Source organism: Oryzias latipes, chromosome 20, assembly GCF_002234675.1.
Source record: "Oryzias latipes chromosome 20, ASM223467v1".
NCBI lineage: Eukaryota > Metazoa > Chordata > Actinopteri > Beloniformes > Adrianichthyidae > Oryzias > Oryzias latipes.
Genome location: NC_019878.2, coordinates 17,254,959 through 17,376,855, shown reverse-complemented (window position 1 = coordinate 17,376,855; position 121,897 = coordinate 17,254,959). Strand labels below are relative to the sequence as shown.

The window sequence follows — 121,897 nt, the reverse complement described above, 5'->3', positions numbered from 1 at the left end:
AGGCACGTAGGCACAGAAGCAAACGTGCAGTATCAAGCACTGGTCAAAATGGTGTAAAAGTGCATCACTTCAATCACATAAAGTGGTCAGCAAATAAGCAAAAACAGATTATAATTATTATTATTATTTACAGTTGCTTAATAAAACAGCAAAAAGATGCATTTGCAGGCAGGAACAACAACAAACAGGTAACAGTTACAGTAATATTACTGTCTTTAATGTAAAGGCAATTACACCAAAGATGGATTCAGTAAAGCACATCATGTCTTCATAGGACGCAGTCATTTCAACAGACAGCGGCCACTGGGTGGAGACGTGAGCTGAGAAAACTCACAAAAACCCAAACTGCAAGTCTTCATAGAGAGTTCAGGAAAAGCTCCTTTGTGATATCATTTCCTTACATACAAAATGAACTGCAAAAATAAATTAAATCAGAGTTTAACTTTTTTTTCTTAAAAAGTCACTTGTTCCAGAATAATTCAGGAAAATGAGAAAAAAATAATCATGGTTTGACAGTCAAATGATGAGTCAGCATGAGAAGATTGCTAAACCAATTCATCAGATGAAGAGGCTGAAAAGGACGGCTGCTGAAAGCTGGTCTTTGGTGCAATACAATTACTCAAATGGAAATACACTTTACTTTCTTTTTTAATTTAAAGTACTGCTTGAAAAACAATTTTCTCCTCATGGACAGGTGACTAAAATATCTGCTTTTGAAGGAAAAAGTGGGGATTTTTGAAGTACATTAGTATTTTCTTTTTCCAAAGAAAAGCATCTCAGTTCTGGTTCCGAAGATCTTTAACAGAATTCTGCCAGCTCTTGCTCAGAATATTAAACTGATGGTCAGTTTATGAACAACCACTTAAAACTTCAGTGGATTTGACAAACTGCACAGCTGAGTTTGAGTTAGCTGCGTGAGTTTGAAAAGGTCTGTCACAACAGTCTTGCTTACAGTGCAAAAACAATAAAATTGCAATTTTCTGAAGAAAATTGTGTTTTGGTTAACATCTTCTTGTGGCTTTTTTCTGATGATAAATTGGGGAAATTAAGCTTAACATGGCATTTCTGAGTATTTGTTCTTTACTAGTTTTATTTATGCTGTTCTGGCAATAATCAAATAGAAAACTAGACAACAGAAAGAGACGATGAGAGTATCATTTGTATATTCAAAAACACCATGAAGAGGGTTTTTCTTTTAAATAGAAACTTTTGATCTCGAGTCATTTTGTCCCACAACTTCCTTCCTCGGTTGCACAAACAAGTATATTTTTTGATGTAAAAGAGTATTAAGATTATAAAGTTTTTGTAATTATTATATATTTTAAGTAGAACTGAAAAAAGGCTAAATATAATACCCTAACACAACATGACCAACTCCCAAAATTGTCTGTTTTGTCTTTTTGGTGCTTAATTGCAGGTTTTTGTACAGATAATCCACATCATTGTTAGTCTCCTAAAGACCCACAATGAAAATTGTTTTTGGTGCAGCAGATGCACAAAATCCTATTGGAAAAAGCCTGTAGCTGTGACGTAGGTACTTCAATCAACAGGCCACAAGCTCCCTGCTCTGCTCCATTCTGATGGAGACAAATAGATCCATGTGCGCCTTTGGTTTCCTTATCTGAGTTGGCATCTGATGCAAAACTGTACGGTTGACATCTCCAATATTGCTCACCATTTTTGTTGCACCGCCAATTTTAGGTTGGGGGTGTGAGAGGCTGTAAGCTAGCGGGAGAGCACTTAAACAGATGGATGATGGGAAATGCTTTCACCCACAACTCAGGCAAATTTCTAATGAACTACTGTAGCTCTGCAGAAACTATGTCCTAGAAAACGACAGAATTTATTTATCTCGGTTAAGAATGGCACAATAATAAATAAAAGACCATTGGAAAATAATTAAAAATAGATCAAAAGATGATCAGAGTGGGTCTTTAAACTGTCAAATTTATTCTAGTACAAGTTTCTTTTCCTTTGCTTCAATACACTAAAACACTGGTCGGACACCAGCAGTTATCTTTTTGCACGATGCACAGAACAGGAAGAAAGGACTTCTGTCTCTCTGTCCTCAGCAGATTTCAGGGAGTGATGATTTTTGACCAAGGCTTTACATTAAGAGGCTTTTTTGTGTTTGTTTTAATCTGGGTGTAAAATATGTTTACCAACAGCAAGGAAACTTATTTACAGATAATGAAAAGATCGATTGGAAAGAAATAAGATGGATAAAGACAAAATAAAAAAAGGAAATTCAAACCAAATTTCCATCTGTGTATGAACGTATGGTTGATATAGTGTTTATATGTAGTTGACCTAGATTTTTGTGTGTGTGGGGGTGTTTGTGTGTGTGGGGGTAGGTAAAATAGTAAATGGCACATTTGTGTCTGCATAATGTTTGAAACATTTTTTTAGGGCAGTCTAGCAAAAACTCCACAATAAAAATGATATTTCCTGTACCATCAACTGTAAATTTTAATCTTGCACTGCGATCAAATGCAAACAGCTGAGTGAAAACAAATCAAAATGTAAGAATTGTCTCACAAAATCCAAAAATGTTGCTGTAGTTTGCACATTGGGAGCATGCTGGTGGGTTTGGAGCAGTGAGAATGAGCTGTCTTGTTCGGCCCTTTTGAAAGGTCTCTTTAAACAGCCTGAAAGCATTACTGTGCGGTTATGACACTAATCGGTGGACAAATGTCAGGGCAGAAACAATCATCCCGCGTGCTCTCATTTTTCTTCATGACTTGGTGCAGCACTGTCAAACCTGCCCTTTAGTCTGCAGCCGGATCCAGTCAGTGAACTTTACCACCTGTGTATAAACTCCGGGACGGTTTTGCCGCGCGCAGCCTTCCCCCCAGCTCACAATTCCGGCCAAAAACCATCGCTTGCCGCGCTCCAGACACACCAGCGGACCTCCTGAGTCACCCTGAGGGCACACACACACACACACACACACACACACACACATAGACTTTGAGGTGTCCTTGCAAACATCTAGGAAAATAAATACCCCATGATTTCCTTAAAAACCCGATTGAGTTTTAAAGAAGAGTAAAAGCCAGTCATGCATTTAATGCATAAACTCTAATATTAGGCTAAAAGCAGGATTAGCACAAGTTTAAAGGCGACACACGTTACAGTGGGATTTGACAAACTGAGTTTGAGTCAGCAGCGTAAATTTGAAAAAGTGCACCACAACTTTCTTGCATTTCCCGAGCAAACAAATTGAAATGGCGATGTTTGGTCCTTTTAAAAGCCCACTCCAATGAAAATGGTGTTTAGGGGGTGTTTAACAATTTCTTGTGGCGTTTTTCTGATCATGAAGGGCATATATAAAGCTGAAGCTTAAATTAGCATTTCAAAGTATTATTTTCTTCAAATCATTGTGAATCACGAGCCGTTTGAAGTTTAAGAAGAGCTTATTGGTGATGTAGAAAATATGCCGGGCGTGCCACAAGCTCCCCACTTTGCTCCATTCTGATACATCCACTTGTAGATGACTGGATTCATGTATGTCTTTGGTTTCCTTGTCTAAGCATCTGGCTCAGAACTAAATGGCTGGATTAATCCAATATTGCTCACCAATTCTGGTGCACTGGTAATGTTGGGTTATAGGTGTAAGCGGCTGTAACCTAATATGAGGGTGTGTAAACAGAGAGCTCTCAACAATGGATAGTGGAACTACTGCCACTCTGCAGTATGTCCTAGAAAACAACACAGGGCTTTTTTTTTAAATTTTGCATAAAAATGACATAATAATAAATAAAATACCACTGGGAATGCTTTGAAAAGAGATCAAAAGTTGATCTATTAAAGGCACCAAACTAAAATCCAAAGATTTAATAAACAGTTACATAAATGAAGGGCAAGAGATTTGAGGAAACTGAAAACAAAACATTAAAGATTTTAACAAATATTTTGCACAATGAATAAAACTTTCAAAGAAAACAGTTCTTTTAATACTCTCACATCCTAGCTTGGTAAAGAAAGAGATTTTTTTTTTAAATGACCAATTGAACCCATAAAAAATGTAGATATAAAAAGCATACCTTTAAGTGTAGTTGAGTGTTTCTACATATAAGCGACACACATACCTGGCAGGCGTCCACTCCTCCCTGCAGGTTCCCAGCACACATCATCCTGGGAGTCACAGCATCATCATAGAGCTTGTTACAAGTCTTCCTGTTAATTATCTTAACTGAGGCCTCTTGTAACCGAGAAGCTAATTCACCTGCATTAATTAAAACGCACACAATAAAAATATGTAAACGCCAGGTTACTTTAAAAAAACCCTCTAAAGGAGTCATTTCGATGTGTTGTTTTTCAGTGTGTTTGGGCGTCACGTACCGTCCTCCATGAGAACCCCCCAGCCTGTGACGTAGCAGCTCGTTCCCGTGGTAAAAGTGTGCGAGGATGCAGGAACACACACAGGCTGCACCAGGTCACTGAAGAACACCGGAGCACTGAGCTCAAGGAGAGCGATGTCGTAATCTGATGTGAACTGGTCATATTGTGGGTGGAGGAGGATTCTCCGGATCAGCCTGGTGGCTGCTCCGTGGTTTCCCCTTGCCATCACTCGCATCCCCATGTAAGCTCGCCACGCATGCGGGTCTGAGTATCTGCAGACACAAGGATCTCACTATTCACAGGTTGACTGTAAAGAGAGTTTTTGGAGTTATTCTCACTTGATGGCATCAGAGTCCTGAAAGCAATGAGCTGCAGAGATGAGCCAGCGGTTGGAGACCAGTGTGGCTCCACAGACGTGGCCGTAGCGCTCCATCTGCAGGCTGACCTGCCAGGGCCACGAACCTGCCAAGGCATCAGACCCTCCCACTATCTTAGCCCGCTTCTTGGGTCTGGTGCCACATCCTTGGAGATCAAAGAGGAAATGAAAGTGAGAGCTTTTCTTAAAACAACAATTCTGTGAAGTTTAGACCTTACCACAGCGCCGCTCATCGGAACCATCAGAGCAGTCTTTAACTCCGTCACACTCAGGGTTGACCTTGCTCACACACTTTCCATTGCCACATTTGTAGTTGGAGGGGGAGCAGCTCTTCACATCTGAAAAATGGAGAGAAAACATCAAACTAAACTTTTGTCCATCTTCTAGTCAAGGCAGAAACAGTGCTGTCATGAATGCTCACACGCTCTGGTACAGTTGAGCTCATCGCTGCGATCTTTGCAGTCAAAGATGCCATCGCACACGGATGACTTGGGCAAACAGACCTTGTTGGGACAAACGTGGGAACATTTACTTCCTGAAAAACAAACGCAAAAAACCCAAATGAAGCAAAAAGCAAGCATGGAGGCGGGATAATTGTGTGAGCTCACCGCAGGCTCCCTCCTCGCTGCTGTCTGCACAGGTGCTCTGACTCAGGCACTGGCTGCTTTGAGGTCTGCACTGGCCGTTCACACACAGGACTTCCCCCGGCCTGCAGGATGCTACAGGTTTCACATGAGCACACGAAACAGGCAAATCTGGCTTTAGCTTCACAATTACCAGCACATTGTTAGTCAGCACTTTTTTTTTAAATCTAAAAAGTCACACTGTAAAACTAAAGGACTTTACTTAAGATGTCATTTTAATGTAAAACTTCACAAAAAAGAAAAAAATAATTTTCCAAAGACATTTATCTGGATAACAGATTGTTCGTTAAAGTTCTTCATGTATCAATAATTTTGACACTATTAAACTTGATCATTAGTTCTTATTTACAAATTGACTCTAAATGAACTCTGACAGTCATTGTTTTAAGGGTTCGATTTGAAAGCATAATTAAAATATCAACATTTTTAAAAATTGTAAAAAGTTTTGAACTTCTCCATTTTTATGGAGAGGTTTAACACAAACATTTCAACAGAGGTATGGTACCAAAATGTGACCATTTTTTGATTCAGTCTCAAGCTTTGCTGTGTGACTTACAGCATTTAGCCTCGTCCCGTCCATCTGAACAGTCCTTGACTCCATTGCAGACTTTCTTCAGGGGGATACAGCGACCATCTCCACAGCGAAACTGATGAGGACAAGCTGAGGAAGAGGATTTAGAATTAATTTAACCCAAAGTTTATGTCAACACGCACACACAAACCAATTTAAGAATAATTTATTTCAAAAATGAAAAAAATCTGTTGTTGGTTTTCCTTAAAAAAGAATTTAATACCTAAAATTTGGTGTAGAATTACAATCTATGAAATATTCATTATCATAATCATTAGACTTACTGCCTTCTGGAGAGAACGCTTGGTACAGCAAGTGGAAACCACTGTGAGTGAGAGATTCATCAGAGTGAAATTGGATGGAGAGAGGGGAGGAGTACACCCGTTTTTTGCTGCTGTCGGACACAGGATTACACAGTCTGTAAATAAGGACAAAAAAAGAGAAGATAAACCATCTGAATCCTTTATTATTTGTCTCTGGTGCCCTCAGATCTGTATTTAAATTTTGAGTATAATCAGAACGCTTCACGTTTGAGACTCACTTCACGCCACCGATGTCCAGCCAGTCTTTCTCACAGCTGTCAGAGGATGGAGAGTCCTGAATGTCTATCGTCACGATCGTCACAGAGATCAGATATCCTGGCAGTGGCACCTAATAAGGAAAACTCAGATAATCAGCATCTGATATTGAAGTTTGCGGGATTGATTTCTGATTTCTGTAGTTTGACTGTTTGTTTTTGCTCACCCGCAGCGTCCATGTGCAGTCGATGTTTGGCGGATAATAGGAAGGATAGTACGGTGAGGAAATGGAGCCATTCCAAGAGGTAATTGATCCTCCACAACCTGCAGAAGGAGATGCAACATTACAGAGCAATCTCAATGTCATTTTAAATCTAAAAGTCCTTTTCAAACTAAGGCTGCACACTCCAACGGACACTGACAGTATTCCAATTTTCCCTTAGTGACCTGCTTTTGGGACAGCTTGGAAGTAAGCTTTGAAAACTGCTCCATCCCTCTGCCTGCTGAAGGAGAAGGTGACCAACATGACATTGCCAGAGGACATCAACTTCATGACCGGCGGTGAGCCTGAAAGAGGCAGCCCACACCACCTGGAAGAGACCAGCACATTTGCTTGCGTTTGTTTCTTCTGTGATATGGTCAGTTACGGAGTAACCATCTACAAATTGGTAAATGTGAAATTTAGATTTACTTTATTGTCTCTGGCGGGAATTTTACGGAAGCTTTGTCACAAATGACTCAGCCCTTTAAAATGGGTTTACCTGGCAATGATCTTGTTTTGTAGAGGAAGCAGGAAGTCATAGGCAGAGAGCTTGTGGACGCTGCAGCTTCCTGGTGTGGCGCCTTGAAGCGTGAGGACAACCAGGCGGACCATGTGTCCCGATGGCACTCGGAGGCGCCACTGATAGTATGGCTTCTTAGGGCTGACAAGGCTCAGGGTGCGATTGTTCCCAAGTTTAGCATAGAGGTCGAAGGACATTGCTGGATAGAGAAAGTAGACAAAGAACTGAATGAATCGAATGGAAGTTAGAAGAAGGTTGAGAACTTTTCAAAAGTGCAAAGGACTAATTGAAGTATGTTTACTGTAAGCTTCATGTGTAAAGTAGTTTTCTGTGACGACCCATTTCCTCACCTTGGAAGCCAAGCTGCCATTTTCCCCCCTGGATGCTGTTTTGATTTTTCATTTTATCTAATTTATCATCAGACTCATCTTCCAAACCTGCAAATGAATCAAGATGCTCAATTATTTATTTTTTCTGCTTTACATCAATCAACAGGAAGTGCTTTTACCCATCAGTGAGATCATGTCCTCATCTTCCTCCATGAAGTACCGCTGCTCGTTACGGCTGTACCTCTGCACCTTGTTGGTCCCGGGGAGCCTGCGCTCCTGCCTGTCTGGGCTGGACCTCCGGATTTCCATGGCAAAGTTACTGGGAGCGGAGAATTTACTCCAGTAGAAGACTCTGAGCCCATCGGATCCTTCACTGTCAAACAGAGAGCATTCATGGAGTTGCTGTTGGTTAGAAAAGCATGCTCTTAAATCGCACTCTTTTGAGTGTTCTGTTTTGGCACATCTCACCTGAAGGCAGTAATTCCTGAGCGCAGGTGGAAGGAGCTCCATGGAGTGGACTCATAGAGTTCTGAAAACTGTTTTTGTGAAATAAAGACAACATGTCTGCATTTGAAAATTGTTCTTTCACTGTGTTGGAGCTTTTCGTCTGGCTGAATAGGACAGTTTCATCTTTGACTTTTATTGTGATGAACGGTACTTCGATTCAAATAAACCTGTCTGAACTGGTTTTTGGAATAAAAAAATAGAAAGTTTGGGAAATTCCCTTCTATCGGTTGAGGGATTTGAAAATATGCACCTGACCTTTTGCTCCAAAATGCAGACTCTGCCTCCCTTTTGTTTCTGCGCCCTTCTGTCATCCCGGCTTGCCCCACTGCCCTTCCTCTCCCTCTTAACCCCCGCATCAAACACAGGTTGTCCTGCTCTCGGTAGAATCCAGCACACATAGTGGCTGATTGTGTGAAAGCTGCAGAGACAATGTTTTTATTGAGCGCCTGCTCTTCCTCTCACTCTTGCTGCCCGAGCCTCGCTCGGCTCACAAATGGTGCTTGTCCTCAGGCCTGAAAGGACCCTGTCCCTGGGGGTCTTAGGAAATTGCGCTTACACTGTGTACAGCTCCTTTTTCTGCTTAACATAGAGGCGCAGAAGAGAGGAGAGTGGGAAAAAAAGAGGCAGACAAGGGAGGATAGAGGAGATAAAAAGAGAGAAAAGGAATAAATTTAGGGACAAAAAAAGAGATAGTACACAAGAGTTTTAAAAAAATAGGGATGGAATGAAAGCTAAAGAAGCATGGTCAGCTTCAACCAGGAGGAGGGATGAATGATGACAGACAAGCTCAAAGTTCCACTTACATAATGCTTCAAAGCCTGAACCTGCAGGCCGAACTGAGGGGAGGTGGAGTCAGCCAGCTCCAAGGAGAAGCTCAGGTTTGGGAACTCCATACTGCCACCGATGAAGAACACTGAGTGAGGCGGAGCTGGCAGGTAGAGGAAGAGATTTGAGACCGATGTACTGTGTGAGGCCGAGGAGTTAGGAGAGAAACAACCCAAAAAAAAACCTTGGCAGGCGTGCACTCACGTGTTAAGTGGTGGAGAGTCAGTGCAACAGCAGCGGCGAAGGGGAAGACAGGCAGAAGACCTAACAACCATCTCCTCCATGAACAGCAAGCTGGCACCCCCTCCACCCGTTTGTCCACCTGGGCCTCAGGCCTCGTGGGGTGGCTCGGTGACTGTTTGGACTCCCCATTTCCCTTTTAGACATCACTCAAATATCATACCAGCTTGTTTGCTCTCAAGTTCCGATTATCAATTTTACCACAAAGGTAGAAATGATGCCTAAATCAATGAGGAATGGATTTGTAAATTGACTCTTCCCTCTTCAGGGACTCGCTTAGCAACAGACAAAGTTAAGATCTTCCAAAGCATTTCAGGGATTGACAGGGATCTCTGGGGAAGCAGACAAAGCTGGGCAGGAGGGATCTACTTTCCCACGGCCCGGCTTTGCAGTGTCAGTCAACCTGACGTGGACCAAAAAGAAATGTTTCCTTACAGACAGCTGTAAGGATGATTCCAGGAATAACTGGTTCAATTTAGTTCTGAAAAAATGTCTTCCAACAGAAAAAAATCAAAATCTTGACTAAAGAACCAGAACTCTCAGCTGATGATAGAACATTTTATCAATGATGGCTTACCTGTGCTTCTGAGCATCCGGAGTGTTCACGAGTCGAGACACAGTACACCTCACAAGTTCTGCTTTTGGGGAGCGTCCTCATCGCACTGTCTCGTTAAGGTTTGCAGAGGCAATATGCAACAATACCTCAGGCATAAAAACGAAGGGGAGAGAGGAAATCCCTTCTGTTGCCTCCTCTTAAAAAAAAGGGAGCAGAAATCTGAGCTGAGCGGCTTGGATGTGGCGGGCTTTCACCGCCTCCCGTTTACCTGGACTGTACGGCAGGTGTCACACAGAGCCTCTGAATGCAGTGTGGGGACAATGAGTCCACTATGAAAGGGTGCAGAGCCTGCACAAATATTGTAAACTTCATTGAGGAGTTTGAAGTTTAGCAGTTAAAGCTGCTGATTTGCATTGTTTTAATAAACTGGCTATTACATAAGTGAAATCTATGTATCTGTTGCAGAAAAAAGGAAGTTGTAGCAACCAAAACAGACACAAAAACAGGCTTATAATGTTTTTATTAGAGATGAGTAAACTGATCCATTTCATGTCAGCTGATATGACTGTAGATCCAAGATGTGAACTTGTTGACCCGTGTATAAACCCCTGGTAAATTTGGTCTGCCACAGCCAGACCCCCAGCTGACAATCCCGATCAGGAACCAGCGACCCCCACCTGGCGCCTGACAGGACAAAGGTCCTCCCGAATCCCCCTGAGAAACAATGAGTCAAGGAAAGAGCCTGATTCGCAGAGCAAGGATGCCACGGCACAATAATGCACAGTCAAACGCAGGAGATGACCCACCCTGCAAGCATCCCGCTCTCCTGAAGGGACCCCGGCACAAAGCATGCGTGGGGAGATGAGGCCGTAGGTCTTTTTACACTCAGTCTGACTCATAATGGACACATCTGCTTTCTGCAGCACAGAGGGCAGCACCTTATCTGCAGAGGAGCATTGTGAGGGTCATCACAACTGGATTCATCTCACTAAATATCAAGTGAGGGAAGAGATTTATGTAAGATTAGTAGATTATGAAAAATATAGGAATAAAAAGGATAGACAAATTTATATAGGGTTTTATCCTAATAAAAGGTCATTTTGAACAGTTTTAAAGATGCTTGAGCATTTAAGTTTTAGATATTGAACTCAACGTGTCTGTTTTCTCAATAATAGTGAAATAACAGTTATTGAATGTTCAAAGATGGGGTTATAAATTATTAAATGTCCTTGAAGTGTAGCTTTGAGGATTAAATGTGTTTTCATCTAGAACAGGGGTCTGCAAGCTTTAACTGAGTCATTTTGGTTGATTTCTTACTGACTACAACCCAGTAGGTGCCACAAAGTCCGACTTCCAACTTTAGAAAAGTAATGTTAATGCTAAGTAAAGTAATGTTATTGCTATGATTATAATAGATGTAAATAAACTATTGGTCTTTTGTTATAAATAAAATATAAAAATAAAATAGCTGGAAGATGGAAGTCTGCACTTCAATGGCATCTGAGTTGTTTTATTTAAAATTCACTGTGGTAAAGTACAGAAACTATATTTATGGCCAAATATTTATGGTCCTGACTGTGTGTATGTATATATATATATGTGTGTATGTACATATATATGTGTGTATGTATATATATATATATATATATATATATATATATATATATATATATATATATATATATATATATATATATATATATATATATATATATATATATATATATTTTGAATTATATACAAAATATGAATTATATATACATAGACAGAATCCTCACCATCTTCAGATCTGTATCCCCACCCTGTAACCATGCAGTGGTGGCTGTCAGTCACTGTGTGGGATGAGGGGGCTACGCACACAGGCTGGACCAGCGGGCTCAGGGAGGGAGGCCAGGGCTTTTTCAGCTGCAGCAGGGCAATGTCATAGTCAAAAGTGTTTGAGTTGTAGTACTCGTGCAGCACAATCCGCTGGATCTCTGCCACATAGCTGGCACTGCCCTGGGTCACCATGCCGAGATGGGCGTTCCAGTATCGAGGGTCAGATAATCTGTAGAGAGAAAGTTCAGGGGTCAAGACCTGAAGGAATGTATCTGAGCGAGAAAAACAGCCTCCAGGAGCCAAGCACTGTAAAATTAAAAATACTATCGTCTTGTTATTGTTGATGCTAATGCATGATTATAGCAGCAGGATCAGCCAAAAAGTAAATGGATCAAATCTACAGTGAGGGAGGGGCTGACCTGTCTTTGCTGAAGCAGTGAGCGGCTGAAATGAGCCAATTGGAAGAGATCACAGAGGCGCCACAGTACATGTTGCCAGCAAAGTGAAGGCTGACCTGCCAAGGCCACTCCCCTTCCACCGCGTTAACTCCGCCCACAATACGGCCAAAGCCTAAAGATGAATTCACCTTCTTTAGTGGGGAGGGACGACCGCAACCTTAGGAGGATATAGAGAATCGAGTTGTTAAGAGCTTAAAAAGTTCTGTCAGGATGTAAATCTGTGTGCAGCTAGTGTTTGAGTTATAAAATGACACTTTGTTTTATCAGAAAACAATAATATTGGTGACTTATATGTAGCCAAAAATGAAAAATTAATTAATTAATAAATAAAGTGACCTCTACTGTTTTTGAATCTAAAGGCCCACCTAAAATCCTTGAATTTAATTCAAGGATTTAATTTAATTTATACAGCCCAATATTACAACACAACGGGTCTCAAGGGGTTTTACACCAGTAACTGTACAAAACATCAAAAATCAGTTATAAAATGCAATACCTGCTTGCTAAACTAAACAGACTAGGCTAAACTGGGCCCTCGGATAGGCTGGCAAATTGTCCAGCGTGAACCTCTTGGTAGGCTCTAGCATCCTATTAATCTCAAAGTGGGAATAAGGAGGTGTATAAGATGGATGTATACAACCATAATTTGATCTTTGTTATAAAAGCTCAAACCTTACCATGCTTGATGACAGGCATACTTTAACCCAACTTTTGATCATGAATTAGGTAATTTTCCCCCCTTTTAGCATTTGAGCATGTTATTCAGTCATTGGATACGACTAATCCAAACTTGTTTTTAACTCTATTTTATTTTTAGCCATTTTTTTAGTCATGGAGTAAAACAGCAACTTGCATTATATTGTGGAGGGAGCCTTGGAGGAGGAGGAGCAGAATTACATACCATCCGTCATGCAAAATGTCAGTATAATTTCCAAATAAGCAAAACAGTGGAGGATATTTAGTGATATGATACTTTGTAAGATTTGTCTCTTTTAAGAAACTATTAAAAGTTGTGTGGGGGGGCTCACCGCAATCTGCTTCATCACTGTAGTCCTGACAATCAGGAACATTATCACACTTTGCATTCTTTTTCAAAATGCAGGATCCACTTTTGCACTGAAACCTGATCTCAGAGCAGGTTGTTTCTGAAACAACAGGATGTTATTAACAAACAGGAAACTAGGCATTTTAAATCATGCAGGTGACACTCACCCACAGTGCAGTTCACCTCATCCGATCCATCCCTGCAGTCTCGTTCTCCGTTGCACACAAACATAGGGTGTGGAGGATGGTTTGCACCGCAATTCATCGCTGAGCTCGCTGTGAAAACATTCTCCATGGATGAGTGGTGCAACACAATAAAAAAACATTTTTATTGCAAGACCTCATTGCCAGTGTTGTGTGACTAACAAGTAAAAGGACACATTCCTTAATCATCTCAAATGTTTGATTACGTGTGAAACAACTCACAGCAGAAGACCTCGTCGCTCTCATCCTCGCAGTCATCCAGTCCGTCACAGAGCAGAGTTTTTTCCACACACAGCCCAGTGGTACACAGGAAGTGGCTGTCTGGGCAGGCTGGTGGAAACATTTTGTAATTTTATTATGAAGGTAAAAACAGCCATCCGTTTTCTTTATCAGCTCAGGGTCAAGGGGTGCCTGGAGCCTACCCAGATACTGTTGGGCAAATGTGGGGTACACCTTAGACCAGACCACACAGAGACAACCACCCACCCACTCAAATTGACATCCAAGGAACATTTAAAGAATTACTAACCAATGAAGCACCCCTATGGAGTACAAACTCTGCCAGAGGAACTCAACTGGGTTCTAAACTAAAGGACCTTCTTGCAGTGAGGTGAGAGTGTTAACCACTACACCACTGAACATCCCAAAAGGTAAATTACTAAAAAAAAAGAATGCTGTGTGCCATGGTTATTGTGGAGCAGATCTTACGCTGGCTGATATTGTAACTGCTGTAGAACGCCTGAAAAGGCAGAGTGGAGGTGCGAGAGCTGCAACGAAACTCCATCTCCAGGTGGTGGTCAGGAATCCGAAACACCGTCTGATGTCCCACATAGCTGCCGCAGAAACTTCATGGGAGGAAGAAGTGTGGATGTTCATTTTTACAAATCAGCAGTTAGATGATTTGACAGCATGTGTGTGAAGATTTAGGCGCATACATGAGTTCATTGACCTTCCACCAGCCGCTGTCACAGCCCTTCATCTCTTTCGGTTTCAGTTCATAGTTCTGGAACTGCAACGCAACTCCTAAACTTGGGTTTGGGGCCTGCAGTGAAACAGAACGAAGTAGTTCACAAAAACACACAGTCAGTCATATAAAACATTAGAACTCCTGTTCTACACCTTTTTGCCTCAGATCAGCTGAGCCTCCCTGTTTTTCTTTAAATGGTGCGGACTGTCATGAACCATAGCCGTGCCTCAAATCAAGTTTGCCTATTCTCCTGACTTCTGATTTTGTTTTAGTGAGTCTAGACTTCAGGATTCCGTTTGGACTGTTGAAGAAGACTTTTCTGTGCACAGACTGTTTTCCTTTGGCCTTTTACAGTCCTTGTTTTTATATAAATTGTGTTTAATTATTTCATAATTAAGATACTACATTTTAAGCTCTTCATTGTTCCTCTATGATCAAGCTGTGTGACACACCCAGCTTTGGTCTGTCAAGTGTCGCTACCGCCCCCTGCTGGTCAGGATGTTAGACTCGGGCTTTTTTTTTAACTTTAACCTTCAAACTTTATACTTTTCCTTAATTTTTATGTGAAGACTCTCATTCTTTTAAGGTGGTTCCAGAGTAGAAAAAGTAAAAAAACAAACAAAAAAAAAGGTCATTTTGATTTTTTTAAGTTGGAGAGGCTTATCCTCTTATTTTTATTTTATGAGTTAAAATACGTTTTCACATTTGGGTATTTTAGGAAATAGCTTTGCAGAAGATTGGTGTTAAATAAAGCTGTAGTGATTAAATCTATCACAAAATCATATGATTCTCTTTTCATGATTGGTAATATCTCCAAAAATAATCAAGTGTTCGCCCTTCTATCATTGTTTTAAAGTCTGAGTTATTTCTATTATTTGCATCCATGATTTTGCCACTGCTGTAATAACTTTAAAGAACTGAATTTTTAACTAGATGTACTCCACTGCAAAGAATTAACAAGTTACATAAAGGATTGATTGAGGATCTACCTCAAATTTCCAGATGCATGAACACTGTGGGGGCAGCAGGCTGGGGTAGAAGGGGCTGTAGATCTGACTGTTGCTGTCAGGCCCCAGCTGGGTCTCAATGTGAGAAAAACATTCTGGTAAAGACAGGAAGACTTCCTTCAATTATTGACCAGCAGTAAATACATTGATGGTGACCACATTCTGGTTAAAGGAAATCAACACAAGTGGGTTCAACATATGAAAACAGGAACTACATAAAGAGCCATACTTTCCTCAGCGATGGCCTCAAAGTGACCTTTGAAGCTTTTGTCACCATGTGTCATCCTCAAGGTCAACAGCATGACATTGGAGGTTGAGACAATAGAGAAAGAAGTGGACACCAACTCACACAGCCTGCAGCAGACACACACATTTCAATTCTTCTTAAGTTAAATCAATGCTATTTTATTTTGGTAACAAATAAAAAAACTGAATGTGGAATCAACATTCTATGATCACCAACTTAACTCTTCATGCCTGAATTTATTTTCAATTCTTTAAAAAAAATCTTCACAATTTTCTGTGTTTAAGGTGAAACTAAATTCTGCAGATTCCTGGATTATTATACGATACTGTCAGGAACTGACTGGTTCGTTTTGAGTACAGTAACCTAAATGAAACCAAAAGGAAGTGGAGGAGAATCATTAACAAGTGACTCAGTCATAAGCAGACTGTTATCAGGAATAAATCTATTGTCCTCCTTAATCGGGACAAGGCTGAATTTTTTTAACCTTCATGTGCCAAATTAAAAATCTTTATCGTCCTCGCTTGAACCAGCATTTCTAAAATCTAGAAACCAACAAAAGAATTACAAAAAAGATCCAGCTGTATTAAATTCAGGTCACATCTTAAATTGGACTTTTTTTTAATCCTAATTAAAATAAAAAAAAAAGGTGGCAAGGCGACCAAAGATATCAGACCCTGATAGTCAAAGTGGGAACATTCATATAGATTTGAATCCATCTCATAAATATTTAATAATAATATTTAATAAATATCTAAATATAAATATTTAACAGTTTCTGTACATATTGTTCCTTTTTTTGTTAAGAGATGTAAATACAGTATTTCTGTTTCTATTCTAATTTCTTTATTTTATTTAACTCCATCACTCCAAGGCTGCTGCAATTTCATTGTATCCCCATGTACAATGACAATAAATGATTCTGATTCTGATTCTGATTCTAAACAAATGCAGACATTTTTGTAAATAGCTTTGGGTAATTTGGGAGATGCGATTTGGAGGTTCTTCATGTCGGACATTTTGATCATAAGAGTGATTAAAATGATTTTGTTTTGAGAATTCACAAGTGGAGTGACAGCTTTGCGTCTTTAACAAGCAAACAAACACACAATTACTAAAAAACTAAAAAAGGAAAAGAAATAAGTGCACTAATTTAGGACCAACTTTAAGACACAATTTTTGACGAGCCTTCTGTTTATTTTTTGCATTAAACAGCTTTTATAACTTGATGTTTTGTAACATGTGAAGTGTGTTCATACTAATCTAAAATAGAGTGCATCTCCTGTCAGCTGCAGTCTCACCTGTGCAGGATGCGCCCTCTCATGGGCAGCAGAGCGTCATACACAGTCAGGGCGTCGTTCACACAGTCGGTGGGCTCAATTACAAAGGAGGTCACAGTCAGGCGGATCAGAGAGCCCGGTACGGAGGTGAGCTTCACATGGCAGTTCACACCCCCCCACGGCGAGTAGACATTCAGGGGGACACTGGCTCCAGGAAGGTTGGCATATAATTTATCTACACACTGAGAGTCTTGAAGGTAGAAGATGGAGAAAAAAAAACCTCAAACTCCGACTCCCACTTTCATCACTGAAGAGCTGCAGAGTGACTGTACCTGCTGTGTTGGATGTATAATCTGAGCGGTCAACACCTGGAGACACGACAGAGAAGTTGATTTCATGGAGAATCCTTTTCCAACCAGACAGACAGGCAGACGTACCATTGATGAGGATGGAGTCTATGTCAACAGGGAGCCCCATCAGATATCCCACAGAGGACCGGTTCTTGAGACTGGTGTGGACCGAGTCTCTGAGAATTGCCTCTAAACATTCCTCACACATGGCTGTGCTCTTTAATTGGGGCACTATAAACACCATCCAGAAATGGACCAGCACTCCACCTTGGTCGTTGTTACTTTATTGACACAAAAAAAAAGAGAAATGACTGAGTGTTGGCCTCTTTGTGGCTGATGGTTGCCCACAAGAAGCTGTACCTGAGGTCTGATATGACAGCCTGCTTGTAAAGTCTTGCCACTGATGACATCTTGTACACATTGCTCACCTAGGAGACACTGAGAATAAATACTACATTCCTTCGCTCACTATTATGCAACAGCACTGATAACATACCACAACTTGTATTTTGGTTGCCATGGACGCAAACTCGTGGGACTCTGTCTGACGGTACTCAGGGATAAACTCCACATTTGCAACCCGGAACATCCCAGCAAAATAGGCTCCGTTGACACTTTCCCTGCGGACTGAACCAAGTCCAATTCAACATTTGAAAACAAAATAATGATTAAAATTCCTCTATGGAAATAACTTGACTTACAAATAAAAACCCAGAGCAGGGACCACATGATAGTCACCACCACAAACACTACTGCAGTTACAATGACAGCAATGTGCGGGACGTTCAGCAGATAGGCCCACAGCCTCTTCAGGCCTTTGGGCTTCCGTCTGGTTTTCCGGTACATCCTCCGCAGCTTCTGCAGAGTGTGGTCCACGGTGGACACCTCCACTGACACATCTGCAATCTAAACACCCAGCATGCATTGCGTTGATAAAACTGATTCATAAGAAGATCCAGAAATTAATTCTTTGAGGGTAAATTACAGAAAGACAAGAGTACCCATTTAGAATTAATGCGAATCAGTTTTGTGACTAAAGGTTGAATACACTGAGAAGCTTTTTTGCTCTATGTAAAGTGAGCATTGTTGTCTTTAAAGTGAGCTTTTGTCAGCTGAAAGAGATGCTGGCTTCCTCCCTGCATCAGCTCACGAAAGAAATACTGACGATGTGTTACCAAACGTTCATGAATTATTCACGTTTTGTCATTCCATACGGTGCAACAGCAGGGTATGGATTCCCCACAGATCCTTTCAAAAAGTACATACTTTCAGATATAGCACAAAGGTTCTGTCCTAAAGCTGAGATATATATACTCCACTTCAATTTCTCGAATGAATTTAATCTAAATGAATCCAGTATGCCCTTTTTTTTTAAAAGATGTTTTAAATTGATGGGGGCATTTCAGCAGTTTCATTCTCCAGTAAAAGCTTCTGTTGCTGATTCCTTTGCTGTGAAGACTATACATTACAAAAAAAAGTCTGTAAAAAACCTTTTTATCTACACACTGATAAAAAGACTTTTTACAGACTTTTTTCCTGGAGCTTCAATGTTGAAAAACGAAAGATTTTCCCCAAGTAGAAGAAGCATGTAAGACAACAGTTGTGCACTGAGGATCTAGTAAAAACATCTGTGAAACATGTGGAGGCACACATGAGCTTACATGCCAATAGATTCTATTCATGATGTGACAGAAGAGAAAAAAAAAACAGACAAAAATGCCATCTACATGCACATTCTTTCTATTGTTTCACAGCTGGAGAGTGATTCAAAACATGCAAGTCAGGCGTGTTTTTGGAGCTTTACTGATGCCATAAAGATCTGCAAACAAGCATCAGCTGCAGTAAAGGAGAGAACCTGTTTGTGGATTTCAAGTTTTTTTTGCAGGATTAACATACTAAAATTGATAACATTGTCAAATGCTTTCTTAATAAATAATAAAATAAAAATTTTGCTAGAACTCCAGGGATGAAGAAAAAGCAAAACAAACATCAGTTGGTATGTTCTCTTACCCAATGGTTGTACTTACGCTGGCCGTGTCCTCTTGAGATCCATCGTCATCTTCTCCGCTTGTTTGCTTGGTCTCCTGCTCTGTGCCCATGACCCAGAAGTCCTACCTAATCTAATTTCCATTTGCTTTCTGAGTCATTTCTCTTCTCATTTCAGAACAGTAACTCTCAGACGTGGTGTTGAGCCACACTGCACGCTGCTCAGCTCCTCATTCAGCAGGTGTCTGAAACCAGATCCTTCAGCACAGACGAGCAGTGGAGAAAGAGGGAGCTCACTGAAAGCAACATATCGCCTTCGTGCCACCGCCTTAGGTTTCACGCGTCCGCTCCACCTTTGATCAAACTCATATTCAGCAGAGGCAGGCCAAGTCTTTCAGACACATCAATAGTTTGCAAAGGGACTTCATTCAGAAAAAAAATATGAAATATGTTTGTATAAGTGTTTATTTACAGCGTTAAACATGATATGCAGATGTGTTTTTAATACACTGGTCATTTTGTGCTGAGATGACGGCACAAAAGGAAAAAAAAAGGGTCCAGCCTTTGCATATTAAACTAAAACCATGTCTGTCAGTGTAAAAGCAGAATAATATTATATCTTTGTCATGACTCAAATGAAAAAAGATCTTTAAGCTAAAATAAAAAACATGGGCATCATTTGAGTAAGCAGCATCTTTAACAAACTAATAAAATAGACATTAAGGTATTTTAACACTCGTCAAGCCCTTTCCAAATTACAGGCACTGACTTTGAACACAGAAAAAAACCACACCGTGGCACAAGAACAAAACCTGACAGTACATTCACAGAAAAAGAAACCAGGTGTTTAATGCGAGCTCTGAACATGCAGAGAGGGAAGATGAATGAAGCCGCACGTCATTTCCTGAAAAAGGCATTACGGGTGAATGTGTACAGCAGGTGGTGGGGCTTTTGTTTGGGAGGTTCGGCCAGAGTGAAGACCTGCTGCTCAGGCACGCTGGTTGGAATGGTGATGTGGCGCTGCTGAAGAGGAGGGAGGTTCTGATGGTGGGGCGCAGCAGACCCAGAGTAACCAATGTCTAAAAAAGAACAAACAGATTATAATAGAAACAAAAATCATACATTTAAATGAAAGGAACCTCAACATGAAAAGGCACATTTTTCACTTACTCTTCATCTTCCCATGTTTGGCTCTTCTGGCATTAATGATGGCCTGTTTTCTTTGCTCTTCACTGATTTCTATTCCTAAAAGGAAAAGCAATTTGAAGCAAAAGATTTATTGCCAGGAAACTTCGTCCTCCTTTTTTTTTTAGTTTTATGCAACGTCATTGCAGGGCTTATTGCTTATTTAGAATTTTTTTTTAGCTGAATTCAATTCCTGTTGGTACGATTGCTCAACATTTTAACTCGTCATTTTCCCTGCAATTAGACACATTTTGAGAGAACTTCCATCAAATATAAATTCTACAAAAAGTATTTGAAGCCAATTTAGAACCGCACGTTAATGAAAATTGTGTTTTTGGTGTTCCTAAGATGTGCCTGTAACATCTTTCTAGGAACACTATTAGAATAGTTCAACAGATGGTTGGGGTGGCCAGGGTCTGTTTTAAGGAGAACTGGAAATCAAGACTTGGCCATTGTGATTCGTTTTGAGAATGCAGTCTCAGTCTTTTGAGACACCTACCCATCTCTTGGTCATCCTTGACTCTCTGCCGCTCTTTGGAAAAGGCTTGCAGCCACCTTTGCTTGTCCTGAGCTTTTCTGCAGCACAGCACACACATGAACTCTAAAGTGAAGGCGTGGCGCAGGCGTAAGGCATTCCTCAGGTTCAGGCCCAGGTCTGGGTCCCGCCCATCAGGCACGTCCAAGACCTCGGTCTTGTCCATGTCCAGCCGTCCGCGGTAGTGGAGGAGATCTCGGCGCAGGACATCCTTTTTGCAGAAAACCAGCTGGTGGTCAAACAGGAAGAAACTCCGCTGCTGCATCTTACTCTGCCGGACGGCTCGAGTCAGCTCTCCGGAGTGGATCAGCTCAGAGCTGCGCTCCAGCACGTCCGGCCCCTGGGAAACACAACCAAAGATACCCACCCAACCAATTCATGTGATGAACATCCAAAAGGTTTGAAACACAGAAGAAAGTTTATATGAAAGACTCGTCCTCACCTCCCAGTGCAAAATGGAAACCTGCCAGTGAGCGATTGTGTCGATGCTCTCCAGCCGCCTCTTCCTCTCGTTGATCAAACTGGCCACGTTCTTCATAGCTTCATATGCTTTACTGACCCCACAGTAGTCACTGAAACCCAACAGTGAGGCTACAGTCAATACAGGAAAATCATTTTTTATTATATTAACTAAAAAACCATTGGTTACAGCCTTCACACAAATTACATTTTCTCATTTAGTTGCTACATTACTAATCAACCCACTAAACAAAAAAAGATTTTAGAATGAGGTGTAAATACTTTGCAGGGATGCTACCTGTGGTCTTTGGGAGTGTACTTGAGCAGTTCTCCAAGCTGCAGCGGGTATTTACAGATCTTCTGGACGGGTGTGAGCAGGAAGCCAGCAATGGAAATGTCAATCATCTGTTGGAGGAGGCGACAGGCCTCAAAGAAATGCTTATATTTCCCCAACTTCATGAGGCGCTGCAGCTCCGCACAGGCAGCAGGGTGAGTGTTACAGTAGTCTGAGTAGATCGAAAAGCCTTCCCCCTTCAGGCAAGGAGAAACGCTAAGTTAGCATTGAAAAATATGGTCCTGAAGCAGAAGAACGTGTTTGTCCAGGTCGGTGTGTGGGGCAACAACCTGCAGGAGAAAGCAGGAGCCGATTTCGCTCAGATCCGGTTGCTCTTTGTTGTATTTTTTTTCCAGATCTCGAAGGAACTGCCTCTGAAACAGGTAAATATCTCCAATGTTGCTGAAGATAATCTTCAGCTGTTGCTCGGTGAACATGTCAGGGTGTTTCCGGCACTGACGGATGTATCCCTGAAACACACAAGCCTTTCTCAAAACTTGCCAGCAGGTGGTGGTGTAGAGCAAAGTTTCACATTCTAAAGACAGAACTGACATAAGTGACTGCAATTTAGAGGACTTTTAAGAACCAATAAATAAAGCTGTATGGTTAACTGAAACTGAAGTCAGTACCTCACAGATGTCTTTGAGGTGTTTAATGTAGATGCGTTCGGTGTTCATGATTTCCTGAACAACATTGGATCTCATCTGCTTCCTGTGCTGGTTGTTGTGCGTGTCCCTGTTGGGTGGGTCTTGCTGATCTGCCACACTCTCAACACTTTCAGCACCCGAGTCCTCCTGGTTCACACGCACCTGAAACACCAGAAGCATGAGCCCTGTGAACGAGAATTCACTCAAGACTGTCTTTAAATCAGGATTTGCAATAAAAACATGTCATGTGTGACTCTTGACATATTTTTGTAATTTCCTTAAAACAGAAAAAAAAAAAAAAAAAAACTACAAGTGAACAAACGAGCCTACTTTAAAAACTACATTACCATGGCAACCGAAAGTGGAAGCTATAGTTCCCCTTCATGAACACAAGCAATTACACAGCTGATGCCCATCTGCCAATCAAATGACATCACCATGGTTACTCCGGCCTTCCTAATTAAGAGTCAACTGTCAATTAGTCCTCATCACCAGAGAAACCAGCTGGCCCTTTCAGGCTTGAGCCTCTTCACACACCATTTAGCGAGCGTTCTGTATTTTGTCTGGGGCTTAGTCAGTTTGACAGTCTTTTCTGTGCAGCTGAAGAGCAAACATGGGTCAGGCTCAGGGGGTCGCAAAGTCCACTTACTCTTACAAAGCTGGAGGGAAACCAGGCTTCCCTGTCAGCTCCTCTGCCCCACCACCAATCCTTATGCGAGGCATCCAGGACGCGGATAACGTCTCCAGCCTTGAAGGCTAGCTCCTGCTCCTCCATTGTCACATGATCCCAGAGAGCCTCAGCATACACAGTGTGGCCAGAGTTTATCCACTGATTGACACACACAGATAAGATAAACGCACAATTACAAGGAGGCTAAGCCCAAGTCTAACATATGAGATTATGTCCAAACATATGAGTACAGCAGGAGTGGTTTTGAAGACCCGCTTCCAAACACATTCAAGAGCCGTCTTCACATGGCTGCTCAGAGGAGAGGACTTTTCTGAGGGAGTTTGAGAAGCATTCCAGTATGAGTGTTCCTTCTCAGCATTACCTCGTTGAGTGCAGAAAGCTCCACCCCCGGCCCGAGGTAGGGTGTGACATCAGTGAGTTCATCGAAGCTGCCCTCATCCTCCTCACTCACGCTGTCATCCAGGGTGGCAGAGCACTCGGAGCTGCCATCTGCGGCATGTAAACAGAGATTACAAAACAGTCCGGAGCAGATGGATGAAAGATGAAGGTGCAAATGATGCAACTGCAGCATGTCTTGAATGCTCCTGCAGCCAGTTTTTTAACTTCTGAACCAGCAGCAACCCTCTGGCTCCATGTCAACCATTTCCTCCTCTGACATTTTTCCTCGTCTCACGTTTTGTCACAAAAACTGAAGTCTTGTGCGTAAATAATTCCAGCCCTCACCGCTGAGCACTCTGTGGAGTTTGCGCCTGCCCACGCGGTCCAGTCCGATGGGGGTGCTCTGGGAAAGAACAGAGGGACGGAACCTGGCAGACACTCCTTTGTAGGGGGGAACCTGGTGGGAGGGGATGGGTGGGCGCGACAAAGGCTGCAAAGAAGAGAAGCAGCAAAAATTGTGGGATTAGCATCTCTCTGATGTCACATCCAGGTAGATTCCATCAAAGTAGCAGAAAGCCTCTTGAAGAACAGGTGAGACGGCTCCAATGAAAAAGATAAACTAAAGTCCATTTGACTGCTTTTCTGCCCACTTCTCAGAAAATTCACTTCTAAAGACAAAGCTGTAGTTGTGGATGAACTTATTTCTTTATTTATTTCAATACAAAATCATGAACTATTTATAACAAAAAATGAATTTAATGTGATGTATAAACATGGGATAATTCTCTCTTGTGTTATTGAGTGGAATAGTTACAACAGAAATAAAAAAAGAGGCAATTCTGATGTTATGGTCTCTCAATAAGGTGAAAACCCATAATTTGTTTGGGAGGTGGGTGATGCTTACAGGGGGGAGGTGTTCCTCCTTCAGTTGTGCGTCTGCAGGAAACAAATCAACAGCTCCGGCCACCGACATGCGGCGCTGTATCTGGGCGCCGCCACTCATGCTGTAGCTTTTAGGGCTGCTTTCATTCTCAAAATCACTGCAACCTTTCTGCGACAGAGTGTCTGCTGTCCTTTCTTCATGATTTAGCTCTGCTGCTTCCTCGGGGATGGGATGCTTCCTGGAAACCAGCTGCACGTAGTCGGATAAGGGGCGCGGTCTGGGGCGCACAGTTCTCCTCCTGGGTTTGACAGAGGGTGTTTCGGCAGAGGGTGAGGCTGCATCTTCAGAAGATGTGGGTGACACAGGTGACTCTGAGAGGTGGGTCGGGGACACGAGAGCGGTGCTGCTTGCTGCTGGAGACACGTCGTCCCTTAGAAGTGCTTCTGATCCTTCGTGATGGGATTCCACCTGGAAAATCAAAGAAAAAGTTCCAATTAGACTTTGCTGTGGTCATACAGTATGCAACTCAGACAAAGATAACAGTTTTTAAGTGGTTAATTTCTCAAAGATAACAATATTATGATTATTATTTTTTTTATGAGGAACCTGAATACTTGAATAAAAATATCCTGGCTTAACAGATTTAACATTTAGGGTCTAAGCTTTTACATTTTAGAAAAGATGGTTGCCAGAACTGCAAAAAATGTGAGAATACATCACAAGTGAATGTAATTTATTCAGATTTCTCAGCAGCCAGATGTTGGTTAATGCTTACCGTTGTACAACTTACAGCAAAGATTTTCAATCATCAGGAAAAATCAAAGCTCACCTCTTGCTTGTCTGGGTCTGGACTGCGGCATATGCACTGGAACGGCACACAGTGTGCTAGCACCATTATGAAACACAAACACTAGCTGGCCTGTAGCGCTAAAGACCAAGCCATTAAAGTGTTCTAGGATTAGTTAAAGCCCTTAGATTCCTAAAGTAATCAAATCTGCTTTTACCATGCATCGTTACAGGAAATCCAAAGATCGGGTACAAAAATTCTCAACTCTTGGTCCTATCTGCTTTGTTGCTGTTAGCTGTCAGGAGCCTGGAGTTCACAGAGCTGAACTTTGATCCATGCATCTAGTTTTTAGAGAGGAGGGGTGAAAGCAGGTTTAGCTCAGTCATCACCTCCTACCTTCCCACAGGACTATGAGGCCCTTTTGCGCAAGAGCCACTAATCATAAACAAGGCCTAATCATTAACTCATGCGACTCCTTCGGAGTGCCACAGTCCCGTGGGCTCAGCATGTCGCTCTGCAGGAGTGTACACCGGGAATCAAACACGACGGCAGGAGCGCGGGAGAGCACGTTGGTGCAAAGCCTATGACACTAAAGGCAACTCTTCCAGCTCAAGTTTATGACATATGTCCACAATGCTGACAAGGTTCACGTCAACATTGCAGCTTATCTCAATAAATAAGGAATGCAACAGATAACTTCACACGGACACAGGTCAGGCCTCATTTCTAAAGATAAGGGTTAAGGAACCCATAAATGATCCATTTGTTTTATATCAGATGCAATATTTACTTTCCTTTTGGTTATATAAGTTTATATTGGTCTACGTGTGCATCTTTGTGTATTGACAGTGTCTCTGGCGTGTCAAATTTATTACATTTGTTTATTGCAAAAGTACATTAAAACTCTTAAGAATTTTGTTTTAGTTTCAGCCTAACAGAAATGTGTTTACGTTTACAATGCAAATTTTTTTTTAAATGTCATAACTACCCACTCGGATCATCTTTTGAACTCGTCTAAATGGGTTTCCAGTGGCCTTTTATTTATGATGGTGCTGTTTTTAGGCAAAATCAAAAAAATCCGTGTCATTTTCTAGGATGTAGCTTACAGCCCCTCACAACCGCAGCCTAACATTAGCGGTGCAACAAAAATGCCGAGCAATATTGGAGGTATCCAGCTGTACAGTTTTAAACCGGACGCCAGCTCAGATGAGGGAAACAAAGTCGTACATGGATCTATTCATCTGCAAGTGGATGCATAGAAATGGAACAGAGCAGGAAAGTTGTGGCCGGCAGACTGCAGTTTGTACGTGACAACTACAATTGATAGAAACACCAAAAACACAATTTTCATTGGAGTGGGTCTTTAAAGTTGAGAAAAAGAGCTGCTGGCTTACCTGATTTGGTAACAAGTTGCTGTTATTCTCTTCTTGGTGTTGTGAAGGATTTCTTTGGTTTTGTGGAGATGAAGGGCTTTGGACCTTTTCTTTAGATGTGCTCACAGACTCAAAATCCAGACGTTCATGCTGAGCAGACTCATCCGCTGAGATCTGCTCTATTGTCTCCGAGGGCTCCAAGAAAACACTGTCGATATTGCAATCTTCCTCTGAGCCTCCGTCGCAATCGGGCCGGTGATGAACAAGAGGCGTGTGTTGAACAGAAGAGACATTGACGGCCACAGGCCTACGCTGTCTCTCGTTGGTTTTAAGGCAAGGGACACGGCGAGAATAGTTGTCATGGAGACGGCTCAATGGTGACAAGGGAGGCGGAGATGGGGGTCCAGGGGAGGAACTTCCCCTACGTCTAGCAGTTAGGTCAGTCATGCTGCCAACTAGCTTCAGCATGGATCCCTTGGTCTTCCAGAGGCCACTCTTGTGGTTCCTCACACTGGATCGCAGGTCTACTGAAGAGGCACTTGAAGTCCTTTGAATGTTTGGTGTCCCACTGGATAAACCATTTCTCTGCAAGTCTTCCTGTGGAGGTGGAGGACTTGAAGATGGGGCTTTGCGTCTAAAAGGAGCTTTAAATAAATGAATGTTCTCTGCGCTTTTACTGAGTCTATTTAAAACCTTCACATTTGTGTTTTCATCCACGTTCTCAGTTCTTGCATTGGCTTTGGATGTCGGATTTGGTTCCCGCGGCGTAACTCCAGCTTCACGGTTGCTACCTCCTGCTTGTCGCAGATTCACCTTGTCAGATAAAGAGATGCGTCCTGCTCCGTACGCTCTTCGGATACTCCTCGAGAATCGCTGGTTTCGAGAGAATTCATCAAATTCGTAGTCTTCTTCATCACAATCCTCCACGTCTGAACTGTACTGGTGAATGGCAGCAAACATTTGGCTTGGAACATCTGCTGTAGCCACACTGCATCCTTCTGAAGTGTTTAAATAACTTGCAGCATCAGCTAAATCACAGTTAGTATGGTTTAAATCAGAGCCATTGGTCATGTCATGGTCATGGTCTCCATAATGGATTGCTGCCCCTTTAGTCTGAATACCTTGTAGCACAGATGATCTGAGCTTTTTAAATGAGTCTACCACCCCAAACCCTGACAGTCCGGTCCACGGCTGAGAGCTGCTGCTGCTGCTGTGGGCAGCATTTGGACTGTCAGGAGCAGGAGTGTGTAGAGATCCAGGACCTTTTCTTGAATTAGAAAACAGCCTCATAATTTTTGAAGAGTAAGGTTTTCTGTCGTGTAGACCTGAAACAGAACTGGACCAGGCAGAAGACTTGACGCCATTCACTCGGCTCTCATCTGAACGAGGACCGGGGATCATAGGTTGTACATCGGCACCACACCCAGACAGCAGATATGGGACCGAACCCCTCTCAGCATGGTTCTGAAATGGATATATGTCACTAAGTGGTCTGTTCCGGATCAGGGGATCAGCTTTTGAGCTCTGGAGACAAGGGTGAGAGTCAGACAAGACCCTTTCCTTTTGATCTGCCTGCAAGACAAACAAAGCTGTTCTTAATGACCTTCACATGTTTTCTAGCATAGCTAAGAGATCCATTCTAAAGCACAACGTACATAACACATTACAAGCAAATAACTACATACATAACACAAAATACATAACACATTACAAGCAAATACAACTTTAGTATAAAAAAAATTATCCAACAAGTTTGTACGCTTACAGAAAAGTGTCCTTTGAGTTTGTTAGCAATTGCAAGGATGACGACATGATGGGCAAACAGATGAATGATCCCCTGTGCACAGGGTCCGGAGGAGGAAGACCTTTCACTGAAAACAACGTGTATTTGTCCTTGGTGCTCTATTTCAATGTCCAAGGAGAGCTGAGGCCCAGGCTGGGGTGGTGGGGGGCGCTCAGTTCAGTTTTAAAGGGTGTGTGATTCATGGCAGTGGCTAAGGCAGCTCAGGCTTTGAAGTGCAGCTTTGTGAGCGTGACTAAGCAATGAAATTTGCTAATCCATTGTGATTAATGCAACAAATTGCCCTTTTTTTCTCCAGATTACACAGAAAATTAAGTGACAAAACTCCCGGTCCTCAGGTCAGTGACGACCTTAACGAATCATTATAAGTGGTTACCAACTAACTCAATATAAAAACTCTCATTAGTACTCGTTATTTTGGAATTAAACTGTTGAAGAGCTGAAATTTCTGGGTCAACCTACAGATTATCCATTCATCAGCATGGCTCCAATAATCCTGTAAACACAATAAAAGGTGTACCCAACTTCCCTCAAAGGTGAAGTTTCATTAAAGAGCTTGAAAAATTACATTGTTTCACCAAAAATGACAAATTTGCTGCATAGGTTGATGTTATTTTTCTACTAAAACCTTCACATTGTGCACAATTATTCTGCTATAATTTGTGTACTGATCATAAATGTTTTTCAGTAGAAAAATCGAATTAAATATTAAACTGACCAGGTAAAAATCAGTTTTCTAATGGGTTGGTGCCTCGAGGCGAGCTGAATCTTCATCAATACAGTTTTATCCTAATTGCAACAAGTTAGAGACATTTCATAAACTACATTTTCCTCAAAGTAAATCCTTTTTCTGTATTGATGCTTCTGCTGCATATTCCTGCTAATCAGCTGAGTGCATGAAAATATAGAGGTGAGAACTGCTGTTTTACAGCAACGCTGTCCTGTCTCCATTATTGGCTTGTATGGTCTATTGACTCCTGCAGCCAAAAATTATGCATTAGTGTGTGGTTTTTATGCCAAATATTCAATCAACCCAATCCAAGAATCCAATCGAGACAGAGATGGGTGTATAAAACAAAGAGCTACAGTCCATGAAGCTCTACCAGCACTTGTGTTTTGAAGCTTGGTGACTTCTAAGATCCGCAGATGTTTATTAAGGATCATGTATTCTTTCTTTTAGTTTATCTTTTAAAAAATCTGTCCAAACAAACTGAAGAATGTTATTTAACTAAAAAAGTATTTAGAACTAATTTTGTGCTTTTTTGTAGGTTACATCTTTGTTAATAATTCATTGAAGAACAAACTTTGAACAGTCTGCTAAAATAAAATGTTCTCGTCATCCCTTACAAATATTGATTTTACAAAAGTTGTTTCAAAAACTCATCATCTTTGCTGTTGTGAATCTCATTCTTTACCAAAAACAACGGATGGGATAACAGATGTGTACATACTGCAAGTAAATTGTAATTTAAGTTTAGCAAAACCTCATGCTTTAACCAAGAATCCTCATTGACCTTAAGAGGAAACAACAAAAAGACTGACATAAGGTTCAGTTAAGAGCATAGGAAACTGAAATCAGCATCTTTATTTGTGTGTTGTATAACTGGCAGTGGATGACATAATGGTTCTTTCTTGTATACAACACCTTATTCTGTTAATGCCATCTTCCAAGAAGAATGAAACAATACAAAAGGCTCCACATCCACAGTGTCCACAGCTGTCTGAGCCCACAGCAACAAAAATGGTAATGCATCTTTGAGAAAATCTTCTCTTTCAAAGAAAACAAGCCCGTCTTGAAAACTTACACTTAAGCCTTACTTTTATATGATAGAATAAATAAACATACTGAAAAGTAATACAACTGAAATGTAATACGCTTACTTTTTTGTTGGGATAACACAAGATTATGCATGAAGTCACAGAGCTTCTGCAACATTCCCATGATTCCCAGATTCATGTTCGGCAGATGAGCTTTCTCAATCAACCACTGTGGAATCTGCTGTCACTCCAACCAGCTTGCTTCATCACACTTATGTAAACACTGATCCACGGCTGCCAAGCACCGCTGCTGACAGACACTGAACACCCCTGAAAACAATGTGCTGCTTTGAAAACTCTGCTGAATCCTCTTCTTGTGCTTTCTCCTCCACCACAGAGGAAGACAATGTTGACAAGAAACTGTCCGATGGATCAATATATGCATTTACTTCCTACATAGAGAGGGAAAGGAGATCTTACAGCTCAGGTAGCTTATATTGAATGGTTTTAAGAGATGTTCAATAAAAACGTTCCCATCCTTCTAACTGTATATTTCCTCCTTGAGGCAGGCAGCTGTTGCAGCTGGCACTTACTAAATCTTGGCAGCACTATTAATAAGTTATGTTGACACAGACAGACATTTATGAAGGACAAAATCCCCAACTTACTTTCTGCTGTGTCCATTTTTATAATCTTTATCGTTTAGACATAAACGCTAGGGATTGGATTGAACCCAACGCTAAGTTTTAATGGAGAGATAATACACAAGTTAGAATAAGAACTGTAAGAGAGTAATCATTATAATTAAAAAGGAACAAGTTAAAATGTAAGAAGTTAGACAATTCATCAAAAGTATGACTGGGCGATAAATTGATTTTATTGATAAACTATATTTATGAAGAAATTGGGATTTTATTTTCCCAGCACTCTGCTTTCTTGGGAGTAAGGTCAGCCAGTTCTATTAAAAATCAGAAATTACATCAGGTGTGAAAAAAATCTTAGATTTTAATCTTTGGCCATATAGCCCAGCACTAATCATACGTGCAGTAAATATTTTCAGACTTTGGAGTTTTTGGAGGTGGGATTAGTAAATTAAAATTTGTCAAGATATGCAACATGATTACCGGTATTCACATAATTGCACCCATAATAATAGGCTTATTCCCCTTTTACCTTTGATAATGTCTTTTTTCTGCTATTCAGAATACCATAAATAATATACATGCAAAAAAACCACACATGAAACTATTCAAACAACCCAAAGTTCAAGTTGATAAACAGAAATGATTTTCTTTTCCAGAAATTCAGCAACAGTAAACAATGTTTGCTGCTACTCCATCAATAAAGTCATGCAACTTCTAAGATACAGACCAAAAATACTCACGTATGCGTTAATATCACTTCCCACAATCTGTGAGTGCACATCAGAATTAGGTTACGCTTTCACATGCAGCCGGTTTGGGAGGCGCGCTGTGTCTCACCAGCTTCCTTTTGCTAATCTGTTGATGGGAGCGGCCCACTGGAGGCCCTGGCCCAGAGTTAATTAAGAGCTCAGGGAGGAGGACCCCCTCCACCTTCAAGCAGGCACATACAAAAACACACATACACACAGCAGCCAGCTGGAGCCAGATTAGACTCCTGGAGATGGGGAGGAACATGCACTCTGATGCACAAACATGCACACACAGAGGATTTGTGTACATGTTCCAAAAACATCTACGCAATTAGTGAGAGCATCCTTTCCCATGGAGCAGAGGAGGAGCCAAGCATTTTAAATAATCAACTCCCTTCCCTTCAGGTGGTTATGTAAGGGCTCATAAACGTGTGGTGTGAAGTGACCCTCTGTAACAAGGTTCACCTGTATGGAGGTATGTCTGCTTAGGGCTAGGCTAGGATCAAAATCCATTAAGTCTATAAAAAAAACAGGCAAAAACTGAATTGAGAAACCAGACATGACGTATGAAAGGAAAACTAGAGTTCATATTTTTATTATCCGGCTTAACTTTGAGACAGACACAACCACCCTGCAGCACTACCATTCCATTGTAAGCTGTCACTTTGTCCAGTTTGTCAGAATGGAAAAGAGCACATGAGGAAAACAGTCAAATCTAATAGTATTTTAGAGATCAGATAGTCTAATTTGCTAAATCAGTGCGTCTTTTTTAGTATTATCCCATTCCGATCATCTTTTGATCCATTTTTTGAAGAAGAAAATACTCAGAAATGTGATTTTAAGCCTAACTTTCTGATTATATGTCCTCCATTATCAGAAGAATGCTACATGAACATGTTAAAAACACCAAAAAAAAACACATTTTTTTATCGGAGTGGGTCTTAGATGCAGACACAGGAGAATAAAACCCAATATTTGGTCATTTAAATGCAAAAGTTCACAGTTGCACAAGAATCTTGCAAGATTGAGCAAGACTTAACAGAACTGTGCCCTGATATGATTCCATATCAAAATCTTTTCCATTGTTGATGCTCGTCAGTCAACCTTTAAGGCTCTCCAAGCTGCAGTGAAGAAATGCAGGAGAAGAGTGGGAGAGGGGAGGGAAGCGGTGTGTATAGCATATTATTCCTTCATTCCAGTAATAAGCTGATTAGTGGAGCTTTACCAGACAGTGTGCAGCACTGGTTTCATCTACACATGATAGTCTAATCAGGACGATCACAGAAGGGATTGAGGAGCACCCAAAGATTGTAAACAGAATACCAATGCTTGAATGTGGGCGGAACGGCGTGTGTGGAGGCAGAAGGGGGGAAAATGAAAATGTTTTTTGCGTTTATTTTTTTAAAAAAAAGAAAAATCATCAATATGGGTCCGCTTTCATTCTATATAAATGTGATAAATGGAGTTTCCTGCTCATGGCCTAGTTCCTCCTTTCGGATCAGAAAGATATGCAGGGGAGACACCACGCCTCTTCTCACAAAGCATGGGAAGATCAGGTCGAGGGAGTGGCCCCACTCTCACACGAAGCCGCCGCGTACTCACCTGATCTGAAAGGGACCGTCATAGAGACAGACAGGCAGAAATCTAATACTACATAATGTACAGGGCTTTGTGAGGACGAAACACCACTGAGCCTTGTTGTCATCGGCCAAAAGTGTAACCTGACGAGATGCTTCATCGACATTCAAGAACCATGAAAGCAGAAAAAGTTTCTCAGAAGGAGGCTGTTTGTGTAAACTACAGAAATCTAAGGGTTCGGTTTTATTATAACCAGTTTGTAAAAAGATTGCGCGGCAATTCTGGAGTTGTAAAAATATCTGAAGGAAAGGGAAAGTGTCGTAGATTAGATATAAACCTGAATTTAAAAACGTATAACACAACATAAAATAGTCTCTAGTCTAAACCGATTTCTGGGCCCATAAATCAATCAGGTACGTACTTAAGGTCCCACTCCAATAATATTTTGTAGTTTTTTAGAAGCATTCCCAGTGGTCGTTTTATTATGATGATGTGTTTTAAAAAACTGTCGTTTTCTAGGAAATAGTTTCTGCAGAGTAGCAGTAGTTCATTAGAAATTTGCTGCTGAGTTATGGGATGGACTGTTGGTGTGGACTATCCCTCCCCTCATTTCCCTTCATCCCATGGTTTATTACACTCTTTTCCGCTAGCTTACGGCCCCCCACACCCCCAACCTAACATTACCAGAGCAACTAAAATGGGGAGCAACATCGGAGCTATCCAGCCGAACAGTTTTGAGCCAGATGCCAGCTCGGACGAGGAAAACGAAGACATGCATGAATCTGTAAGCAAATGTATATGTTTTTACCACCAAGAGAAAAATGCCACAAGAAAATGTAAAAAAACAAAATAAACATAAACAAACAAACATGTTTTTTTTTTGGAAAGGATCTTCAAAAGCTGCATTCATTTACTTCTGTTGGACCGTTGGGGCCCCTTGTAGTTTCCCCCCTCCCTCACAAACTCCATGAACAGGCTGGCATCTCCCACATCACCATAACAACCACCGCTGTAATGCACTACAAAGCCCCCCCCCCCCTAGAAAATAGTCAGCCAGGAACTCCGGGGGGAACCGTGTAGTGGTCTACTGCAGTAGTTTAATAATTTTTATGCAGAAGGACAAACTCACCCTGCTCATGGTGACAGATGTTCTCCTTCTGCCCTTTCTTCTCACATCAAAAGAAGCCGTTTGGGTCTTTTATCCATCATGGAGGACTCTCCGTCTTCCAGGGAGGTCGCTGCTTCGTTTTTTGTCCCCTCAGAAAACATGTCGGGCCAAAAAAAAAAAAAAAAAAAAAGCCCGACGGGAGCGGAGCCTCGACTCTCTACTCTAGTCCCCCCCTAACATCCCGACAACTATTGGCTGGCTGACTTCTCAGACCCACCGCGCTAGCAAACTTAAGCTAGCTCAATAATAAACTTCAGAGTTGCGCAACGGCAGCGGGGTTTCTCATTTCACTTTTGCGAACCGGCAGAACTCGTTATAAGTCGAGGGAGCGCAGGAAACAGTGAATCATGCGACGTTTCCCAACGTTACCCAGAAGACGTCCACCGCACATCCACAGACAAGCGTTCTTTCTCGGAGGATTGAGTCGGCGAGCATCATTGTTGCACTTGTTGCAGAGTTCCAGGGGGCGGGGCCAGAGCGAGTTACCGGTTGGGTTTACTGGTTGACCACAGCGTGACCGCTGGCGCAGCAGCCAATCACAAACCAGCGTTGGATTCTTTAAGCGAAAAGCCACGCCCACACATGGCTTCTCTTCGAAAAGAGGGTAAAGAAAGATGACAATGCTGCACCTTGCTTCCTGTGTGTCAGAAAAAGACTGGGTCGTCAAGTTATTCCGAATAGTTTCTTTCTCATGTCAAGACTCTGAATCATCCAAAGAAATGCTACCTGTGTGGCTGGTGCCCATCCCCTCATACAACAGGAGGTGTCATTTCACCAAAGCTATTTTTATTGTTGCAAATGCTGAACAAGCAAGAAAAATGTGTAAAAATAACCTTCTTAAAGTGAAAACAACGTTTGTCAGTAGCACATTTTCACTCTTTAAATTACTCATTAACTCTGCTGGTGGGTCAAATCAAGCTGTGGATGTTGACACTTGGTTGAAAGGTCTGCAGGGGAGTTTTGCTGAAGCAGAAATACAAATCACAGAACTACTGATAAAGGGCCATAAAGTACAGGGTTGACTGACACCTACTGAATTCAAGTACACAAAAGGAATCTGTAATGAAAATCCTGTATTTGGCATTTTTCTCGTGACGGTGTCCATATTTGAAGCAAATTAAGCTTAAATTGTATTTCTAAGTATTTCTTTATTCAAAAAGATCACTGGGAAAACTTTGAAAATAGACCAAAAAAGGATTGGGAGTGGGACTTTAAATAAATCTGCAATGATCTGAAGTATTGTCCCCCTTTACAATTACTTAAAAACTAAATGTTTTAGCATCTTATCAAATGCAGCTCCAAGAGAAACCTCCTAAGCTAAGAAAGAGATTTTACTGCTTTAGTAGTGTCATACTTGGCCCTCGTCCATTGACCCTTCAGTTAGATATGATATTATGCAGAGCTACACTGCAGAAAGCCATTTGAATCTATTCAGGCTGACTTTCTTGTCCAAAAGTCAAAGAGAGCTGCTTTGATTTGTAGTCTTGGTGATATTACCTCAGTTAAATAACTACAAAATTATACTCAAAACCATTAAATGCAATATATCAATAACTTAACAAGTTTGGAATTTTGTCATTTATTTTCAGGAAAACTTTTCCAATACAACTGATCTCTGTTAGCTCAATTATTTTCAAAAAAATATCAGTACAGGTCATGTCAGGTCAGTACATTATTTAAAATAAAAATAGAAAACAATTAAAGCAAAACTTGTTTCTGTAATTGATGCTTGTGAAGTTTTTGTGGGTTCTATCTTTAATGTAACCTCAAAAAGAATATACAATTTTCAACATATTTAGATCATGCAATATGTTTTCATTTGTTAGGTTTGCAGTATAGTTGAGTACCTTAATAAATGTGTGTATATATACATACATATATATATATATATATATATATATATATATATATATATATATATATATATATATATATATATATATATATATATATATATATATATATATATAATCTGTGCATGTTCACGCATGAAATTAGATAGGATTCAGTCGAGTAAATTTAACATTTATTTTCCTATAAGACATTACAATGCAGTGAGGCAAGCATGTTGTACTGATTTACAGACTTTTCTTTTATGCTATCTAATGTCGTAGCTTCTGCTGCCTTCTACAGAGTGAGCTGCTGGGAGGCGGATGCACTGACAGGAACTGGAAGAGGATCGACAAACTGGTGCTCTGCTCTGGGATGTCCCCTTCAGAGTCTTTGACTGTGGTGCGTGAGAGGAGGATGTTATGAAAACTGGAATCTATCGTGGACAATCCTCTTCAACATCATCGTCTGCATGAGACCATGGGTGCACTGAGGATCCCCTCACTCAGAGATTTTTCTGCAGCAAAAGGCATTGTAGAATCAGCTAGACACTACAACGCCTCATACACTAAAAAAAAAAGAACTGTAGCTGTTTTTGATTTACTAAAGTGCTTTTTTTCATGTTTATGTTAACTTTTTTGGTTTTTCGCATAATTTTAAAATAATTGCGTAAATCTTACTAAATACATTTAATATTTTGCATTACTCAACAGTTTAGGCAATAGATTAAGCAACACTCTTGAGTAGAACACAAGAATATTTATCCTTAGTGGATTTCATTGCTCATACTATATAAGCTTGCTTTACAACAATTACTCAATGTGATTACCTGTAACCACTTGACACAAGGCTTTATAGACACTGGACAATAATTATTGTTGTTATTAATTTCATTCATTCATTTTCTATTCCGTTTAGTCCCTTTCAGGGTCACGGGGCTGCCGGAGCCTATCCCGGCCACTTGTGGGCGAAGGCAGAGGACGCCCTGAACAGGTCGCCAGTCTGTCGCAGGGTAGAATGTCCACAATCACACACCCATTCACTCTCACACTCACACCTATGGACAATTTAGAGTTGCCAATTAACCTATGAAGCATGTTTTTGGATATTTTTAGTGTTATTCATGATCTATCTGCGGGTTTTGATAGAGCTAGGTAGCAAGGTAATTCCCCCTTTTCGGGTTCTATTCTATTCTATTCTATTCTATTCTATTCTATTCTATTCTATTCTATTCTATTCTATTCTATTCTATTCTATTCTATTTTAACACAAATCAAGCTCCAAAGATGATGAATCCAGTGAAGGTGGTGTCGTCATCTTCATCAGCAAAAAGCCCATTGAACAGATCCCCTCCAGCTACTTGCAGCCACACCTTGTCTCCCACTTCTAGGTTTAACACAGCCCCCCCTGATGCCTGGTCCTCGCTGCTTTGATAGTTATCAGTGGTGTGTAGGATTTTTGCCCCGTTCTTCATGAGGGCCACTTTCACATTTTTAGAGAAGACAGTGATGTGGTAGGTGAAGTAGTAGACGCCGGCCTCGGAGCATGTAAATCGTCCGGTCAGGGGATCGTAGTGGTTCTGTGCGTTGTAAATAATCTTGTCAAAGCGTATTGGAGAATTGGTTGCAGGCAGTTTAGTTTGGGCTGTTAGTCCCACAGTGAATGCACTTTTAGGGATCAAAGGGGAGTCTCCTTTGTCACCTTTACTGCCCTTCTCACCTCGAGCCCCTCTTTCTCCACGGTAACCAATATTGCCCTTGCTTCCTGGAACTCCAATATCGCCCTTGGGTCCTGGCTTACCAGGGGGTCCCAGTGGTCCCTGAATACCTCTTTCACCTTGGAGTCCAATGTCTCCCTGTGGACCTTCTCGTCCAAGAGGTCCCAAATCTCCTTTTGGCCCAAGCGGTCCAGGTAGTCCAAGCTCCCCTTTATTTCCTTTTGGGCCGATGGGCCCTTGCACTCCTTGGGGGCCCATTTTCCCTGGAGGCCCCCGTTCTCCATCATCTCCTTTTTTTCCCTTGGCTCCTGCTAGGCCATTAATACCTTTGAACAGACCACAATAAAGTTACTTTTTGAGCTGCAGTATGCCATGTAAATATGCCATATGTAAATGTTCTTTTAATTTTCCATTATTTTACAGATACATACCCGGTTCTCCTTTTTCTCCCCTGTGGCCATCTATACCTACAGGTCCGGCAGGGCCAATGCCACCTTTCCAATGAGGATTTATGATTAATATTAGTATGATATAAATAAGTTGAACAAAGCATTCCCCTTGCAACTTACCTTTATCACCTTTGTCACCTTGAAGGCCATCTCTCCCATCTCTGCCAGGCACTCCGTTGTGGCCAGGGTCTCCTGGTATTCCGGGGTATCCGCAAACACAGCCTTTCGTTTGTGTTGTTTCCTCTGCAACACATCTGACTGCGAAGAGCAGGAGGAGCAGAACGACGCTTAACTTTAGCTGAAACATCCTATTAAGTAAGCAGAACGAAAAGAACTTTTAGACCGTTAGGCAAAGGGCACTGTTCGCCCTATTAAAAGTCAGAAGGAGAAATATGCTCAACACAACTCGCCCTTTGAAAACCTTTTCAATGGTTCGTGGTTTTGGTTTACCATTGACTTGCCTCATTAGTTATGCTGGACTTGTGCTCCTGTTTCTGTTGAAGTGACTTTCTGCTAATGATAAACTCACAGGGTGTAAGAATCACGCAGCCACAAAACTTCACATGTGCTGACTTCCTATGCACACACAGCTATTACTCTCTAAAATAATTACACAATAAATATAATTTTTTAATTAAAAAAAAAGGACCGTGCAAGGTTTTAATTGGCTATTACTTTTCATTTAAAGGTCAGCATTAACAGCCCCTTGTATAATGGACTGGATTCCAGTGGCATCCTAAGTGCCATTTCAAAACCAACCAGAAGGAAAACCTGAAGTCATAAATGGGAGAACTCAAAGCTCAACCAAACACAAACATGACACCACCCTTCAATGTTGGACCAACAGTTAGTCCAATTGTGGACTAACAGCCATGTTCATAGCTGGGAAGGAAAAAGTTCTTAAAAAAGATTGTTTTTTTTAATAAGACATACACATGTTTAAGAAATAAATTATACATGAATAGATTATACTGTAGATAGTTCTTGCACATACCGGTAGGTAAAGTTTGCCACAAACCAGTTTTTTTAAGAAGGGATGCGCCTCATACTTGTCAGTGTTGTGCAGCATAACAAAGCCTTGTTGTTGCTTGAGATTGAATCACCAAAAAAAAAAAAACACCAATGGGAGATGAAAAGCATGAGTGCCGCATAAAACCCAGATAAGAAAAAAAAAAAACAATCTTGTCAACTGTCTCACTGAACACATGCAACAGCACCTTATCCACACGCCATAACTTGAAGTAAACAAGACTCACAAAAATATATATTCTCATTTTTTTTATTCTTCCAATACTTCTTCTTACAAGCATTGAGATATAAATATAATGAAAAAATATAAACATAACACACATACGAGTGCACATTATAGCATTTTGTCAACCTGGCACTAAAAATGCAAACTTTTTTTGTCGTACATGTTGGTTACTGCACTTTTTCCAGTTCTTTTTCTCACAATGTGTGACCAGAACAAACAAGGGCATGGCTCAGAATGAATGACAGCTATATATTAGACGAGGAAAAGACATCAATGCGCCTCCTTCGTGTAACCAGGCACAAAGTGAGATTGATTTGGTTACAGAGAATACTGCAACAAGTCTTTAGAAAAAGAAGCAAACAGTCACTATCAGAGCTCCATTATTTGAGGCTAAAGTTATACACACCGGAACATTCTGTGTAAAACAAAAAAAGCAAATGTACATATAAATAAGAATACATACACCATGCTGTAACTTGGTTTACAATATCTCTACGGTATTTGCACAATATTGGGGATTTATTTTCCCAAATGCCTTTGAAAGTGTAAAGTACAACAAAATCTACACAAATATCTGGATTAGGATGAAGAAAATACACAAAGTAAACAGGGAACAGCACATAACAGAAGCAGATAAGAAACAAGATATTCACAGCAGTTGACATCATTTTCTAAAACGTGGGTAGAACTGTTGGGAGCAGCATTTCAGGGAGATTGAGGTTAACATGGCAGGCGCTACAAGTACATCTGGGACTACAACAGTTGTAGTATAAATTGAGAATTAAGGTTTGGAAGCAGGGAGGCCTGCTAGATTATATGGTGTCTACATGATCTGGCGGTGCATGCCGTAGCCTGTCATACCAGATTGGGAAGCACCGCGGTTACTGCCCATCTGAAGGCCGATCAGACTCTGTCCCTGACGTAGCTGTTCTTCAGTGAACTCTCGTCGATATCCCTGGGCTTTCCTGTAGATGTGCAACACCAGTCATTGCAGAGCTATTTGATTAGATAAAACACAAACAGAAGCAGCAGTGAAAATGCAAAAGCTCTTCTTCTGTACCTGTGAAACCAGTCCCGGTCACCTTTGTAATGACCATCGTCCTTTGTGACTGCCAGGCTCCCCAGAGCCATCAGTGTCCTTTGCACTGCTGCCATATCTTTCCCTGTACCAAAACATTCAAAAGCTGATTAAAGTCAAAGTTATAAAACTCTTTGGAAAAAAATGGAAAAAGTAAACAAGTAATTGAGGTTTTTTTAGGAAAAGTGTTCATTTTTGAGATCCTTTACCTTCCCAGAGGTCCACAGTTTGAAAGATGTCAGTAGTTGTGACTCCATAAGCTTCTGCAGCTTGCAGGAACTGAGAGATCTTTTCCATTTGCTTGAAGGCCATTTGGGTCTCAGGAATTTTTTTGATTGGCTCTTTTCCTCTTGGAAACAGGCTGTTGATGAGCCGACACAGAATCTGGAAAAGAAGTTCAAATCTGCCCTAAATATAATATTTTAAAACCAAATTTCATTTGCTTCAGGAATACACTGTTGCCACACATTGATATAAGTTTTTACCTCTGAGGTGTAGACAGAGATCAGTTTCTTCGTCTTTTCCCAAATGAATAATTTGTCTTGGTTTAAACTAGTTTAGAGTATGAGGCACAGTGTGCTGTCTGCTGTGACTGATTGCTAATGTCTTTTAGCGTTGCATAAGCTGAGGATCATAATTAAATAACAGACAACAAATCGAATATATTTCGTGTAGCTTCACATGCAAAGTCTCCCATGAAAACAATGTATTTTAAGGAATACATTGGTTCCCCCTTTTAACAAAATATATTTATCATCTCATAAATTTAATTACTAATGTCAAAATGTCCGACTGAGGCCACAACTATATTTATCATACATTTATCATACATACATTTGCTACCTCAGTTGGCACTTTATAAGTCAAGGGCACTATTATGTTCCGTCTTTAATAATTCAAGATGATTCTATTTTAAGTTGCACTCACGGTTCCATCCATCAGCCATTTCTGGAAGTTTTCCTTGCCTGGCTGTGGTTTCTCCAGGTTTCCTCCACACTGAGAAACTATCCAGTCCACCAACCTCTGCTCCAGGTCGGGGTCATATTTCTGCTCGATCTTCTCCTGCACCTCCCGGCTCAGTCCGTAGCTGGGCCCTCTGTTTGCCATATTAGGTCTCCCGACAGTTTGGCTCACTTTATGTGGGATTTATTGGACCTGAACACAAAAGCACAACACAAATAAAACATTAAACTTTGGCTTTAATTTGAAAAATACAATGCGCTTTTAAAGTTAGAGCAGCACTTATAATTTGTTAATGCATCCCTAGATGAGCATCAGTGGAGACAAGAAAAAAAAAGGGTGTGGTCTCTTGGCTGCTGTCCCGGGCAGGAACAAGTCCTCCCATTGCTATGGCAACCGTCAAACCTGCTTCCGGTACCCTGAGCGCAGCATATCACGAAGATGGTCCATATGACCTCCAGCAGCATGCATGAAGTTATTAAATGTTTTGGCACCAAGTTCACCCTGTTTGGAAACGTGCTGTTCCACAACGTGCAGCATCTTTTTGTTTAGAGTCGTCATGCATGTAACGGGGTAATAAAGATACGTCACCCCCCTGTGACGCAGGCATGCGTTTATTCTCACATCTCCTGAAGTGCAGATTTTCAAAATAAATGCTCTCAAATCAAGTTCTGTCATTCAAATGACACCGAGGGCATTAATATAACTCTTCCCAAACCTGAAGTCCACGCATCTGCGCCATTGCGCTGATTTTCAAAGATCGTAACCCAAGCTGTTTTGTCGAGGAAAACTTCCTCCACTTACCAAGGCAGAGAGAGACGCAGCCGCAATCCTTCTGTTAATTCCGCTGAGCAGGGCAGGGCTGATGGAGATGCTGACCTGCTGAGGCATCCATAAAATGCAGCACAGGCGCACTGGAACAGACTGGACCTCACTTTGTCCGGGAGGGGCAAGTCGTTGATTTTATATGCAAGTGCGTCCAGGAGGGGTCCCTATGGGCGCTCCGCTCGGACTGCGACGTGACTGCTCCCTTGGATGGTGGTCTATAGTGCAGGCTCAGCGCTGTGCAGTCTGAAGTGACCCTCAGCATGCTGGCAGAGGCACATGACTGTGTCAAATCAATCCAACTGTTCCCTGTAGCGTCAATACTGAAGTCAATGCAATGGAAACCCCTCTTTTTTAATCTTATCCCAATCATGACAGGGCTAAAATCTGAGATGTCTTTAAAAAAAAAGCATGTCTTTCTTTGGCTCCTTGTCTGTTATTGACTTATCCAAAAGCAGACAGTATAGATTTCTCAAAACACACATTTAATTTGATGAAATTATAGGCAAAACACAGTTTCTTTTCGCACTATTTGCCCAGATTTATTTAGCCTTTTGCTTTTTACAAAACTGACATTTGAGTTAGGACGTAAAAGTGACTGACTACAGAGAACAGCTATAAGTTAAAGGTCGCTGTTGCAGTTAAGACATCCTGAGAAAGATAAATGGTTGATTTGCTTCATTGACCTCAGAGGCGGTTGTGGACAATCGGCTGTTAATAATCAGCAGTCCGGTGACTCTGTTCAACAGGCCTCACAGACTAAAGCCAGTTATGTACCAGCATAGTCTACCACCAAAGTACATCAAGCTGGCTTTTACGGAACTAATAGTACACTATACAAGCTGTTATTTAGACATTATTGTTGACTCCTAATTTTTTAGATGTTTTTTTCTAATCAAAATCTTAAAAGAGCTACTCCAATCAAAATTGTGTTTTAACTTGTTCTTATGGCTCTTTTCTCATGATGAAGGACATATATAAAGAAAATTAAGGTCAAATTTGCATTCATGATTACTTCTCTGTTCAAATTGTTGTGAACCAAGAGCAGAGGAAACATTGTAGCTTAGAAAAAGAGCATATTTGTAACAGAAAATACGCTGCTCCACTCCATTCTGATGCATCTACTTCTAGACGACAAGATTGATGCACGTCTTCATTTTCCTGGAACAAAACTGTACGGCTGGATAGCTCCAATTTTGCTCTCCATTTCCATTGCACCAGTAATGTTGGTCTTTAAAAATGACTGTTTTTATTTTTTATTTTGGCTAAAAACAGCATAATCATAATCAAAAGACCACTGGGAACGCTTTTAAAACAAATCAAAAGATGATTGAGAGGGTCTTGAAATTGATAACATTCGTCATTAAAACTCAATCATTAACTTTCATAGTATATCTCATTTCATTACCAAGGTTTAAAATGAAATAACATACAAAAAAGAATCTTCTTTACAAGATTTTAATATCAGAAAAATATAGATTCCCATGAATGCTACTACTCGTTCTTTATACGAAAGTCATAATATTCAGGGTTGCCCATGTGCCTCCGGCACATTTGAACCAGTGAAAAGTTCCAATCACACCCCAGCCCTACAGATGTTTATGGAATGTGGAAGGGAACAGTGTCTCTGGGAAAAACAAACTCCTTTCCAAACATACTAACTACAGAAAAGACTGAACTACATCAGAAAAGTATTGAGACAGTTGTATTCTTTTTTTTTTTTTATGCTAACGATTAAATAATTGTATGTAAAAAAGGAAGATGAATTAAATGCTAAAAAAAATTGTGAAAAAGTAAAGAAGTTTGGCTTAAAAGAAAACTGTTTCTTTCACTAAAATGTATTGGTGGCTGATATTAAAAAATATTAAAGACTAACTTTTTGTGGTTCAAAGTCCAGTCAACAGAAATTACTGTGCAAGTCTGAGCACATCTGAAAATAAAACATGGTTGTCAGGACAAGTGAAACAAAATTCCTCATCCATGATGCAAGAGAGATAACATCCTAAAGAAAACAAATATTTAATGGTGCCTCGTTTGGTTTGACAGCACACTGAATCAGTTGTCTAAGTTGCCTCCATAATAACTGATTCTGTGGTTGACTTGTGTTAAATAACAAGTATAAAACTTATCCTATTATAATTTGCAGCAGCCCTAATAATTACAATTTTTAAAATAATCCTCTCATTTGCTAATCTGTTTTTGTCCTGATTTTATGTTTTTAATAGTGAAAAACTCTCAAAGCCAATTTAGAATCCCACCACATCAGTTGAGCTGCACTGCTGCCAAATAGCATACATTCTCTGAGAAACACTGTGGAAAAAAAAGAGCACATCTGACCATGTAAAAGCTTAAATCCTGCACTTTTGGAGATGCCAGAGTACAGTGATGTGAGCTCCATGTGTCATTTGAAGCTTCTTTTTTGAGAAATCTTAACATTTGGTTGATAGGCTCTTTAAATCAGCCCCTTCTTTGAGGTTTTTGAAAAAGTGTTAATGAAATTATCAAGACAATGATTTACAATGTAATATTTTTCAGAACATTATTAAGATGGCAAAGCAAAACTGCAAGCAGTTGTTTTTTATTTGTTCATTTGCTCTTATAATCTTGTTAGAAGCGTTTAGTTACTTTGTTTTATACGTGCTACTTTGAGAAGTCCAGTGAGCAAAGCCTGCAGGCAATCAATGATTCTTTTGAAGAAGTCTCCATAGTGAATTATTTGTGACAGCACAAGTCACTTTGTGAAAAAGAAAAAAAAAATGAAATCTGATTATTAGTTATCGTTGCAAAAATATATGAGATTAACTTTTTTTATTTTTTAAAACTTTACTGATATCACGCAGTTCTTTATATTAAATTGGAAGATTGTGTTCTGATCTTTTGTGTGAGTCTCTGCAGAACCTTTACTGTATTTCCAGACATCAACACTGATGTTCTGAAGCAAACACCAGCTTCATGGTTTAAAAGATAAAGATTATTGAATTAAATCCTGCCTCTTTTCTGAGCCTTTACTGTAACTTAATTGTAATACAATCTAAAACTGAAAGACTACTGGATGCTTTCAAAGGTTGGAAAAATAGTCATGTTTAAATCACAATTTCTAATCCTTTTTGCCAATATGCAAACTAAAACTTTAACATTAGCTTTCCTTTGTTCATATTCTTTATTCTTATGATTAAATGATTCCGCACCTTGTATTGTCTTTCATAGATGTCAGATATGCAGTGTGGTGCGCAGAGGTTTTATTGGCCAAAACAGGTGAAAAGTACTAAAAAAAGGCACAGGGAAACTGTATGTCTACTCAAGGAAAGAGGAAAATCAGCCAAACGAGGATGAGGACAGAGAGACCAGGTTGATGCTACAACCAGCCAAACCACATATAAATGCAACCTGAAGAAATTAGGGAAGAGCTACAAGCTAAACCCTTTCAAAGATGTAGGAGCTGTAACGGCATGCTGACATAATAGTGATGGCAGAAGACAGAAGAGGACAAGATAGTGGGAAATATTTGGCAAACGTGCCACTGTTTGGTAAATTCCTTGAGGGTTGACCTTCTAGTTAACAGTCATTTTCCTTTTTTTCAGGACCATCTCTACCTCTTCCTTAGACCATAGTGGTCAGCTTGTCTACGAGATCATCGACGGTGTAGACAATGAGCTTGATGTCATCCTTTTCAGACATGCGGTGCTGGCCGTATCGCCTGAGAACGACGTCCACGTCGTGGCTGAGGACTCGCTCTGCGACCTGCATGGACACGTGCCAGGGGACGTCCTCGTCCTTCAGCCCGTGAATGAGCCGCACAGGGCAGGTGATGGGTATGGGACTCTGGAGCACACAGTGATTTTCTGCTTCCTGCAGAAAGTTCATGCTAAACTTGTAAACGCCTTCCTCTGTGTGTTTGGTGGGCACCGTCCACTCCCCTTTGGCCTCAAATTCCTTTCGAGTCTGGATATTTCAAGATGGAGAGAGCTCAGTGGGAATATTCGATACCTGCACGGCTTTACAGAAGACATGCTACCCACCTCTAGTGGAAGAGAGTTGAATGACGTGACGAGGTGATCGGCGGCAGTGGCGATTCCCACTAAGGCGGCGGTCTTCTCGGGTCTCGCAATGGCTGCCAGCAGCATCAGCCAGCCGCCTATACTGGAACCCACCAGTATCTGTCAGAAGGGAAAAAAACACAAAAAAACAGATTCAAGTGACTGAAACAATAAAAACTTTTCAAACCCCACTGTCCTGCAGATTGTGGTGTCATACTGCCCCCTCCTGGAGAGAAATGTTAAAGCTTAAAAAAGAAATTTGGTGGATTTTTATCAACTTTATCTTTTCATTTATCCCAGAGGAGTGCATCTTCCCCTCTCATAAGATTCAATACGCATCTCAATACATGGTCTACAGGACTCAACCGACTTTTTAGCGTTACGATGCAGTCCAATTTTTTTAACCTAAATGGATTCAATCTAGATATTTATTAATCATTTGACATTTAAAAAACTATAAATGAAAATGCCTTTTAACAAAGAAACTTTCTATGTTCCTGGCACTTTTTATTTTAAGCAACGTCTGACATGACAGCTTCAAACATTAAACCCTGGAATGTTAGGCCTTTTAGACGGTTTAGTTCTTTGTGATTAAAAAGAAAGTGTTTCATATTAATTTATGCATGTATTGTTTGCATTACTACTGAAAATAAAAGATTGTGTGATTAGTCAACACAACACACGTCTCTCTATGTGGTTCACCTTCAGCCAACTGTATTTACCTGACTTGGTGGAAGCAAGCTTGTGATTGGACGTCTTTTATAACATTTACATAAAAAGGCAAAGACAGTAGGAACTGATGAAGTTTGCCAACTAATCAATATTTACATCCCGATTGATTTTATATCTTTTTAACCAACATAATCTTGTTTGTATCTGTGGTTTCCAACTGATACTGCTGTTACTCTCAGCACAAGGCCGATTTTTAAAATATACATCTATACCTTCTACATCCCTAAAGATGAATAAGAATTTGACTTTTTCTTCAGCTAATCTATAAAATAACATGTTTATTGTAAGTGCAACAATTTGCCAATAATTGATATAATTTGGTTTATAAAAAAACTGTTTATAAAAGAAAACTAATATTTATAAAGTTTGTTTTTCCTGTCTCAAACTTATTCTGATGAAGCTGTTCTACACACAGAACCATCTGAATGTTTTCGCTTTTGACACAATTGGATTCTACATTTATTTCAACATGATTTCTATTATTTGGACATATTTTGACCAAACAAATAAATTAGTTTTTACAATGTTCTGGAAATATACATTAAAAAAAGAAAACCTATATTACCACATTGACATTAATAGCATTAGATGCTAAATCTGGAACCATTCAGGGCCCAACACAACAAGCTTTGCATAACAACACTGGATTGGGTTTTCCCTGATGTTCCTAAAGTCCCACTCTGATCATCTTGTGATCCATTTTCAAACTTCCCCAGTGGTCTTTTAATTATGATTATGCTGTTTTAAACCAAAATCAGAAAACCTGTGTCATTCTCCAGGACAGTTTCTGCAGAGCGGTAGGAGTTCTCATCTGACTTATGGACCATACTGTTGGCAGGGGGTAAGCCTGCACACATTCATGTTAAAAGCACTAAAAAGGAAATTTTCATTGGAGTTGGTTTTTTAATTGCCTCATGCCCAATCAGACAGGATCATCAGTGGGGTAAACATTTCAAGGCGTCTCTGGATGTTTATTGGAGTGCTTTCAATGACATTCACGTAATGTATTTTACGCTGCCCTCATGCTGTCCCGGGTGAGTTTCTTTGGGTCGTTGGCATGCTGGAAAGTGAACCTTCAGCTCTTTCTGAAATCATGAGCACTGTGGAATAATTTCTCTGGATTTGGCCCTGCGACGAGAGCACCCCGCATTAGATCACCAGTGGCTGGGATAGGCTCCAGCAACCCTGTGATCCCAAAAGGGTTTACACAGGTTTGGGAAAATAGATGGATGTCTCTGCATTTTGCTACATTCAGCTCTTCCTCAGTCCATACCAATCTCTAGTTCCTGCTGCGGAAAAACACAGTCCCAGCTTTTCCACACTTACACTTTGTTTGGCCGGGTCTGTCATGAAGCCTGAACACTGAAGGACCGCAGTGATGGCGGTCTTCTTTCTTCACACAGAACATCTTCAGCTCAGCACAAGTGATCACTTGCTTCTTGGTGACCTTATTTGCTTTTATTGATTTTGCACATCAGCCAGCTCTTGGTAGAGTCTTGGTTGTACCAGAATGCTTTCATTTATAGACAAAAGTGCTATTCGGAATCTGCTTTTAGATTTTACTTTGATACTTGAAACGCCTCAGAAGAGATCATGGACAATAGGAGACATGTGCGAAGCTATAAGAGTTGTTTAAAAGAAGTTTGAACTCTTGTTTGATATTTGGAATATTTTCAATAACGAATGTATAAAAGAACAAAAATGCCCCGTTTTTAGAATTCAAGTGATGAGAAATATAAAAAATAAAAACAAACAATGGAAACTAATTTTAAGAGTTGAATACTTTTGTTGTTGTTGTTTATAGTTTCTGAACTTGGTGTTTGAGTGGATCATTTTGGAAAACAGCCTATGAATAGTAACTTTTATTGCACACTAGTACCATGCAAAGGAACATGAAGTCATGAAATACTTACCTGTGGTCCCTCGACTAACTCATCCAACACGTAAAGGACATCTTTTTTCCAGGTACCAAGGGTTCCTTCTGCTAACACTCCCTCCGAGGCTCCATGTCCCGTGTAGTCAAATCTGTGAAACAAAGAAATGTTAAAAAGAATTAAAAGGTAAGAAAATACACATTGCAAAGTTTGTCCTCTAACAGTAGAACTTTGGATGAAAGAAGGTTAAGTCCTTTTCAAATAAAATAAACATTTACATCAATTTTAACAAAAAAAGCAAATAAAACATTTTAAAAGAAATATTTTCACATTTTTCTTAACTAGCTTTTGATACCTGTGACCTATTTTTAAGCTTTTCTGCTAAAAATGATGTACTTCCAAGTCACTCTGTTGGACCACTACATGACAGACAGTAATATTATGATGGCCTAATAATAAAATACCTTTGCTTAAGTGTTTATTTAACTGATAACTGATGCTAGTCAAAGATGAATTTGTTTTTAAGCATCTAACAGCATGAAAAACAAACCCCCCAAAAAAATTGTCTTTCCTAACAACTTATCACAGTGGGCAGTTAGTAGGAATAATGAATGTGTTTAAAAAAAAAAAATCTATTTCAATAAGGAATACTGGACCAAAATGAAACAGAGGGGGAAAATTCATTCTTTATGAATCATTTCCATCTTCTATGTGGCACTGGATTCTTTAGAAACACAAAAAAAAATCTAATTTCTAGGTCAAAAACTGCTTCAAATGTAACTCAAGTAAGTAAAACTAAATACAAACTTTTAACTTCTTTGGCTGCAAACTACAAAGCTATAAGAGGGGTGTTTTCGTTGTGGATGCTTGATCCTCCATGGAAACCCGGAAAGTATTCAGTTATTTGATCAAAAGGCGTGTTTTAAATGACCTACCTGAGGAATGAGTGACCTAATGACCTGCAGAACTCCTCCAGGGCCTCAGCTTTCTGTCCATTCATGTTGGATGCATATCCTGGCAGGAAGACCACACCTGGGCTCTTTCCCTTCACTTTTCTGTAGGCCAGCTTTGGAAGATTAGGTCGTGACGCGAACTGAACTGTGGATTTGTGTCTTCTGACTTCTGGGGAACAGAATTGAAGAGGCAACATTTACAATTCCAATGAATGTACCACATTAGCTACTCTGGGAACAACGTGTTACGTTAGCCACATTCCTTCAGCACACAAACATCTGTAAGTTAAATACAACTGTTAAGTTAAAGAAGAACGTTTTGACGTTAAGAAATGCGGCGAGAAGAACAGCAGTTGAGATGCCGGAATTTAGCTCAAATATAAATCTCCAAGACACTAATTAACAACAGATCATCATGACCATGCCCCGATATTTTAAAGGCGCAATCGCCACACCCCCTCCGGTACGCTCAAACACAACATTTTGATCCCTGGGAGTAATACAATATATTTAGCCATTCACAAAAACGTAATTTAACCTTCAAATCGCGTTGACCAAACAGCTGTGAGCCCTCCATTGCTTAAAAATTGTGAAAGTCCTCTACGGCAAGACCTCAACGAGACGGCTGCCATACTGTTCTGCAAAAATTACGAACATATCGCGAGAGTTGCGCCAACTCTCACTTCTACTAATTTGTTGACAGCGTTCGTCTCTAATACCACTGATACGTGAAGTTTAAAGACACGTTTAGGCTAAACTACACGTATGTATCAAAGTTTTAGCTTATTTAAAAGTAAATGTCGATTTCTTAAGTATCAAAAATATAATTTTACTGGACGTTGTCATAAAATGTAGGTTTGGAATGGGACAGTAAATATCTCAAACTCTAAGAGGATACAAATAATAAATATGTACTAATAATTGTTTTTACAGTCTGATCATACAAATTCATATTTCTGTCCTGTAAAAAGGTATTAATAGATCAATTGATGAGATATGGCAGCAGATATTACATTGCAAATACTAAAATCTTTCTACTATTTTATAATCCAAAACATATATCAGCATTATTTATAATAATTTTAAACATGCATCAGTAATCAGTCTAACATTAAAAAATATTTAAGATACTGTAAAATAAAGTTAGAAAATAGTTTCTTAATGTTTTTACTTTTCAACGTCCGCACAAAAACTATTTGTAGTTTTTAGGCGTATCCTTTATGTTCATTTAAATATAGAAATATAAAAATAAAATGGCATAATAGTGGAACATTAAACGTGAGAAAGTCTTAAGAAAATAATATATAAGAAATCCTTCTGCTACGTAATCATTTCAGTGTCTATCAAAGCCGTCGGCTGAAGAAAGAAGCTTCCTTATTGTTTTGCTGAAAGTTATTGTGTTTGATTCGATCACAGGCTTCAGTTCAGAGCGTTTGGAGAGAAAAAAAAGACAAAAGTAGCAGAAACTCGCGTGTCCGTGGCTGTCATGTGAAGTGTCAGCTTGTAACATGACTCAGAGCGTCACAGGCGGAAGGTCACGGAGCAGCAGCACGGAACGGAAGCGGGAGTAAAAAGCCTATCCGCCATTGTGGAATATGGTAAGGGGTATTCCAGCAAGGCAATAATCAGTCCCAAATTGACGCGGAGAAAGGGAATTTAGGACAGGAACGGACACGGGGATTGACGCCTCGTCCACAGACACCAAGTTGCCGTCTCTAGCTGCAAGAAGAAGAGGCAGGTTGTCGCGAGTCTTTTTTTTTTTTTTTTTTTTTAGTACGGCAGGAAAACGTCGCCGTAAAACGTTTACTGAGTGAGTGGACGACCAGAGACCAAAGCAGCGAAGTGCAGAGACAGACGTGCGAGGGGGAAACCGTGGATAGTCTCAATAACGGCGTTCAGTTTGGGTTCCTGGAGGATGTCAGCTACCACAGTCGATCAGGTTCGTGTACTGTCTGAGGCATGGACGATGTTACGCGTTAGCTTTGCGGCGATTTGAAACTTTGCTGACAACAGTTTGATCCGGTGCGCCAGATCAAACAGGCTCTCAAGTCCTGGAGATTCGATAGCTGTTAGCTGGAGCGTAGGCCGACTGGACTACCGACTAACTCTGGCTGCAGCCGGTTGACAATGCGGCACCGTTTGACATCCGGTTAGTTCGTTGAAGCAGCCCTTATATGCTAACATCCGGGATAAGGTTCACAGTCTTGGGTAAACTACAGCTACCTGAACGGTACTTGTGCTGCTAGTACAGCCTGCTCTCTCAGGGTTGTTCTTCTAACCGTCTTATCTGTCTTTTTGTCATTTCCAGAGACCTAAAGGACAAGGAAACAAAGGTAAAAAGTACACATGACATGCAGATTTGAAACATGCTAATTGACTGACAGTTACTTTTTGTCTAACCTGCAGCATGTTGACCCACCACTATTGTACCTATGATGAAGAGAATTTATCTTGACTGTTTATGGTAAATATTTGCCAAGTAAACATGTTTTTTTCTCTTTCCTTATTTAGTGCAAAACGGATCAATGCATCAAAAGGATGGTGTGAATGATGATGATTTTGAGCCTTACCTGGGCGGTCCGACAAATCAGGTGTTGTATCACTGAATTGTGTACTTTAATCATCTTCAACTCTTACTCACCTGCTGAAATACAAGGAAAACGAAATCAATTTATTCTCATAATGAGAATTAATGTTGGACTGTACAATTAAAGACCCACTCCGATGAAAATTGTGTTTTTGGTGTCTTTTACGTGTTCTTGTTACGTTTTTCTGGCTATATTATAAGTCAGGTGAGCTTCAAATTGCATTTCTGAGTATTTCTTTATTCAAATTGCATCCACTTATAGACAAATCAATCGTTGAACGTCTTTTTCTTCCTCGTCCGAGCTGACATCTGGCTCAAAACGTAAGGGAAAGGTGTCGATCGATCGGGTAGGATGTGACGGTAGGTCGCGGGCCATCAAAGATAAATAAACAAAAAAGATGGAGCTTGTTATCTCAAAGTAGCTTGCGTGCCAAAAAAGTGTGGGCACCCCAGTTTTAAGCTAGGCAGGAAAAAGTTTAAACAGATGGATGATGGGAAGGGGAGGGAGGCTTACTCCATGCAATGGTCTTGGCCTTAACACAGGCAAGTTTCTAATGAAGTCTTGCTACTTTGCATAATTATTCAGGTTTTTTGATTTTTGCTAAAACGACATTATCATAATTAAAAGACCACTGGACTAACAATCGTTCAAATGATGATCGAAGTGGGACTTTAAATTGTTTGTACAAGTTGCTGTAATAGGTCAGTTTAAAAAAAATATATAAATAGAAATATAGAGGGGGAGGGAATAATAGATGTAACAATGATTCCTGGTAAGAGTTAATCTCTGTTTGCTTTTGCTGCTGTGATTTGTTGTTAAAACCTGTCTTTCTTTATTGTACCACACAGAATAACAGCTATCCACCAATGTCCGACCCCTACATGTCCAGCTACTATGCTCCATCCATTGGTTTCCCTTATTCTCTGGGAGAGGCTGCTTGGTCCACGGCAGGAGACCCACCCATGCCCTACCTAACTACCTATGGACAGATGAGTAATGGCGAGCCGCACTTTATTCCTGATGGCGTTTTTGGCCAACCAGGTGCCCTGGGAAACACCCCTCCCTTTCTTGGCCAACATGGCTTCAACTTCTTTCCTGGTAATGCTGACTTTTCTACTTGGGGTACAAGTGTTTCTCAGGGTCAATCAACTCAGAGCTCAGTCTATAGTAACAGCTATGGCTACGCCCCCAGCTCATTGAGCCGGGCCATCGCAGACGGACAAGCCGGCTTTGGAAGTGAAACCCAGCTCAGTAAGGTTCCAGTTCTGAACAGCATTGAGCAAGGCATGACGGGCCTAAAACTGGGTACGGATATGGTGGCAGCTGTCACCAAAACAGTGGGTTCCCCTTTAGGAGGCAATGCAGGTATGAGCAGCATGGCGGCTAATAACCTTCCCCCATCCATCAGCTCGTCAGCACCCAAACCTGCCTCCTGGGCAGCTATTGCCAAGAAGCCAGCCAAACCCCAACCCAAGGTCAAGCCTAAAGCCAACATAGGGATGGGGGTTGGTGCCACTATCCCCCCACCACCCATAAAGCACAATATGAACATTGGTACTTGGGAAGATAAGGGCTCACTTAACAAGCCCCCGTTAGCTCAGACTATGATGCCACCCCAACCTATGGTGCAGCAGCCACTCTTGGCTCAGCCTCAGCCATTACTGCAGAACCCTTTACCCCATCAGCCTCCTCATCAGCACCAGCATCAACACCAGTCTTTTCAGCTCCAGTCCCTTCAGTCTCCCCAACACCCCCAGCCCATGCATGCCCATCAGCACCTTCACCTTGCTTCCCAACCTGGTCCCCCTCAACATCTCCATCAGCAACAACCCCAGCACCCAGTTCCGCCCCCCAATCGTTGGGTGGCTCCCAGGAACCGTGGTGAGGGCTTCGGTATGGGTGTTGGGATTCCACTGAGCGCTGCTCCTTGCTCAGGAGAAGTGCACCCCGTGCTTGAGAAACTCCGCGTCCTCAACAACTACAACCCCAAAGACTTTGACTGGAACTTGAAACATGGACGAGTTTTCATCATCAAGAGTTACTCAGAAGACGACATCCACCGCTCAATCAAGTATTCTATCTGGTGCAGCACAGAACATGGCAACAAGCGGCTGGATAGTGCGTACCGCTCACTGGGTAACAAAGGACCCCTGTACCTTTTGTTCAGTGTCAACGGCAGTGGGCATTTCTGCGGCGTGGCCGAGATGCGCTCACCGGTGGACTACAACGCCTATGCAGGCGTCTGGTCTCAGGACAAATGGAAGGGCAAATTTGAGGTGAAGTGGGTTTTCATAAAAGATGTGCCCAATAATCAGCTGCGTCACATCCGTCTGGAGAATAATGACAACAAACCAGTGACCAACTCCAGGGACACTCAGGAAGTGCCTCTGGAGAAGGCCAAACAAGTGCTTAAAGTTATTGCAACTTTCAAGCACACCACCTCAATCTTTGATGACTTTGCACATTATGAGAAACGTCAAGAAGAGGAGGATGCTCTGAGGAAGGTGAGCACATGGTATAAAGCCATAGCTGTGTTGTTCCCTTTTAATCATCTGTTTCAGCTGCTCTGAGGTTTTAGCATCACGTGGCGGCATCAACAGTCTACAGTGAGAGGAAGTTCCCTGAGGTCTGTCAGCAGGTTGACGTGCACCTGTTGGGGTTCAGGAAATCCCCGGTCCTCGCCTGCCTGTTTTCTCTGCGACGGTTAAAAAATCTTGAATGTATACAGGCTTTCCCAAAATAGCGCACATTCCTGGCATTCCGTATTTCAGACAAAGGCAGATGCAGGCTCTGATCCCCCTTTGAACACCCAGCTCTGCTGTTCTCCACAGGCTCCTCAGGCTTTATTTGACTTTAACAACATAAGCCCTGGGTCCACAAACTGGCGACAGCATCCGTCTCACAGTTTGGCTCTTAAAGAGGTTTTACCCCCCCTCAAAAAAAAAGAACACAATAAAAATGTAATATCACAATTGCCCCCGCACAGTGCAAGACTCAGAGGAGAAACGTGCAATATGGTGCAGTGTTAATAACAGTGGCATGCAACAAATGTTTAATTTAGCAGTAAAAGCTCAGTGGGATTCTGCTGCTGCGAAGACACGCTTGCAAATGAGTTGAACCAGGTTTCACTGAGTGCGTTGTGCTGCTTCCATTCTTGGATTCCACAGCATATTAATTAGATCAAGAAAACCCACAAGAAAACCTGCTCCCACTTTTTCTTTTCACCGGCACCCCCACGCTGCTTCCGGGATTCTATATTGAGTTCTGGCTGCTGACCTTAATATGCGCCGTGTTACTTTCTCATAAATATTTCAAGTCAGTGTTTTCAAGCTTCTGGAAAACAACCTGTCAGTTAAAAGCCGGTATCATGCCGCGATGTGACTGCGTTGTGCTACGCTACTTTCATAGTCTTGACCTCCTACATGACAGGATCGGTCCAGCGGAGGCCTCACTTACCTTCACCTGACAAGGTTAATTGTTGTCTGTTGTTCAGTCTGTCCTTCCTTGTCTTTGAAAGGTGTTAAAGCAGAACCCTGGTCTATACAATAAAATCTCTCGGGTTGTTTAGAATAAATAAAACTTAAAAATCTGAAAGTTAGATCTCCTCTGTGTGCAGTTAAAAGGAAACTCATGGTAGGAGTGATTTTGCTGTTATGTAACAGTTTCATTCGTTTTTTAGGAGTTTTTTGCTGGGTAAAAATTAAACTCGGTCCACGTTAATGCTCTAAGGAGAAGATGCACATTTTCATCAGTTTATTACTAATTTTTTACTAAAAATGAATCTATTTTTAGGTTTCAATTGTATTTTTTGTTAATATTTTGCTATCAGAAGTGACATCCTTCCTCCCTTTATGGCCCACTCCCCTGAGTATTTGACTACAGAGTCGCTGCTGTTAAATGTGCTTTGAGTATGTCCTTTTTTTTTTTTTTTATATAAATCTATGGCGCATCTTTTAACTAGAGGCTCCTGCAGTAACTTCAGTCTGAAGCTTGTGTAAACAGAGCTGAGTATTCGTGCATTCCTTAGGACCTCTAATTTTCTCTGCTTTCTTACTGAGAGTGCAGTAAAGTATCTGTTTTTTTTTTAGACACTAACCTGAAAAAGCTCTTTACTTTAAGGATTGATTGGATGTTTTAGGAAGAAAGAAAACAGCTGGAAATCTGTTCAGTGACATTTGGACTTCTAATCAGCTCCTTTAGTAAAGGGCCTTATCAGGAGGAGAGACAGGGAAAAGGGTGCATGGGGGCTAAATAGGTTTTGGTCACATTTTTGTAAATGATTTAACAATTTCTTTCATCTGTGCAGACAGAGGTTTTTAGTTTTTTGCACTGTGCCTTCAGATATCTGGTAACCAAACCAGGTTTTCTCTGGATTTTTGGTGTTTTTTAACATCTTCTTGTAGCGTTTTTCTCACAATGGAGATCATATATAAAGAAAATTAAGCTCAAAATTGCTTTTCTGAGCATGTCTTTGTTTAAATTGTTGTGAATCAGGAGCAGAGGAAAAATGCCGCTTGTAGCTGTGGCGTAGAAGCCATAATTGGAGGACCGAATGCTCTCCCTGCTCTGCTCCATTCTAATGCATTCACTTGCAGACGAATAGATTTGCGTACGACTTCATCTAAGCTGGCTTTTTCTTGTTTAAAAGACCGAAGTAGGGGTTTGAAAATACCCGACACAGAAGTCACATGCTGGTCCCCTTCTGTTAACTCACAGTTGTGTGAGGTTTTCTTGCCTGGCATCTAGGGGGTGTAAGGAGTTTGACGGCTTCAGTTTCTATCATTCCTTAGTGGTTGTGGGAGTGTTGCAGAGCAAATAGTCCTGATGAGGGAAGTTGGTTGCCATGGGAGAAGTGTGCGAGGTTATGTGGCTGGTATGTGTCCAAGCAGCCTCTGAATGAATGCAAAGACTGGAGGCTTTTATTGTAATGCTTAACAGAAACAAGACGAGAGGTTTTAGCCACTATGATAGGGACTTTTAGGTGTTTCTACCTCATTTCTGCAGTGTTGGCTGATTTCCTGTTGGAGTGACAAAGAAGTATTGTAGAATGTTTTACTAAAATATTTGTCCATGGCATATTATAGGAAATAGAGAAAACAATGATGATGTTCTGAATCTAGAAACCTAGAATAATGTAAGGGTAAGGATTACTTGGATGTAATTACTTATTTTTATTTCTGCCCAAATCATGTAGAATGATTTAAAAATAATTTTTTTGGCACAAGCAGCAACACAATGCAACAATCTTGATGTAAGAGTGTCATTTTTGAGAATTTCCGTTTATTCAGTTGTGGGATCAGCCTCCAGCATTTAGATGGGGTCTTCTTTGTTGACAACAGTAAATATTTTCAGTGTTATTTCAGTATTTCCCTGATTATTTCTCAATTCTTCCCTCTTTTTCCACCAGGAGCGCAGTCGAAATAAACAGTAACCTTCAAGCAAGCTCTCTGCTGGAACTGCAACACTAATGATGTTAAATCAAACCTGCCTAACCACAAGGAGGAAAGGCTCTCCCAATCTTTCCGCTGAAGAAGACAATGTATCCAAACACTTGAACATGACAAGAGGTGAACTCATCTGTATCCATTGACTGGTGCATCGAACCTTTTTGTTTCTGCTTCACAAGAAAAGAAGTGTAACGTTCTTTGACACTCAGTCTTTCAAGCACTTTCAGTCCCTCTAAACAGCCTCTGCCAGTATCCTTAACGCTGTAATTCTGTTCTTTGATTTTGTTTTGTGAGCTACTAACTAATTAACCAGAGTAGTCAGAAAATTCCATCACGCTTCTTCTTTTTTTTTTTTTTTTTTTAAAGCCTCAATTGTTTGAGATATCACTGAGCGTCATCAGTCCCTGAAGACAATTACAGACAAAAAATGATTCTTGTACTGGAATCTGTATTCAGCTGTCTGATCCATTGAGACGGAGGCTGCGGATGATTGACAGGGGGAATAAATAATTGGGTGAACGGCCACAATCATACCAATCGTGTTAGCCTTCTTTGACCTGATCTGTTCTTTCTGCATCTCTTTCTGTGTATCAAAAGATTAGTGACACAGCGGCCTGGTGACAGCAGGCTTGTGCTAATCTTTCATTTCTTTTGTCCTTTTCTTTTTTTTGTTGAAATTCTGTCATTCTAAAGTGCATTTGTTTGAGGAGAAACCTGCTGCTCTGGTAGACCATCACTGGTTTTATTGGTGACCATCTTTACTGTTGATGTATTCTGTCTGATCTTCAGGCTCAGCCAGATTATTTGTCCTGGACAACAGAGCTTTTTTTTTTTTTTGTGGAGAACCTCCACCTGATAGACTTGAGGTTCTTCCCAAAAGGCTTCCATCAGCTGCACAGATGCATCAGTTTTCTCCTCTTTGAAAGTCACCAGCTAAATAAAGCTTATGTTTAGTGCAAACATTTGCGTTTGTGGTTTTTCCTCTTTAAACACATTTCAATGATAAACAGTACATTAAAAAAATTCCATATTCTAATAAAGGCTTCTGAAATCTAAGAAACTCTTTGGACATTCGGTTTTAGGTTATTACTTCAATGTTCTACCTTTTGTATTTCCTGCTTTTAAATCCTTCACAATTCCACATAAAAAAGAAAAAGATCCACATAAAAAACGTCAGTGTGCATCATACCCCTAAAGATTATCTTGATTATTACATTAGCAACAGCTGAGATGATTTATTTTTTATTACTATGGTTGATACAATAGCTCAAATTCATGACTTGTTTTACACTGATCCCCTAACTGACCTTTTAAATGGTCCAATTTTTGTCTTTTTTTAATAAATTGGTTTAAACCTGAGCATGCTAGCCTGAGGAGGAGGCTGGTACATTTGTTGGCAGCACGGTGTGGTTGCTGTGGAAACGGTTAAATAAAGAGAATGTGCTCCTTGTGTCTGTTGGATCACTGTTGCCGGCAGGTCGTGGTGAAATGTTGACTTGGATTGACTCACCTCTGGAAAAACTGTTAAACTGTAGGCAAAAAAAAAACGAATAGTTAAAAATATGAAAAAAATACCAATAATCTTCATTTAAAAGACTCATCTGGTCTTTAATGAGGTTGTAAACTATTTAACCACACACTAAAAATTTATTTGCTACAGCAGAAATTCCTGGAATTATTTATAGAGGGATTTATTTATTAGTGCATTTACGCTTACATAATTGAGGATTTCTTCCACCTTCTATGCAGAGTAGCTTTTCCTGTGAGAGCTTAACTAGTCATAAGCACTGATTTGCAATCCTTTGAAACAAGCCTGGTTAGATCAATCTTTGTTTCAGCTCCACAAACATACTATAAAGGAATGGAGGGAGTTCAATCTCCATGAACCGCACAGCCTGTAGGGGCTGTATTCGCATGTCGGTGCATGAGTAAATTTCATTTCAGAAACACTGATAGAAATGATGCTCATTGGTTTTAAGCTGGACTGCATCAGGCTGTGCGGTAGAGAAGCCTTCATTAGTAAACTTACGGTAGTTTTGATGCTTTGTAGATTCTGTTTTGTTCAAACTTAAAATATATTTACATTTCGAATAACAAACTACGTTGGCCTGGTAACTTTTGAATTTACCCGCAGGTAGAAGACACACAGATTACTTTAACTTTCACTTGAATTCGATTTAGTTTATTCAGAACCACGAGAAGGCTTTTTTTCCTCTGAGAGAAAACAAGTAACTGTGTGGAGGAAGGCAGTAGAGACTTGCTTTATGTGTGATCCTGATCAAAAATAACCTCAGTGTTCTGCATGGTGGTACCAGAAGCCAAGATGATGCCATCTGGAGTAACTTCATGGTTCGACAGTGTGTGTCTGTGGCGATTTGGGTGAATAATTAACCAAGAGCAAAGGCATCAAAGAAAATGTAAAATTCAACATAATCATATATAACACGTTTTACTCCAGCATTTTTTAAATAGACTAATAGATGAAGAAATTTGATAAATGCATACACTTTAAAAAAACAGCATGTCAACAGGAGATTGAAACAATTATTTAGCAAAGAAAATAACAGCAAAATTGATCCTTACTGTGGTGGAAAAGCCTTGAAATAGAAAAATACAGATGTGGACGTATCTGTGAATTTTTTCCTTCTTTAACATGAAAGAAAAATAAAAAATGATTTATTAAAGGTAAAGACCAAAATCTGAGCTGGACATCATTGGATTAACATGCAGGAGAAACGGCTGAAAATCTCTAAATTATGTGTTCTGAGCATCTTTTAGACATGTGTAATGGATGCATTACATGATGTTTTCTTTGTGTTTTCAGTGCTTCAATGTGAGCAAATTCACTAAACTGCAATGTCTGCTTTAACAAGCGTTCCTCCTATCAGAGTCTGTCCACTAGAGTGCACCATCCCATCACCATGTGTAAAGCCTCTGCAGCTCTCAAAAATCTTTTCTTGTTAAAAGGAAAGCTCTCCTTCTTCTAAAGCCCTCCAACTCCTACACACACAATCATACCAGGATGAGAAGCACTTGTTGTACTTCCACTGTTTCTTTTTTTTAAATAGCAATTAATTCCAGCAAACGTAAGTTATGCTGAGGAAGATGAAGGATGGAAGCAGTGAGTGAGAGGAATTCTCTTTTATGTGCATCAAGAAGGAATGAAGAGCTGTAATTACGATATTGTAGGCTTTGGATTAAAACTCGTCTCCTTTGTGTACTAATTTACATCCGTCAGGTTTTCACAGGCAGCCTTTGAAAAGACCACACTTCCATTTGTGTGGAAGCTAAACAGGAAACGTGCTTTTTATTTGCCTCTCAGTGCCCTCTCAATTGTGCGTGATGTTGCAGAGATGCACAAAACGTGCACAACACCGGTTTAATTAAAGACCCCGGCTGTGACATAGATTTGGCCTTGTGCATTTAAGAGACAAAAACGAGGATTTTTCTTCAGTGTTTCTTAAATTGTTTACCCTGCCTGCTCACCTTCCTTCATCCAGTTCCCCAGGCTTGTTCTATTTTGCTCTACCACTTAAGAATCAGAGAAACTGACTAACAACTTTAATGCCACCATGAGGTTAATTTGCTCTGGTCAGATCTGTTTCAAGAGACTGCCAAGCAAACTTTTTTTTATACCCCAATCCGTCAAAATGTCCTTCTGGAGGGAGAATCTGGGAGCGAGGATAAGAGAAGAAGCATCCTCCTCTCTGAGAGTTGAAATGCCTTTGAAGTCTCAGTCACTCTGAAGACTCATCAACACATGGCTCAAGGCAAGGTTAGCGCAAGTCTCAGGGTTGGCACTTCCTCCATGTTGCAAGGTTCTCACACTTGAGGCCATGTCACTCAAACAGTCCTCATAGAGAATTAGTGCTTCTGATAACTATGTTAACTGACAGACGGTTGATCTCAGAGCAAACCTTAATGCACATATCTGTGAAAGATCAGACACTGGGAAGGAATCAGCAGATTTGTGATCAAATGTTCAAAGCTCATGTATGTTTCAGCGTATTATCAGGCGAGCCACGTGCATTTATAAGAGATTGTGAATAATAGTAGGTATTCTTATGGCGCTTTTCCAAGGTGTCTCTGTTGCCATGGTTATATCAGTATCTGTGAACAAGTCTGAGCATTTGCAGAACTCGTCCATATGGTACAAACACGGCAGAACAGGCCGTGCTGTTGTGCACTCTGTGACCTGATTATCATGAACCCAAATATTCTTGCAGATCCCCTCATGCAGGTGTTGGAAGGAAACATTTTTTTAAAAAAACATGCAGGTGATCGACATTGAAATGATTTTTACCAAATATCAAGTGTTCTCTAATTTTAGTTGTATTCTCTGGCATGTTTAATTAAGATTAAAAAGAGATGCTGTATTACTGTTTACGTCATCATGTATGATACTTACAAAAGGAGGAAGCAACAAGAAAATAAATACATTAAAAAAAAAAACTTTGTTAGAGCTGCTCAGTAACTCAAACCACAAAAGTTCCAGAAGTTTTTATAATTCACAATAACTCTAAAGATCCAAAGATGGATTTTAGTGAGTTGAATTTGGACTTGATGGAATTGATGACATCACATAAAACAGCAAGGTCTAAAAATTTATGTTACGGCCTACTACCTCTTTAAATAGAGAGAAATGATGCATTATCCATTCATTTATCATCCACTCATACTCTCATGATGCCTATAGGATCACTGGGAGGTTGCCAGTCTTTTGTAGGGTCATTTTTTTGACTTTAAGAATGTATTATAATTTTATATTAATTTGCTTCCTGCATTATTCTGTTTATCCTTCACATTAATTTTAAAGGCATTCTTAATCCCTCGGTAAAGGTGAAGGACTGGTAATCACACAACCAAACTGTTAACCCCTTGACACCTGAATTTATTTCCAGCTATGAAACAAAAATATAACTTACGTTTTTGCTTCAATAGAAGCAAAATAAAAGGTATGTAGTTTGATGCATATTTGCATTGTAGGTGTCAATGCAGTATTATAGTTTTCATTGCTAGGAACATCAATTAACACATTCATTCATTTATTGATTCATCTTCTGCCGTTTTATCCCTTTCGGGGTCACGTGGCTGCCGGAGCCTATCCCGGCCACTTGTGGGCGAAGGCAGGCTACTGGACAGTTCACCAGTCTGTCGCAGGGCATCAATTAACACAGTAAAACTGAATTTGAGAAAATGAGAATAAACACATTATAATGGAAATATTAGACATCTTTAAAATTTAATTTTTTCTATTGGTTTTAAATGTCTTTTAAATGTGATAGTTATCAATCTGAAACATTTTACATCTTGGAAAAAAAAATCACATTTTCTTTTTTTGAATGTGTCTTAGCAAAACCTTGTATCTCTTTTAACCCTTGTGCGCTCTTAGATGACCTCACCCATACTTTGACTTGTTCTCCCTACCATGACAAAGGTGGATAAAGGTGGAAAGATTTCATGTAATCCATGGACACCAGTGAAGATCACAAATCATTGAAGAAAAAAGGTTCAGACCACTGTCTAGTGGGTCTAGATGACCCAACTCCCAACGTTAAAGTACCTAGGATAGCACAAGGGTTAATTAAAGACTGTTTCTGTTCATCACCTGGTTGTGTGCTGAATCATGTTCTCCTCCGCTTTCTGAGCCTGTTGTTGAGCCTGTGACACTGATATTTTTCTGTATTTGTTTAAAGAAAAAAGTTAGACAATTCAGTTTGTTACTCAATATAACTTTATCTAAAATGTGTACTTGTTTTTTTAAATGAAAATGTTCTCTAATTGGACAGTCAGCCCCTTTCTCAAATGTTTAATGGTTGCCGCTTCCAGAGAAATTGACTCTATGATGTTTGGAAATTGTTTTACAATCCTACAATGTCTTTTCTAAGGTTAGTCCAGATAATTTTTCTTCTTTTATTCAGTTAACACACACCTGAACCCTTCAAAACTCATAGTTACCTGTAATCAGGGAGCCGTCACTGTGATTGATGTACTTACTTCAGTTCGAGTTTTACATGTTTTTCCTTTGTTTTAAAAAGCCGCTCAAACAAATGCTGCTACGTTATCCAAGACTGAATTTACCCCTTTTATTACCTTTATAAAACCAGATGATTACTAAAATAAATTAAAAAATTTGTTTATGTTCTGTTTATGTGCATCTATAAAGGCATGTAACCACAATCACAAAAGAAAAATATATCAGAAACGAGTGTTTTTATAATTCATCTGGTCATGTACGATAGTAAATTTCAGAATAAATAAAATAAAAAAGGAAAACAAGACAGACAGAAAAACAAACTTTACAGAAAGGTTTGCTAATATTTAAGGTCTCCTGGATACATTATGTGTGGTTTATAAATATCAGTTATTTGTTTCAGTGATGCCTGACTGTCTTACCTTAAGAAATGGGATAAAAAGTTCCAGGTTTTAGTAACAACTTGTAACACACTTTTACACTGAGGACAATGGCTGCCGGAGATGCAAAAGCTGTCAAAAGGAGACACTTTTTGAATTCTAAGTTATGTCCAGTGAGAGGCGGTTAGTTCACTCCAAGTTTTGCCGCTGCAGGGGGGAAATAGAATAAAAAATGTCTGAAATATAATGCATTTCAAATGAAAGGAATGTGCGTGTGAAAGAAATAGCCTGGGTGGCTCACTGAGGCCTGAAAAGCATATTTAACACACACATACATGTATACATATATATATATATATATATATATATATATATATATATATATATATATACATGAATAACCAATAATAAAAAAAAAATACTCAGCAGAAGGTTAATCCCACTCTGAGGTATAAGCACTCCTATGGAGAATAAATAATGTGAAACATGAAAGAAAATGTTTATAAACAAAAACAACAGAAAAGCTCCATGTTTGATATAAAATGTCTTAACTCAGTTTAAATGTTGCATCAAAATTCAAAGTTATTTAAGAAATCTTTGCTGACATTTTACCTCAACAACCGTTACTTTATACTGATTAAAGGTCTCACTCTGATCATCTATTTCAAAAACGTTCCCAGTGGTCTGTTACTTATGATTCTGCTGTTTTTAGGGATTAAAAAAGAAACCATCCACACTTCCCATCATCCATTTGCTTACACTCTCTCCTGCTAGCTTTACAGCCCCTCTCTCAACTTCTCTCAACTCTCAACCTAACATAATTGGTGCAACAAAAATGGCGACCAATATTGGAGCTATTCAGCCGCACAGCAGCTCAAACGGGGAAATCGAAGACCTACATGGGTCTAGTCGTCTACAAGTGGATGCATCAGAATGGAGAGGAGCAGGAAGCTTTTGGCCTGCTGATTGTAGCACCTACATCACTGCTACAAGCTTTTTTTAATGTTTTCGTTTTCTCCCGATTCACAATGATTTCACTAAAGACATACTCCATCCATCCATCCAGTAGTTTTTCCCAGGTGCAGTTAAATCCACATTCCAATAATGAAAATGCTGAAACACTGATAACAAAAACAGCGGCGCCCCTAATTTATCTACATGTGAACTAATCTGAGGAAATGCATGACGATGCAGCTTGAGTGTGTAATGTGATGCAGGTTTCTGTGACCTCTTCTTTCAGACTTTCCAAGCCTGATGGAGATTAAGGGCCGTTAAAGGCCCTCTGCTTCATGTGCAGTTTATATTGATCACATCCACTCAACCTGCTACAGCTAATGATCCGATTACAAGTATAGTGTCCTCATCCTCATCCCCCCTCCCCCCTCCATCTTCTGTTCTCCACGCCCCACCCTTCTGCTTTACTTCTCGCCCAGTCTTTGTGCTTCGTTGTTTTCTGTGGCATTTGCCCTGCTGTTATCGGCTCTGGGGCGAGTTGATCACACGCCCCTCCAGGTAAGCCACTGTGTGCGTCCTTGGTACCAGTTTTCTCATCCCTTGGTTTTCTGTGATGCCGCCATCTCCAGCCACCATGACGGCATTCTGATGAGCTTCACCTCTGCTTGAGAGAGACAGATTGACCTATCACAGAGAGCTAAATGAGCTGAGACAGTCCGAGAGTCATCACCTGAAACAGCACAGAAACCCCAGATCTGCAGACATCTCCGCCTCTGCTGGCATGGTCAAACACTCCAGAGGGACAACTTTACAAGACTACCGCAGTTATTAGCACTGACAGGAGACCATGGACAACTTCTTAGTTTGTACAATACACGATGCTGCTAATTCAGGGGGGAGTTCCTGACTCCTTCGAACTTGAATGAAACTCTTCAAAGTTAGGTAACCATTTCATTTTGGCTGTATGGGCAGATTCTAGCGACAATCCAACTAATTAAAACGAACATGAAATAGAATGATTCCATTGTTACACTTGTGAGATCCAGAGATTTATTCAGGCTTTCTAATATATAATCAATCAATCAATTGATCAATCAATCGATCGATCAGTCCATCCTTCCGTCCGTCCATCCATCCATCCGTCCATCAATCAAGCTTTTAATGTCACTTGCCCTTCATACAGATGCATTGCAGACAAAATATTTGGTAGCATGAGAGTGAAGGTAGAAACAATAAGATGAAAAGGGGGAATAAAAAGAGCAACCCCACTTAAACGAACTGAGACCACCTCGAAAAATGGGTCAGAGAGGGGTTCCTGTTCTCGGACCAGAGTCCTCTTGGGTGTATTTAGACTGAAAATTTGTTGTGGATTTTCAGAGAAAACAAACTCTGGTTCACTTAGAGCGGACTGAATGTGTCCAGTCTGAATACACTTATAGAGTGACTTTCATGAGACACAGCAGCAATACTGTCATGGTGCCTCTGTCAGCTCGCCTCCCCCTCCCCTCTCTGCTCTGCTCCTGACTCCACCAGCTGTAACCACTCACTTCATCGAGCCTCTGCCTTTCATAAGGAGACCCAGCTCCAGTATTCAACGCCAGTTCGTTGCCCCTTATGGATTCCATACCCACGAGTGTCAACTGAGTCGGATGTCTTCACGAGCAGTTCCAGTGTTCAAGTGGAAGAACCTGTTTACGCTGACCGCGCTACTACCTCTAGCCATGCCTCGTCAAGTTCAAGACTTTGGAACCCCATTCAAGTTCAGACCCGCCTCTCGCCATCACTCCAACTGCTAACTGGAAAATAAATGCATTACTTGCCACTCCACTTACCTGTGTATTCCTTACGGGTTCCAGCATCTGGGTCTGTCTCGCATACGAACCATGACAAATACAATGCAATGACCACATAAATATAGCAATATAGTATCTCAAACAGTCTAAAAGAGAACAGAAGCCATTTTTAAATTTGGTAGCACTCTTTGGAACCATGCAGTCTTTCTCTCCCATGGTGGCTCAGCGCTGGGAAATGAAGATAATGACTCTTTATGAGTTGACAGAGCCAGAGAACTGCACCAAGAGTCCAGAAGGGAGTCTAAGCTGGGTAAAAACACAGCGTAAAGGTAAAATGAAGAAGAATCTTACATCAGAAATTGCAAAAGAGGTATGAAATGGTTTGAATATCATAATGGATAGGAAAATTAACTGCACAGTGGTCAACTGTCCACACCCCATCTTCCCTTTAGAACAGCTAAACAGCTTTTTCACAGTTTCACTGACCAACTGGATTTAACAACTCCTATTTCTACTCGGCAACCCCGTACCACTGATGAACAGCTGATAATCTTCATCCTGCCCAGAGTAAAACCCAACAAGGCTGCTAGGTCTGAAAAGGCAATGGACTACTCCGTTTCGCAAGGTGTTCTAGCATCTTCTAGACATCAGCACAAATCTGACCGGTGGAAGGAATCCTCTATTATTTCACAAACCTTAAATAACTAGAGGGCTAAATGCATGTCAGCTTGACATCAGTTCTGTGTGAAATGTATGGAAAGGGCCGTCTGTCACCAACTGTTGGCTGAGCCAGCAGGCAAACTGGAGTAGATCCAAATAATCGGGGTAGTGAGGATGAAAGTATTATGTTTTTGGACACAGTCATCATGCAGCTGGACTTCACAACCCCACAGTTAAGGACTTTATTTGTGGACTTTCATCAGCTTTTAACACTGTAAACAGCTACCTGTTATTATTCAGACCTCCACCACCACCTGGTGATAAAGACCTTTTTTAAAGACAAGCCACACACTGCACACTGCAATGAATTTAAACACACGGCTGTGTCCAATCCCCCATTTTGTTTTCTGTGTGCACCACCTGCACAAAATGAAAGAATGACAATTGTAAAGTTCTCAGAAAACTTGGCTCTGGTTGCAGATCTGAGAGAGACCCAGAACCTGACAGAGCGCCAGCAGGAAGTCCTCAGTCTGGCTTTGCAGCAAGCTCCACTGAGCTCAGCTTCACAAACACAAAGGAGCTGTGGTGTGAATGCAGAAGACAGGCCAATATGGGCTGCAGGTGGACCAGATACAGAGCTCCAAACACCTCAGAACACTGACTGACACTTGCCTGTTCTTTTGGAAGCAGGTGGTCTCTATAAAAATGGCAGAACGTCTCCATCTGCTGAGGAAGAGGAGACATTTTGAGATCAACAAAGGTGTTTTAAAGCCTAGATCAAATTAGTAAAAAAAAAAAGGTAGCATTTTGACGTAATTTAAAACAAATTAACCCTTGTGCTATCCTGGGCACTTTAACATTGGGAGTTGGGTCATCTAGACCCACTAGACAGTGCGCTGAACCTTTTTTCTTCAATGATTTGTGAACCTCACTGGTGTCCATGGATTACATGAAATCTTTCCACCTTTATCCACCTTTGTCATGGTAGGGAGAACACGTCAATGTCAGGGTGGGGTCACCTAAGATAGCACAAGGGATAAAGCACACGTCCCTTCACTGATGTGTTCTAAAACTCCTAGCAAGTGAAAGCTGGCAAAACTTTGATTTAAGCACACTTTTTGTTCAGAAATGTGTTTAATTTAATGATCATCAAGTCCATTGTTCTGCTTTTTCAGTGTTTGCTTGACTTTTGATCTTGTTCCTAAAGACTAAATCAATTAAAAAAAATTAATCTTCTAAACATTTTTGGCTCAACATTAAATACTTTAAAACCCATTGTTTTACTTAAAAGTAGAGTCAAATAAAGTGACAGAACTGGGTCTAATCTCAGGCGCAGCTGAGTGCTAGAAGCTGCTTTCTGTCCTGGTTCTATCAGTCAGCTGCAGCAGCGAGGGATTCACAAGCTCCAAAACAAAACAGGAACAAAACACAGAGAGAAACTTCAACAAAGTCTGCAGCAAAACAAGCACAGAAAAAAGCTGTTTTCACTTAAAAAGTGTGGTATATTTGAAACGTATGGGTCTAAAACAACTCTGTATCCCAGAAAGTGTTTATTTTTTCAACCATTGGACATTTTGCTGTTTGGCTTTGAAGAACGTCTTTTGGTGAAACATTTGGGCCCGAGCTAGAATTTGAACAAAAGAACATCAATTATATCCAGAACCAACAGAGCTATGAGAGTAAGACCACAAAGGCGGATGGGAAGCTTGTAAAGAGCTTTGCTCCCTGGAGGAAAGGGTTTCCTGTGATGCGTGTCCAAGGAGGGACCACGAGGATGCATCTCTCTCAAACTTGATAAGAAAAGGGCCCGAATCAGGGTTTCATCTCCTGTACAAACCTGCAGAAGCAATGATCTTTAAGACACTTGGAGATCACTGACCCTATAAGTGCTGTGTACAAGTTAAAGCTTTGATATTTTTTTCAGGCTGGGTAAAGACACTGACCTTGGCTGTTACTGCAATTACATCATAGGGCAGCTCCCGCTCTCATGCATATTAATGCATGTTCTGGAGGCATCTCCCACACTTTGATTGCCTGGGATCTGAGCTCGCCTTTGCATGTCAAGTGCATCTGGACACGAAGTGCATGTAATGGTTTTCTGCTTCAGGAGAGATACAGACTGCGAGCAAGACTAGATCAAAGGTGCACATATTTTAGACTGCAGGTGGATGAGAGACACTGTGCAAGTCCGTTAAGAAAGAAAACAGAGGATGACTTGCATAAAAATAAGTGAAAAGCATCATTCAATCTAATATAGAAATGTGTTTTAATAAACTGTCAGTCGCAACAGTTCAACAAAAACATTTTGAAATTAAATTTTTGTTTATTTGAAGACTTAAAGTCCCATTCCGATCATCTTTGGATCTATTGCAAAGAGGTTTCCAGTGTTTGTTTTTTTTAAAATTATGATTATGCCATTTTTTGCCAAAAAAACAAACAAAAAAACTGTTGTTTTCTGGGACATAGTTTCTGCAGAGTGGCAGGAGTTCATTAGGCATTTGCCTCTGAGTTGTGGGTGGGACTGTTGGTGCAGTGTGAGCCTGCACTCATTTTCCATCGTCCCTTTGTTTACACTCTCTCCTGCGAGCTTACAGCCCTAACAATTCCAAACTAACATTGCCGGTGCAACAAAATGGCGAGCAATATCGGAGCTATCCATCTGTACAGTTTAGAGCCAGATACCAGCTTGGACAGGACACATACATGGATCTATTTGTCTGCAAGTGCATGGATCAGAACGGAGCAGGAATCTTGTAGCCCACCAACTGCAGTACCTACGTCACTTCGACAGTCTTTATCCAATTATATATTTTTTTATCTGCTTCTGACTTACAATGATTTGAATAAAGACATACTGTTTTCATCTTAATTTTCTTTTTATATATGTCTTCCATCATGAGAAAATACTACAAGAACTTCAAAAATACAATTTTTATTGGAGTAGTAGTAATCCCAAATAATATAATACTTTTTCTGCGGGCAGCATTTTACATCATTACCGCCAACGGTGTGAAAACAGGAACCCCCGCCGCCCCAAATGACAGACATGCCCTGATAACAGAAGAGGTTGTTTTTTTATCTAACTGGATGCTTGTGCAGGTATCTTTGCTGCCAGCAGAGGGGCCTGTTGCAACAACATAGACTGTTTGGATCCATTTTTAGCAGCCAAATAAAAATTGAGACCCTCAACACATAAACCACTGACTCAGTTATGCTAAACTCAAGTGACATATTTGCAGATTTATCTTTTGCATGTAGAATGTCATTAGAATTCAATAATATTCCTTTTTTACTCAAAGGTTTCAATTCCTGAAGTAATATATCTGCAAAACAATACTTAAAAATATTAGATTGACTTTAAAGAGAGAATAGAACATCAAACTGCTCCTCTGACCATAGTGTTTAAAGCAAACAGACTTCTGTTCATGTGAAGCCAAACTGCTCTATTCTTCCATTGCCATGAAAGGCCTAGAACAATTACCTCCTCAGAGGTGTGATGGAGCTCTGTGCACCAAGAAGTCAACAGGGGACTCACCGCCATGTGAACGAGCTTCAGCTGCTGCTACAACAAAACGCCTTTGAGGTGGAAAAAAGGAACCCCTGCACATAACAAAGGAGCTGTTTTTTTATTTCTGCAAGTGTTGTGTAAAAATGCGGAGCAATCCATTTGTGAACTGGGGATTCAATTAAACTGAAACAAACTAAAGACAATAAATTAGTGGTGTTCACTTTTATTAAATCTCCATAATGAGTAAATTAGTGGGTCTCCATCTGCGGCATCGCAAATTTACAGCCACACATGCTGGCTATATTCACAGATTCCTGCTGGGAGTGTTGGTGCAAGATAAACATACACAGATTATTTCACACATGTTACAGCAGCAAAAGTATGAAATGCAAAAAAAGTGCCAAGAGTGCACAGTGGTGGGTGTATGCCCTGTGTATTGCACACTTGTTGAGTAAATGTTTGAATTGGGAATGCTTAATTTACAGTAGAAACTGTTGATTACGATAAAAAAAGAAAAAAAAACGTTGTTCTCTGCTTTATATTGATCTATCCCCTGACCCCTCCACCCCATCTCCTCTGCAGCCCTCCCTCTGTGATTATTTTTCTTCCTGTGTCAGAGAGCACTGCAACATAAATCTCTGATCCATCGCATATTCACGATTCACCCTGCCAGGATACGACTCATACCCCCATCGAGGGGTATGAGCTTGTTTTATCTTCCTCATCTATGAGAAGATAAGCTTGAAAATCTGCCAAAGAAAGACTAAAGAAGCAAATGTCTTAGCTGACTCATGTGACCTAGATTCAAGATGATCCGCTTCAAAACTCTTTGTTTGTGAGACTTCTTACAGCCAATGTTAAATAAAACTGTTGTGGACCTCATATGATTGAAAAGGAAAATGCAAACCGGTGAAGTTTGATTCCACATGGAGAAACAGTTAAATATAGATTGAAATGAACATGCAGGCAGCCTGAAGGTGACTGGGAGTAATTGCAGAAACATTGCAACCCGTAATTAAAGTTTTAATCATCAACACTTTATCTGAACGGAGTAAATCAATTCACATCTCAGTTTAAATTACAAATACTTTTCAGAAATCCTTGTGCCATTCTGGACGTCTACAAACAATAAACAGAGGGTTGTGCTGTATGGATAAACACACAGTCACAAAAGTACACAAAAACACACACAAGCAGACACACACATTTACATATTATCTGCAGCCATCTGCTCAAAATGATAGGTAATTAACTCAGGCTGGTCTTTATCCATGGCGGCTGCGCTGACATGTACTGTAAAATCTTTTCAGCTGAATATCTGTGAATCAAGAACTTGTAAAGATTGAGAGAACATGAGGATGAGTGAGAGGAAGGACGAGAAGACGGACTGCACCGTGTTTGTCAATCACGCTGCATAAACACATTGAGGCATTGCAGCAAACCATTATGGTGATGGGGAGGAGGGGGAAAAATGATGGAAAGAGGACATGCTGGGTCAGAGAGGCCGTCCATACGCTCACAGTCACACGGGCACATAGTGGATCAGGAATGTGTGTGTGTGGATGCCATTGAGCTCACCTACAGTTTTCAGATGAAGGTCAAGCTATGCTGAACTTCACTGTGAAGGCTGAAATAGAGAAATCCACAAGCTAATATTGGCACAGTCTCCTTGAATTAAAAGGAAAATAAATTGGAGTCTGATTTGCATTTTGTGTTGTCTTATCACAAAGCATAGACTAAATAGTTTTTTTTCTCTTTGACCACACAATATTAGAATATGCTGAAAACACAAAGCATTAACTGCAGTGTGGGATTTTGATTAAAGAGGCATGTCCTCTTTCACAATAAGGAGAGAAGCTCCATGTCCACCAGCCTGGTTGGAAACTGCTTTAGAGTCAGCAGCAATATAGCAGCCTCAGAATAATTAGACTGAGCATGGAGGTGGGATTACAGGTAAAGGGAATCATGGAGCCCGGGAAGAGATGCTTGCAAGAATCTTTACAAAAAATAGTGGACTGTAGTTGATGTCAGAAGCTGACAAAAACAAGAGCGAAGGAGCGTTGCAGAACAAAACTAACAAAAGACAGAAAAGCTGATTAAATGTTGGATATTGTGGAAAGTTTAAAGACCTACTACAAAGAAAATTGTGTATAGCATTTTTCTCATAACAGGGAAAATGTATAAAGTAAAAATAAGCTTAAAATTTCATTTCTGAGGACAGATTTTCTTCATTTAAAACATGTTGAATCAGAATTAGATGAAAAAATGCCATTTGAAAAAGCTTGTAGTTGATTGTAGAAACAACAATCGGCAGGCCACAAGCTCCCTGCTCCACTCAATTCTAAGGCATCCGCTTGCAGACAAATAGATTCATGTGCGTCTTCGTTTTCTTCGTATGAGGTGGAATCTGGGTCAAAACTTTACAGCTGGATAGCTCTGATATTTCTCACCATTTTTGTTGCACTGGTAATGTTAGGTTGGGGTTGTGAGGGGAAGGTAGCTAGCGCGAGAGAGTGTAAACAAAGGGATCATGGGAAATGAAGGAAGATTCACTCTGCTGCAACAATCCCGCCTACAATACAGAGGCGAATTTCTAATGAACTCCTGCCACTCTGCAGAAATGATGTCCTAGCCCTTGTGCTATCCTAGACACTTTAACATTGGGAGTTGGGTCATCTAGACCCACTAGACAGTGCTCTGAACCTTTTTTCTTCAATGATTTGTGATCTTCACTGGTGTCCATGGATTACATGAAATCTTTCCACCTTTATCCACCTTTGTCATAGTAGGGAGAACACGTCAATGTAAGGGTGGGGTCATAGGATAGCACAAGGGCCAGAAAGCAACACTTTTTTTTATTTGGGCAAAAAAGGGCATCATGATGATTAAAAGAGCACTGGGAAGGCTTTTAAAATAGATCAAAATATTATCTGAGTGGGACTTTAACAGAAACAGGTGAAAAAATTCACAAACACTGTACAACAGTGTCCTGAGGACACATGTTTGAGGTCTGCATAATAAAGATAAATGACTAAAAACACCAACAGCCCCTATGCTTTGATAGATTGAGGATCTAAGTCACAGAAACACACAGGGGGAAACCCAATCAATATGACTACGAGGATAAGGATAAGACAAACTTAACAGTCAACACACCAACAGCAAAACAGCTCTGTTAAAGGTGCTGCATGTGATGCTTTTTTTATTCTATTTTGTTGTGTCTAGATCTTTGGACTGGTTGTTCTAATAAAAACTAACAGATGAGGGTGCAACTTCCTACAGATATGCAGTCTGACTCCCCTCCAGCTGCAGTGTCCCTCCTCAGACATCGGCCAGACGTGTCTGCATCAGTCAGCGTGATACAAGCACACTAATGCACGAGTCCGGCAAACAAGCTAACAAGTGCAGCTGTGGTAATTGCAGTGATTAGAAGATAAACGGCTGGAGAAAACCACTCTTTATGGTGGCAGCGCCCTGTGTGACCTTTTACAAAGTGATTCGACATCAGCACAACTGGCGCCATTATGAACTGGGCGATCATGGTATGAAACATGAAAAAGGCAGCTGATGCAGATGCAGATGTCCTGTCAAAGTGAACAAGATTTTTTTTGTCCAAACATTTGCTTTTTTGAAAATCATCTGACTGATAGCCCTTTTTTGTATGTGTGCATGAAGTCAAGAGAGAAAATATGCTCCTGCATTTCTACTAGTTTCTTTATTTACGTTCAATATTTTCTTCAAATTCTGATCATTAAAGCTTCTTAAAAGTACTGCACTTAAACTTCTGTTTGCAAAACAAAAAACATTTGTCTGTTATGAATAAAATTCTACGTTATCTGAGTAGATTTTTGAGAGAGAACAAACATTCCCTATACAGTAGTATATTATATACATTGTGATTTTATGTAAATTAAACCGCATTGATTTACACTGTTAGAATTCATTAAATTAAGCTTTAATACTTATTCTTAATAATAATAATAATGGATTGGATTTATCTGCGCTTTTCAAGACACCCAAAGCGCTTACATTATGTCCATTATTCATTCACTCCTCATTCATACTTGGTGATGGTAAGCTATGGTTGTAGCCACAGCTGCCCTGGGGCAGACTGACAGAGGCGTGGCTGCCATTTCGCGCCTACGGCCCCTCTGACCATCACCGGGATCATTCATGCGCATTCACACACCAGTGGAGCCACACTGGAGGCAAGGAGGGTGAAGTGTCTTGCCCAAGGACACAACGACATTTTGGCTGGTGGGAGCGGGGATCGAACCGCCAACCCTTCGATCATTGGACGACCCACTCAACCACCTGAGCCACTGTCGCCACGTGGATGTAAAGCATCATTATTTAAGCTAAATAATGATGCTTTTGATAAAATAAGCCAAAATACTCATTTTCTGCTAATCTTTCTTTAATGAAAATTAATAAAAAGAAATGTTTTTAATTTTGTTATCTAGATTTATGTTATCATGTTTTTTAATTTGATTATATTTTCATGTTTTTACTGTGGTAGTAAGGCATTTATAGGTGATTTTAGTCTGTATGCTCGTTTTTAAGAAAATGGATGGATGGAATAGAATAGAATAGAATAAAAACTTTATGGTTCCACAAAGGGGAAATGATTTAATTACGGTACCTTAAGTGTCCTAGATTTACAGTGAATTGTATGGTTTCAGATTTTGATTCATTTTTTTTATAGAAAAACAAATTTTTTGATTCCACAATGTTGCTTTATTTTTTCTAACAGCCATCTGGTAGCTAAAGCTGGTAAATCATCTTCTAAAGTAAAACAATAAATGGATCTCAGGGAGACTAAAATCCTCTGGAGGGGTCAGGGTTATAAAATAATCTCAAAGCATTACACAAGTTAGACCAGCAAGCTTCATATCCAATCAGGAAGACAAAATCCTTTAGACATATTTCTGATTTAATCTAAACTCAAGCACCAACAGATAAATAATTATCCACTTCAAGACTTATTGAGGCAAAGCGGTAAAAAATTTTTATGTTCAGAAATTTTTCCTTGCAGTGTTACGGCCTGTAAAACTGGCTTTTCACACTCACAGAGATGCAAGTGTATGAAAATCAATGCTTGGATTGCAATGCAAGGCCCTCTGGGTGAAGTAAACACTTACGGTAACTATACATTGTGTCCATGATGGAAAAGGCTCAGAAACAATACATGTGTATAAGAGGGGAGCGAACACAGATGCAGATACATACATATAATAAGAGTCTCAGTGTTCATACTTCTTACAGATGGGGATGCGCTTCTCTATTGGTTCAAAAAATATCTCAGGTTTGAACTGACTCTATTCCCATCTCCTCAACCTCCCCTATTACTCCCTCCTTCCCTGTCTGTCACACACACACTCCTCTCCCCACTTCCCAACTCCTATGCTATGAAATGTACATCACACCTCAAATCTAAGAGAATCTCTCTCAAATCTTCCCTTTGAATTATTGAAGAGGACCATGCCGGCTTGATTCTGATTACGCTCTAATCAATACGGTTCGCCTCCTGTCCTATACGATCAAATGCTTCAGAAGATCGATGCAGCCTATCAGATGAGTCATTGCAGGTGGACATGCAAAGTGCTTTGCTGAGCGCTGTTTACACTGGCACCAACCGGTGTCTTGTAAAGGGAGTGACAGATGTGATTAATGATTGACAGACATATTTGTTTTTGCTGTTTAATATGCAGCTACACCTGGTTTGTTAGAGAATTTCAGGAGGGAAATATTTACAGCCTAAAATTGATTAGTCTGTATGTGTGAGGAGAGACAGCAAAAGAGGATCATACAAAGAAATGTGATCGGTACTGCAGCCTGAATCTGATTTAAAGACTGCGTTGAAAATCATGTTTTTGGTGTTTTTAACATGTTCTTGTGGCATTTTTCTCATGATGGTGGACATTTAAAAAAATTCATCTTAAAACTGCATTTCTAAGTATTTCTTTCTTCAAAGTGTTGTGAACCAGGAGCTGGATGATGGGAAGGGGATAGGCTTACTCCAACAGACTCATCAGAGGTGAATTTGTAACGAACTACTGCCGCTCTGCAGAAACTATGTCCTAGAAAACGACAGACAAAATGTTGCTTAAAAATGCCGAAATCATATTTAAAAGACCACTTGGAATGCTTTTATAATAAATCGAAAGATGATCGGAGCGGGACTTTAATGAAGAAATTGAAAGACTACCAGAGGGCCTCAGGAGAAAAAAACTTTCAATTTCTCTAACAACAAAGAAAAAAAAAAAGAAAAGAGATCAGCACTAACAACTTTTGAAGAAAGAGTGAGGTGAACACTAACAGATATCTATAACCCTACTTTTACACAAGACACACAGGCATTCCTCTTTGAGGCCCATATAATGACTGCAGCCAGCCATGCTCTGTTATTTGTAAAATGGAGCTGTTGATGTGCGATCATTGTCCGCCTGTGCTTAAAAGCCCTCGTCTACCCTGAGATGTTGTCAGGGATGGTATGTCTTTATTATTTTTCTTTTCTGAATGTATGTCCAAAACAAACGTTTAGAAAAACAGCCTTTTGGCAATAAAGCTTTAAACCAGTGAAAGAGTGGAACAAACTTTCAACAGAACTCAAAAGATAGAAAGATTTTTGAAAAGATTTTACAGGAAAAGAACACGAAACATAATATAAATGCAATTAATTAAGTGTTCTTTATCTATGAAAGGATTATTTTCCTTTTATCTTTATAATATGACCAAATATTAGTTCTGCTAAAAGTATTTTTTAATGTGGTCTTGTTTTCTAATGCATTTTATTTATTTGTGTGTTTTGAGCTTTTTCATTTGAAGGACTTGAGATGGTAATTAGCTCTAAAAGCTATAAAGTCTGGTGCAAAGCATATCTTCGTTTGTGATTAATGCTGTTGTACATGGTTCTTATTCAATAACATTTATCATCATCATCAGACCTTATAATAGTGCTGTTATAAAGATCTTTTGAAATTGGCCTAACAAAACAAAAAAATTAATATATATATACACATATATTTTGTAGTACTGCACACAACAATTTTTTATGAGAAATCCACTCATGAGGTAGCTTTATGATGGGTTGTTTCTTCACAAACAAAAGCTGAGGCTATCTGCACACACATCTCTCCACTTGCAGGCACTCTGCAGTGAGATGGATGTACCGTCAGTTTGCGCCAGATGATGGCAGTCTTTTCTCTGTAGCAACATGCTGAATGCCGGCGCCGCATGCTTTGACTGCACGCTGCAGCTGCCCTCATTTTAATGATTTAAATCACTTGAGGTCCACCGCCACACATTTCGGAGACTTGACTGAATTTATCCTTGTTGATAGAGATCAGTGCCCTCAGCCCTGAACGTAGCCCAACTACAGTACAGGGAGAGACCTCTTCGACTGATATAATTGGATACAGCTTTCTGCTCAGATTTTACTCTGGATCCCTGCGCCCCGACTCTGGCCCTGGGGACAGATGAGAGGAATGGAGCGATACAGATTCAACAGAATGCCATGCACTACTTTTCTATCTCATTGGTCATCCTTTTATACAAACGCAGGACAAGAATGCAGACTGGTGTTTCCGATGTAAATATCTGGATTTTTGTGCCCCAGATAGCATGCTGCACACCTGCAGATGCATGAAGATTTTCTGCAATATAAATGTGTTATTACTGGTGCTAAGTGTACAAAATGGAGCAGTAAGTAATGGCATAAGTCTGGAGAAATGCATAGAATTACATGCTGCAGAAGGATGCAGGCTACTCTCAGCAACTTGAGTCTATCTGCAGCCAAAGTATGTAGTCTGAAATGCGTGTATTTTACAGCCTTTGTGTTCTTTCCATAGTGAGGAGGTGGAGGGAAAATAGAGGATACAAGTAGGATTTCTATAGGTTTGAAGCCTCCATTGTACCATTCCCAAACATAGGATCTAACATCCCATTTATGGAAACACAACAGGTCGGAATGGAAGTATCTCTTTTACCCCTCATTTGTGAAAACACACCAGTGGAAGTACACATACTCCAACCCACATATACGACCGAGCCGATTAATCTTCTCGTAGGTCCTCTCCATGTGATTGGGCATGCTCAGTAAATTCCTGCTTTTGACCTGGAGCCTGACGCACTGTTTATTGATCAGTGGGATGGCAGCACGGTACGTGTGCGCACGCGTTTGGGTGTGCTGCAGAACCACAGGGGGCTGGATGAGACTAACATCATGGTAAAGCGGCAAGGTCAGCTGAAGGACGTGGGCGAATGCTGCAGAATCATAGCTGAGAGCCGAAACCTGGCAGAGCGAGGGCCGCGCTGCAGAGGGAGAGCAGAAAATAGCGCAGCCGAGGGAGACGGAGAGGCACGGCACATAAATAACAGGGCCAAGATTTCACTGTTCTCGCGGCACCCTCTCTTTTTTGCTTCACAGGTGAACAGCAGGTGCAAATCTGTGTTCCATGAAAGCTTTCATTGGAGGGTCCAACAAATGAGGATCACAATGTGACATGGCTTACAGAGATTCCAGTAAAGAGACAATCGGAAAAGAGGTTCTATAAAAAGCCTTTGATACCTTCAATCGTATTTTTACAACGTGACTGTTATCTGCTTTTGTTACAAGAACATGTCTCAACTTGCAACATATATTATAAATGTATATATGCATTTATATCAGTCAGTGTACTAATAAAAATTTCAAGAACTTTTGAAATTATTTCAAATTCATATATCGTAATGATCTACTACAGGAAACCCAATAACTTGTATTCCTTCTATACACGATGTATGTTTGCTTTCTAATGACAACCTGCAACAGGAAGAATGCTGATTTAGGTTGAGGTGTGAGGTGCTGCAAGGAAGTTGTGGAGTGGGTGGACAAAGGGATGGTGCTAAGTCAGGGTAGACTTACTCTGCACCACCAGTCCTGCCCACAACTCAGAGGCAAAAAATCGAATTAACTGGTGGTGCTCTGCAGAAACTATGTTCAAGAAAACTACACAATTTTTGTTTGGTTCTGCTAAAAACGCCATAATCATCATGAAAAGACCACTTCTACAACAGATCAAAAGATAATCGCAGTAGGACTTTTAAATAGAGTTTATGAGGGCAGAAAACTGCGCCACAAGCTTGAACTTTTTGTTCGTCCAAAGCAGCATGATTTTCAGCGACAGGGTTATAGAATTTCTGTCAGGCTACTTAAAAACTAGGTGAGTGCCAGCTTCATTAAGCAAGGAATTTGGGGCCTCATTAAAAGCCAATAGATTTGTGGAGAAGACCTTCAGCTTTAACCCCAGATTAAGAATGAATTAGAAAAACATTTCCTCAGTCTTGTTCTTGTTGATTTCATTTCAAAGATGCATAATGAAAACATGAAAAACAGAAAGTGAACAACAGAAACGAAGTTCACCATAATGAAGAAATTAAAAGAATAAAAACAAAAGCAGAGTAGAAAAATAGATACACATTTGCAGTCAGAAAAACGAAAAAAGAAACTGTATAGAACAGCTAAGAAAAGAATATCTCTATGTATATTTAAATGTAAACCTTCATGTCCATTGTTCTTGGATTCCTGCTTTGATCCATGCTGTGGTTAACATGATTGCACTAATAATAAAACAATTGCTAGTTAAATAATCACATGTAAATTTCAAATTTAAGCAAAAATTCTAAACAGCAGTGTCTTCCATAACAATGTGTAGATTGTTATTTGATGTTACCCTTTAAGTTTATAGATTGTAACCAAAGAAATAAATCTGCTCATTCTTAATCATGAAAAACTCAAAACATGGGAATCATTAATGAAAGCTTTACAGAAAAATGTTATAATTTTAATTTTTTGCTGCACTTTATGGATGCCAGAATAAACCAGCTTCTTATACAACAATTCAGAACACCATTTTCTCTTTCCAGCTTTTTTTAGTTATGCAATTTTACCTCCCTCTTCCATAATTTCTAATCTTCTGCCTCTCACTGTGTCATCTATCGAGGGAAATTTGACCAGTGTTGTGTGATTAAAGGATCAATAGCTCGGTAATAGTGAAGAACGTGAAAAGCCAGAAGTCCAGCTACCATGACTGATTGAGATCTGTTGTCTTAGACGAGTACATGTGAGCTGAGTCCTCAGAGGGCTGAAAGGTAGGAAAATCATTTGACACTTGACAGAAAGACCTGTGGAGAAAATGTTTGGAATTCATGTGGTGTGCTGCAGAAAGCTGAGACACAGAAGCAATTACATTGCAGAATCTGAAATATAAATTAATTTGATTGATTAAATTACTTTTTTGAATTTTAATAAAAAGTTTAATTGGAAACTCACTTCTTTTAATAGTTTCATTATTTTAGATGACTGTGTGTTCCAACTATGAACACATGTTCAAATACGGAGGAAAATAAATCCTGCAAAAACTAGAAATACAATTTATATTTTTGTGCAGGTTTTAAACTTTTTTCTCTTTTGTTCCAGGTCACAACGAGGACATCAGTGAAGAAAAAAAGGGCCGACACATGGGCAGTACAATGATACAAAATGCTAACTGCAGTCTGATTAACTATCCGCAACCTAAGAAAAAAAGAAAGGAAAAAAAGACAGAATATTTATTTACTTTTGCTCTGATTATAAATGAAGAAAAATCCACAATCTTTTGATGATTTTCTAGGCTCTTTGAATTTTTTAACAGTTTCATTTTTGACTGGCAGTGGTCTAATTTACCTAATAAGTTTCTTTTTTAAATGATGCAAACATTGGAATCATCTCTAATTATTTGCAAAAGGCTTGAGACTGAACCCTCAGTCTTTTTATTACAAACCAACCACTCCAACGGACTTGTCTGAAAATAAATTGCTCTCAAATGTAAATGAAAAGTTTCAGGAAGGCATGTTCAGCTGTTATCAGATTGTCTCTTGACAAATGTATTCAAGTCACATTGTGTGGTGGACAAAGCTGTGAAATCCGCTTTTTAAAAGTTAAGAGTGGGGCGAAGTTTTGAAATGGTTCATCAGCCATTTCTTTTCTCCTATTACAGCAATTAAGACCCATTGAATCAAACATGGATATGGAGGTTACCATGACAACAGATAATTATGGTAATTACAACGTGATAGGAGTGACCTATCGCATTTACATTAAGTAAATAAGTCCACGCAAACCTTAACGCATCCTTTTAAGAAAATGTGGAAAAAACTGTGTTCTTGGCGTTAAATGAAAACTTTCGTTCGTTTTGGACAGAATGACATTTATTTAAATGTATGTCTGTAGCTCAGTCCATTCAAATGATTGTAAAGTATGGGCTAAAAATGCTGTAGGGGTAATTATAATCACGGCTTCTTACATTTGCATGTTCACATCACTGATTCCACATTTTTCTTTTTCTCTAATAAAATTGTATTTTTCTGCGAGTACTTTGGACACTATTGCATTCAAAAGAAAAACTGTAATCCTACCATGTGGATCCCTTGAACATTTACACGTATTAAGTTGTAAGAAAGAGTGCTTATAAAACACTGATATAACAAAAAGACTTCATTACATGCAGCTGCAGGAAACACTGGAGAAACCAAAGATTGGTGTTGAAGAGAATTGAATTATACTAATGTTGCACCCTTGAAGTAGACAAGAGTCTGTCTTTGTTTTGGCAACTTTATTCATCCAAAACTGAGTTAATATTTTTACTTTCTTCAGAGGCAGCTGGAGCAAGAGAATGCGATCACGATGACATCAAAACACAACTCTCTCATGCGCATGCGCACATTCCATACAAGCTGGTATTGTGCTGTCTCTAATAAGCATGCACGAAAATAAAACAGTACTGAAATAAGACAGAAAAATGACCCTTATTATAAAAATATCTCTCCTGGACAATATATAAAACTTAATATTTCCAGGCTGCAATACCAAGCAGTTGCAAGCGATAACATTTTTGCACAACTGAACACATGAAGAGTTTGTTTTTTTGGCCCGTTTTCTGTAGTTAATCTAATTTGTTTATGTTTAATAAAATCAGCTTTTTTATGTCAAAGACGTGACACAGAATCACTTCCCTTAAAGGCGTGTAAAGCTTAACAGGATGTTATGGAGTGACCACACCCTCTGAAGATTTGTGCTGTTACCTTTCAAAAAAAAATAAAGGCTTTCACAAAATGTCAAAGGGCAGCGCCTGAGCGTCAAGGAGAAGCGTCGGCTGTCACACTCACGGCGTCCGTGGTGACCTTCAAGGTCAGGTGCTATCCAGCGCAGGTCACTGAGTTCTTGTGCGCATCGTCCTGAGTCTGTGTGGACTGCATAAGTGACATAAGCTACAACCACCGCGTGTCAGGAAAACACGGGCAATGTGCAAAGATTGACCCCCAACTTAACATCCTGTCAGCTAGTCCACCTTAACAGGACCAAGAATTACAGTGGATGTGATGTACTGCTGCACGGAAGACATGAAGAGACCCTTTTTTTCTTTTTACCATCTATGCTCTGTTTTGATCCGCCATAATTCAAGTCTTTAAATTCTTCAATTCCTTGCGTTTCTCTCGACTCTCACTACTTTCCTTGTTAAATGCCATAAAGAGGGCTGATAGACATGCAAGGACACACTAAGCCGCCATTTCTCTTCCCGGCTTGTTTCCGTCAATATCAATTAGTTACCAGGAGTACTCCAAAATGATAAATGCATTTCATCTATCACTTCACAGATCAATGACCCCGCTAGAATGGTGATATTTATTTTATCTTTTAGTATAAACAATCGGGAGGCTACAGTGGAGACTTTATACTGAAAACCCTTTGGTAAGAGGGATTCAATATTATCCTGATTTAAATGCAGGTGTCCTGTGTAATTGGAAAGATTTGTATTGCAGTAAGTCCATTAAAAACAGATTATTTTAAGGTGAAAACATTTTCTCTCCCTCAGCCTAGGTTGAGCCTGGACAGTAAGAGAATACTAGCTGGTTAGTTTAATTATTCATGAGGAAATTGGATTAGGATTTATTATATTCTGCAAGTAAAAGCAGATTAAAAATTAAATCTAAAACATATTTGATGTTTTACATGAAAATCCCTACAAATATGTGTGGGAGGAACTTAGAGTTTGCTGAACCTGTTTTTTCTTTAAAAAATGTTCTCTCACAGAAATAAAGCCACTAAGATGCTTTTTTACTCAAATATCTCAGTCATAAGGTGGCCCTGAAATGCAAATAATACCAACAATCTCTCAACGTAAAACACATTAGATATTTTAATGACAATTTTAAAAAATATAAACAAACAATAAAAAATTAAATCAAATTTTAGAAATTAATACAATATTCCAAAAACCTCAAAACAATTTCCCAAAAATAAAACAATATTAATAATTTTGGAAAGCAAAAGTAATTTCCAAAAATCAAAATAAAATTCTAAAAAATGAAACAAAATAAGAAACTGGAAAAAGTCGGTGTTATGGGACATCGCTGATTGAATGATAAGTTTGTGATTTTTCAAATGGGTCTTCAGTGTCAGCATACTAAAAAAAGTTTTGATTAGTATGGAGTATGGAGCATATCCAGAATCACTTCATGCCAAATAACTTTGGCTTAAAATGATACAAAAATGTCATCATCCAATCAGTGATGTCCCATAGTATCTACCATTTCTGGTTTTTGTAAAAAAGAAAGAAAAAAAAATTGGAAAACCAATAAAGATGAAATATTAAAAACTGAGACAAAAGAAGACACCGTTAAAGGTCATGGGAAATCATTGAATGGATGATGACGTATGGCCTTCATTTCAGCCAAAAGTGATTTGCCATGAAACTTCCTACTCATCGTAAAGCTTTTGTAAGTGTGCGGACATTGAAAACGCATTTGATAAAACTCAAATGTCAAAACTGAAACACATCATCCAATCAGACATTTTCCACAGTGCCTTGCTTTTCCAATTCCTTATTGTGTTTCATTATTAAAAATTTCATTTTGATTTCTAAAATATAATGTGTGTTTTTTTTAAAATTTGTTTTCCCTTTAAATTTTGTACTGCACTTAACAGATGCTTTTGTGTTAAGTGATTTAATGGTGTGATTTGCACTTCAGGACCACCAAACTGTCCCATCTGATTTAATCTCAGTAAAACTAGTTTCTTTTTGAAACACAGGTTGAAAGACGTCTTTGAAGTTGAGATGAAGCCATGTTTTCTCCAAAAATCTGCTTTGCTCCTCAGGCACATTGGTTACTGGTGGCACAACTTAATAAAGCTCTGTCTGGATGATTGCTGTTTCTTTTCCATCACCTCAGATTGTTCAAAGATCAGCGTCTCATTTCCTTGACTCTCTGCTAGCAAAGGTGGCTAAACCTTGTAATTCACAGAGACGCAGGCACACCTCTTGGTTATATTTATTTCTCTGGGAAATATCAAGAAGCTTGAACCTTGTTCTCAGTGACCCAGACTGCACTGCAATCTCACTCTGCAAAGCGCCCTGTAATTACAAGCAAGCACTATCTCATCAGTGAACTGAATGAAAAAACACATGCAACCACACTGAATTCTCCACCATGTTGGAGGCTATGACAAAAGTTTTTCCAATTATTTACACGTTTATGGTCAGCAAATAAAATTAAATAAAAAAAAAACAATTGCTCAAATAAGTCAAAAGACTGATAATGGGGAAGATTTTACTTAGTTTCCCCCTTTTTTTAAACACCTGACTGTTTTTTTAATACAAAATCAAATTTAAATGTTTTTGTACTCAACTCCTTGATGTAAGAATTTATTTCCAGCTGTTAAAAAATGTAATTTCACTTACATTTTGGCTTTCTTATGGATGCTAAATTAAGGCACCGTAATTTTGGAGCCAAAGCGGTTTTTCATGCATATTTGCATCAATGGGCATAAATGGGGTTAAACATGATACTTGCTCATGTTTAATAGATAAAAATAAGGTGAATTAAAGTAATTTAAGAGCTGATAGAGTCAAAGGAAGAAAGCAAAAGACAGAATAAACATTGAAAATCAGCTTAGTTCTGTTCAATAATACCCATTAATTTTGGAATTATGTTGAACATTATTTGGTAATCAAATACTTTGCAGCCTCACAGGATTATATTCAGTCTAAAAGCAAGTTCAGGTAAACATAAGTGCATGATGGATGTCATCATCTATTATATAGTTAGTTGCATCATGCTATGTCATCAGATAAACATTCATTCAAAACCACTCAGGCTTTTCTTACAATTGAGAATAAAATTGGATTATCTAGTTTGCCCTACTAGGCCTGGGATTTTAACCCTCAACCATAGTTGGATGATTGTGTCATCTCTCCCCCGTCGGTCTCTTCCTGGTTGCATTAAAGTTTCTACTTGAGAGTTTTTTTTTTTTGTTATTCTTTGTATTATAACCACCCCCAGCACATTAACTGATATCTGTGCCTTTTTCCATTCCTGACACCAACCTTTCTGAGAACCTTAAAACCTTAAGAAATTAGTCTTCTGCATCTGTGATCTTACTTTTTCAGACACTCATAACTGATTTATTTGTCCAAGTATAAAATTTACACTAAATTAATTTGTTTGTTTGCTACAGTTGTCTCAACCCAGTTTCATCATCAAATCTGGATTTAGTTTAGATTTTACTTTTATTTCCAACCACTAAATGGCAAATCTTATTTTATGACAGGTTCCATAGATGTTTTGATAGATTGTTTCTCTTTTTCTTAATGTTTGCCTGCAAAAATGTCAAATCTCTAATAAAACTCTCCCTAAAGTTGATGGCATTTAGATTTTTCTAAGAAAATATTTTCAAACCTTCCACACACTGAGAATAATCGTAGCACAACTGTCTCAGGTAAGCTCCTCGTTTATTATTTAAATACTTTCATTTACCTTTTTTTCTGCCTTTCATAAATGGGCTTCTCAACTTTGATGCTCCCTTTTGGAGCAGTAGAGAACTGCATTTGTTTACTCCAAATTGTGTCAAAATTTGCACATCAGAAGAAATAATGCATAACTTAGAAAAGCTTGCAGTGAAATAAACTCATACTGCAGGGAGATGCAACTAGATTAATAATTTGTTCATTAAAAGTATTTCCAGTTTTGCTGCCAATTAACTTTATCTCTGCCTTGAATTTGGTTCTTCTCTGTTACTGCATAAAACACCTTGGAATTAACATTAAATAAGTAATGCATAATGTTTGTTGTGCATTTAACTTGTTGAACTTTTTTACTCTTTGTACCTCCAGCTTGCAAAAGAGACCGAGATTCCCTTGAATTGTGGTGTGTCAATATGGTAGCAAGGTTTTGCTCATAAAAGAGTTTCTATGATTGTCAGTAGAATAAGTTAGAAAAGTGAGATTTGAAAATTAAATGTATGTCGGTCTTGATGTTTTATATAACCATTCCATAGTGAAGGGCCCATATCATGCTGCTCTTAAGCCTTTCAGTGTAAACCATATCCATTTATATATAATATTTTACCTTTGGCACACTAAAGAGCACATTTTTAATGAAATATTAATTTTAGCCAGCTCATTTTCCCACCCGAAAAAAGACTTCTCGATCTATGAGGCACCGGTTTTCTCTCCTTGTGGGTGCTGCCCATTTCACGACGTCAACCTAGAGAAGGCCTTGGCAGCTTGTCTGAGTTTCACCTGCGAAGAACAAGTAACGTCCAAACTTTGGCAAAAATGGATGTGCATTTTGTGCACATAGAATGAAAGCGTTTTTGCAGATCACTGCTAGCTCCGCTGAGAAACTGCACTCTTCCTGGAAGGGGCTCTTCCTCACTTTGTTACATCACAATGTGAGGACCCACTCGTTTTCGTGGGTTGGTAGTGGGCTAGTGCTTAGAGAGCAGGGTTGGAGAGAAATGCTCAGAGATGCGTGAATGGATCAAAATACCACTTTCGGGTTGTTTTTTGTGAGTAATGAACATCATAATACACTTGAAAGCTCAAAAAAGTTGATCTTGCATAATATAGGCCCTTCAAGAAAAGAATACAATATAAGATGGGACTTGTGGGCAAGAATGTACTCTCACTCCCCTATTTATTAGGCACACCTGTCCAACTGCCAGTTAATGCAAATTTCTAAACACGTGGCTGGTACGGTCGAAGCAATCTGCTGCAGTTTAAACTGGGCATCAGAATGGGGAAGAAAGGTGAATTAAGTGACTTTGAAAGTGGCATAGTTGTTGGTCCCAGACCAGCTGGTCTGAGTATTTCAGAAACTGCTGATCTACTCTATGATCTACAGAGAATGGTCCGAAAAAAGAAAATATCCAATGAGCTGCAGTTCTGTCGTTGGAAATGCCTTGTTGATGCAAGAGGTCAGAGGAGAATAGGCTACTGGTTACAGCTGATAGAAAGGCAACCAGAACTCAAATGACTACTGGTTAATTGAGGTGTGCAGAGGAGTGTTTCTGAACGCTAATGGTGGTAGTGCAATGGTATGGGGGATATTTTCTTGGCACACTTTGGGCCCCTTAGTACCTGACCATGTCCATCCCTTTATGACCACAGTGTACCATCATCTGATGCCTACTTCCAGCAAGATAACAACCAGGTCATGAAGCTGGAATCATCTCAGACTGGTTTCTTGACCATGACAATGAGATCACTCCAAAGCCTTCACAGTCACCAGATCTCAGAAATCCATAGAGCATCTTTAGGATGTGGTGAAACGGAGATTCACTTAGTTTCACTGATGCCATCATGTTAAAATGGACCAAACCATCTGAGGAATGTTTCCAATACCTCTTTGAGTCTATGCCACAAAGGATTAACGCAGTTCTGAAGGCAAAAGTGGGTCTAACCTGGTACTAGTAAGGTGTTCCTAATTGAGTGGCCGGTGAGTGGGTAGCTGCTGTTGCAGCTAACATTTTGCATTTCTTCTCAATACGGAATTCCTGTCTTTCCTCACCCTCAATAGATTCCTAGCATTTTCAATTCTTGTACACCAAATTGTTTCATAATTACTACATTCCTCAACTCTGAGGATTTGGTGTTTTTTGCACAGATGTGGTGTCTTTCATTGCCTCACCGGCAGCACCATCAGCAAGAACAAACCCCAAAGTTAGCTCTTCTTGATTCTTTTCATCTTTCAGCATTTTTCTGCTTTGATTTTCGTCTCCTGCGGTGACCAAAAGAATATGAATACAACAAAACAGCGCAGCAGGCTTTCTCTTCAGCTAAATATACATGGGTGTACTCATCTCTTGTTATATTTTTAATGGCTCCAGTGCAGTCATGTTGCAAAGTCTCCCCAGGCCAGATTCTTTCTCTTCCCTTCACATCTACGGCCCTTATCCTTTTAGCCTGGGGGCATTCGTAGGCCTGCCAAAAAAAATCAGCCCTGCATCACTGGAGACATGAAGACACAACTCATCCCCCCTTCAGTGCTAAAATAAACTGCTCACCTTCCCTCTGTGCAGCAAATCAACGAGTCTTGCTCTTAGGTGAATGAATTGGTTCTTATTGGCTGTTCAGTTGTTTAAATCATTATATCCTTAGCTTTTTAAGTATATTTGCTTTAGATACATGGTTTTCCACAGATTAACTACTTTATCTCCTCTGCATGGAGCGACAGACTATACCATTGGGAAGATTTCCATTGGGTGACTGGTGCCTGAACTGATTTGGTGCAATGGGTTTGTTGCTGCTGGTGTCCTGTGTTGAACTCCTCCATTACACAAAGCTCCATACAGCTGTTTCAAAATGGCTGCCTCTGTTTTTCTGTCAGGTAGTTGATTGCAAAAACGTGCGGCTTTGGCTTTGTCATTAATGAGTGGCATTAATATTGGTTTGCCTCAAAGGCCTCGGAGGCTTTATGAGATGGGGAAAATAAGGAAAATGGATTTTCTTTTTATACCCTTTGCACAATTTTGGTTTTAATGAAGACATGTCTGTGGTTACTTTTAATATTTATTTTTTTGATAAGCATTTGCTTGTTTTCAACCTGGTGCCTGATGTTAAAATGCCTGTAATCACCTTGGTTATGAAGCAGGCAGCACAGAGAGACCAGGCAGGCAGATGAATTATTAAAGAGACGATGAGGTGGTGGGACAGTTCCACCATCGCCCTCACGAATGTCATCCCACTCAGCCGGGAGACACAGGCACAGGCGGGCTTGACAGAAATCGACAGTGACTTCCTCCTCCCCCACCCGGAACCGGTTTGATCCTGATTGCAGACACTGCAGCTGGCAATATCCAGAGTAATCTGCAGCTCCAGCTCGGCCAGCCCTGCCCCCCACAGATACACTAGCTCTTCCCACCCCCACCCTGCCTTGTGCCCCGGCATCCTCACTGGGCCCTCCAGCAGCATTGATAATATGGACACGAGGCGAGGCCTTTGATTTGCTGAATCAGAGGATCCCATCCCACCTCCCCTGTGCTTGTGAACGTGCAGATGAGTGGGAAACAGAGCAGATAAATGCAAGCAATGAGCTGCATGGGAAGAAAATATGTTGTACACTTAAAAACAACAAAAATAGAAAGAAAAAAAATCAGCAAAAACAAAAACCTTTAGCTAGTGAATATTTTTTGTTTTGTGATTTAAAGTCATCTGTGGAAGTACAATACATTTCCACATCTGACCCCCTAATCCCTACATATAAATAATCAATTTAAATCCATCAGTAGGCATTGATGTAGCAGCAGATATTGATGGCACAGAAACCTTTTTTTTTTTTTATAATTTAAAACCAACAACAGCAAACAATTGCTAAACTAATCTGGGTGGGTTGGTTGTTAGGAACATTTGCTAAACTGACATTGGTTGGCTGGCTGGCTGGTTTAATCTGGGTTAAATGGTTGGAAACATTTACTCAATAGATAGGTTGGTTATTTTGGTTGGTCGGAAACATTTGCTAAACAAAGATAGTTTGGCTGGCTGGTTGGTTGGTTTGCTGAATGGCTGTTTGAATTACAGCTCCATAGCAAAATGGTACAGTTGGGACGTCACTTGATGAGTGGTCGCCGGTCATCCACGTTAGCGTCTATGTGCCAGTGCTTGGAAAATACATACCTACATCAGTTTTATCATTTTAAAAAGTCATTCTAAAACAAAAAGTCATTACTTACATTTACATGTAAACTTCTGTGCTTCAGAGCAGTCGGCCAGCATGAAGAAATGCGTTTCTCCACACGGAGGAGAAACAGTATTCAAAAAACTAATTGTAGGGGCATTTGGAGGGTTAGGAAGAAGCCGGAGGGGTAGGGAAAGAGTTTGGATTCGGCCTGAGGCTCTGGTTTCATGAGTGTTAGGAGACTGCTCAAATTTCACCTAATGAAAAAATGTATTCTGACTCACCCCTGTAAATAACTAAAAAAATACATTTCCGTCTTACCCTTTAACTATAATCTTGCTATTGTTGCACAGACTCACAGTTTAGGTTAAAATGTGTCTTTTCTTTGCATTAATGTGAAACTTTTGCTGCAAAAGCACACAAATGTCACAGAATTGATAAGCCAACATGAACAATGCTTTAGCAAGGAGGTGTGGAGCTTTTTGATAAAGTGTTGGAGTTGAACCAGCCACTCAGCATAAGATTGCTAAAAGACAGTCTATAATTTGAGTTTCTGAGGCTGTAGCTGAAGAACTACATGACACAAACATAATCATATTCTCACATTTCCTTCTCCGTCTCCTCCTCGTCAGTTCTGTAAAATACGTCTTGGGTTGAAATGCAAGAATTTCACTGCACTCTTTATTTCATTGTATTTTTTTGGGTACTTTCCTGTAATAGACATTCTACATATGCATAGCTGAATAACACCACATAATACACTTTGTGTGAACAGATGTGAAGCAACAGCAATGATATTTTTCTTATTTTCACTTCTTATTCATCTTTAATGAAAACACGAAAAACACATTTTATTGTAACACACCCTATAGCAAATCCCTGCATTCACCATGACCCATGAATAAAAATATATAGAGATTATGTCTTTTTTGATGGTTAAAACAATTACACTCGTAAATAACTACATCATAAAAGGAAACATCAGGATCAAGCTGCTGCATTAAATTGTTTTTGCAGGTTTACCTACTAAAACTGACAGTCAGAATAGATGCAAAAAGTGATTCCCAAAATTATCAAACAAAAAGCTATTTTCCGGATATCTGCCACCGTCAGTTATCCTAAACTTCATTTATTCCCTGATGAACATAACCAATGGTTCTCACTGACATTAAAGTGTTTGTTTTTCATTTGAAATGTTTGCCCATCTGACACTAACCATAAATATGAATCAGCCTAAAACATTGAGCTTTGGGGCAATCATTTCTGTGATTCACTAAAGTTGGCCTTACACAAGCACACCCTCTTGTTGCAATCCATTATTTTGTAAGAGGCACAGGGCAGCGGATCGATCATGAACTCTAGTGCAATTCCAGCTACTCTAAAAGACAGGCTTTGTCACTTGCTGCTGGTAACCTAGGGAGCCAGACTGTCCTCCCACACACAGGCTGCTTGTAACAAAAATAATTGTCCTATCAGCTGTGTTTCTCTTTCACACCATCGTTTATTAATACAACTCTTTAAAATGATTCCACATTCAATCTGTAATTTGGAATTTATTCACCAGACATTTTCTAATGTATACTTTTACTCTTATTATGTTTACTGAAAAGATCTGTGTCTTAAATAACTGTTTTATCATTTAAATCAAATAAAGTTCTAGCTTCTAATTCATCCTGCATACTTATTCATTTGTGTAGTTAATATTGGGGTTCGGGTCAGAATAAAGGAGCCAGAACATGGAACAGTGCCCTGACTGCACTGCCCGAATTTACACAATATCTCCACAGGCACCCCCGCCACAGTGACAGAGCAATTCAATGTTTGGGTTGTCTGGGACGAGACACTGCTTTCCCCCAGAAATGAGGGTAATTTTCTCTTTATTTCACATGCTAGGACTCAGCACAGATAGACATAATAAGATGTAAATTGGTTGAGGCCTGATACAGGAGAGACTGGCCTCACTTGGAGTAACATGAACAGCAATTAACCATTGGAGAGATGAGTGTGCCTTGTCTCCATGGATGTGAGTTTGAGCTGCTCCACCAGCCACAACATTATCATCAAAACATGACCAGATCAAGTCCAGGCTGTTATACCACAGTGGCCGTCTAACTAACTGTACTGAGCTGCTGGTGTAAAATCACATTTATCTAGCTTTACAAATGCGATTATTTAAACTAAACTGCATTTCAAGATTTACATCTGCAGTTAGGATTTCAAAAAAGGCTCCAAGAACTTTTGTAGTTTTTGAAGTTTGCATAAACACCCATAAAAATGACATTTCGCTGTCTGATCCAGAACAAAAAAACGAGGGAGAATTCCATATTTTATAGGATTTGGAGGTCAAACCTGAGGTTGGATTTTACAAAAAAGCTGCAAACATACAGGAGGAATAAATTTTTTTACTTTAGGTCATCACATTTAAAATAAAAGGCTTTTAAGAAATAAAATGAAAAAAATTTGATTTAGACAAATACATGTACAAGAATGGCTTTAGTGCTTTTACTTTCATATTATTATTATATATTATTTTTATTATTATATTATATTATATTATTATTGTACCATTTTATTCTTTCTTTTTATTCTTTTATTCTTTGGATAATTGGCAACAGGCTGGCAGGGCTCGACCTGTGCAGCTCGTCACCCGTGGCAGTTGCCTATTGTCCGACTAAAAGAGTAGTTTGGTCCAAGCGATTCAGCCAGAGATCTTACAGAATCCAAAACCTTAAACTGGGACTCAGTGACAAAAAGCTGCTGATTTATTTTTTCCCTCAAACAAATTAAAGAAAAAAGATCTTCCTCTGTTTCTGCTGCATCTCTGGAGGAGGCCACAGCTGGAGAGAAGATTAAGTGGTAGCTCAAAGCATTTTCAGAAAAAAGTAGGAAACAGATCTGCAAATTATTTACAAGACACAACATATTTTTGATGTATTAACAAACATCTGTAAGTTTTGAAGTGTCAAAGCTGTGTATGAAAATATAACCAGGACAATTGTCCGTCTTTAGTTAAAGAAAATATAAATTCTCCCATGATGACAGGTAATATTATAAAGTTTTAAACAAAAACAGGTTTTTTAATGCTGCTCAGATGTGTGTGGGGTTAAACATTCGATAAACATGTAAAGGACAGGACATTTCCACAAAAAAAAGTAACATTTTGAAAATGCATCCAGTATTGTGGTGGCAGTTTTTAAATTTCTAGCCCTTCAGGTGCAACTAATTGGAGAAGCGGCACTTATCCCAGTTTCTCTGACAGAGACAAGCTCCCAAGCAGGGCTGACAAGGCATTTAACTTTAGCAGATGCCAAAAAAGATGGATGAAAAGTTGTCAATATTCTGATGGGATCGTGGCGCTTTGCCAAGACCAGGAAAAGATTGTGTAACCAAGTCAGAAAGAGGTAGAAATACGAAAGATCCCACAGAGTAGTGCCTGATTTAAATGTTTAAAAAAAAGAAGATTATTTAACCCTGCTACTAAACAGAGACGTGTTTGGCGATTTAAAAGTCGATCTTTATTTAACAACAAAATGATTACAGTTGTTTGCATAATCCAAGCCAATAAAGCTTTGGTTGAAATTTTGTCCCAGAAGACTTTCAAATGTCAGCTGAAACTGAACAGTTTTACTTTGAATCTGAGTTTATTCCTGTGCTCTGGGTATGATCAGATAAAGAAAAAAACAAAACAGGATTAAAAACCATAAATGGTGATTCAAAAAGTCTGCTCCTGCTTTTCACGTATCTACATCCAAGCATTGCAAAATTTTATTTTGTACTTTTATTAAATTCAAAATTTGTCAAAGGCATGCTCTTCAGACACTTTAAAAATCTTGCCTTTTGGGGAGGATGAAAGAAGAAACCACTGCTGGGTAAGTAAATGGCATCAAAAAGCTGTTAAGTTGCCTTTGGTCTGAGGTTTTGTGTTTTGTTTCATAGCGTGCACAAACTCTTCTTTACCTGTCAAAGGTTCAAATTCCGCAGTTTGATGTTGGCTGTGTCTCCGTCCCAGGTGCCTCTGTGTTAAAGGAAGCGGAGAGCCAGCTCGAGGAGAAAAAGAGTGTACGTGTCCCTGAGGTGACATGAGGGGGAGTACGTATGTGTGCACACTTGCAATGTAATTTAGTCCTTGTAAATTTATAATTTGGTTAGACCAACTGCTCTTACGGAGTGCTGGAATGCTGCCAGCCTCATGCTGGGTGTGTGAATTCATTGCCTTTACTAACAGTGTGAGTCTCCCTCATACCAACCTCTTCCTCCTCTTCCTCCTTGTGGCCTCTCACGAAACACCTTCAAGCCCAAGGTTGCAGCTGACTGCTCCCCTCTGCCTGCAACATGTCAGCGCCGTATCAGTCCTTTCTGCAACTCAGCAGCCTTCACTGCTTCCAGTGTGACAGTAAGAAGCACAGTCAACCATCTGTACCCGTGGGCTGCACAATAATGCAATTGCAGCTCTGTGAGTATCTGCACAGAAATGTGGTGGTGGACTAGATGGATGGAGAGCGGCTCGTAACTGGGTGGAATGCTAGCACGTGCAGAACTGAAGCGACCGCTGTCAAACGGAGTAACCAGTGCTGGTTGTGAAAGAGTGATAGGGGCCTAGCTGCTGCAGACTCCACAAACAGTTCAAGCTAATGCAATTAGCAGCCATGTTCTTCTCCAGCAAAATTGCATTATGGTTTTTACATTTAATTTAGCCGGCGCAAAATGAAATGGTATCAGAGAAAAGAGATAATGAGAGCAAACTGATTTGAAATCTTTGCTGTGTTGGGAGGCTATTAATGAGACAATGGAGGTCTGTGGCTGACAACATGGCATGCTGCGGTAAAACAGTTTAATAATGTGATTAGGAGGACCATCTTCTCTGGTACTGATCCAAAACTTTAGGATGGAGGCAAAAAATGTTTTCCTTTTCATTTGTTGCTCTACTTCCAAAATTGCCCTTATAATGGTTATTGCCGGCTTATAGTTTAACATCTTAAAATCCTAATCCCATTATCTTTTAAATTTATTTTGAAAGACTTATAAGTGGTCTTTAAACTATCATTTTGCCATTTTTAGCCCCTTTGTTGCTTAAAGCTTGCACCGGCATATTGTCTATGTCACAGATATGCTGTTTTTCAATTGGCCTTTCAAAAATAATTGGAATGAAGAAATACTCAGAAAGGCAATTTTAATTTAAAACTTGTTTACATGAAAAAAGAAATTTCATCGGAGAGGGAGAATTAACACCCTGGTTTCGTGGTTTTTCCCTTTTGTTCCAGTTGCTTTGAGGCTTTTCTGTATTTGATTTTTTTGTGTACTGTGTTTTTACACCTTAAGTTTTAATCTTGGCTGCCTCTGCTAAATGAATCTAAAGTTTAGTCTGTTTTTTTTTTTACCAGGTTTTTTTACTATCTGATTCTGTTCTTTTACCACTTGTCACGTTTTGGTTTTTCATGATTTGAAGTGTGAGTTTTTTAGGATTTTTTAAGGCTTTTTCCAGTCTATTTCATACATCGGTCTACTTTTTCATCAATATGCTCTCGTTCTCATTCTTAGCTGCTGTTCTTGAAAGAATCCATTTGCTTGTTTCCGCTTTTATGCATGACTTTCTCCCCCCACAGTCCAATACATGTCCACTACACATTCTGAATGATCCTCTGGAAAATAGTGTAAACACAAATGGTCATTTTGTGGGCCTACAATGGTCTTGTGACCTGACCGGCATGTCACCTTTGCCTCAAAGACCCGCTCCAAAGAAAATCGTGTTTTGGGTGTTTTTAACATATTTTTGTAGCTTTATTCACACGATAGAGGACAAATAAAAAGAAAATTTTGGATTAAAGTTGCTTAAAGTAATTCTTTACTCAAGTAAGTCGTTGCCAGTCAGGAGCAGAGGAAAAAATGCCATTGGAAAAAGCTCGCAGCAGTGACGTAGGTGCTACAATCGGAGGGCCACAAGCTTCCTGCTCCGTTCCATTCTGATGCATCCACCTGCAGACAAATGGGTCCATGTATGTCTTTGTTCGTAAGGATTTTCAATGAAACCTTTCTAAATGCACTCTCTCCTAATGCTCCACTGAGCATAGAAACATCTTCTGATAATTAATATTTGCTGAGTTCTTTGTAGAAAAGTGTTTTGTGCTTCTGTACTGTCTGTATTTCATGGCCATGATAGAGAGTGTGTCTTCTGAGCACCAGTCATCTAACTGGGCTAAAGTGAAATCCGTGTTGAGAGAAAAGCTTCTGCAGTGTGACTTTGCTTCTCTCCCATGCTTTGATTCATTATTCAGCACCCGAGAAGTCGTCCTGCAATCCCACAGCAGTGCAGGAAGACACGCATACAAATTCAACCAAAACTGCACTGAAGAAAGGCGCACACGCATGCTCATAAATAAAAAAGCAAACACACAAATGAAATTGAAAAAAAAAAAAGGTGAAGGAGTTTGAGAAAACACAAATAAATAAACGGTTTGTGGATTTACAGCATTCAAAGCAAATTGACCTGATCACAAGTGATCACAAACATGCCCGCACTCACACACTGCCCTCTTCTGCCGGCACCACTGGCCTGCATGCTGTATGGAAATGTTTTTCCTAATGACTCCATAATGACAGCGACTTATGTCCTTACCATAGTTGATTTGTTTCCTGGGTTTTAAGAGTAGATTATTTCCATGGTACAGACTTAGCGTAAGCTGTTCAGAAACCACAAGCACTGCACTTCAACCCCAGTTTGGGATTTTAGCCAAGTCTAATCAGATTAAAGCACTGTTCCCCTCACACACACCCACCCCCCTGCTTGTTTTTTGAAACAGCATGCCACACCGCTCCCTCAGTCAGTTCTGCTACATGAGCCTGAAGAAGGGAGCCAAAAACAAATTGCTTTTAGCGACGGCTGACAAGTAGTAGTTGTGTAGAGAAAATAAAAGGTTGTTTGGAGCAGATTAATTCTCCTTCACAGGAGAGCTGCGAGCCTTCCTTGTGCAGTCCTTTCCCCTACAATGTTTTACATACTATAAGCCAGAACAGGCTCATTTATAGTGGACTCATCCAGACCAGAAGGAAAAAAATGTACTTTGCGGTAATGTGTTTTGGTTAATTCAAGCCGACTTGTTCCATAGAACAAAACACAGTCCAGCTCTAACTTAAAATCCTCTCCAACCTGCTCTTACAGTTCAATAATAGCCATGCTTGAAGCTCTTTCTGATATCAGATCCATGTTCTGCAAACCTAGTTGAGCAAATATAATTTCAACACATTCTGCTCTCATTACAGTCATATTACAAATACAGTGAAACAGCAGCAGGATTGCATTTCTAGTGGATGATATTACATCGTGCCTTCGGCCATCCGAGTTTCTGCCATTACTCTATGGGAGAGAATTCCCAACTTTTAACCTGTCCAGGGTTCTGGCTGGCCTGACCTGGATCCTTCAGCATGAATTAAATGGACAATGGATGAGTCGGCTGAATGACGGCTCCACACGCCTTTGTGCCTCTGTTACAAAACCACTCCTAAAAGGGTGGCCTGGATGATACACTCTGTAGCAATCGATCACATTTACTCAGCCCCTGGGCCTTCCAAAAGCTGGATTAAGACCAAAAAATAAAAAAATAATAATATTGCTGAAAAAAAAGAAAGAAAATGGAGTGAAATCCCCTTTGCATTTGAAAACAGAATGTAACAATGCGGGTGGGTGCAAAGAAATGCCTCGGCTCTGGTCCACTTTGCAGACCGTGGTGTGCACTCATGCAGCAAATTTCATCAGCAGAAGCTCTATTGATTTTTAAACCTTGGAAATATAAGACCAGGGAAGTCAGCCACAGAGATATCCATGGATGTTTGGCTTGGTTATCTGCACTTCTCCCCTGTCTCTCCCTCTTTCCTGGGAACGTGTGCAAACCAATGCTCTCTCAATTGTCTGACAGTCCTTGGCTAACACAGAGGCTGAGCTTTATAGACAAGATACTAGATTGAAAAGACAGACCCTGAATCCAATCCTGGGAAGAGTCAATATTTCTACTGTATCCCCTGAATCCACGGCAATGAAGCACAAACCAGATTAAGTTTACGCTAACTTCCCCTGGTTCAGTCTGATGGTTTAACTCACATTCAAAAGCTTTTCTTGTCGAATCTCATCAGAGCAGAAGAAAGGGAAATAAACTAACAAAGGAGCAGAAGAGCCCTGCAAACCTGTCAAGGGAGCCTTAACTCTAACCGCATGTCCACATTGACGTTGAGTCCTGGAGCCCCGAAGCTTTAGGGCCCTCTGTGACAAGTCCGTCTCCTCCTAATGGGTCACATAGCCATTAAAGTGTAACAGGACAAGGGTGGCAGCTCTGCGGCTCTGCAGGTTGGATTGTTTCACGGTTTGGTTTTTAACTGCCTGTGAGTCTCAGCAGTGTGCAAGCTGGGAGTTGAAAGCAGACAGGTCTGTTTGCCCTGATGCTGAGGGGAGCTGGAGACAGCTCCAGTCACTGCTCTGAGAGTCTGGCTGCGTCAGGACAGAATCTTTAGGAAAGGTGGATGGCTGCCGCTCTGATTAATCATAACTGCCTCCTTTTTTTGTTTTGCTTTAAGACATATAAATGGGATTGACCTCAAAACAACAAACCTTGGGTTTACATGAGGTTAAGGTTGAGTAGCGTGGTCAGTTTTACTGCCAGAAACATCTTAGTCCATCTGCGCAGGTCTGACCTTGCTTTTCATCACAAATACAAAATGAATGATGCGTCAAGGGGTGTCTTAGTCTTCACGCCCCTCAAAAACTGAGAAGTGATTTCATAATGTCGCCCTATCAGACCTCCACGCGTTGAGGTTATCTGTATGACAAAGCAGCTTTTTTAATACATTTTCATGAGTTGACCGAGAGAGGAGGAAGAAAAGGGAGGGTAGCGGTTGGGAACCTTGAGGTCAGAGGGTAGAGGGCTCCAGCTGGTCATACTACCTCTTCATCGACTGATTCTGTCTCCTCTCTATTGTGTTTGACGCGTGTCTATTGTTCTGCTGCAGCATTAAAATGCATAGATTCCTATCAGCCATTTCACTGCTAGTTGACCCTATTAGCCAAGGTGAATACATAAAACATGAAGATTATTCTCATTAGATATACGAGATAGATTAAAGACATGATACGTAGCCCCTGATGCTAAGTGTTCATAAAGCCACCAATGAAACATTCAATCAACCAATGTTTAAGATCTATTTTTATTAGCAATGAGAAAGTATACTCCAGGAAAAATGTTTTTAAAAATGTGTATTTTCAATGTGAAACAACCAGGAATCCTATATTTTCTGGGCTTTTCTCCCTGCCCCCACTTTCCTCCCTTTTTTCCCTTCTCTGCATGCATCCCACAGAAAACAGGCATACGTCCTGCAGTGAGGCAGAGAAGAAGAAAGGTGACAAGAGAGGTGACAAGAGGTGCTGATACTCGGTAATTGAGCGGCGATCCTGTCACAGGTAACCTAGAGGAGACTGAGGATAAAGTACATCCTTTTTTTTTTCTTGTTATGATGGGCCTGACAGCTTGCAGAGTCCAAACTCTCACAAAGCAAGCTGTCTTCCTCAGTTTATTGCACGGGAAAAATCAAGTGTAAAGTCTTTTCAGGCTTTTAGGTTAGGACTTAACAAAGGTTGTTATGTCCACTGGTGAAAAACAGCAGATGACATTTTACTAAATGTTAGCAAATTTTCAAGAATTTGGCAAAAAATGAAAAGTTTTGGAAAAAGACTAAAAGATGAGTTTTTAAAATCATGTCTTTCTTCTTTAATTACCAGTGTTGTTTCACTTTAAGAACTTTAAATCATTCATGTTGTTACGTTTAAGGATCTAAAAAAAAATCATTGATTTGGCTCATCCTGCTACAACTTTACTGTGACTGACTGGGTATTAAAAAAAATTGACATCCCAGTAAGTCAAAAGCTTCTCAAATTTTCTCACTATTTTCAGGAAATAAGGTGTTTGAAGTTGGCCAACTCACTCTATTTCTCAGAAATGTTGACAGCACTAAAACTGGTTCTCTTTCTCTAAATATTAACCCTGGATAACCCAAGAATACTTTTCCCTTTGGCCTTCTAAAGTCATTTTAAAAGTTTTTTTTCTTCTTCTTTTAGTTTGTTCATTTTTGGTTGCAGAAACTAACAGCAACCAGAAAAATTGAGAATGAAAAAAAGAAAAACAAAAAAGTAATACAATAATAAAAAAAAACAGCAGCCAAATTTGACCCAGAATTTTCAAAGGTTAAAAATCATTTTTATGATGTTTTTGATCAGCCTGTTCAAAGATTCCAGAGTTTGTCAAGAATAAAAAAAAATGTATTTCCTGGGATCACCACCTTGCTGTCCATTCTTTTCAACTGTGAAACACACTTTTATTTGTTTGTAACTAACATACTTAAATAGACAGAGAAGATCCCAAACCATTGACACTCTACTACTACGTGGAATTATAATATTTAGTGTCCATGCTAATATTTGTACAGTATCACCTTGATTTTGGTACTCTTTGCAAACATATATTTGCAATGGTTTACTTGTTTTTCCTGTCATAAAAGACACAATTTATTCCATATTTGCAAAACAGACATACATATAGTGGCTTTTATCATTTGTGGGGTAACAAACTTCTCTTTTGCAGAAGAATGGTTCTTAGTAATTCGACTTCATATATATATATATCATATATATATATTACTTTTTCAAACACGTTGACGAGGACCTCTTACTGGCACATGAAATCAAAAACTGTAAAATATAAAAGTTTATTTTCATATGAAAGACATTATGTTTCTTCATGACCGGCACATCATTTAGTCAGCGTTTTCCAACATTATTTTTAGACCCGGTGATTTATTTTCACCACATCTTTGTAAATTAAGCCTCTTAATTTTTAAAGGTTGTACCGTGTAACTTTTAGGATGGATTGTCACACACGCACCGGCTACTCTAATATTCACTTCAATCTAAGTGTTTCTACTCAATTAAATTTCAGACTAGATTGATGTAAGCACAGTGCTCTTGTGCAAGGTAAGATTAATAACCAGAACTTTAGTTTTGAGCGGTATACATCAAATATCTGTCATCTCTACAGGACTGCAGTTTATAAGGGCATGATGTTGTTCTGTAAACAGAACAGACTCCCTGCATCTTCATTGTGTACATACTACAGTCATTGTCTTGTAAAAACAAAGGACCAGGTTTTCATTCTCCAGAAGCCCATCTCCCAAAAGCGGGAGTGATCCTTCAGCGGATAAAGTGAATATATTTAGAACTCGGAGTCGCTGGCCTTTGTGTTCTTACTGATTTGTTCTAATGTTGGAGCCTAATCCTGAAAAAGCAGATTATACATGTACTAAATTCCTTAAAATTGCAGAATTTTTAATACCACATTTGCAGTGGATATGCAACGGAAGCAGCTTACAAAACCTAAACCTCCAAAAGTGTGTCTCTGCCGGAACGAAGGCTTTGGAGACGAGTGAGGAAAATGAAGCGAGCAAACAATGCTTTCAGAAATGTAGTTACACTAATGATGTCTGTTTGTAAGACAACAAGTGCAAGATGTTCACCCAGCCAAAGAGAGCGGCAAGAGTCATTGAAACTACTGTCAATGTCTATGTAATTAAACTGGTGTTAATATTTTACTAAACCTGTTACCTTTTTGTGCTCTTTTTAGTGTTCTCTGCACATGGTGTCTGTACAAATCTTCCAAGCAAATTCTCATCAGATGAATGAAAGTCAGCGAGGTAGCATTTGAGATCTCGAGGACCGTTTTATACTAGCTGGTTCTATCATGACCTCCAAAATCTTAAGTTTTTAGGACATGAAATTTGCAACTGAATGGGATTTTCATACAGGAGTTATGGACCTAGGTCATCAAAAGTCAAACTAGTTTTACAGTTTGACTTTTTTTCATTATGAGCGCCCTCTCAATGACAGTCCCACAGCCCCCACAGGCTTCACCCTGGCCACTATAATGACACAATGAACCCATCTGCCCTTAAAACCAATCCGGTAGCATGGAGCTGACCTACGTTTGTCCATGAGCCTGTGTGCAAGTCCCATCTGCTACCTCAGCCGCACAGGATGACCTCTGACCCTTAGGATTATGGTTCCACCATGTGCCAGTGAGCAGGGTGATGAGATTGACCTGCGAGAGCTTCTGCTGCTCTGTGACTGCAAGTCAGACCACCTAACAGCACACTTTGCACCCAATTGAAATACTGCTTCACTTACTTTTGTATTGTTTAACCTCAGATCAATTCAACTATGTTGTATGGGGTGTGCACATATGAAGATTGGGTTTCATTTGCGTGTCGATGCGTTTGTACAAGAGCCTCTCAAGTTAGTGATCCTATGCTTGTCTGAGAACATGCAGACATGCTGAGCTCTGACACAACCAATCGACTCAAAGCCAGTGTGATTGCCTTGGCAACCCCTGTCACCACATCGTTTATCCAGGGTTTCCTCCAATCAGATGGATCAGTTTTCCCAGGCTCCTCCTTCAGGGATTGGAAAGGTGGTGCCAGCCGTTGGTGCAGAGGCTGCTGCATGAGCAGATGCTCTAATCTGGATCCGGTAAGGAGAGGATCACTAATCCCAGATTATGGCTCTCTGGGATTAAGACATGCTGATGCACAGGTTTGCACTCACCTCCAATCCTCAGAGCCTTCACTCTGGCTCTCTGCTCAAACCTCAGGGACGAGGATCTATTAAAGTTAACCAAAGCAGCAGCTGTCATGGCTGCAATGAGATTTCTTGTTAGAACTGTTGGCATGTTGATTTGAAAAATCTAAGATCACCTGAAGAGGTCTCTTTGTTGCTTGATGCCTAATGTCAAATAATAGAAAGCGGTTAGAAATAATTACAATTTTTTGGTATGTTGATTTAAAAAACAGCAGCAGTTGTTGTTAAACAAAGAAAAACACTCTAAACATTTAAATATTCACTTTACCTTGTGGTGCAGCAAATAAAAGTTCATATAACTCCACGTAGTCACTTTTCAGAGGTATAATCATTCAAAGATTGAATGAAAAATGTAACTTCAAGTGGTAACATCTTTAAAAAGTCCATCAACAGTAGCAGGGAAAGAAAAATTGTTGTGGCAAGAAAAATGATTGCTCAAATATTGTTCATTCAAATAATTCATTCATCACTTTGCCGTGTGCAAACTGCGACCTTGATGTCAACAAGTGCACCAATAATTAAGCTGCAATATTAATGAAGAAACATCCTCAGAAGTGTACGGCTCATGATCAATTTGTGGTTAATGAGTCGTTCATCTTCGTCCTATCTCTACTCTTCTTTCTGCGAGGACCAACTGTGAGACGAGCCTGAACATAAATGATGGTGTTTGCAAACCCTCCTCAAGACAAAATCAATTCATTGCACACAAATATAATTTTTTGGCTGTTTTTTTTAAGTTAGGGAAAGAGACAAAGGCTATAATGATGAGAAAGTACATACAGAAGGGCAAGAAAGTATTTGTCAGTCAATGATTTTGGAAGTTGTCCCACTTATAAAAAGAGAGAGGTCTGCAATGTTCAGCATTGGTACACGCCAACTGTGAGAGACTGAAAAAACAGATATTTTCTTCTACAAAAAGTAAGACTTACCCTCTCATACATCTGTTTCTTTTCTTAACTGGTTATCTTTATAAAAGACACCTGTCCACACCCTTAATCAGTCAGAATGCAACTTCTCCACTACGATCAAGACCATAGGGTTGTCTAGGTAAACCATTGCTTACCTGAACAAGGCTGGTTATGAACCAATCTACAATAATCAATGAGTTTGATGAGAAGAGATCAACTGTTGGAGCAATTGTTAGAAAATGGAAGAAATAGAAGATCAAAGATCAATGACAATCTCCCTCCACATGGAGATCCATACAGGATCATACCTGGTGGAGTTTAGCTGATTTTGAGAAGCAGACGACATGTGGAGAATGGGTCAATGACCTGAAGATAGCTGGGACCACAGTCACAAAGAATACTATTAGTAACACACTAAGTTGTTATGAATTAAAATCCTACAGAACCTCAAACGTCTTCCTGCTTAAACCAGCACATGTCCAATCTCATCTAATGTATTCTAAATACCATCTGGATGATCCAGAGGTGGACTGGGAGAATGTCATATGAGCGGATGAGACCAAATTAAACTCTTTGGTATAAACACCATTCGCTGTGTTTGAAGGAGAATGTTGAGTTACATCCTATAAAAGCCACACGCCAGACATAATGCTTTGGAGCTGCTTTTCTCCAAAGGGGACAGGATGACTGACCTGTATTAAGGAAACAATAAATGGTGCCATGTGTGGAGAGATTCTGGGCAAAACCCTCCTTTCAACAGTGAGATCAATGAAGATGAAACATACCTGGATCTTCCAGCATAACAATGATCCCAAACCCACCACCTGGGCAACTAAAGAGGGGCTATGTGAAGGGAATTTAAAGGTTCTGTTGTGTTCTCACCATTGTCTGGACCTCAATGCAATAGAGAATCTGTGGAGGAAGTAGAAAGTCCGTGTAGCCCAGCAACACCCCTATAACATCACAGCTCTTGAGTAGATCGGCATGGAAGAATGGACCAAAGTAGCAGCAACAGTACAAACCTAGTGAAGACCCACAGGAAACCTTTGACCTCTGTCGTTGACAACTAGTGTTACATTACAAAGTATTGAGGTGAACTTTTGTCATTGACCAAATACTTATTTTCTGCACCATTATGAAAATTTATTCTTTAAAAATCATAAAATGGGACCTTCTGGATTTAAAACAAACGTTTTGTCTCTCAGAGCGCGAGTGTTTCTGTGGTGAAATTATATACCTCACAGATCTCATTGAGTGGGACAACTTGCAGAATCCAAGAGAGAAAAATGCTTTTATGCTTCATGGTAGAGTTATTCCTTCAGATGTTTATGTTTTTTATAACAAAGAAACCTGTAAATGTTTGTAAATTTACATATATATTTGTTGGTACATGACCTCTGTTTACAGCAAATAGCAGTTACGTCCCTCCATCTTCTCACACATTCACTCATTATGGTCCATCCTTCTATTCTGAAGCTGATTAGGCCTGACCTGACCAACCTAGTGCTGTTACATCCAATCAGTGCAATCACTCAAACTATTGCCTTCCCCCACTTTCTTTTTACTAATGGGCTTTCCCTGCTCTGGTGACTTAGCACTTAAGAGGTGAGGGCAGGAAGGTGGGGGGTTGCTACTTCAGGAAAACCCTGTTAAAACTTCTTAACATAACCACACCTATTTTGGTTTTGCATCCAGCTCAGGTATTTGTGGAGAAATACCCATCATCATTGCCTGTTAGCCTTTTTTAGCAGCTAAAAGTGATGGATAGCCCAGCTGCCAGCGTGCCTTTGTAAGAATTTGCATCACCTCCCAAAGGGCAAACAGATTAATGAATATTCACACATAATCTATAGCCCAGGGCAGGCATGAATAATTCATGATTGTTTCTTTTTTGTAATAGCACATCTCAGATTTGAGATCGCAAATCATAATTTCATTTTCTCCTCACTTCCTTTCCTGGCATTAGCAAGCGAAGGCTGCACTTGTTAAGGACATGCAGCGAATCACAGCACAGACTCAAGTCTTTAGCACCCCACAGGTTTTAATCTAGCAACTAACACTGAGCCTTACTGGGAGATTCATGCCTCTTAATGCCTTACAAAAACATTCCTGTAATCTCGGAGTCTGGATCTCGCAGGGTTTTCTTGTCAGAGAGGACCCAGGTTACAGCTAAGCTGTAGAGCGGCGACAGGAAAGATGTCACTGAGAAAGGTGCAATTATGACTCATGGTAGTCTGTCAACACATAAACTAGACTCCTTACATGTTGAGCACGGTTTGAAAAATTTAAACATCCTAATTCTGATAAGTCAAACATGTGCATCCTTAAAAAATGACTGTCTGAGAACATATAAGTCAACAGATTGCAGAATAAGTGAGCAGCCAAACCTAGAGTTGGGAAAGAAACAACCAATGATGATTCATTGTTCGATTGAACAAGGAGAAAACTCTAAAAGGTTTCTTTATGAAGGAGCAAGAAAGTGGGGTGACAGTTTAAAAGCCTCGCCTGACACTTGGCAAAATTGGCCGACTGTCTTCCACACAATTGCACCAGCAAGTCAAATTGCATTAGTGATGCACAGATTTTTGCAAGAGTCAAAAAGAGAGCTGAAATATTGTGTTTTGTGTGAGTTTTTGCAGGAAAAACATGGAGCTCTTGCGTTCTCTAAAAAGCTTTAAAGCTGCAGGAAAATTACGGAAGAGCTTGCAGGCGGAAAGTGATCATTCAGTAGAAAAGGTCAGTGTTACTTGTTTTTTAATTAACTAAAATAACGTATTTACACGATCCCAGTAAAACAAATAAAGCTTGACCTTAAGATTTTTTTTTTATGGTAGAGATACATTTCAAGCTTTCACACATTTTTAATAACAAACGTCTTCACAATAAGAAAAAAAAAATCGAGGCAAGGGAAAATAGGTGCACTACCTTTTTGGACAGATATGACAATCTCTGCATGGGCTGTAAGGAAATAATGAGGGTTAGCCATCCCATAAACAAAATCCATTTGTCATGCATTGCTATTTTTTAGGTTAAGAAAGTGAAGACGGTAGCAACAAAGAAGTGCGAGTGAAAAAAAAAACATGAAATAATGAGTTTATTAGCATGATAATTTTTGTTCGAGCATAAAATCTCCTAATGAGAATGTTCGAAGGAGCCCTTTCCTCAGGGGACGTGAAGTCTTAGTGTTAGGCTCGCCTTTTCCAAACCTTTAGAAAATGTTGCACTGCAACAAAGGAAAAGTGGTTATCAAATGAAGCGCTAAATTACCCGCGCACGTCTCTTGTGGTCTGACATGTCCTGAGCCAACCTCAGCTGACTTCTCATGCATTGAAACGTAAAGAGGAGGAAAATACCAACTAAGGGTAATTATAACACATACAGTGACTTGACATTTGGAGCACTGTGTTGAGAGGGGAGAGTGTTGGCCTTATCAGAAGCTGTAGTGAAAGGTCAATGGCCTTCTCACTGTTTACCTCCAATCATGAGGTCGGAAGAAGCTCCTTCAGTCTCTATTGAGAGAGTGATGGACTGTTGTATTGGTGGAGGATAAACCTTTTTTCTGTCCGCTACAGAAAGAATGAAATATTGGCTGTACTGAGTATGGATTCTTTTGGAAACATAATTGCAAGTGTTTAAAGGTACAACTATATTTTGAGTTTCAATGGCATGAATTTTGTAAACGCAGTGCATACTTTGCCCCATTCATCTTGTGCTGTAATCGCACTCTGCTTACTCAAAACTCAAAACCTCTCTTCCCCTCTCTGCTTGTGTCTTTTTGTTCAGTCTCAGTCAGTGGAAGGAAAAAGCTGCATTGATAAATAGGTCAGAGAGCTTTTCCACCCCCCAATGGTTTCAGGCCCAGCTTGGCAAATTGAACATAATTAAGGCCCAAGGCAAAGGTTGCACTTTCCTTGAAATAGCAAGAGGAATGGTGCAGGAGGTAGCCTGCTGCAGGAGGAAACGTGCTGCCCTGCATGTTTGGTGTAGCATGCCTGGGCACGGTGGATCTACTGAGGTTGAGGAGGAGGCGGAGAAAGGAGGTTGGAGAATGGCAGCCATTGCAGAGCTAAATAAAACCTCCCAACACGCTGGAGACACACAAACACAGTCCCATCTAGGGGTTTTATCTGTATACGATGCTTCGTCATGGAAGGAACAAACAGCGGAGACATTTTGGACTGATTTGGAGTCCTGCTGAGAGTTAGATGAGAAGATGGCTATCTACTCCCATTTTCTGTGACATTCAGTGTGAAGGCAGAGTTAGCTTAGCTATGCTTGCTTGCAGTGATGAAAAAATAAAGCTCACATTTCTTTTTAGCTGTTTTGTTTTAAAAAGAAACTGCTCAAACATGTTCGGGAAGAATGTAATAAAACATTCATATGTATATTTAGAGTGACATGGTCCTAAAAAATCTGACTGATACAAAATGAGAGGAAAAGAAAATAGTGGCACCTGTATCTGCCCCTACAGCTGCTCATAGGTTTCTGAAGTTTTCGACATAAAACCTGCTCTGACATACCAGATGGCTTGTTACACAGCACCATGTGGGAAAGAGTCTTCTGAATCCTGGGAAGGTGTTCTTTCAAAGAAAACCTTGTCAGGTTGATCCATATACCATCCATCTATCACTGCCATGGCTGAACTTTCAGGAAGCAAAAATCTGACAGTCCCAGGTACACAAATATGCAGCTTGGAGCCTGATTTACGATGGACTGGATTTTCATCTCCAAGAATTTTAACAAGCTGCTTTCTATTAAGGCTAAAGGATGTGTCGTTTATTACTGTGTGAGGGTTTCTTTTTTATTAATTCTTTTTGATGCAGGTTTCTGCTGCACACTGGCAAGATGTCTTGTTTATTTTGTGCAAACAACCTTGAAGATACCAACTTTTGCTCAACAAAACCAGTAGCATGACCAAACACAAACCATCCAAACACTCAAGCAGGTATTTCTGTAGTTCCTTTTCTTTCTGCAACCTTCACATCTTCAGTGTGTAGGATTTTACTGCTACAGGAAAAGGAGGATGAGCATTTGAGAGTTTATATTTCCAAAATGTGTTTCTGTTCATCAGTATTGCTGGAAGACTTTAGCTGCTGAATTGTCTTTTTATCAGGAGTGCCGAATGACTTCTGACTTTACATTCCACAAAAAGTTTGGTTTTTTTTGTGTTATTCTCTTTGAACACAGATCAAACATGTGATTAAGTTTGCTCCCATTGACTGTATCTGAAAACTGGACCAAGTGAGTGTGACGTCATCCATAGAAAATGAATTACTTCAGGTTCCAATAAACTGAAGTCAATTCAGTTGCCACTGGTACGGACGTCGCCGTGTTGGAACCAGAAATCGTCAGTAAGCTGTGATTTGTCAAAGTCGGTTTGTCATCATTTCTATGGTAATGGTTATGGAAACTGAAATCTAACATGGACAATCTTCTTCGTCATCATCATCATCATCTGCATGAGACAATGGGTTCACTGAGGAGCCCCTTCATTTGTTTTTAATTATCGGCACTTTCAGGAATGTTTGAAGTTCAGTTTATTGCCTTTTTTTAATTCATGCCTGTTTTTTGAACTAAACTAATGAAGTGGTTGCTGGCTGCATCTTATAAATGTGCTGCCGATTTTAGCACATATATGGGTATACATTTAAAGAGAAAACACAGTTGTGTGTGGGAGTGTGTGTCAGAATAGGTTCTCGCACTAAGTTGCTTTCAAAAACGCCTGCTTTTCTCTGTATCCGTTTAGGGTCATTAAAATGTTTCACTGTGGCATTCTGAATAATGGAGGTCCTGCTAGGGAGTCTGCATGCCAGGCGTCATTAGTGTCCCAGCATCCTCTGCTTTAAGGGGCTTCACCCCTGTTGTGGTGATGGGGTGGGGCGATAGTGCAGAACAACACAGGGGATCGGACAGGTTAGAAACCAGGAGGTAGAGGCCTAAATGGAGGAGAAGGAGGAACTTGCAGCTACATTGACAGGCTGATGACAGGGGAGTGCAGCGGGTTGCCTGAATGATAAACCAACCTTGTTTCACACCACAGAACAGAATCGTTTTTGCTAATGGGACCTGATGGAGAGAAAGGAGTCCCTGTGGAAACTCTATGACATTATCTGCAGTTACAATTAGTGACTTTGCCCTGAGCATCCACATTAGTAAACAATCTTTTAGCCAACATTTCTTGTATACGGCTGCAATAGCATAAAGTTGTGTCTTTAAATTAAAGACGACGTGAATTATTTATACCATTAATTAAGTGGAAGTCTAGAAAGGAGCCGATTTTGAAGGCTTAGTGTTTGAGGGCGCTCAAACCAGTGACCATTGCAATAATTGTGGTTAGACTGTAATTTTGAGCTGAAAGCTAAAGAAGTGCACATGAGTGAAACAGAGACACTGCGTCCGTGGTGCAGCGGAAGGGCGGTCGACCCATGATCGTAAGATTGCAGGTTTGATTCCTGCCTTGCACGCCCATGTGTCGAAGTGTCCTTGGGCAAGACACCGAACCACCTTGCCTCTGGTGGGAGGTTGGCGCCAGTGTTCAGCAGCGGAGCCGCCATCAGTGTGTGAATGTGTGTGTGAATGTGTGTGTGCATGGGTGAATGGGACTGTGACTGTAAAGCGCTTTGGGCCTTCGTAAGAAGGTAGAAAGCGCTATATTAGTATACGCCATTTACCGAATTCCTTTAAATGATGTGCTCTCTTTGAAAACAGTGAATCAAGTATGATCTCGTCACAGGTGCTCTGAGAGTGTCTTTTGTTGTGTGCAGTCATTGTCAAAGAGGCTAAAAACAATGAGAAAGGATATTTCATTTAAATTATTCAGGCTTTTCTACATAACGTTGAGAAGATTTAGTAATATGATCCTGAACTAACAAAACAAAACTGCAATTACAATACTTCAGGGTTGAAGTAGAGTTTTCCCATCATTGTTTGTGGGGAAAAAATCCAATGAAAACTATGTTTCTTTTCTATAAACATGTTTTTCCTGATGATTTTGGGCATATATATAATAAATTAAGCTTGAAAATTGCAATTCTGACGTTGCCTGTGGTACCTGGACAGATGATGTTGCTCCAAAAACTTTTACTCCTGGCTAGGAGATGTATACTTCTACAATGGATACAAATAAAACCTCCATCCGTTACACAGAGGTACAGAGAGACTTTTAAAAGTGTTTCCAATGGAACGCCTCAGTGCTCTGTTAAAGTATCTCTGACATTTTCAACAAGACATGGCAGCCTTATGTGGATCACCTTCCTCGAGAATTATCTGATGTACTTTGTAAAGGAGGCTCACATTTTGTATTTCTAAGTATTTATTAATTGCTTTAAGAAAACATCCCAACATGTTATTGTAACCTATATTGTGTGTGCACCTTTTATATTAGATATCTGCTGTGCTGTACTGGTTTGTGTTGTGTTCTTTTCTTGAAAAGTTAATAAAGTGTAATTTTTTGAGTATTTCTTTATTTAAATTGTTCAGGAGCAGATGAAAAAAACACTGTTGGAAAAAGCTTGCAGGTGTGACGTAGAAGCTACAATCGGTGGGCCAAAAAGCTCCCTGCTCTGCTCCATTTTGATGCATCCACTCGCAGAAAAATAGATCCATGTTCGTCTTCATTTACCTCATCTGAGCTGGCATCTGGCTAAAACCTTTATGGCTCGATAGCTCCAATTGCTCGCCATTTTTGTTGCACCAGTAATGTGAGGGTGGGGTTGTGAGGGGCTGTAAGCCATGGATATTGTGTGAACAGATGGATGATGGGAAATGGGAGCAGGTTTACTCCATGCAAACAGCTGCGCCCACAACACCTAGGCCAATTTCTGATGAACTACTGCCGCTCTGCAAAAACTATGTCCTAGAAAACGACACCGGCGTTTTGATTTTGGTTACAAACTGCATCATCTTAATAAAAGACTACTGGGAACGCTTTTACAATAGATCCAAAGATGATCAGAGTGGGACTTTTAAATAATTTTTATTTACCCTTTACATAATATGTTGCAGTAAAATGATAATTATAAACGGCCATGCTTATTCAATGTTTTTATTATTAAGGGATGAAAAATAGAAAGAATTTTCTAATTTTCTAACGTTCTCACTTTTTTTCCTTCCTCCAGGAATGCACCTTCCTACTTGCAGCAGCATCTCATCAGGCACCCTGCCTTTCCTTCTCCATCAGCACAACCAGCTGCCATATGGTGAAAGATTTACCATGGTGACAAAGCAGAAGGCTCTAACTCAAGCTCCATCAGAATGTCAAGTAATAACGGAGAGAAGATGGCGCGTGGAGGAGCAGCGATGCAGAGGTGCCGTTCCTCGAGAGCAGAAGGCTCAGCTGGCCTAAACCACCTCAGTCCCCTCAGTCTCATAAGACTAATGGCGGAAAATCACAACCAGGGGGGGTTTGATCCTCTGTAGAGGTTTGGAGTCTTTATTAATATGCAGCATTTTGTGTGTGAAATGTAGCATGCTCACACTGTGTGGCTCATAATTTACAAATATATGGGGGGGGGGGGATTTAGGAACACATGAAAGGCAGATCCTGGTGCATAAAGACCCACACACATCATGCAAGAAGGGGAAAGCCGTAAAAATTATTCAGCTATTTGCTTCCTGCACAGCAAAAAGAAAGAAAAATCAGGCAGGTTCTATCTTTCTTCTCGGCACGGTTTATCTAAATGTGCTGTGCAGGCATTTTCGCCATCTAGCCTCTCCATGTATGACTCCCTTCCCCCCACTCACTCCATCCTACTGTATCCTCCTCACCCACACAGCGGGCTCCCCTCCTCCATCCCGCTCTCGCTATCCCCTGGGAAGATGGAACAACTAGAGAGAAATTAATTGAAATCGAAACCCCGACGAAGGATTAACTAAGTAGGTGAATTCCAGTTGTCACATAATCAGGGCTAGTGTACTATTTGACTTTCATCAAACAGCAACCGGGGATAATGACAGGGAAAAAAAACAGCCAGCTGCTGCTGCACCCCCACCCCCCTCTTTCTCCTGCCTCCAACCCTGTCCCTTCCCCCTGCTCCTCAGCATCCCTCTATCCATCCTTTCCTCCTATGTCTTCTCAAATCTTGGATCCTTCCCATTGGCGACGAGCATCGAGGTAACTGCTGGGATAAAACTGCAAAATGCTGCTGTCACATTTTGTGACCTTCTTTGCATACGCAAATATATGACCAAAGGTAACAACAGCTGCGCAGATTTATGGCTCTTCACCACCACTGAGGAAGAACGCACTTTATCACATATAAGCATGCAAACCTTCATGTGCGCTGCTAAAGAGCTGAACTAAATCATTACAGCTTTACACAAAAGCAAACAGACAGCGTCTTTGTCAATCAGCACTTCAAGTATGTGAAGAAAAAAACGGATGCTTAAAACTGAAAGTAAAACATTTTTTGCAAGGCAAAAGTGGTATTTGGCTTCCTTCAGAGACAACAGAGGCTGAAATGCTGAAGTAAAGTGGGTCAAACAGAACAGCGCTCTGATGAAGCATGACTTGCTGCATGAAAAAAAAAGAAACGTTATATATATATAAATAAAAAATCTGAGCACATAAGGCGGCTTTTCTGTCACTTTGAGGGGATGCTATAGATTGGACCACATGCTGGGCTATGAAGCGAAGCGGTTGATCTAGTCTGAATGCTCGATTTTTACTTCAAAATAAAAGCAAGAATGTAAATAATGTATCAACAGTATAGAGTTTCAAATCCAAGAGGAATGAAAATATAAAAAAATGATCTTCCTCAAAGTAAAACTGTTGCATATATTTAAAGCAACTCAGTTTAGGAGCAATTTGCCTGTTTTTCTGTTTTTTCTTGGCATCCGTCTACCAAATGTAAAGCAGTTTTCCGAGACAATCCTCAGCCTTGAAAATGGTGCCTCAGCTGCAGTGATGCTTCTCCCAACAGTAAAATCGTTACGATTCTTTAGAATTTCATGCTGCTTAAAAATCAATATTTTAGCAAGTTGTCTGTCTTTGTATGTGTGTGTGTGTGTGTGTGTTGTAGAAACGTCTGTACAGCAGGACAGGCTGCCAGCTACCCAGTTGATAATATAGCTTGGGCTTCTGCCCGGTGAGGTTGACCTCAGCCTGTTGGCGTGCAATGTCATTTACCACCTGCCACACACACACAGACAAAAACACACACACACAGCTTCTTCACCTTTACTGCTTTGCGTGTTTGGTCATCTTAAAATATAATTAAATGTGTTTGTGCAAGAAAGTATTTGTGCAGGAGATACTGAAGTGCTGGTCTTATGCAGTACATGTTTAACGCGTGTGTCTGTGTACACACAGTCAATGAAAGTAATACAATTATTTAGTGGGGCTGCAGCTAAAAGAGGTTTATAGTTCTTAGAAAAAGAAGTGACAGATAAGAAAAAAGAATTACAAAATAGAAACACCCACACACAGGCATGTGCACAAAGCGGAGCTGACTGCATGCAGAGAGGGATACCTGGACAGATGGCACGCCGTCATCCCATCGGCCCTGCCATCAGAGCTCTGCAGGAGAGGAAGAGGAGAGCAAAAACAGTCTCATCTGCTCCTGCTGCTGCAATGTTTGATAAAACGTCAACATTTTCGAGCAATGTAATCCTCTTAGAAACATATTTTTACTGCCGACTCACAAAATGTTCTTTAAAAATGTGAGCACCTGCGGTGCATGACATTACTGATTAATAAGGAGATAGGAGAGCTTGATTTGAACTCTGATGTGAAAATTAATTCTATCCCATCAAATTAAGATAGATTTTTGTTGAGCTGGCTCTTTTATTGTGCTGTGAATGCTTTAGTGCACACAAAAAAACCCTGTCCGTGACTCCGATGCTCTCCATTACAAGAAGGAGCAATGGGCAGCAAGGCTAACAGACTTCTGAAAGCCACTGCTCCAGCCTAAATCACATTTCAAAGAATAGAGGAGTCTATTATAGGAAGTTAGGGAGGCCTTGGATCTCAACAAGCCTATCTTTCAATTTTATTGAGTCTTCTCAGTAGCCCTTGGTGTATTGTGTGCACTTGTCAATAGCAATTCGTCTACATGTGTTGTGTTGACAAACAGTACGAGGGCAGCTAATAAAAGTGTGCACGCGCATAAATGTGCACGGACAGACTCAGGTCAGACTCCTTGATGAGGATTTTTCTACATTCGTTCAATGTAGCCACCAGCTGCAAAGGAAAAGACACCAAAGGGAAAATGAGAGGCGATGCTTGTTAAAAATTCTGCAGAACACTTCCACCATTATCTAGGCTGAGTGAAATGAATTGGATGCACATTTTGTAGCAGTTATTGCCACTTTCATTTGCAGCAAATCTCCTAAAGAAGGAGAAATAATGGGAGAAAGAAACCGCCTAAGCCTTGCAAACACATTTTCAGAAGATTGTCTTCTTTCTGAGTGTACATAAGGGTGCATCTTCTTTCTGGTGTGGGCAAACATTCTTTACCATCACTGCTGAGCTGCAACTCCAATCTCTTACACAACTCCCTTTAAATTTCAATCCACACTCCTGCTTTTGCAGACAGCTTCACATCTCATGATGCCGTTGCATTGTGTCAGATAATTTTGTGATGACAAATCAATAATGCAACCACAAATATCATTTAAATAAACATTAGTGGCCTGCTTAATAAATGAAAGCTCATCTGTAATTTTTCAGCGTCAGGATTGCTGAACTCTTTGATGTTGGTATGAATATTCTCTTTCAGAAAATGAGGCACGATTAGTGCTCATCGTGGCGTTAGCCTCTTCCTGCCTTCTGTCTGGCTGCAGGAGTCTGTGCAGGGCTTATCAAGAGTGCACAGCATCGCCAGATTAAAATCATTTACTAAGCAGGGAAGACAATGTGTGTGTGTGTGTGGGGGGGGGTGTCACAAAATAAGTATAAAACATCAAGAAAAAGAGTGGAAGGAATATCTAATGAGTCTAATCTACATACAACCAACCTTATCAAACACTTAAGCAATTTCAGAGGCTGTATATCAAAGAGTACATGACATTAAGATTGAGCTCTAATGTGGGGGGTGCACACCCAAAAGCAATTACAATGAGAGTCTGCAACAAGCAGGTCATGAGAGATAAATAAAAATGAAAAATGTGGAACAAAATGCTGTCATATAGTAAGATGAGTGTGTGACCTGTCCTTGCCAGTGTGCAGACAACAGCTGCTCATGACCCAATTTCACTTAGATACATAATTCAGTGGTGAGTAGAAAATATTCATCAAAACAAGAAAGCAGATACACTTCAGCAGACTTGCGAACTTTCAAACATCAGCTGGGAGAACAAGCCATAAAAGCTTCGCTGACCTAAATAAGTCAAGATGATCAACGCCTCACACAAGTAGATAAGTTTAAAACATTCAAGAAGGCATAACAGGATTCATTAACCATTAAACTGAAATCAGACTGACAGCAGTTCAGCCAGCACGAACAGAAATGCGAGAGCAGGACAAAACCCTGACGGTTAAAATCTGTTTGGAAAAAAAAAAGGAAATCTGCTTTTGTCTTCAAAATCAAAATGCCATAAAAACTTGAAACATAACTATAAAATCCATTACATGTGATCACTACAGTGGCCCCAAAATATGAAGACAAAAAATTGATGCTTTCCATGAGCAAAAAACAACATTTAGAGTATTTCAGAAAACTAAAACAATAAACAATTTTTAAAATAAGATAATTAAGAAACCTAATTTTTAAGCAAAGTGTAAAAAAACTTTGAAGTTTAAGAATCCTGTTCGGGTTTGTGAGTCATCAACGTCTGTTCAGGTTAGACAGTGTTGCAACAAAACTGTGAAATTGTTAGATTTCTTGACATTTTCTTCATTTCTACAATTTTTTCTACAATATTTGCTCAATCACTGATTGAAATTGCACTCTAAATTAAATTTGCATCTCTGCAATTATTATTATTATTATTATTATTATTACTTTTGCACCTTTGTTTGCATTGGTGGGTGATAAAATATTAGCTTGGCTTCTGCCTGGTTAGGTTGAACTCAGCCTGTTGGCGTGCAACGTCATTTACAACCTGCCACATACACACAAACACAGACAGAAACTCACACATCTTATTCACCTTTATTGATTTACATGTTTTGTCATTTGAAAATACATTCAAATGTGCAAGAAAGTGTATGCGCAGGAGATACCGAAGTGCTGGTCTAAAATCAAATTTTAAAGCTGAAGATAGAGTTACAACCACCTTTGAGGAAAAAAATATAAATAACTTGAACAAAATGTGTTACCTTTTTTTTTTTTTTTATTGGGTGAATTTTTGGTTTTTATTTTCATGTTTTTTACTATTTAGTTAGACAAATAATTGACTGTTTAAGCATTGTAGTTTTGATAAATATGGTGCCTCATGGACAGAAATAACCAAAAAGGCATCATTTTTGCAATATTTCATAATGTATCCCCATTTTTCTTATATATTTTAACCAAGGCGCTGTAGTGACAGTATTCTTTTTGTTGTTTTTATGGTGATAACGACCTAATATTCTGCAAATAAATGAACCCAGTCAACATAGTAACTTATAGTTGAGTGTGCTTTGGTGCAAATTCCTATACAAGTCTAAGGTTTGTGCAAAGTGTCAAAATATAACCCTCTCATGATGAAATTGTACATTACGACATGAAGAAACTCAATCATTTGATCGAGACGCTTCATTAAGGTAAAATTCGATAAAAACTTTGGTAAAAGTGGTCACAGGACCAAACACGACTGTTTTATTCCTTTCATCTGCATAAAACTAGGTTGCATGACTAAAAGGCTTAAGTTATGAGAGAGACTAAATAAGAAAATCGGAAATCACCTCCATCCCTTATTTGGGACACCTGAAATAGGCCAAAGGCTGGTTCGCTCCTATCAGAGCAGCGTTGGGAAGCCTGAGGGACTACAGGGAAAAAGGAAAGGGGGAGGCAGTGGTGGTGGTGGGATTCAGCCGAGCCTTAAGTGTGCTATCACAGGCGTCTCTTGTGCCTGCCTGCTTTATTTGCAGTAGTCAGGTTAATGAGTCCACCAGCCCACTTGATGTTGAGAGGCCTGCCACAAAGAGCTGCCTCATTAGAGCTAGCCTGGCATGCTGCTCTGAGACAAAAAGACATTCACACCACTGAATGCCTTTACGCTCCTGAATGCTGCCAGCCTGCGAGGGCCAACGCCATGGCAAAGCCCCCTGCACACGTCCTGGCGCCTCGCCAACCGCACCCCAACCTTGGATCCGGCTGGCTGGACTTTGCTGCAGGGTCTGTAATCTCTGCAGAGGCTGAAGACTTCACCAGTGTGCTGGGTTATGTTTTAGTGTTTTGAAGAAAGCTGAGTACATGTTTGAGTAAATTCAAGATAAGCTGCACACTCATGATGCTCTCAAAGTTACTGAGCCTTTCCCCAGCTTGGTGCCTCTTGTTATCTCTGCATTTGCCATTAAGTTTCACCTCAACATTCTGCCCTTTTACACTAGGATGTTCTGCTCAGAAGTGCCAAACTAGTATTCCGCGAAATAGAAAGCCACGAAACAGAAGCTGTTCAAATGCATCCATTCTATACTATATTCAAGAAAACTGAACCAAGAAAATGATTCATTTGTCACATAAATGCTAAATAAACACATTATTTTCTTCAAAATAATTTTGTATTACATTTTATTTGTTTAAGTCAAAAAAAAAAAATTTTCAAAACACTAAACTTTAATAGAATATTTTTTCAAAAATACGAGCCAAGAAGCAGCTCATGTTTTATAATTGTTGCACTGGCACAGATCCAGTTCAACACTTCGGTGCAAAAGAAGAAAAAAAAATGAGGCTTCAGGTCAGGAGTTAAATACTTTCTGCATAGGCAATCCACTGTTTCCATCACGCTATTTTTAGCGCAGGCAGAAACAGCTGAGCTGACTGCAGTGATATCACTTGAGCTGATGGAATGCTTTGTTCCACAGCGTGTGCGCATGCCACCTGGGTCTGCGCGAGCTGCAAGGGAAAGCTCGATGCAGGAGCCAAGATGGCTGGTAGCTGCCCCATTTTTCGCGTGTATATTTTATTTGAGGGAGAGAAAAAAAGGGGGGAAAAAAAACTCTTTATCTCTTTGAGCCAGGCTGTCTGCTGCTCCAAATAAGCTCCATAAAAAAACCTCCAGTCTTCTGTCATGGCTCTGTATTAATGTCATGAAAGGTATCAGTATTTGTGGCTGCCATTTGGAGCTCAGCGCTCATGTCAAAGTAGAGCAACATCATAGTCGCTGCGCTCTGCATCAGAACCAGAGCAAACAACCTGCACAATCTTAAGCATTTAACTGTTTGTCGTTCCAAGCACAGCGTGCATTTGGCTGAGGCGTTCAAGAACCGCTATGCTCATATATATTTTTAGTAAGCCTTTGGGCTTCTTTCAGTGTCCCTAAAAGAGCACGGTTGCCTGGCAACCATTATTGTTGCTATGGAGATGCATGTGTTGGCAGCTGCTGCAATCAGCATTAACTCAAGGCACACATTCTCATTCCGATAGTTGAGCAAGTAGGACACACAGTCAGACAGGGATTGTAATCAGCATGAAACATATGCTCATCCATTTCTCGCTGCATTAATAAAGTTATATCAAAAAGAAATTTGTGGCTGGGCTTTGGTGCAATGATCACATTGCAGACAGACGCAGAAAATTCCACCTCATGACAGATTTCATTAATGGCACAAGGCTGTAATATGATGGGAAACAATGAAAATTTTGACTCTAACTTAAAGAGAAAAATTGAGAAAATTTGCAAAACCAAAAAAAAGAACAACCTTTTTAACGATGGCAGTACAAAAAGGATGCTCAGGATAAAAACAAAGATGACCCCTTTAATCATTTCTGTGATCTTGATAAGGCGGTGATGTCAACTCTGCCTACAGAGACAACAAGGATCATGTGTGCTGAGATATTTCAGCCTAAACTTGGTATTTCTACAGCATTCTCTCAACAGCTGGTGTTTCTTTTTGACCTGTTGGGTGGGATAAATGATATTTGCAGCTCTTCCTTCTTCATATAGACATGCATCCATGCCTACCGGAGCAGTTGCGGCTCAGTTGAGAGTGAAAATGTACATGTCTTGATAGCAGTTATTTCCTCCTTGCTTCCTGTTTCTTTCCTGCTGTCTCTGTCACTTCGCCATTGACATCACAGAGCTATGCGGGGATAAAGAGGCAGAGAAAAACAATAACAGACCCATTGACCCCCATTTCACATACCTTGGGGCTGTGAAAGGAAACCACTTACATGGTAGGAACAGACCTGCTGATTGTGCTTCAATGGGCTTTCCATTAAAGAATAGTTGGAGTAGATGGAGAACATGCACATCTTTGAGTATGGATGCTTCAGTGATGCAGATTATCATCTTACTATTCGTGCACATCAGGTGAGATCAACATGGTGGATCTTCTAAAAAAAAACAACAACTTGATAAGCATGCATTGCAATTATTGGATTGTACAATAATCCAGAGAACATCCTGTAAAATCTGCGGACTGATCATTTCACTCCCGCAGCGACTTTTCCACAAAACAACTGTGACGGAGCCGCACTGGGATTCAAGTTATTAGAACAAAATGATCATCAGAAAAATGAGCACAAACATCCAACATAAATCAATTTCTTTATTCCAATCACAACGCGTTAAAGAGAATTTAATACAAATTTTTGGAAAAAGAATAAAAAATAAATTACACATCTTAAACTGACATTAACTTCAAAGGAAAAACCTAAATGGTTCTTCAAAAACCCCTTCCTCCACAGTTTTAATTACTTTATGGAGGAGAAACATGACTTTAGAAGTCACTCGTTATGGCTCAGGCATAAGCATCAGAAAGGAGGCTCACCTTGCTTTGTGGAAGCTGCTGGTTGACATTTAACATCACTGAGAGAGGGGAGGTGGAGAGCCCAATGCCCTACATGCACATTTGACCCCCTGCTAATGTCAGAGGGGGAAGGTTCCACACTCACCCTTGTTTCACTCACACAAAACACCACTGGAGAGCAGACCACAAAATATTCAGCTCAGTAGCTGTGGAGAATTTAGTTTAAATATTTCACATTAAGACGCAATTCAAGTTCATCACATATTCAAAACCAGTCTCAGATGTGCTGGTCTTACAGGAGCGGATGCAAAGTTGTGCGATGATAATTTTTTTATGCTAAGAGAAGGTGCCAATGTCTGTACCGTGCACACGCTTTGAAGGGCTCCACAAACACAGCCAGCAGGCCTGCAACCCATACAGCTGACCTGGTTCTGCTTGCACGCAACCATGAAATAACAACTGCTGTTTAGTGTTTGATGTTAG

The 121,897-nt window shown here is 40.0% G+C and overlaps 7 protein-coding genes across 14 annotated transcripts; 1 reads left to right on the top strand and 6 right to left on the bottom strand.

Moving 5' to 3' along the window:
- Positions 1 to 2,286: 2,286 nt before the first annotated feature.
- On the bottom strand, positions 2,287 to 8,170 carry LOC101159473 (suppressor of tumorigenicity 14 protein-like). Its single transcript, XM_020712418.2, has 15 exons — positions 7,744 to 8,170; positions 7,586 to 7,663; positions 7,215 to 7,434; positions 6,901 to 7,043; positions 6,680 to 6,777; positions 6,477 to 6,586; positions 6,220 to 6,353; positions 5,921 to 6,025; positions 5,329 to 5,439; positions 5,142 to 5,255; positions 4,939 to 5,058; positions 4,683 to 4,866; positions 4,345 to 4,616; positions 4,092 to 4,228; positions 2,287 to 2,923 (listed from the first exon to the last, which is right to left on the bottom strand). Exons 1-15 carry the CDS (start codon positions 8,072 to 8,074, stop codon positions 2,756 to 2,758), a joined length of 2,325 nt encoding a protein of 774 aa, XP_020568077.1. The 5' UTR covers positions 8,075 to 8,170; the 3' UTR covers positions 2,287 to 2,755.
- Positions 8,171 to 10,195: 2,025 nt separating this feature from the next.
- On the bottom strand, positions 10,196 to 19,163 carry tmprss7 (transmembrane serine protease 7). The gene is made up of 18 exons (XM_023950123.1): positions 19,092 to 19,163; positions 17,766 to 17,970; positions 17,561 to 17,691; positions 17,425 to 17,492; positions 17,152 to 17,345; positions 17,047 to 17,082; positions 16,736 to 16,964; positions 15,420 to 15,544; positions 15,173 to 15,285; positions 14,152 to 14,258; positions 13,925 to 14,061; positions 13,439 to 13,546; positions 13,181 to 13,288; positions 12,997 to 13,113; positions 11,930 to 12,125; positions 11,471 to 11,739; positions 10,499 to 10,635; positions 10,196 to 10,406 (listed from the first exon to the last, which is right to left on the bottom strand). Exons 1-18 carry the CDS (start codon positions 19,161 to 19,163, stop codon positions 10,245 to 10,247), a joined length of 2,514 nt encoding a protein of 837 aa, XP_023805891.1. The 3' UTR covers positions 10,196 to 10,244.
- A 334-nt stretch (positions 19,164 to 19,497) lies between these two features.
- Positions 19,498 to 34,523, bottom strand: LOC101172451 (spermatogenesis-associated protein 13). Of its 4 annotated transcripts, none has more exons than XM_023950121.1 (13): positions 33,982 to 34,495; positions 26,344 to 27,894; positions 24,184 to 24,630; positions 23,625 to 23,769; positions 23,263 to 23,390; positions 22,860 to 23,039; positions 22,193 to 22,372; positions 21,854 to 22,033; positions 21,528 to 21,760; positions 21,213 to 21,342; positions 20,735 to 21,110; positions 20,221 to 20,295; positions 19,498 to 20,129 (listed from the first exon to the last, which is right to left on the bottom strand). In XM_023950121.1, exons 1-13 carry the CDS (start codon positions 33,988 to 33,990, stop codon positions 19,948 to 19,950), a joined length of 3,816 nt encoding a protein of 1,271 aa, XP_023805889.1. In that variant the 5' UTR covers positions 33,991 to 34,495; the 3' UTR covers positions 19,498 to 19,947. The 4 variants fall into 4 exon arrangements, with proteins under 4 accessions (XP_023805889.1, XP_011487221.1, XP_011487223.1 ...); XM_011488919.3 differs by lacking the exon at positions 33,982 to 34,495 and adding an exon at positions 31,266 to 31,359; XM_011488921.3 differs by lacking the exons at positions 26,344 to 27,894; positions 33,982 to 34,495 and adding an exon at positions 24,992 to 25,708.
- A 1,506-nt stretch (positions 34,524 to 36,029) lies between these two features.
- LOC101159229 (complement C1q and tumor necrosis factor-related protein 9A-like) lies at positions 36,030 to 38,476 on the bottom strand. The gene is made up of 3 exons (XM_004081047.4): positions 38,137 to 38,476; positions 37,999 to 38,061; positions 36,030 to 37,893 (listed from the first exon to the last, which is right to left on the bottom strand). Exons 1-3 carry the CDS (start codon positions 38,321 to 38,323, stop codon positions 37,124 to 37,126), a joined length of 1,020 nt encoding a protein of 339 aa, XP_004081095.1. The 5' UTR covers positions 38,324 to 38,476; the 3' UTR covers positions 36,030 to 37,123.
- An 803-nt stretch (positions 38,477 to 39,279) lies between these two features.
- On the bottom strand, positions 39,280 to 42,214 carry tagln3 (transgelin 3). Its single transcript, XM_004081046.3, has 5 exons — positions 42,114 to 42,214; positions 41,277 to 41,504; positions 40,559 to 40,733; positions 40,332 to 40,434; positions 39,280 to 40,236 (listed from the first exon to the last, which is right to left on the bottom strand). Exons 2-5 carry the CDS (start codon positions 41,454 to 41,456, stop codon positions 40,095 to 40,097), a joined length of 600 nt encoding a protein of 199 aa, XP_004081094.1. The 5' UTR covers positions 41,457 to 41,504; positions 42,114 to 42,214; the 3' UTR covers positions 39,280 to 40,094.
- Positions 42,215 to 43,576: 1,362 nt separating this feature from the next.
- On the bottom strand, positions 43,577 to 50,404 carry abhd10 (abhydrolase domain containing 10). 2 transcript variants are annotated; one of them, XM_011488917.3, is made up of 5 exons: positions 50,269 to 50,404; positions 49,713 to 49,896; positions 48,817 to 48,928; positions 46,154 to 46,291; positions 43,577 to 46,076 (listed from the first exon to the last, which is right to left on the bottom strand). In XM_011488917.3, the coding sequence occupies exons 1-5, from the start codon at positions 50,360 to 50,362 to the stop codon at positions 45,735 to 45,737; spliced, it is 870 nt and encodes a 289-aa protein (XP_011487219.1). In that variant the 5' UTR covers positions 50,363 to 50,404; the 3' UTR covers positions 43,577 to 45,734. The 2 variants fall into 2 exon arrangements, with proteins under 2 accessions (XP_011487219.1, XP_004081093.1); XM_004081045.4 differs by having other exon boundaries at positions 49,713 to 49,899; positions 50,269 to 50,402.
- A 586-nt stretch (positions 50,405 to 50,990) lies between these two features.
- Positions 50,991 to 58,727, top strand: ythdf3 (YTH N6-methyladenosine RNA binding protein 3). Of its 4 annotated transcripts, none has more exons than XM_011488915.3 (5): positions 50,991 to 51,328; positions 52,039 to 52,063; positions 52,242 to 52,321; positions 53,167 to 54,822; positions 57,726 to 58,727. In XM_011488915.3, the coding sequence occupies exons 1-5, from the start codon at positions 51,326 to 51,328 to the stop codon at positions 57,747 to 57,749; spliced, it is 1,788 nt and encodes a 595-aa protein (XP_011487217.1). In that variant the 5' UTR covers positions 50,991 to 51,325; the 3' UTR covers positions 57,750 to 58,727. The 4 variants fall into 4 exon arrangements, with proteins under 4 accessions (XP_011487217.1, XP_011487218.1, XP_004081092.1 ...); XM_011488916.3 differs by lacking the exon at positions 50,991 to 51,328 and adding an exon at positions 51,335 to 51,464; XM_004081044.4 differs by lacking the exon at positions 50,991 to 51,328 and adding an exon at positions 51,490 to 51,669.
- Positions 58,728 to 121,897: the final 63,170 nt, after the last annotated feature.

Bases quoted from the DNA above. Each gene is read 5' to 3' on its own strand.
- LOC101159229 (XM_004081047.4), bottom strand. From the start codon at position 38,323: ATGTTTCAGCTAAAGTTAAGCGTCGTTCTGCTCCTCCTGCTCTTCGCA. The intron at 38,062-38,136 runs GTAAGTTGCAAG...CTCATTGGAAAG, and splicing joins AGGTGACAAAGGTGATAAAG to GTGGCATTGGCCCTGCCGGA. The intron at 37,894-37,998 runs GTATGTATCTGT...GTCTGTTCAAAG, and splicing joins GGGAGAAAAAGGAGAACCGG to GTATTAATGGCCTAGCAGGA.
- tagln3 (XM_004081046.3), bottom strand. From the start codon at position 41,456: ATGGCAAACAGAGGGCCCAGCTACGGACTGAGCCGGGAGGTGCAGGAG. The intron at 40,734-41,276 runs GTGAGTGCAACT...CTTCTTTTCCAG, and splicing joins AATGGCTGATGGATGGAACC to ATTCTGTGTCGGCTCATCAA. The intron at 40,237-40,331 runs GTACAGAAGAAG...GCACATCTACAG, and splicing joins GACCGGGACTGGTTTCACAG to GAAAGCCCAGGGATATCGAC.
- LOC101159473 (XM_020712418.2), bottom strand. From the start codon at position 8,074: ATGGAGCTCCTTCCACCTGCGCTCAGGAATTACTGCCTTCAGGTGAGA. The intron at 6,587-6,679 runs GTGAGCAAAAAC...TTTCCTTATTAG, and splicing joins ACTGCACATGGACGCTGCGG to GTGCCACTGCCAGGATATCT. The intron at 4,229-4,344 runs GTACGTGACGCC...TAATTAATGCAG, and splicing joins GGGGGTTCTCATGGAGGACG to GTGAATTAGCTTCTCGGTTA.
- LOC101172451 (XM_023950121.1), bottom strand. The intron at 23,770-24,183 runs GTAAGCATCACC...TCTTCTTTGCAG, and splicing joins AGGAGGAACACCTCCCCCCT to CCTTTGTCGCGCCCACCCAT. The intron at 22,373-22,859 runs GTAAGTGGACTT...CTGGTGTTTCAG, and splicing joins TTCCCTCCAGCTTTGTAAGA to GTGCGTGTGAACCAGGAGGA.
- abhd10 (XM_004081045.4), bottom strand. From the start codon at position 50,362: ATGGCAGCCGTCTCGTTGAGGTCTTGCCGTAGAGGACTTTCACAATTT. The intron at 48,929-49,712 runs GTAGGTCATTTA...TTTGTTTCACAG, and splicing joins TTAGGTCACTCATTCCTCAG to ATTTGACTACACGGGACATG. The intron at 46,077-46,153 runs GTGGGTAGCATG...TGAAATATCCAG, and splicing joins TCAACTCTCTTCCACTAGAG to ACTCGAAAGGAATTTGAGGC.
- ythdf3 (XM_004081044.4), top strand. From the start codon at position 51,646: ATGTCAGCTACCACAGTCGATCAG. The intron at 52,064-52,241 runs GTAAAAAGTACA...TTCCTTATTTAG, and splicing joins TAAAGGACAAGGAAACAAAG to TGCAAAACGGATCAATGCAT. The intron at 52,322-53,166 runs GTGTTGTATCAC...TGTACCACACAG, and splicing joins TGGGCGGTCCGACAAATCAG to AATAACAGCTATCCACCAAT.
- tmprss7 (XM_023950123.1), bottom strand. From the start codon at position 19,163: ATGGGCACAGAGCAGGAGACCAAGCAAACAAGCGGAGAAGATGACGAT. The intron at 17,493-17,560 runs GTATGTTATCAG...AGTGTCTCCTAG, and splicing joins CAACCAAAATACAAGTTGTG to GTGAGCAATGTGTACAAGAT. The intron at 11,740-11,929 runs GTCAGCCCCTCC...TTCTCTCTACAG, and splicing joins CACTGCTTCAGCAAAGACAG to ATTATCTGACCCTCGATACT.